This window comes from Silene latifolia, chromosome X, assembly GCF_048544455.1.
Source record: "Silene latifolia isolate original U9 population chromosome X, ASM4854445v1, whole genome shotgun sequence".
NCBI lineage: Eukaryota > Viridiplantae > Streptophyta > Magnoliopsida > Caryophyllales > Caryophyllaceae > Silene > Silene latifolia.
This window is the reverse complement of record NC_133537.1, coordinates 210,714,018-210,858,196: the sequence shown is the minus strand read 5'-3', so window position 1 is coordinate 210,858,196 and position 144,179 is coordinate 210,714,018. Positions and strand designations below refer to the sequence as shown.

Genomic DNA, 144,179 nt, shown 5'->3' with positions numbered 1-144,179 from the left:
AGCCGAGGATGAGATTCATGCACTAGAAGAGAAAGCGAGCTATTCCACCATTTCTCCTACCATTACCGATTTTATTGCATGGGCAAAGAGTGTGAGTAGGCAAGTTTCGGAATTGGAAGCTGTAGTGGCATCTCTATGAAATCCCGGCACCATATCTAGGGAAAACGTGTCACTAACCCCGAGTCTATCTCAAGAGTTTACCATGCAAGAGGTAATCACGGTAGTTGACAACCTAGTCGACCAAATAATCAGTATAGAAGTCGAGATCATCAGGTTGAGAGAGCTCAGTATCGTCAACGGAATATGGGCCGATGACGATGAAGATGAATACCTCACAGAACACTATTTAGTCATAGCTAGTGAGGATATAGTCAAGGCTAGCGAGGACCAAGATATAGACCACCTTACTCGTTTAGGGCATCCATATCAAAATATCTCTCAGAACGGTCCTACGCCTAATGGTCCAGTTACTAACACCAATGTCATCACTCCAAATGATGGCGAAGATACATCTACTGACCACTTGCTAAAACAACTGCAGAAGACAAAGGCTGATCTTTCAGTCTGGCAACTAGTTGCGAGTTCATTTCCTCATCTCTAAGCTTTACTGCAAGCATTATCTAAAATGAACGTGGGACACAACTCTACACCTGACGACGTAGTCAACTTGGTCTTCCTAGATTCAGTTAAACTAAGTAACCCAGTTACTTTCTCAGACGAATATTTTCCTCCCTTCGGCGCCAGTCATAACCTAGCTTTATACATTACAGTCATATGCCTAAAGAAGAAAATACCAATGACTTTGGTGGATGATGGATGTGCAGTCAACGCCATACCATTAAAAACTGCGTACAAATTGGGCATGAAAGAATCGGATTGGACTCTTACCAACCAAGGTCTTCGAGCGTACGATGGAACACGATGTAAAGTAGTAGGACTAATCAATCTCACTATAGCCACAGGGCCAATTAAGAGAAAGGTTAATTTTCAAATAGTGGATATCGACGCATCTTTCAATCTACTTCTGGGAAGGCCTTGGATTCACGCTTCCAAAGCGGTAACATCCACCTTGCACCAGAAGATTAAGACTCCTCTAGATAGCAAAGTAGTGACGATCACTTCGTCACCTATCAAGGCAGTAATAGAGAAAATGTCAAGTAACCAAGTAGTCACAGATCCAGTATATGAGCTTGGGGGCTTTCAGAGCATAAACCTTGTACAGAGTGAACTGGCGCCTCTATACTTCAACTCATACTCTAATTTAGTGGTCAAACACATACTCAAGTTCCAGGGATACTTCCCAGGAATGCCATTAAATCCTGCCAAGAAAAATACCTTCGCACCTTACAAGGAAGCAAACTCTCAAAGAATACCACTAGGTTTGGGATACAAGCCCACAAAAGAAGAAGCCTTAGAAATGCTCACCCAATTCCAAAACCGTAAGGGTAGAGGAATCCAGATGCGACCCTATCTCCCCACCCAAAATGGATACTTCATTAGAGAAGGGAGTCAGGAGTACTTTCAAAGGTTTCCCGAACCTTGGCACTATAAAGGAATGCAACTAGCTGGAATCGAGGTCTTCCACGATTGCTACTTCATCCCTCCAGAAACGGTTCCTACCGTCAAAACTCGCCAAACACCTTGTTTAGACGAACAGGATGTTAGCCTCTTATTTGGGGAAGACCGATTCGTCAGGGCAGCACGCGATGAGATCATTACCATGATACTTCAAGATGAACATTTCAACCCCACAACATTGATCACCGAAACCAGTTCAAACCAGCAGAAAGGATGGAGAAAATCGATCAAGTGGACTAATAACCAAGGAAAGTTTTTCAAAGTCACCACTGGAGAAGGAGAGATGTTCAAAGGAGAACCTAAAGACAACGAATTCGAGTCAGAGTCGGAGTCGGAGTCGGAATCAGAGTCTGAGTCTAGAAAAGTTGCTAGAGAGTCTTCTTCTGTCGTCACTCCCCATTCCCTTGTTTCTCCTAGCATAGCATCAAATAGTAATAGTAGCTCGGGAAATGTCCTAGCAGCTGTCCCTTTACCGCCACTGACTACTGAACAGATGGCTTCTTTGTTTCAACTCTTTTCAAAATTTAATATGAATAAATCAGATTCTGCTTACTCTTTGTGTTCTTCTGAATGCAATTCTATTTACGATGATAATGAGGATGATCCTGACCCAGACTCGGTCGAACTACCTCCCTACATAGTTAAAGAAATATTACAAGAGGGGGAAGGGGCACCAGTTATAGAAAATACCGAACCCATCAATGTAGGAACCGAACTAGAACCCCAAGAACTTAGGATAGGGACGACCTTAAACCCAACTGAAAGGGCCAATTTCATAGATCTCCTACACGAGTTCAAGGACGTTTTCGCTTGGTCTTACAAAGACATGCCAGGAATCGACGGGGATATTGCAGAACACAGAATTCCAATAAAACCAGGTTTCAAACCAGTAAAACAGAAGCTTCGTCGAATGAGGACCGAACGGGCTCTGAAAATCAAAGAAGAAGTCGATAAACAATTCAAAGCCGGGTTCATCAAAGTTTTCGAGTATTCAGACTAGGTGGCTAACATAGACCCCGTACCCAAAAAGGATGGGCGAATCCGAGTTTGTGTTGATTTCAGAGACTTAAACAAAGCAAGTCCCAAAGACGACTTCCCTTTACCACACGTCGATATATTGGTAGATAATACAACGGATCACGCGTTATTATCCTTCATGGACGGGTATGCAGGGTATCGACCAACTGAAACGATATTACCCTTAGTACAGGATAGGAAATGCACCTCGCATAAACACCCATGTGCCGCTCATGCGACACGAAATAAAAATGGCCCTTGGCCCGCTGAAAGAAAGCTCATGTCACCATGCTCTTGCGTTTTGACATTTCGACATCCTCACATCATCAAATAAATTGAATTGTATTTCAGGAGTAAGTAAAGCTCATGCTTATTTTCTAAAAAGTTCATTACAAGCTCTTTCTTCGAACAATTATTCTTTTGCATTTATTCGAACTACGCACAGGGTTTGATTTCATTTTTTAATGAATACGTAGGCAATCCTTCACTGGATACAACCCATTTTTTTATTTAATGTAAATAGAAGGACATTTGGATTTGCATTTGAAATTCGACAAAAATAATAAAAGGAAATCATAATAGTTTCTTAACTAATTAATCTTTTATTCATTTGTTCCATAAATAATAATAATATTTCAAATAATATAAAATGCTGAAAATGAATGCTATGCTAGAATTCTAAAAAAACCCGCCGTTTATTACAACTTAAATGATAATAAATAATACTAGAATAAATGACTAAGGCTATCATTCCATTTTCCCTTTGCCTTTGTCACCCTTGTCATACTTCTTGTCTCGACCACGAGCCGGGCGCTCTTGTGCTATCTCCGACCTAATCACCAAAGGTCTCTCTCGCGCTCTAGCCTTGCCATTTCGATCCATCACCATCTCTACGGCAGAAGCGGTCTTCGGTTTCTTCAACGAATGAACGACTCGGAATCCGACCTCTTCTTCCTCCTCAGTCAAGTACTTCTGGTTCTCCTTTGATACCTCATGAATCTTGTAGTCAACAGGCTCGTGTTTCCTCAATTTCTCGCGCTCTTCAGGAATACCAGCCTTCCTCCATTGCAAGTATGAGTCAGATACCCATAAGGAGCCAACAAGAACTGGTATGAACCACATGTTCCTCTGAGCCCACCTAATTGCCATTCCCGACAAATCTCTGTAGTATGCGCCAATGCAGTTTGAGAGACGGTGTCAAGCTTCGGAATCTTCTGCTTAAGGCCCACTTGCCTCATCAACCTCTCCGGATAAATACAAATCATGAACTCCAAGCCAGGGATACAAACTGACCGTGTCAGGTCCAAAAATGAGACTCTAGTGACTGACCTGAGATGCCACCACGGCACGATCCATCGGATCAGAGGACCTCCTTCATTCTTCAATTTATTTTCCCAGTAATTGCAAACCCGAGTGAAGTCCACCATGTAGAGCCTAGTTCTCATTGCAATCGATCGAGGATGATATCCTGGTACATTAACTGGGGGCTCGATCAATCGCAGCCGCTCCATCAGCCAAACCTGCAAAGAAAGACGAGAATTAATACCCTTTCATCAACCGAAAAAAAAAAACGAAAAAAAAAACGTCAAACAAAAAAATCGGTTGACATATATGAAAAAAAAAGAAAGTAGGTTCTTACCTGTAGAATGATTGGACTTCCCAAATAAGGAAGCTCGCAGTTGCCTTTCTGTTATCTAAACCAAGAATGGTCTCTCCTAAAACGAGGCATGTTGGGCTCTTGCGTAGCTCCATTTGTTCCACTGGGGTCAGAAAACGAGGATCCCCTCTCATCTCCTTGTCAACATGCCCTTGAAGGACATAGCAGTGAAGTAGACAAAACCCGAAGGCTCTGCGCCACGAAACATAATAAATAGATGGTCCTCCTTATTTATAAATCGATCAATAAAGTCAAACATACGGACTCCTTTCGAGGTCACGAGACGGTCCACCTCAGCCTTGGTCAATCCGATCAAGTCTCTAAATTTACTTTTATACCTTTGAGAGCTAAGAGGTATAACGGGTGCATTCTCCGGGTCCCATCCTCTAATAGCAGCTATTTCTTCAGGGAAAGGACAAATGTCGCCTCCAAGAAAGGCGAATACATGAAAATTTGGGTCCCAATACTCAAGACAGGCATCCAAGAAAGGCTTCACAATTTTCACTAATTTGAGACTCAAGATCGATCCCGAATTAAAAGCACCCATGTCATGTTTCTCAACATTCGTGAACTCGTTTGTCCACTCTTTGAGACGGTTTTCAAAAGCAACCATGATTTCGAAATTTTTATGAAGATATGGGAGTTTTTGTGTGATAGACGGAATAAAGATGAAGGAATTGTGTGAATAAAAGCTTCCCCAAAGTCTCTATTTATACTAAACGTTATTTCCTAATTTTTGTCGAGATCTGATCAGCTGGGGAAATGGCGCAGCATCTGCTGCGCCTCTTCGCAGAGTCGCAACTCTTACTGCGCCTCTTCCCCAGGCTGTTTTCCATGATTTTCAGATTTGGATCTTTCCTAATTTGCTTTTGCTATAATTTCCTATTCCTATAGGGTATTATTTTGGTAATTCCGCCAAATTACCATGTTTTATGTTTCCAAATTCTTTGGGTTCGCTTTTCGAGACGAACTCGACATTTTCGCCAAACAAGCACACTTACCCATTTTATTTTATTTTCTTTTTTTAGGGGAATCATTTCACTCCTCGTTTTCAATACATTTCACACTTATACATTTCTTTTTAAGTTTTTTTTAAGGAGTAGCCCTCCCTACCGTCCGGTCATTTTTTGCTCAATTTTTCGGCATTTTTTGCGAATTTTCTGCTCATTTTTGTCAGTTTTTGCTCATTTTCGGGCACTTTTTTTACTTTTCTCATTTTGCGCCAATTTAAGCCACCCGTATGCTATTAGTTTTACGTGTAAATTCTATGTAAATTTCGGCAGCATGACGGCACAAACCGTCACCTACCAAACCTGTTTTTAAGCTTACCTGCAGGAACAGCAAACAACCAGCAACAAAGGCACTCAGGCCATCATATATACAACAAAAATGCAATATATACATCAAACTAGGGGCTCTCGCCCAAAACAGGTCCGGAAATCCAAAATAAAGTCCAAAATGTATACAAGACGACAACAAAAAAGGCAACTAGTCCTGGTCGCCACTCAGCTCAGCCATGGTCGTCTCGAGAGCAGCGATCTCAGCGTCCCTGACCTCCAACTCCCTCAACAGATGAGTTGTCTCCTCTCAGGACTGCGCCAGCTCATGCTCCAGGTCATGCTCTCTCTGCATACAAATGAAGGAGAAATGCCTCATTTCAATCATTTCAAAACAAAAATGCGGGAAATTGCAATAAAAATTCGAAATATCAATAAAATTAAAGGTTCATACCTATCGTCCTCGGCCACCTGCAAGTGCCTTGATGGCCGTGGCTCATAGCCGGTTGACCGTCCTCCACAGCGCCACGTACTGAGACGGTGCCACCTGCATTCGAATACAAAGAAGGTTCAAAAGGAACGAACGCATTCTTATGCAATAAAAAAACAATAAAGACATTCAAAATTGGGGGCTTACCCACCTCACTAAGTGCTGCCACTCCCCCAAACAGGCATCCATCACCTCCTCGCTGAAGTCGCGGATCCCCGAGATCGTCGTCAAACCTGTCGCTTAGTGTACTCGAGCGTCTCTCGCTAAGCCGGGGGCTCGACGCCTGCCACCTCGATCTCCTACAAGGTTCAAATGACTCTTTATTTGACGATCATTCATCATTTATCAAATCAATTCGAAAGCGGGAGAAGTGAGACACTTACCACGATCGGCCAGAACGCCAACCTCCGGTGAACGAACTCAGGGTACTCCTCGCCGGGAAGGAGAAGGGCGACACCGCTCGCGTCCGCCAAGTCAGCCTCTCTCTCGACGTCAGAAGGCTCCCTAAACATCATCCGTGGAGGATCGATGGGAACCGCGAAAATGTCACGAGAGCACTGACGAGTCAAACGCTCGCCCAGGTACCACACAAGTCCCATGGACGTCCTCAGCAACAACCAGCTCGAGCTTCTAGAACGAAGGACCTCAACCACGAAAGCAGGAGCGTCAGGGTAGTCCTCCCAAGGTCTAGACACCCACTATAACAAGAAAACGAGGGGTTATTCCTATGATCGGCTCTAAGCGGAGATGGGGTCATTCCTATGACCGCTTCTAAACTAAAAACATAAATTAAGAAAGGTAATCAAATAAGGATCAAAAGTACTTACGTTCTCCAACTTCAGGGCGTTCACGCCCCTTCGACCCTTTCTTACTGCTAACTACTAGTTAGTTGAGAATAGAATTTATTTTGATAGGCCAACGACGAAAATTAACCTTATAAGATATGTCACTCGGTCGAGTGCTGGCTCGTGCTCACTCGAATGATTCCTTTCGGCTTTCAATTTCGTATAAGTTTCGACGGATGGTATCCCTGCAATCAAAGAGGAAGTTCGGGAGTACACTGGCCATCGATGGCTCGTCCTGTGTTAGCTTACACGTCATTATACTTATTGCCTTTGATACACTACCGTATAACTAGTAATTACTCTACCAACATTCATTACTAACCATACACTATTGATAGCACTAGTAAACATTCACTTAACACGCAATATAAATTCAAAGAGAGAAATCATTATCCTTATACCAACACATGGTAATCATTCCCAAACACGCTACTCACATTAATCCAAGCATCCATATACATATTCACACATCATTGAAACAATTATGCCATGCAAGAAACTTAATGCGAATCACATACTCATGCAATCATACAACGTTTCACATAGCGTTCACCCATACTCATAACCACCCACATAGTGACCAAACGAGACAATAGACACTAGTTTTGATATGAGGGCGCCTACACCTCCAAAACTGATCTCCTATTGTACTCATGTCGGGTTCATTTTATTAGACATACCTAGGTTCATTTTTGTTCATTGGTTTAGGTTCCAAAATCGTCGCTCTGATACCACTTTGTAATACCCCCTTCTTACCCGGCCAAGGTAATGGGAGGATGTTACCATCTCGATTTCCTGAGGCGCTGAAATCGGAGTTGCAATTAAGAAACAACTTAAATAAATAATTAGTTTAGTGATTTACAAATAAACGAATAAATGAATAATAAATGTGAACTAGGCATTATACAACTTGTCTACCATCTAAGTTATCTATCTATGCTACTCGACTCCAAGTCCGATGATCGTCCCGTCTCCCTGTGACATCAAACCAACCTGTACATAAATTGCTCCCCATATGATTGGAAATATCATATGGATCGACACAGGCCACCCCAGAAATAGGTGACAATTACACAGACACACAACACGTCAGTTTCAATAAATAAATATAAGACATAAGACGATAATTAAATATGCAACATGTCAATGATATGAACGAGATACAATTACACAATTACCATGTCGGTACCGGGAGACGCCCGGAAGTACTCATAACCACCGGTGCCAGAGACACGCCCACGACACCACTCCTCACACAAACGTACTGGGACATGCCCAGATGTACTGGGTCCGGAAGCCAACCAGATCCCTTGCCAGACGTCATGTCTCAACCACACGGAACCCTCCGCACTCAAGTCATTAATGTGCACATCCCTCTTGGAGTGAGAAGCTCAAAGAGGTGACTCATGCGTAAGACGGTCTCCCAACCGTCTTACATCTCCTCAACAACAAGAATCGCCTAAAACAATGAAAAACATATTTTTTTTGGATTTTGAAATTTTTAATTTTTATGGTTTTTTGTAATTTAAATGCACACAACAATAAAGTAAATCACATAACAGTAATATAAAGACTCCTCCTCCAAACCTAAATTTCATAGTGTCCTCATTGTGATGCCTACATCATAGCAATCACACATAACAAATCACCAGCAACCTAAAGGTCACATCTAACCAAAAGGAAGGGGAAATAACGAATAAACTAGAGATAATACAATAAAGAGTAGATATAAGGAAAGAGAATATCAGGTGTGAGCATAGAAGCTCCCCCAAACCAGCTGTAAAAATAGGGGAAAATAGTGACCAACTGCGCAAATTCTTCACAATAATCAGCATTGTTTCAGATCAAAAATCAGGGTGACTCGATCGAGTCTATCAATACTTGTTCGAGCACTCAAAGGCGGGTGCTGCATCTGCATTTTAAACGAAGTGCTCACCCATGGCAAATTCAAAACAACTCATGGCTCGCATTAGTAAGTCGAAAAGCTACGCACGTGCTACACAAAAACATAAGTAGCACCAAAATACAACACAAGCAAAGAAAATAAACAACAAACAATGTCCAGGCTCATCCAACTCAAAATCCAAAATAAAAGGCAGACATGACTGCATATTGCCTTTCATCACATCATCGACGGGAAAAGAATGTATTACTGCACTCGTTATAGGAGCAGTCACATCTCCATGTACCTCATGGACGGGTTCTTCTTTAAATATCTCAGCCTCTAGGGCATCAAGCTCAGCTTCCAAATCATCACCTCCATCAAAGCTGTAAACCCTCGCAGGATGAGGCTCATCACCATAGATCAACTGTTCTATCTCATCCACTTCCTTACTACATGGTCCTGGCGCAATAGCAAGAGCGCCAGATGGATCCTTGTCCATACATAAAGCAAGGCTGTCAGCAATAGTATAATCAATAATATTAATCATATGACATGTAGCTTCTAACTCGGGATGTCTTAATGCCTTATCAAGAATAAACGTAATAGTGTCATCCCCAATCCTTAGTGTAAGACTACCATCCCTAACATCTATGACCGCCCCCGCTATGTGAAGGAATGATCGTCCTAGAATAATAGGGACTCGGGAGTCCTCAGCCATATCCATTACATCAAAGTCAACTGGAATAAAATACTTCCTCACTCTAACTGGAACATCCTCTAAGACACCAATAGGGCTCTTAAGAGATCTGTCACCCATCTGCAAGGTCATGTTAGTAACACGGAGTTGACCCATATTTAACTTTTTACACATAGAATACGGCATAACACTAACAGTAGCCCCTAAATCACAAAGGGCTTTATCTATAGCTAAGTTACCAATATGACAAGGAATAGAGAAACTCCTTAAATCCTTAAGCTTTGGAGGTGAACTAGCTTGTAATACAGCGCTACACTCTTCTGTGAACGTGACCGTTTCCACTTCATTGAAAGGCCTTTTCTTTGTCAAGATCTCTTTTAAAAATTTTGCATAAGCCGGCACTTGAGTGACAAATTCGGTAAATGGTACACTAACTTGAAGATTCTTCACTACCTCCATAAACCTCCTAAACTGTTGATCTAGCTTGAATTTATGTTGTCGGTGTGGAAAGGGTAATGCAATTGTAATGGGCTCGGCTTCCTTTGATTTATTTGAAACTTTTGAAACACCGTCATCAGTCAGAGGGGTTCCTCGATAGAGTTCAAGGGTCACTCGATTGAGGACCTTGTTCTTACCAAAAGTCGTAGCATCATACTGGTGTACTCGATCGAGTCCTGGGCCACTCGATTGAGTACCCAGCAAAACATCAGCTCTTTGAATTCGCTCATTTTCTTACCTCGTGTTTCATCTTTGCTTACTTCTTTCTCATTATCACTTAGCTTCAAGTTCCCCAATCCCTTAGGATGTATGTAAGGGACCTCATCTTCAACAGTGGGCATCTCCGATCCTTGATATGTAGTACCGCTCCTTAACGAAATAGCATTAACTTATTCATGTGCTTGTTTACCTTGAAAATGAAGGTTTCCGGGTTGCTTAGAAGGATTTTGAATGGCCAACTGAGAAACTTTAGTGTCCAACATCTTATTATGAGCCATAAGTTCATAAATTTGAGCCGCTTGCTTCTGTTGAATCATCAAGGTTTGTTGCAACATGGCTTTCATCTCCGCCATATCATTACTTTGAGCTTGTGGAAGAGGCTGCAACTGCTGAAATTGTTGCTGATTGAAATTTTGACCGCCTTAGGGCTGCCTTATAAAGTTCCGTTGTGGTTGATTACCACGATTTTGAGGAATAACATATGCATTGGTCTGTGGTGGAGTAGGATTTTGCACATTATGGCTTGTCCATGAGAAGTTAGGATGATCCTTAGTCCTCTCATTATAGAAATTAGAGTACGGTGTACCCTGCTTGAAAGACTGGTAAGCATTAACTTGTTCTAGAGTAATCATACGTCCAGCTGCAACATGACCATTGGTACCACATCTCTCACAAGGGATCTCCTATTGAACCATGACCCAAAGATTGAGTTGTCCTCATCTCGACAATTTGTGCGGTTAGAGCCTCCAGCTGAGCTGCCACTGTATTATGTAACACCCCGGCCCAAACCTATGGTCAGGAGCGGTCACTCACGGTAGCTTTTCCAGGTTGTGTACATGGCCCACAGATCAACACAAGTCCTTTCCAGTGCATTTTGTCCTCTTTCATGCGCATTCGGGAAACCTTCCCAGGAGATCACCCATCCTAAGACTACTCTCAGCCAAGCACGCTTAACTGTGAAGTTCTTTCGCATGGATAACCGTAAAAGAAAGTGCACTTTGTTTATATGAGTTGTACTTTCAATCCCTTTAAGCACTAGTCAGATTTTAAGTCTATCAATAGACCTCTTTAAGGGGGTACCCAACCCAAATAACGTCTTCGGCTCAGTGGAGTATTACACACCCCCACTTGAAGAATGCAACGTCCTCGTTGTGCCTGTTAGCATCAGACCGCAGCCGAGCCAAACCCAGAATCCTCCCCCGCTAGGTTGGTGACCCGAATACTCCAGACCACGGGCTCACCAGACGGTCGTAAGGTTGCTCTGATACCACTTGTAGCACCCCGGCCCAAACCTGGGGTCGAGAGCGGTCACTCACGGTAGCTTTGCCAGGCTGTGTACATGGCCCACAGATTAACACATGTCCTTTCCAACGCATTTTGTCCTCACTCATGCGCATCCCAGAAACCTTCCCAGGAGGTCACCCATCCTAAGACTACTCTCAGCAAAGCACGCTTAACTGTGGAGTTCTTTCGCATGGATAACCTGAAAAGAAAGTGCACTTTGTTGATATGAATAATACTTTCAATCCCTTTAAGAACTAGTCAAATTTTAAGCCTATAAATGGACCTCTTTAAGGGGGTACCCCACCCGAATAACGTCTTCAGTTCAGTGGAGTATTACACATTATCTCTACCACCCCCTCTCGTACTACCTCTGGGGTTACCATACTCAGCTGTGTGAGTAGTCATCTCCTCTATCAGCTTCTATGCATTGGCATCAGTAGTGTTATTTGGAAATCTCCCATTAGCAGAGGAATCAAGAAGGGCTCTATGATCATCGTACAACCCATTATAGAACTGGTTGCAAAGAAACCATATATGAAAAGCATGATGTGGGACAAAATGAACTAATCTCTTGAAGTAAACTCATTCCTCATTTAGGTCTTCAGTGGGACCTGTTTTAAAACTTGTAATCTCGCTTCCTAGAGCATTGGTTTTCTGCGGTGGGAAGTACCTCTAGTAGAACGCACGATCTAAGGAATTCCAATCTGTAACAGCATGAGCCTCCATATCTAGATCACGTAACCATTCGGCCGCACCATCTCGCAGGGAAAGAAGGAAGAGTACCTGCTTCACTTGGTCTTGAGTTACTCGAGTAGACAGTGGAATGGAGCAACAATAATCAGTCAAATTCTCCATGTGCTTAGTAGGATCCTCAGAAGCACCTCCACTAAACATATTTCGCTCCACCAGGTTAATGTAAGATGGACGAATCTCGAATGTGCCATTATCTGTAGTGGGTAGCTTGAATCCTTTAGGAATGGATGCAAGAGTAGACTCCGAATGACTGGCTAGAGTAGCCATTGTGATTATTGGAATGTCAATGGCAGAAACTAGCTTGTCCTCTTCTATGGACTGATCGTCTGTGAATGTAAAGTACTCGTAATTGGATTCAAGTGTACTCAAGTCTTCCACCTGACTGATTTCTCTCTGAAAATTTCGTCTATACCAAAAAGTCCTCTCTGGTTCGGGATCAAAAGGTACAATCTCCGACCTGTTAGACCCGGGCATACTCAAAACTAACAAGAAAAAATATCAAATGGTCTCAAGGAACAGAACCTCCCTGAGACAAAAAAAAAAACAAACAAACAAACAAACAAACAAACAAATAGAAAATAATTGCCTCCCCGGAAACGACGCCAAATTTGACAAGGCTAAAGTCGTATCACCTGTATCAAAATAATCCTATAATACTACTAACAAATAGCTAGCGGTAAGTAGGGTATCGTATCCACAAGGAGGCGGTAATGTTCAGTTCGCTAATATTTAAATTCGTCTTAAAGGTAACAGTTTTGTTGAAGGATTTGATTGGTTTGCTAAAACTAATTGCAAAATAAATAAATAAATAAATAAGGAATTCAATAAGATTAAAAGGTCTAGGGATCAAATTCACTAGGTAGTTATCCTCCGGGGTGTGATTTAACTAATTAACAGAGCAATTATGTTGTTTGAGATCATATGATCGGTCGATTCTAATATGACCTTTAGATCTAAACTTAACATGCGGTCGTTATCATTACGCCAGTCTATTAAGTTATCGCAACCTATATTAGTCTTAACCCGGTCGGTGATAATGCTAATTTGCAACACTAAATCAATCTTGATCAGTAATCAATCAACTAGATTCAAAATCATAACTGAACAACAACAAAAAGCAATTTAAATATTAATCCATTAATTAAGCCCCCTTCTAACAACCTAAATCTCTTTTCACTCTAGATTAGAGATTTAGCTACACATACTAATAACAACAACAATAAGATTGAAGGCAAGCATAATTGAAAACATGTGAAAGACGAACAATAAAGCAATAATGAAATTGAGTACTTGAATTAATAAAAACTAAAATAAGATTAACAATACCGTAAAGAGAGAGTGTAGATCTGAAACAATATGTAAATAAAGCTAGATCTAAAGTTTTCTAAGAGTTTTTTAAAGTAGAAAGGCGTAACAAGGTAAAATAAGACGCATAAATACAATAGGGCACGAGTTGGATATTTATATAAAACATAAACCGACTATAGAAAATTGCGCGAAAAGTCTTAAACACGTAACTCGATCGAGTATAGGCAAATCGATCGAGTACACCACCACTCGATCGAGTACACGGAAACTTGATTGAGGAACCTCTCTTTTCAGCTCTTTTCTTCGTGTAGTCCTCTTCACTTATCTTCCGCCATGCTTCGTGTATTCCTTCATGTCAACTCCGAGGTGCTCCATTTCATTCTTTTGCTCCATAAATGCACCATTTCTACATTAAACACCAGTGGCGGAAGTATCGACATTTAGCAATAACGGCGTATAAATGATAATTTATGACACAAAACCGTCTCAAAACAACTAAAGAGGAGGCATATAATTGTATATAAATATGACTCATCAACCATCAAACACTTTTTCACACATGTGAGAAGTGCGACGTACTTCATAACTTTTTATCAGTCATGCTTGAAATTTCAGTGATATTATTTTGCAGTTACATTCATTTGGGTTAATACTCAATACAGAACTTCGTATAATTGTCTGTGCCATTCAATTCTTTACATTTCATTTTGAATCGATTTTTATGTAAATGGACACAATACTTATTCACGCTCTCACTTACCCTTATTGATCCTCCCATATCCCTTTTCATCCACTCACTATCTCAACTAGCCACCCACTAACGAACCACCATCACCACCCCAAGTTCTCGTCATCAAAGCGCTACTGCCGGTTTCTTATGGTGATTGAAAGGGCTGATTTAAGGTTGGAAAAAAAGGGAGTGAATTGGTTGAATTTGAGTGGAAATGTGAGGAAATGCCGACTTAGGTCAGTTGGGTGTATGATCGTATGAGCACGAAAAGACTGGCGGGATAAGAAGGAGTTGTAATGGGAGCGAGAAAGAGAGTCTGAGGTTCTAAAACCACCATGGGTAGTGCGGTTTAAGAAAAGGGGCAACTCACTAGCATGGTCGGTTAGTGGTGAGTGGTGAGTGTGAGCACGACATTGAGAATGGGAGAGGAGAGTTAGGATGCGACATGGGTTGGAGGAGTGTTTGATAATGGTGGGGAGGTGGAAGAAGATACAATATTGCCGGAATGTTAAAATTGGGTTGATTGCACATAATCTCAAACGTTTTGGGGCAAATTACACATTTAAAAATGTCGGGGGGTAAATTGCACATAACCCCAAACGTTATGTTTAAAATTCAGATTGTGTGGTGGTGGTACTATTAGTTATTTAGACCATGTTAATACTCATCTTATGATATTAAAATTAAAAATTAACTTTGTTTAGTCTAAATCTACATGCATGCAAAAGAAAATACAAGAAGATGGTATTAAACCATCTTATGACAAAAGTTTCTTACATTGATATAAGGCAAAATATGGGCACTACAAAGGTCTCCTACCTTTATAGTTCTTGAGCTATGCAACTATGGATGATCCTCCAAGAACACCAATTACCAATATAGGTAATCTCCGTTGGTGGCACCCAAGATTAACCCAAAATAATTACTACAAAATAATATTAACTAGATATTATTTGAGTAATTTGTATGTATATTTAAAGAACTAATAAATATTATTACTTTGATAATATTATTAGTTTATATTATATGTGTTTTTAGATGAAAATGATGAACAAAATAAGAAGAAAAGTTGGTCTCTAAGTATTGTAGAAGTTCCGGCCAAAACACCCTTAAAGACCAAGAATTTCTTCAAATTTTTCCAACATCACAAATGGTGTAATTGTATGGGTATTTATAGGCAAATGTGGAGACAATATTAAGTGAAAAAAGCCACTTAATGGACACTTGTGATGTCCTCATAAAACCGGTACAAGTGGACATATTTGAGTCCATTTCGGTTTTCGACATTTGCCCCACAAATGCTTATAAGTCTTATATTTAATTATCTTACATAATTAAATATTAATTTAATTATTTAACACTTAAATAATATAAATTAACCACCAATAATTACTTAACTATTAAGTAATCATAAGACCATTTTATTAACATACAATGTGTCAATATTAACCCATTTAGCAAATTTTACAACCTCTTGTAAAATTTAATAGCTAATTGATTCTACCTCAAAACATATACACATATCGTATTAATTAATTAACAATTAATTAATAAATTTTAATTTATTTATTTATTATTTAATATAACATAATTAAAAAAATAAAACTCCTTGTTCCGAGTTCGTAACCCGTCATCAAATAATATATACACGCGACTAATTAAAAATCAAATAGTACAAGGAATTAATTATCTCGTATCTCATACAAACAATTAATTTATTCTATTTGGGCGTCATCCTATAGGTGTGACCTAAAAGGATCAGCTGATCACCGCCGTCACACGACAGTAATGTCAAACTCTAGTCAGCCAATCATTACCGATTAACGATGACCAGCTGACAAATAAAAAGATAAATCCCTGATATTCCTTTTACGAGATTTAATATGTAAACGCACTAATTGTGGAGGACACTACTCCAACAATCTCCCACTTGTCCGACACAAGTGTGTGTTACCAATTCTCTTGTCCAATAATATCTCCCACTCAATGCAAGATGTCTTTCAGGTCGTTCTTGCACGTGATCATATCATAAAGTGGTTTCCTCGATCAGGAGAATGACTGTCTGACCGGATATTCTACTATAGATCGCATCCGAGCGTGGCCACGCATTCACAGTCATCTCTCCTCGAGTGGCCTTGAGATAAGATATGACTTAAAAGGACAATCTCGTTGACCTATTTTCTTCATTCGATACAGATCACAATGACCAAGTAAATGCTCATCGGCCTCCTTTTACGGTGCGACCTAGAACAAAAACCAAAGCCACCGAAAAACCGTACCAACTCAGACAAATAGTCACCGGCCTAAAGAATTGACTCAAAGGAATAAATAGAAATCCTTGCCACGACCTAGCAACAAAAGGACTCTATAAACGGTCACTGTCCGACAAATTGTCTCACAATATGCCTATGTAATCAACCAGTCATCACTATGACCATATGACAGTCGAACCTGTCATCTATCGCCTTACAATCTAGTCACTCTGAGACGTCACCTCATTAAGTAAATAGGGACAAAATACAATGTTAATCCAGTTCACTTTAATAGTGTTCGACTTTGTCACTACAATCTATTTGGATAAAACAAAGTATATAAAATTCAGATATAAAACTGAATATAACAATAAATGTTATTATCATATATGAAATAATAAATACAATATTTTCATTATTACATATCATATAATTTACAACAGTTCTGGCATTCGTCTCAATCCCATCGAAACTACATGACTATCATGTTTAGCTTGAGACAAAGGCTTGGTTAAAGGATCAGCGATGTTGTCAGTTGTCCTAACCTTACAAACTGTAATTTCTTTCCTTTCGATTAAATCTCTAATTACATGAAATTTCCTAAGTACATGTCTAGATTTGTTACTAGACTTGGGCTCTTTTGCTTGAAAAATTGCCCCACTGTTATCACAATACAAAGTGATAGGATCCTCGGCGGTAGGAACTACCTTCAGTCCCTCTAAAAATTGCCTAATCCAAACAGCTTCCTTTGCAGCTTCAGAGGCTGCAATGTGCTCAGCTTCCGTTGTAGTATCAGCAATCACAGACTCCGTGAAACTTCTCCAGCAAACCGCCCCTCTGTTCAACAAAAAGTCAAAACCAGCCTGGGATTTCAAATCATCCCTATCGGTTTGGAAACTAGCATCCGTATAACCTCTTATACGTGATTCAGATTCTCCTCCAAACACTAAGAATAAATCTTTAGTCCTTCTCAAGTACTTTAGAATATTCTTGACGGCTATCCAGTGACTCTCACCTGGAGTTTTCTGAAAACGACTCGTCATACTCAAAGCATACGAGACGTCAGGACGAGAACACATCATAGCATATATGATCGATCCAACAGCGGAAGCATAGAGAATCGATTTTATGCGTTAAATATCCTTAGGCTCAGTAGGACACTGTGACTTACTCAAAGTGATCCCACTGCCCATAGGTAGAAAACCTCTATTGGAGTTTTTCATATTGAATCGGTCAAGAATCTTATCGATATAGGCTTCTTGACTCAATGCTAATATCCTTTTGGATCTATCCCTATAAGTCCGGATACCCAAGATGCGCTGAGCTTCTCCCAATTCTTTCATTTGGAAGTGATTTCCTAACCACTTCTTAACAGAAGCAAGCATATCAACATCATTCCCAATGAGTAATATGTCGTCCACATAAAGAAGTAATAAAACAACTTTACTCCCACTAAACTTCACGTATAAACATGGTTCCTCAACACTTCGAGAAAAACCATTATGTTTAATAACATGATCAAAACGATGATTCCAACTCCTTGATGCTTGCTTAAGACCATAAATGGATCTTTTAAGTTTGCATACTTTGTTAGGATTTTTAGGATCCACAAAACCCTCAGGTTGTGTCATGAACACTTCCTCTTCCAGAAACCCGTTCAGGAAAGCGGTTTTGACATCCATTTGCCATATCTCATAATCATGAAATGCAGCAATCGCCAACATTATCCGAACAGATCTAAGCATAGCAACTGGTGCAAAAGTTTCATCATAGTGTAAACCATGAACTTGAGTGAAACCTTTTGCCACCAATCTAGCTTTGTAGACATCCTTATGTCCATCCATGCTGATTTTAATCTTGAATATCCACTTACACTGAAGAGGTCGAACATCTTTAGGTAAGTCAACCAAGTCCCATACCCGATTATCGTACATGGAATCCATTTCGGATTGCATGGCCTCGAGCCATAGCTTAGAGTCAGAACTCGTAATAGCTGCTTTATAGGTCTTGGGTTCATCACTTTCTAAAAGTAAAACCTCATAGTCATCATCTTCCTCGATAATACCAAGATATCTATCAGGCTGGCGACTAACCCTTTCTGACCTCCTAGGTTCAACAGGAACAATAACCGATTCAGACGTAGAAGGAACATCTTCCTGCACTGTCACACCAGTTTGTGGCTCTTGAACTTCATCAAGTTCAAATTTTCTCCCACTCTGTCTTCTAGAAATAAACTCTTTTTCTAGAAAGACAGCTTCACGAGCAACAAACACTTTATTCTCGTTACTATTGTAGAAGTAATATCCACAAGTTTTCTTAGGGTAGCCTACAAAAATACATTTTTCAGAACGAGGTGCAAGCTTATCGTCAGACTTGCTCTTGACATAAGCATCACAACCCCATACTTTCATGTATCGCAGATTCGGGACTTTCCTTTTCCATATCTCATATGGAGTTTTGTCAGTTGCTTTAGTGGGACTTTTATTAAGTGATTGTACAACAGATAAAATGGCAAAACCCCAGAATGACTTAGGTAACTCTGTTTGACTCATCATCGATCGAACCATATCTAATAAAGTTCGATTCCTCCTTTCAGCCACACCATTTAATTGTGGCGTGCCAGGAGGAGTTATCTGAGATACAATACCGCAGTTTTTAAGGTGATCTTTAAAGTCATTGCTTAAATACTCTCCACCACGATCTGATCGTAATGCTTTAATCTTCTTATTTAATTGGTTTTCTACTTCATTCTGAAACTCTTTGAACTTATCAAAAGCTTCACTTTTATACCTCATTAAGTAGATATACCCATATCTACTCATGTCATCGGTAAAAGTAATGAAATAGCCATAATTACCTCTAGCAGTGACTGTCATTGGACCACATACATCGGTATGTATTAAACCCAATAACTCACTAGCTCGAGATCCTTTTCCTAGAAAAGGTGAACGAGTCATCTTGCCAAGAAGACAAGATTCGCATGTACCAAATGATTCGAAATCAAAAGGTTTAATTACACCAGTCGACACTAGTCTTTTAATGCGCTTCTCATTGATATGTCCTAATCGACAATGCCATAAATAAGATTGATCGGGATCACCTGTTTTGAATCTTTTATTATCTAAATGATAAACATCGTTGCAGGTATCTAGAATATAAATTCCATTGATCGAAATAGCTTGGCTATATACAATCCCATTAAGGGAAAAAGTACAACACTTGTCTTTAATTACAAAAGAAAACCCTTCAGTGTCTAACACGGATATGGATATTATATTTCTAGATAGCGTTGGTACAAAATAAAAATTATTAAAATGCAACTACATTCCTGAAGCTAAACTAAGTACATAAGTTCCTACTGGGACGACAGCTACTTTAGACCCGTTTCCCATTCGGAGATCGACATCACCCTTGTTTAGCTTTCTTATGCTTTTTAGGCCCTGCAAATGATTACACAAGTGAGAACCACAACCAGTATCTAATACCCAAGTTGTATTTAAAGCATAATTTATGTCTATCATAAAAGATTCGGTTGAGAAATTACATGTCGGCTTCACAATGCCAGCTTTTATGTCATCCAGGTACTTTGTACAATTACGTCTCCAATGTCCCTTGTTATTACAATAATTACAAGTGTCTTTAAGAGGATTACCCTTTATAGGTTTAGGCTTGGTACAACAATTCATAATTGCTTTACCTTTGCCCTCCACCTGTACGGGCTTCTTACCTACGTTCCTCTTAAACTGTTTCTTCCCCTTCACGTTAATCGCAAGCACATCTTTCCTCGTGCTCCCACTCAATCCCATGTCTTTCTCTGCTTGCACAAGCAGAGAATGAAGCTCATGTAAACTCTTTTTCATGTTCGCCATATAGTAATTTACCCTAAATTGGGTAAATCCCTTGGTGTGTGAGAGAGAGTGGAGCACTCGGTCCACCACAAGTTCGTCGGGGATTTTACATCCCAACCCCTCTAAAGTTTCCACGTACTCAATTATTTTAAGTACGTGTGAACTTACAGGTTGACCATCTTTGAGGTTAGCCTCAAAGAAACGAACTGCGGTATCATACTGGATTATCCTCGGGGCTTGAGAAAACATAGTAGAAAACCTCGAGAATACTTCATGTGCATCGCGAAACTTGACACATTGCCTTTGTAAAGCAGGATCCATTGAAAAAATCAAAACATTTTTAATTTCAGCGGATTCCTTTTGATAATTTGAAAAAGCCTCCCTTACATCGGCAGTGGCCCTAGTACTAGGCGAAGGGGGAGAGGGATCGACAAGGTAGCGTAATTTGCCATCACCTACGGCAGCTAATCGAAGTTGTTCCTCCCAATCTTTAAAATTACTACCGTCGGCTTTTAATACATATTTGTCCATAAAAGAACGTAGCCATGAATCTCTAGCTATGGTGACGGTTTCACTAGTAGAAGTCATCGTGATTACTACAAAGGAAATAAAGGAAAGATTAACATTTATCGTCTAGAAATATTTAACTTGTGAAACTATTTAACAAGTTCCCATTTATATAATGATCTCCCACTGATTTATATAAATGATTCCAAGATCCAATTTTATATAAACACGGGCACGGTGGACCGATTCAACCCATATTTATATAAATTTGGTGAGTCAACATTTTGACTGATTCTACTACTAGAACTCTTGGTTGACGGATTTTCTTAAAATCTATCTTTTAGCCCCAGAAATAAATATGGGCACGGTGGACCGATTCAACCCATATTTATTCCGTTGAGTCCAACCAAATTTTCACGTGTAATAACCTTTCTTAACCTACTTACCCAACGTAAAAAAAGTGTACCTCGGTGATCCGAACCTACATCTAATGAAGAAGGGATTCATAGGTGCTATTATTTGGTAAGGCTTAATCTCAATTTTAAACAAATGTGAGAGATCTTATCAATTTAATTGTCTATCACCTTTAAGTGAACAAAATTAGTGAATGCTAGACGATTAAATCCATAACAACAAAAATAAAATATGTGGTGACGATTTGGCATGAATGCATATAAGAATTAAAAAAAAAAAAAAATCCTAATATGGCCACCTAGTTAATCTAATTAACTAAAATTATTACACTTCGGAAACCAACTCCTTGGTCCCTTGAGTCTTCATAAATTGGCCTCCTTCTTTAGGATTTCGGAACGCCTTTCCGAAAGCATCGTCTTCATGAAAACTCCGTCTTTAGATGCTTCAGCTAATTACTAATAATTAAATTACATAACAATACCCTATTATACAATTTGTAATAAAATTAAAATAAAAACTATTAATTAATTACAAATTAGGTGATACGAAATCGCAATTAATTACAAAACAAGTCGATATTCCCTTACATTACGGGAAATACCAACTTCTATCTATGGCCATATTAGGAAAAATTAAATAATTATAATGCTAAAAAAACATTCATCCAAATGAATAAAAAATTGCATTATGAAAATGACATGCCAAATCGTCTAACTTACCAACAACGATCATTTGAGCTTGCTTTGACGGAATTTTTACCAATAAAAATTCATAAACAATTCTTAAAACAATTTTAAGACTTACTCATCATACTAATCTGGTCTAATAACAAAATAATTATTCTCAACAATTATCTTGAATTTATATGGGAATTAAAACACAATTATGACAAAAATGATATAATAATTCTCAATTATCATACAAAAATTACATTCAATTTTAAAATTTATGGAAAAATAAATGTCAAAGCCATGAACATTCTGGTCTTACACCAAAAATACCATGCAAGTGATTTTTTTTTGTTTTTAAAATTTATTTAAAACGATTTCACAATTTAATCGGTAAAGCGACAATTTTTACGATTTAATTCTAAATCAAACCATAAAAATTGAAATGACTTATAATAAAATTTTGTACATTTTGGAATAATTTCCAGGAGCTAAAAAATAAAAAATTTTGAGCCCAAAAATTAAATTAATAATTTATTTACAAAATAACCATTATTTACCAATTTTTATCAAATAAAAATCAATAAACTACCTAAATTAATCACATTAATTTAAATTTTCTATTTTTTTCATAAATAGTGCATGCATATGGTTATTTCTAAATAAATATGCATAAAATTAACATGCAATCAATTTTAATTAGCTCTTAATTAATTTTAGTGCATTTTTACTCAATTTTATGTCATTTTAAGTTATAAAAAGTGGAAAAATTTAACAAAAATCAAATTTTCGTCCCATATGGTCCTAAGACTAGATTATTTACATGCAAGACCATATTATATGATAAAAATAATTTTAGTAACATAATATCAATTTTATCAATTTATCTCATAAATACTAAAATCGTCTTAAGACAACATGCATGTATTTAATAATGCTCTGATACCACTTGTTAGTTATTTAGACCATGTTAATACTCATCTTATGATATTAAAATTACAAATTAACTTTGTTTAGTCTAAATCTACATGGATGCAAAAGAAAATACAAGAAGATGGTATTAAACCATCTTAAGACAAAAGTTCCTTACATTGATATAAGGCAAAATATGGGCACTACAAAGGTCTTCTACCTTTATAGTTCTTGAGCTATGCAACTATGGATGATCCACCAAGAACACCAATTACCAATATAGGTAATCTCCTTTGGTGGCACCCAAGATAACCCAAAATAATTACTATAAAATAATATTAACTAGATATTATTTGAGTAATTTGTATGTATATTTGATGAAATAATAAATATTATTACTTTGATAATATTATTAGTTTATATTATATGTGTTTTTAGATGAAAATGATGAACAAAATAAGAAGAAAAGTTGGTCTCTAAGTATTGTAGAAGTTCCGGCCAAAACACCCTTAAAGACCAAGAATTTCTTCAAATTTTTCCAACATCACAAATGGTGTAATTGTATGGGTATTTATAGGCAAATGTGGAGACAATATTAAGTGAAAAAAGCCACTTAATGGACACTTGTGATGTCCTCATAAAACCGGTACAAGTGGACATATTTGAGTCCATTTCGGTTTTCGACATTTGCCTCACAAATGCTTATAAGTCTTATATTTAATTATCTTACATAATTAAATATTAATTTAATTATTTAACACTTAAATAATATAAATTAACCACCAATAATTACTTAACTATTAAGTAATCATAAGACCATTTTATTAACATACAATGTGTCAATATTAACCCATTTAGCTAATTTTACAACCTATTGTAAAATTTAATAGCTAATTGATTCTACCTCAAAACATATACACATATCGTATTAATTCATTAACAATTAATTAATAAATTTTAATTTATTTATTTATTATTTAATATCACATAATTAAATAATAAAACTCCTTGTTCCGAGTTCGTAACCCGTCATCAAATAATACATACACGCGACTAATTAAAAGTCAAATAATACAAGGAATTAATTATCTCGTATCTCATACAAACAATTAATTTATTCTATTTGGGCGTCATCCTATAGGTGTGACCTAAAGGGATCAGCTGATCACCGCCGTCACACGACAGTAATGTCAAACTCTAGTCAGCCAATCATTACCGATTAACGATGACCAGCTGACAAATAAAAAGATAAATCCCTGATATTCCTTTTTCGAGATTTAATTTGTAAACGCACTAATTGTGGAGGACACTACTCCAACAGGTACAGCCCATCAAATTGAGAATATGAAAATTAATGAGAGAGAGTTTTTGTCAGAAGGTACCTAATATTTAGGTCACTTAGCACGCAAGTACCTAACATTGTTTTTTTTGTCAAAAAGTACCTAAGGTTTACATGTCATTTGCTAACAAGTACCAATTAACGTTTTCCATCAAAAAAAAAGGTTGACCTTGGGGTTTGACTTGACGGAAAAATGTGATTTCTTTTACTCTCTCTTTATTCCCTTTCTTTAAAATTGATTAATCACATAATTTAACTTTTTTTTCCTCATATCCACCCATAATACCTTATATATCAACTCTTATTACTAGATTTAAATTATGTGATTAATCAATCTTAAAGAAAAGGATTAAGGATAGAGTAAAATAAATCACAATTTTCCATAAGTCGAACCTCAAAATTAACTTTTTTTTGACTGAAAACGTTAATTGGTACTTGTTAACAAATTACATCTAGATTTTAGGTACTTTTGTGCAAAAAAAAAAAAAAGGGTTATTTGATAGGAATAATCCAAACTATCCCTCACCTTCTCATATTAATCTAAACTATACTTTAACCTAGAATAATCTGAATTATACCCTCATTTTTCTCATAATGCATCAGGTAACCGGCTACCTAATCTTCAGGTCACACTTTTTAAAATAAAATAAATCTAAAATCATTACATCATACTAACTTTCAAGACCCCTTCACCCATTCAACTTCTTCATCACCAACAACTAAACACCCACAACCTTCGTCACAACCATCTCCCTCCATCCTCCGCCTATCTACAACCTGTTTCAGACTCTCTGCCGCCACAGCCAACGCCCCTTACTCACTAGAAAACTCACTCATATGAGTCATATCCCGAGGCTAAAAAAATACATCCTCTCGAAAACCTAATCAAAGTTTGAATCTTTTATATTATAGCTATATGGCTGTTATTGGCGGAAGTGTTGGTGAATAACCGAGTTGAGGGGCCAATGAGGTGCTGAACACAAAGACCAATGTTGCTGTAATTTTTGTTGTAATTGTAGTTGAAAATAATTAGGGTTCTGGGGGGGAATGTATGAATTTGAGGTTAGTGAAGTAAATTTGGGGGTGGGGGATTGTCATTGAAGAAGATGGTGAACCCAGATCTTCAATTTAAAAGTTGTTAGATGATAAGTGGTCGTGATCCCTCGAGAGGGTTTAGTTTTCAGTACTTGTCGTTAGGAGCGCCTAGACCAAAACACAATTTATAACTTCACAAACAACTCTACAATTAGTAAAGAGACAAGTAAAGGTCAGATCCCAAGGGACGGGAATTGAGATGAGATTTTCTATTGCAACTAGTGGTGTCTAAGGGTGTCACAATTGGGGTTTGGAGTAGAAGATCACTAAATTAAATAGCAATGAAAGTAAACAAGCAAGATGAATTAAAAGGGATGTAAACAATTGATAAAAAGCATTAGGGTGTCATGGGGTCAGAGGGGATTCATGGGAATTGATCATACAAACATATTCTCAAATTATAAGCAAGCGATTATTGTTGTGATGGATCGAGTTGGTTTATATCTTACAATCCTAGGAAAGTTTGGGTCCCGGAGCCGAATCGATTAGATTGTACAACACCTACAAGTCGACTTAATCTTCCCTACTCAACTATATGCATGGTCTAATGAGACTCGAGTTGGTTTATGTCTTACAAGTCTCATTGAAAAGATAGGTGATGGGTAAAAAAATGCAAGGATTCAAAGGCCTTTCATTTCATCAAACATAACATGTGCATAAGTTGAGATCACAACAAGCAAGCAAATAAACTATGAAAACATATTAGATTAAGCATGAATCATTCCCCATGTTGGTTTCCCCTAATTACCCATTAACCCTAGCTAAGGAAACTACTCACTCATTATCATGTTGAACATGCTAGCAATGTTGTCAATCATACCAACAAAGTAAAAATGATGAATAAATGAAGATAATTAACAATAATTAAAAAGGGATTAAGAGAATTATACCTACTAATGATTCCAATAATAAAGCAAAGAATAATAGAAGTACTTGATGCTTGATTGGAAGGTTGTCAATCTCCCAATAATAACCCAAATAATCTTCAATTACCCAAAATAAAGGATGAACAAGAGAGAGATTAAGGAAATAAAACTTGTATTAAAACTTGATTAAATGTTGATTACAAGATTAAAGAGAGATTTGATTGATATTAACTACACTAAAGATTGCTAAGAAGAACATGCTCTTCTAATTAGACTAATGGGGTATTTATAGTGGGGATTAGTTACATAAATTAGGGTTTACTAAGGGCTTAAATGACGATTAAGTCCTTGAGGAATCGCCGGTCTCTAGGGAGACTCCGGTCTCTTTTTCGCCGGTTTTAGAAAAAGATGCGCATCCTTCCTTGAAGTTGTAGAAGACGAAATAACTGTCTGGGAATCCGGGCGTCTTAAGCACGGGACGGGCGGATTTGGGTGTTTCTGGACGAGCGTCCAGAGGGGGAAGACGGGCGGATTTGGGTGGTTTTGGCCGAGCGTCCAGCTGGGGAAGACGCTCGGATTGTGGTTGCTGGACGGGCGTCTTGTGGACAATCCGCTCGGATTGTCTTACAGCTACTTTCTTTCTTCTTTTCTTCCTTTTTCTTCATAGAGTCCTTGAGGATTTCCTCGGGGATGCAAGAATCTTTTCTCTTCATTGCCCATCTACTATAGTATGTACAAAGGCCTTCTAATCTTGTCTTCTCTTTGATGCTTGGTAATTGAATTCAATCAATTTAGCTCTATTTTGTCATGAAAATGCAAGGTTTGCACTCCTTTCCTACCAAGGAAACAAAACCTCAAAGAATATGCAAAACAAAGGACTAAAGACAATAAATGACCCAAATATGCATTAAAAAGCATGGAAACAAGGCTAATTCGGGGACTAAAAATGCTCTAATTATGGTCACATCAATAAGAAGACTGGTGAATTTAGAAGTTTTTTACACCGTAAGATGGCACAAATTATGATGATGATGATTATGATTATGTCATTATGATGAAGACAATGGGTACATTTCAGTAGTGTTCGTGTGAATTTTATAGCTTTCTAGACCTTCAGTTTATACAACCTGCAAAGTAGTGTTTGTTTGAATTTAGAAATTGTTGTGGTGAAAATGGGTTAAAGTATAAGAAAAGTAAGGTTGTACGAAGAAGAAGGAAGAAGACGGCCTAAATAACCCACAAAGAGGTCATCCTTCACCTGTTATAGCCAGTAAAAACAAGGTTGGTCTAATATTAGAAAAATGACTACAACGATCAGATTAATATGAGTTAAAATATAGTTGAGATTAGTCTGAGAAGGCGAGCAATAGTTTGGATTATTCTCATCAAATAACCCTAAATAATGTTAGGTATCTGCGTGCAAAGCGGCCTAAATGTTAGGTACCTATTGACAAAAAACCCAATGAGATATTTAAAATGTATAAGTAATATTGTAAAAGTAAACGGTCTATATATACCACACATTTATTACGCGAAATCTTATCTAGTTAGGTATCATGTGAATATGATAGCCTTTAGGGGTAGAACGTGAATTTTTCGTTTTAAAATCTTCCAATATATACACATACATTTGGCCCTGTTTGGTAAACAACGAATTAATTTCAGCATAAGCCGATTGTAAAAGCAGATTATAAATACCAGATTTTATCAGAAGGTTTGACTAGCGTATTATAATTAGCAGAATTAATGTGAGTGTTTGGTAATTGGCAGATTACGATTACTAGATTGTTAATTTTCTTTGTAAAATGGAATAAAATTTACTAATTTACAATATGCTAACCAATATGCTGGGTAAGCAGCATATTGTAAAACATCATATTCACCCCAAATATGCTGTTTCAATATACTGTTTAACAAACACTAAAATTAGCATATTGATTGGTCAAACATGGTAAAACCCTTGAATATGCTAAAAATCGGCCAATATACCGTTTACCAAACACACCCATATGTGAAATATTTCAGAACAAAAATAGATTTGAGAGGAAAAAAAAGGAAAAAGGTGAAATAAGACGTCTTCCACGGGGTGTATGAGTGCAGTTCATATCTGCGGTAGTACCTCTTATTGTTTATTTTCTGAGTTTTATTTTAAAATTTTTGAGTTCTGCTTTAATATAAAGTTTTTGAGCACATTTACTAAAACATTATATTAAAAAAAATATAATATTGCTTAAAAACTATATTTATAAATGGTAATATGATCAGTAAAAATATATATATATATATATATATATATATATATATATATATATGCTCAAAAACTGCAAGTTATCCTAATCCTTTTTTCCCCGTTGTATCTATGTATTTGCGTACATAGATTGTTGTCCTGAAATTCAACTCCACCATCCCCAAATCTTAATCTCCACCTCCGCACAACGGCTACAACTAAAATCTGGGTTTCTGAATTGAGTACTTATAATTATGGCTTTGCAATCAGGAATTGGTCTATCCAAAATCGTTTTCATAGTTGGCGCTGGTATATAATTTTATCATTTCTTAGTTCTTCCGTCTTTTTTTAATTTTCATGTAATTAAACTCATGTGTTGTTATGTATGTATGCAGGTTATACCGGAACTATCCTTCTTAAGAACAATAAATTATCCGAACTTCTCGGCGACCTCCAAGTACGACTATTATTTTTACCTTGATTGCTCATTTTCTTAATGATTTTTTCATGATTTATTAGCTGAATTTTTTTTTTGTTTGAATTATTGTTGTCTTAAGAACTTGGTCAAGGGATTAGAGAATTCCGGCGATTCTGCCAATGGGGACATCGATCCCATTGCTGCTCAGGTTTGTTCTGCTCATATTTATGTACAAACTTGGGGTTCCGATGCATTTATTGATTAATATTGCGATAATTCTGTTGATCATAAATTTGAGCCCTTTTTGATTAGGTACTTATCCGACTTTATTATATTGATTGAACTTATTTTGTGCGTCTAAGTACTTGAATGCTCCGATGCAGTTACTCCAACACTACCTAATTACTGAATTTCTATGTTGGACCTTCAACACTCGACATGGGGATGACACATAGACGCTTGATTATATTGATTGAACTTATTTTTGTCTGTGCTCTTTGGGGGAAACATGTCAGAACTCAGAAGGAGTAATTAATGTAGGTTTGGTGAGGAAATGTTGTTAGTAGCAATGTTTGATATATTGGCTTATGATTAATTTTGCTGTTTCTGGTTGAAGTGACAGTAGAAAATGAAGTGGACAAGTGAGTAGTGAGAGCAGTTGAAGTGTTGACTCTCTGTATCCTGATGAATGTGATGATCATATAGTGGATGGTGATGGTTAAGATAAATGAATTAATATTTTGGGTTATCCATTATTCCATCTCTGAGAAATAGGCGTGTGATTATTAGGTACCGGGGTGAGTTGAAATTGCCTTTTAAACCCAGAATTATATATCTTGTTTTAGAGAATCCTCAGAGAGTGAGCTGACATTAGTTGGTACTTAGATGATGGACAACTCTCACTCAGGTGTATAACCTACAAAAGCATTTCTAACCGCACATATCTTCTTTTTATGCGGAGAATGTTAGGTTCTATGCCAATATACTAGGTATTCTTCTGAGTTGAGTGACTTTAAAATGAGAAACCCCTGTCCAGTCTTGGAACATACTAGAAGGTAAGTTATACTTGTAAGGCAAATACCAAGTGTCAATAAAAAATTGAAGGATGAGGATTCACAGCTCCCTAAATCTTGTTTACTTTATAGCGAATGCTTTAGTTTTTAGATCTCATTGGGTGTATGTCTCCTTAGAAAATTCAAATATTTCAAACTTTAGAAGAGCTTGACTCAAAAATTGTGTAATACGATTCAGAGTTTGGTGCTCTGATCTTCGAACTGGTTCGTACTGGAACTGGGTCTGTCGGGACCCAGATCACCAGAGTTTGTGACCCAGTACGGCATGTCAGGCAAACTATTAAGGCGATTTGTGATGGAGTGATAAGGAGCCATGAAGGGGACTAGGAAAGAGGAACGTGTATTTGGGCCCTTGAAATAGAAATCGGAAAGATGAGGGGAACTTGGACGCCATTGATGAACACGTGAAGAGAAGATGGTTTTTATTTTTTTATTTTTATTTTTTATTTTTTCTGTAATAAAAAAATAAGTCATACGAGAAAGGCGTTAAGGAAGATGGGGTCAAAGAAGGCAGAGGGACCGGATGGTATACCCATAGAAGTTTGGAGGTGCTTCGGGGAGAAAGGGATCGAATGGGTAACCATGCTCTTCAACAAGATTTGGAGGAGCAACAAGATGCCATCGGCTTGGAGGAGAAGCACTCTCGTCCCTTTGTACAAGAACAAAGGTGATGTTCAAGAGTGTTCCAATTATCGGGGAATTAAACTTATGAGTCATACGATGAAGTTATGGGAGCGGGTAATCGAACAAAGGCTTAGGAGATGTGTAGACATCTCGGATAACCAATTTGGATTTATGCTCGGGAGATCGACTATGGATACGATTTTTATCATGAGATAGTTGATGGAACACCATCGGGACAAGAAGAAGGACTTGCATATGGTTTTTATTGACTTGAAAAAGGCATATGATAGGGTACCAAGAAAGGGTGTGTCGCGAAAATATATTGACCTCATGAAGGACATGTATGAGGGGGCTAGTGCAAGTGTTCGCACTAATGTTGGGAGAACGGAAGAATTTCCCATTACCATCGGGGTGCATCAAGGTTCCGCACTTAGTCCTTTTCTCTTTGCTATAGTTATGGATGAGTTGACAAGGGATATTCAGGACGACATCCCTTGGTGTATGATGTTTGTTGATGATATTGTGTTGATTGATGAGACAAAAGAGGGGGTGGAGAGAAAGTTGGAATTGTGGAGGCAGACTTTAGAGACTCGTGGGTTTAGGCTAGACTTTAGAGACTCGTGGGTTTAAGCTGAGCAGGAGTAAGACTGAGTATTTGACAGTTCACTAAGGTGGCGGGGTTGAGATCGACAGAGGCGGGGAGTATTATTTTTGATGGGAATGTTGTTGAGGGGTCTGATTTCTTCAGGTATCTAGGATCTATTATTAAAAAAGATGGGGAGTTAGACGGAGATGTGGCTCACAGAATTAAAGCGGGATGGTTGAAATGGAAGAGTGCTTCAGGGTTTCTATGCGATAAAGATATGCCTCAAAGATTAAAGGGAAAATTTTATCGTACGACAATTAGGCCTGCCTTACTTTACGGTTCCGAGTGTTGGGCCGTGAAACATGTCACATTCAAAAGATGAGTGTGGCGGAGATGCGCATGTTGAGGTGGATGTGCGGACATACAAGGAAAGATCGGTTAAGGAATGAGGTGATTAGGGAAAAGGTAAAAGTGGCGACAATAGAGGACAAAATGATGGAAAATCGACTAAGATGATTTGGCCATGTGAGAAGGAGACCTATGAACGCACCAGTTAGGAAATTAGGAAGCTTGGAGGACAGAAAAGGTCCCTAGAGGTAGAGGGAGACGGAGACAGACATGGTTGAGAGTGATAGAGCACGATATGAGATTTGTGGAGCTTGAGTAGAGTATGGTGACGGAGAGGGCACAGTGGAGGGAAAGGATACATGTGGATTTTTAGTATTTGATGTTTTTTTGACATATTTAGTGTTTTTTTATTTAATTTAAAGAAATTAAATTATTTATTCTTCTCTCCTTTATTACACTTTTTTACCAACCACTTTCTTATAGATTTTACTTGGCTCATTCCGGATCCTTAATTCTATTTCGGTTTTTAAAAATCGTTTTAATCTTTTCTCTCGATTTAAATTTTAAGTTTTTATAAAAAAAATCCGGAATTCGATTTTAAAACCCCTAAGTTTACCTTGACTTTCCATTACATTTTCGTTCTTCCTTTTTGTTTTTCATTTTCCCTTTTTTTATTTGCATTTTGAGGCGTGCGTTCACCCATAGACGGTTCGAAAGGATGATTCATGTCAGCCGACCCCAAATCATTTTGGGATTAAGGCTCTGTTGTTGTTGTTGTTTTATTTTTTCTGTAATCTGCTTTAACTGGGTTGTTGTGGGATGAGGAGTAAGCCCAAGGGGAAGTGGGATAATTGGTTTTTGCTAGAACTTTTACTGAATTGACTGTTGGTGAGTGATATAGGAGTTAGAATATTTCATTTAACTTTTACTAAAGATAATAAAGAGTACTATCTTATTACTTGAGTAGACATGGAACAGTCGGCTTATTGGAATACTCATATTAATTTTGTAATACTTTTATTTTCCGAAACAAGGAGGGGTCATTCTGTGGGTCTACTTTTGGAATTTAATTTCTTAGCTCCTTAAAATCCCAGTAAAATAGCTACATTGCTACATTTTCGAATGTTAATTAAGCTCTTTTAAAAACAATTTCATCTAGAATATAAACTCAGTTTACCAGCAAACTACTGTTCGAATTTCGAATCCAGTTCACTTTGCATAACGTTTTACAAGCTCGAACCTGTTCTTCGAACAGAACCGAACCCCGAACCATGTGACCTCGTTAAGGAATATTATTTGGCACTTCTGAGTAAGTTTTAAATACTTCAAGTTTAAAGAGCTTACCTTAGAAACATACAGGTGCGCTGGTTGGCACAAGAAGTCAGGCAATTGGCCAATACAAGACAGATCACTGTGCTGAATGGTAGCTCTGGCGGAACTGGTATAAGTCAGCAGTTGGTTTATTAAAAATTGTTCATTCAGAATTTTGCTGCCCAGACATTTTATTAATCTCTTAATTTCAATAGATGTTTCCTCTCTTATTCTTCCTGCTGCAACATTGGGTGCTCTGGGATATGGGTATATGTGGTGGAAAGTAAGTAGCAGCCATAAAAAATTTCCTCAATTTGGCAATCTTTTTCATTAATTTTTATTAGAATTTCATGAGAGGAAACCTTACGAATCTTTTGGTTCTAAACTTCAGGGTGTTACGTTCTCTGATCTTATGTATGTTACCAAAAGTAATATGGCAGCTGCAGTAGCCAGTTTGACACAAAATTTGCAGAGTGTTAATGAAGCTCTTGAGGTGAGCTGCCATTGTTTCTAAATTTGATTTTAATAGTTTTATCTGTTTCTGATCCTTGATATCTTTCATTGGAAGTCTAACTTTAGGGGGTCGTGGTGTATAATTCTACAATATCCACTAAAGTCATTTTTGTTATCCTATAAAGTCATAAATAATTATGTTTGGTGCCCATGTCTACTGCAATAATATTTTCCGTTTCTCCTTGTTGCATTTTTTGTTCTGCAGAAAGCAAAGAAACATCTATTGCAAAAGGTACAGAATCTTGACGGGAAGATAGATGAGCAGAGAGAGTTGTCAAAGATGATTATGACTGAGGTGCACCTTGAATATTTTCACCATTCTGCTGGTCATTGTCCTAGTTTGCTTCCAATATCTTAGATATGTTGAATATGTCTTCTTCTTTCTAAAACTCTTTAGTAGTTGTATGATTGCTCAATAGTCAATAGTTAGCATGGAAACTGAATTTCCTTGATAATTTGTATTGTTATAGTGTAGAAGAAAATGAATCATAGTTTATCATTTAATTCACATGCTCTCTCTAACAGGTTTGTGGTGCTCGTGGAGAATTGGTAATGGTCAACGACGAGCTTCACTATTTGACAGAGACAGTTGGCAAATTGGTAGGTGGCCTAGGAGCATCGTAACAGCCTCTTATTTCCGGAACATGCTGTTCTGATTGAATAATACACACTGCACATATATTGGATGCTTCCTCTCAAGCTCATATGTTTCTTTGAAGTGCCCTTCTAACCGTTCTCACCCTCTTAGTCGATGTAGGTTATTTTTTTGTTCAGAGTATTAGCTAGTGGTAATGAGGTTTGGAGGGTACCATATCCTGAGTTTTGATAATTGGCACCAACAACACAATAATAATTAAAATCTAAGTTTGTGAAATAGGTACCTTTTAACCACAACGCGGAGTTAAGGAAACAATAGCCATATCCATTACTAGCTGAGACACTGACATATTTTTGGTCTGATTAAGCTCTAGATAATGGTAGGTGAACATGTTAATCATTGGTTAGGGTACATTTGGTTTCTTTAGTAGTTTTGCTTACTTCAACTGGTAGTAATTCTGAGTATGAATTCTGTGTATCATGGCATTAAATCATGGTATCATTGGCGATTAACCGTAGCGTACCTTGTCACATGACTCACATAAAGAGACAATTTACTGTCATTTTTTTTTCATTCATATCAAAATGTTTCGTTCTAGCACCAGATTATCAGTTGTGTGATCGTGTAGATTATTTGGTGTTCTAGAATCGGTGATAGCAGTCAATCAGCCAACTGACTGCCGCATGAATCTGTGATGGCCAAATATAGTAAATTTTGAAAGCTCTTTTACTATCAGAAGATATTGACACTTTACATAATGGCTGATATTAGGGTCATGTCGTGCAGTAACTATTACGTACATTCATGTATTAATCCTCTATGGTTCATTTGGTTCTACATTTACTGACCGTTCTAATCAATCGTGTTTATACTGTCCTATATTACTGCAGGAGGACAAGATGATTGAGTTTGACAAAAAGCAGGTAGAGCAGCTTTCTCATGACATTTGATTAACAGTTTATGATATTAGCTTGCATGAGAAAATGACTGGGAGTTAAAGCCTTACTGATCCAACATTTATGAATACATAAATCATGAAATCAGTACACTACACACTTGGCATTTGTAAGACTCAAATCTTTACAGCTGGCTTGGTGGGTAGATATTCGTGAGCTAGGATTGACACACATGTGGTAATACAGGAAGGCGAATTTTGTATTTATTTGCTTACCGATTGACAAACTTTGCGAACAAAGGAAAGATGGGACACACAATTTTTTTCCCCTTCTTTTAGCTGGCTATGTTTATGACTTTTCTTTCAATCAAATCAGTTACAAATGTTTGAAAGAATACCTTTTCTCATTTCGTTCCCTTCCTTTTTCATACTGCATGCTCAGTGGCACAAGTTGTTGCGTACTTCTCCTCTACAGCTACTCTATATACTGATTTCTACTTTTAACAGACTCTTACACTTATGGGTGTGGACTACTTGGTACAATTTGCCGAGGGGAAGTCTACCAAGATTCCTTCCTTAACTCAGGTATGAGCTACTTGTATGGGTAGCATGATAGATTCTGTTTGTGTTTCTAGTGTTTGAATCAGGTTTACAAAATTCACTTGTGTAATCTAACATGAATCAGTTTCTGACTTGTTAGCCTTTTAGTTTGCTTGAATTCGCAAATCAGTGAGCCCAATTTCACGTTAATATCATTAAATTATCAAAATTTCTTGATTTGGAACTAGACGTCATCCATGGAGGTTTCAATCTACAAAATATTCTGTCCTCTTGGTTTGATGATGAAGATGAATGAAACAAATGAAAGGGAAGATTAATTTACTATCGATAACGAAGAAGAAAATATAATAACATATATTGATAGTAATATAATTTCAGATGATATATAAAACAATATCGAAATAGTTTAGAAAGGTGAAAGAGATGCAAAGGAAAACACTATGATAAAGACAACAGAGATGATGCAAAAAGAAAAAGTAAGTGTGAGTGACATCCATTGACCCTTTATAACAACATTACCCCAGAGGCCCAGAGCTTGAGTCGGATGTACGCAGCCTTACTCTTGTGTTAACAACACAAAGAGGCTGTTTCCGAATGACCCACGATGAAAATTGCGTGGAGAACTGTACTGAAGAACTGCTACTTCACAATAGAAAGAAGAGCCGACAATTTAGTGAGCCATTGTGCTTTATTCCATCATCATCCTGAACCAAAGAGTAATGCGTCTTTGGTTCCATTGGAAATGGAATAATCCATTGACCCTTTATATAGATCAAACTTCCAAGTAATAACAAAATTTTTGGCTTGTAATTGGATTATTATATACGATTCTATGATTTAAGCTATTTTTCTTAAATATAATTTTGTGTTTAATTTTTAAAAAGCAAGTGTACTAGCATTACAGATTCCTGTATTATGTTTATTTAAATACTCCGGGCGTATTGGATACTCCATTAATAATGAATGACGTATTAGTATTACGTATTCCTGTAGGGCATACTATAAATCTGTTAACCTTTGTTAATTGCGCCACCTTCTGTCAACATGATTGAATTTTACACAAGTGTTATCTCGAAATGGATATGTGGCTGCTTCGGTGATATTGCTTCTGCTCTATTTGTGCACTTGCTGTATATCCCACTTATAAATGTTAACTAATGCTTGTGCATCCTTGTCGTAGCTTTTGTGGCATATTTTGTGATATGTGAGATCTGAAAGCTATTGGCTCATGTGTATGAAACTATGAACTATATCAGGAATTCAGAAGTGCTGGGAAATCTCGTGGTCTGCTCCCATCTACAGAAAATCTTGGCCTCCAGGTAAATTAACTTTTTTGAGGTAAAAAGGGTTTCTGTCATAAACTAACTCCCTCCATTCACATATTCTCTTCCTGTATTCCTTTTTGGAAATTCTCTTTTCTTTTTTCTTACTGTTTCTATTTCTTCTAGTTTTGTAAGGTTGGTTTCACCTTTACACAACTATCCTTTTAACAACCTGGTATTTACAAAACAGAATTGCTTTTCATATACAGCTTTTACTAAATCATATACATTGTTTACACTACTCTTCCCTTCAAAAAATAAAAATAAAATGTTTCCTTTCTCTCCTTCTCAAAACCTAGTTAAATTGCTCACAAATTCAACTATGGATCTTAATTTGCATATCGAACATTTAATTATTCCAATTTATGCCATAAGTTTCTTGATTTTTATTTTATTTTTAATGGAATTAATTGAGTGTTCTTCCAATTAGGAAATATTTGTTCAATTATGGTTTGTTATTCAATAATGAGTGATGATGGGAGGGGGCCATGGTGGTTGTAGGGAAGAGGGAAGCGGACGCTGTAGGGGAGGGTGGTGTGTGTCGAGTGGGAGAGGGGCGTTGTCAGGGTGGTGAGGGTGGCAGAAGAGGGCCTTCTAGTAGGTGGTAGAGGCGAAGGAGGCTCGCGCAGGGGTGTATGGTGGTGGTGTGATGTCAGGGGTGGTGGTTTCTCTCTGTTTTTTTTTTCCTAATTGTTGAAAGAGAAAGGAGAGAGTGGAGAAGTTTAAAGAAAATTGAATAAAATAATGGAAGGGTAAATTTGGAAATTTATTGTACTCCCTCCATATCTATTTGTTCCTCCCATATTCCATTTTGGTCCACATCTTTTTGTTCCTCCATTTGAGAACTTTCCTTATTTGGCAAACATTAGTGGAAGATGATACACATACACGAGGTGTATGAGTTTTTCCATACACAACCTCTTAGTTTGGATGCCCTTACTATTACCGGTGTGACACATCCATCTTGTTGTTGTCATTTTTGTATATTTTTTGATATATATCTTTGTTAAGACCTGAGTTAAAACAATATATACATATATAAGGGGTACATACATATCATTAACTCATTAAGTGCATCTTAGATATATAAGGGGTATATATATATATATATATATATATATATATATATATATATATAGATATATATATATATATATATATATAGAGAGAGAGAGAGAGAGAGAGAGAGAGAGAGAGAGAGAGAGAGTCCACAAATTTGGTTGAGTCCCTAAGTCTCCATCTCTACCATTAGATCTTACAAGATTAATGGTTGAGATTAAAACAAAAAAACACTCAACAAACATGTAATTAATGCTTTGTCTCTAATAAATTCAATTTCCAATTTATCTAATCAATTACTTTCTCTTTCTTATCAATTAATTTATTAAATTAATATAATTTATTTATATTTCAAATATCAAAATATAAGATGTAAAAAACGAAATTTCATACCCGCGTAAAATAAAAGCGGGTTTGTAAAATACCCCGTAAATCTTCATTCGGACTCCGATTAAGGCGAAACAAAAGTCTAAATTTATTATTTTTTCAAGCCCAACGCAATGGTAATATTTTCTTATACAATTGAGTTTCTAAATTTTGAGTACTGCTAATTATCCGGAAGTTCCAACATAAAATTACACTATGAGGGATTAAAGTTACACTCGTAAAACACTATATCTTAATTGAAGTAACATCATATTCACTTGAAGTTACACCTTTTTTACTTGAAACTAAATAATTAATTACTCACTAATTAAAATACACGAAAGTTACGCTCATAAAAGACTAAAGTTACACCCATAAAAGGCTAAAGTTACACCCGTAAAAGACTAAAGTTACACTCATAAATCATCAAAATCATATAAATTATGCTAAAATTACAAATATTCAAAATAATATGCAACAAAATCAATTTGTAGTATAAAATTACATTGTAAGTATTAAAGTTACACTCGTAAAAGACTAAAATTAAACTCGTAAAATATTATATCTTAATTAAAGTTACACCATATATTCACTTGAGGTTACACCCTTTTTACTTGTAATTAAATAATTAATTACTTATTAATTAAATTATACTAAAGTTACACTTATAAAAAACTAAAGTTACACTCAGAAAAAATTAAAGTTACACTCATAAAGGACAAAAGTTACACCTTCAAGAACTAAAGTTATACTCGTATAACATTAAAGTTACATAAACTTGTCTTAAAATTACATAAATTCAAATTAATATATTCAAAATCACACTATCAAATACTAAAGTTACACTCGTAGAAAACTAAAGTTATACTCGTAAATCACTAAAATTACATATAATAAATAAAAATTTCTTCATCTCTTCGTCCATCAATCGAAATCTCTTTATCCATCAATCTAAATCTCACATTTTCATCGTCAATTTATAACGCCAAATACTCATCAAGATCTTCATCGTCAATGTATACCGCCAAATACTCATCATCATCTTCATCGTCATCGTCATCGTCATCTCCATCTTCATAAAAAAACTATAATTTATAATTAAAAAACGTAGATATAATTCAACAAAAAAAAAAAAACTTATACAAACCACTATATTTCAAACTATAATAATCTCACCCATTATCCAAAAACACTAAATTGCACTATTAAATTATTCCAAATATTTAACCAAAATTTCTAACAAAATTCAACAAAAATTTCACAAGAAACAAATATACAAACGACTATATTTCGAGCACAACCGAGCAGTACTCGATATTTTAAAAACTAAATGGTATATGAAAATATTACCATTGTGACGGCCTTGAAAAAATAATAAAGTTAGACTTTTGTTTCGCCTTAATCGGAGTCCGAATGAAGATATACGGAGGTTTTTATGAAATTGCTTTTATTTTACGCGGAAATGATGAAGGTGATAAAATAGGAGAGAAGAAGAGGAGAAATAGTGTGAGTTGATAAAAAAAAAAATCAGATTTTTGTATGATTTGATGAGAGGGAGAATAAAATTATAGGAGAATAAATTAACTAGTGTATGGGAAATTGGGGTTATGGGAGACAAGAAATTAATTATGCATAGGGAGTGTGTTTTTCTCTTTTAATCTTAACCATCCATTTTATAAGATTTAATGGCTTATATTAGGACTTACGGACTCAACATAGGACTTACATGATCCTATTTCTATATATATATATATATATATATATATAGAGAGAGAGAGAGAGAGAGAGAGAGAGAGAGAGAGAGAGAGAGAGGTAAGTCCCTCATTTTGGTTCAGTCCCTAAGTCCTATTCTTAGCCACATATTTTCTGAGTGTAACTCTACTGTATTATGAGTGTAACTTTATTCATTTAATGACTTTTTAGTGTAACTTTAACTTTTAGAGTGTAACTTTAACCTTTTCAAGACATTTTATTCACAAAAATTTAAATTTATGTTATAAAAATGAAATTTTAAATAAATAAATTTGAATTTATATATATTTTATATATATATATAGAGAGAGAGAGGATCATGTAAGTCCACCTTTTTTGGTTGAGGGCATAAGTCCTAATCTAAGCCTTTGGATGAGAAAGATGAAGGGCTGCTGAGATTAGATCTAAGAAAGTGAATGAATGACTCAGATTATAACAAAATATGTGGACTAGATTAAACCTATAAAAAGAAAAAACCCTAATTTTTTTCCTCATTTTCTGCCTCCCTCCCTCTTTCTTACTCATCCTCTCTCTCTCTCTCTCTAAACCCTCACCTCTCTAGAAACCCTAAATCTCTCCTCTCCCAACAACTATCACCGCCTCCTCTCCGGCCTGGTGTCTGCCACCACCCCACCGATATTAAAACAACAATATCAATAAATCAAAATGGAAACAAAGCATCAAAAACAAAAAACATCTCTGGCATCAAAAAATTGTTGCGGCCGAAATTTTTTTTTTTTTTTTTTTGTTTCAATTCATTTATGAGAATCAGGGGTGTAAACGAGCCGATCTGAGCTCGAGCTCGGGTGGGCTCGGGCTCGGCTCGAATTTTTTAGCTCGGGCTGGGCTCGGCTCGAAGCTCGTCGAGCTTAAAAAATTGAAGCTCGAGCTCGGCTCGGAAAAAGCTCGAGATCGGCTCGAGTTCGAATCGAGCTCGTTTTGTCTTTATATTATTTTCACTTTCTAACTTTTTTTAATCTAACTAAATATAAATATTTTAAAATAATAATTAAGATTATAAAATTCTAAAAATTATTATAATATAATATAATTATGCATGACTAAATAACATATAATTTATAATAAAATTAATATTAAAAATATAAATATTGTACAAAAAAACTATAAACGAGCCTAAACGAGCTTCCGAGCCGAGCCTTGCTGAGCTCGGGCTCGGCTCGTATTTAGCCAAGCTCGGCTCGAATTCGAGCTCGAGCTCGAGCCGAGCTTTGACCGAGCCGATTCCGAGGGCTTGTCGAGCCGGCTCGGATCATTTACAGCCCTAATGAGAATCATATAAAATAATTTCGTGGCCTATGCTCGGATACCACTTGTCGGAAATATCGGTATATCTCATCAAGAAAATTCGGATTATAACAAAATTATGAAATATGAAATTACGAGTCATAAACGAAATTGCATAAACAAAAGAATAGAGATTAGAATTAACCTTCGGTCCTAGCAATTTGGCCTAAGAACAAATATCGAGATCGATATTCTCCTAATCGTTGCACCCTAGATGCTCCGAGAAATGCCTCTTTCTTGCTAGAAAGAAAACCCTAATTTCTTATAATTTTAGAGTAGTTTTTAGGGTTTGTGATGAGAGTGTTTTTGTGAAAAATCAAGTGAGAAAAATGATTCTTCCTCTCTCCTCTTAAAACCGTCCCAAAGGGAGCAAAAGGAGGAAGATATTTTTCTTCTTTTATTTTCCTAAAATCAAGTGACCAACAACCAAAAATAAGAAGAAAATCTTCTTATTTTCGGTTATTGTCAAAATGTATAATATGTGTATATTTATCAATTGTCATTTATGTCATCACGTATTTAATAAGTCCACACACAACAATTTGTAGTTGATTTATTAATACCGGTCTGCAATTATTTATTATGACAATTTCGTATAATATATACATTAACTATAAATATCGCATATTTATAATTTGCTTAATTAAATATAACCGTTTACGTTTAATTACGATTTAACATCTTAATTCGTTTAAGCGAACATTATATACATTAATTAAATATAACAGTTTATATTCAATTTACGAATTAACAATTAATTCGTCTCAGCTAATATTATTTAATTGTATTAAATAATCGTCTCATCATCACATTGACTAACTTTTTAGTCAAATACATGGACTAACCTTTTAGTCATATAAGGCATCAATGTGATTACATTTTCATATAATCACATCTCTCAAACACATCTTATAGGTGTGACTTTTTAGTCAAATACTAGAACGTCAAACTTCTAGCAAGCCAACCATTATTAGTAAACGTTAATCAACTGATAAAATACTAAGTATACCCTGTGAAGTTATAAGAGATTTATACACGTTATCACACTAATTGTGGAGGACACTAGCTCCAACACCTAACTCTCCCAATATCTCTCGTCTTTCGGTCTCTTATGCGGCCAGTTTATAGATATCCTTCTCTCCTTCTCTTGTGTCGAACCTGGCATACACTTCTTGGTTAACTTTTGCCCTCGCATCCCGCACTGTCTTTTTAGCGGCTCGTCTAGCCTCCTTGTACTTTTCAAAGTTCTCATTATTCATGCATTTCCCCAAAACCTTATAGCATTCACGTTTTGTCTTTATCGCTTGTCTCACCTCGTCGTTCCACCAAGATGTGTCTATTCCCTTTAGATTCCCCTAACACCTCCCTCGCCAAGTCCTTTAGAACATGCTCCAGTTTATCCCACGTTGCATCAATATCTTTCTCCTTGCAATCCGACCAAATATCAATACTTCCAACCTTATCCAGAAACGCTTGTTGGTTTTCCCCTTGTAGCTTCCACCACTTGATTCGTGCCTCACCGATTACCTCTCTCTTTCTCAAGTCTCTCTTTCCCCGAAAATCAAGCACCACTAGTCTATGTTGTGTTGCAGCACTTTCCCCAAGAATGACCTTGCAATCGGTGTACTCTTTCCTCCACACATTCCTTACCAAAAGGAAGTCAATTTGACTAGCATTTCCTCCACTCCTATAAGTCACCAAATGAGAATGTCTTTTCTCGAACCAAGTGTTCATCACACCCAAGGCATATGCCAAAGCAAAGTCTAATATGTCACTTTCTGCTTCATTTCTGTCCCCGAACCCAAAACCCCCATGAATGCTCTTGAAGCCAACTCGACTAGTACCCACATGCCCATTGAGGTCACCACCAATGATCAATTTCTCTCCAATAGGGACTCGTTCTACAACCTCTTCGAGATCTTCCCAGAAGGCTCGTCGAAAGGAAGCATCCAAACCTACTTGAGGTGCGTAAGCACTTATAACAGTCATCACCTCATCCCCGACTACAAGCTTAATGCTCATAATCCTATCACTCTTTTTTGATACTTCTACCACATCATCGATGTAATCTTTATCAATGACAGTACCCACTCCATTACGACTTTTGTCTTTACCCGTGTACGAAAGCTTATAACCCCAAGGCGCTATCACCTTTGCTTTATCTCCGACCCACTTTGTCTCTTGTAGACATATTATATGCACTCTTCTCCTTTTCATAACCTCCCCTACCTCCGCTAATCTCCCTGTCAAAGAGCCGACATTCAAAGTACCAAAACGTAACCTACTACCCTTCCTAAAGTCATGTCCTGATTTCTTTACCCGCTCCTGAGCATGCCTCCTAGATCCAAACCTGTTTGACACCACACCCATACTTCGAGGTGGCGCGCCGCTTTTGGGCGATGACCTAACAACCCTTGCATATTTTTCACTACACCCGGGTCTAGAAGATGTAGCGCACCCTTGCCTATTTGACACCACCCCCAGATGTAAGGATGGCGCGTCGCTTCCGGGCGACGACCTAGCAACCCTCACATAATTTTCACTACACCCGGGTCTAAGAAGTGCAGCGCGTCGCTTCTGAGGAGACGCCCCAACGATGTTCAAATTCCGATTCATGTCCATAAAATGTGACTTAAGTTTTTATGCTGGCTGCGAGAGACCTACCGCAACCCTCCTCCTTTATCGGGGCTTGGGACCGGCAGTGAATGCCCGAAAACACTCACAGGCGGAGTTACACCTAAAGTTATGGGATTTGTTACTCTAAAGTTACACTCGTAAAAGTATACAAATTCAAATTTATGCATAGAAACCATCATACGACTAAAGTTACACCCAAAACGACTAAAGTTACACTTGTAGGGCAGTAAAGTTACACTCCTAAAATTATTTAAATTCAAATTTATTTATTTAAAATTACATTTTTATAACATAAATAAAAATTTTTGTGAATAAAATGGCTTGAAAAAGGTTAAAGTTACACTCTAAAAGTTAAAGTTACACTAAAAAGTCATTAAATGAATAAAGTTACACTCATAATGCAGTAGAGTTACACTAAAAAAATGTGTGGCTAGGGACTCAACCAAAATGAAGGACTTACCTGAACTTATATATATATATATATAGCGGAATCTCGTGAGTTTGGTTCTTACGGTGAGAAACTCAGCCATTAGATGAGGACAAATGGACAGTTGAGATTCTATTTAGCATATTTGACGCCGAGCTTTTTTTATTATTACTCACTTCACTCTCTACGCTCTATGACTCTATCTGAGCAAATCCCATAAACCCTAAAATTTCTCCCAAAAATTCCCCAATTTTTTCAATCGATTTCCCTAATTTCAAGAGTCTGCCCAAAAAGCAATCGACAAACTCAACGGAATGTTATTAAACGACAAACAAGTGTATGTCGGACCCTTTGTGCGCAGGCAAGAAAGAGAAAATGCTATCGATAAAACCAAGTTCATCAATGTGTATGTGAAGAATCTTGTTGAGTCAGATGAAGATTTAGCAAAAAGTTTTGGTCAATTTGGGAAAATCACAAGTGCAGTTGTGACGATGCTCCTAAGGCTGTTACGGTTTAAATGGGCAAAAGTTTGATAATAAGGAGTGGTATGTTGGTAAAGCGCTGAAAGGGAAGCTGAGTTGAAGCAACGATTCGAGAAAAGTATTAAAGATGCAGTGGACAAATATCAAGGCACTAACCTTTATATTAAAAATTTGGATGATACTATCGATGATGTTATACTGAAAGAATTATTTTCTGAATTTGGTACCATCAGTTCTTGCAAGGTTGGTCCTTTGTGTTTTTATGGGTGTTTATGATTGAGATGCAGCAAGCGGAGATGCTCGAAAAAGCGTCGTTGATTTAGATGCTTGTGATTGTGTTTTGACGAATGGAGGCAGATTCTTCAATGGCTCTGATACAGCTAATTGTGGTGGCGGAGCTTATGGCTGCTCCAGATGAAAGTGGCGGAGGTGGCGGAGGTGCTGATGGTGTGACGCGGCAGGTGCGTGGGTTTATTACTAGGATAATGCAGGATATTGATGGCGTGTTGAATACCGCGGTTGGAGGTGGCGAGAAAGGGAATGCAGGTGTTGTACATGATGGAGCATTCGAGACGAAGGTTAATGCGACAGTTCAGGGGACGAATCCTGCGGATTTGCTGGATTCGACGGATAAGGATATGTTGGATGCGAAATATTTGGAGATCAGTATGTATGATGTATGTCTGTATAGTGTAATGTGTAGAACAAGTATAAACCTAACCATGTGCTTCTTATCGGTTGTTTACTTGTTTGTAGCCGGTTAAAGAAACAACAGTAACCGAAAGAGTAGTGAACGTAATAGTATTAATAGGGCTATGTCACGAAGTAATAATATCAACGACGAGAGAATAAGTGAATGTGTCTCATATAATTTGTTGATAAATTTTAATCTCATCATAATTTCAAGATATATCATAGAACAATATATTATAAATCGTAAATGTATGTGTTAAAGAATACTAACGCAATTATATTTCATAAAAAAATAAAATTTAGGTAGCCCGGTGGGGCCGGGCACCAAACCTAGTTAAATATAAACTAAAGGTACAGATGATAATTACCATAAATAAATAAAATATTTTGTTCAATTTTTTCAAGTATACGTAACTAACTCAGTAAATACATTACATTAAATATAAGCTAGAAGTATATATTTAATAATTATTATAAGTAAATATTATTCTAAGTCGGATTTTAACATACAAATAACAAAATAGATACATATATGGCAAAGAGATGGATGTGTCACAATGGTAATTAACAAGTGTATGTGCAACAAGAGGTCGAGGTCATGGGTTCGAGTCTCACCAACAACATTTTTGATCTAAATATAGTAAATTACTAACCAATAGATGTTAACTCTAATTTGCCATGTGTTGCGATGTCATTGGTTGTGTATGGAGTTTTCCATGCACCTTGTGTATGTGTAGCCTTTTTTAACATTAAGGGACTAAAACACCAACGTATCACCCTAAATTACACATATTAGCAAAACAATATTTAGTTCGCATTCTAATTATACTTATCCTAACTCCTCCTAACCCTCCCCCCAACACCTCCAGCTCTCCCACCGGCCAACCACCACAACCCCCACCCACCCTCCTGCTCCCCCACCCCACCACACACACACACACACTTACCTTACGAGCCACCATTACTTACTACCACCAGACCATTGGGGCGCAGCGCCGAAGACTCCCCAGTTCACTATTGCCGACAACTCCATCCATACCATCATCGTACCACCACATTCCCTAATCGAAGCCCCATCCCACCTTAATAACCACCATACCCAAACTCTAGAAAACCACGATGAGGAAGGAAGACGGCTAACCTAGACTACAAGGTGGGAGGATGACGACGACTGGGTAGAGTAGGGTGGCGGCGGTGGCTTATACACCACCGCGAACGGAAAAATTCCATCTTCAATTGTGACCTCAACTCAGATCTATAAAGATGTGAACGTTATTTTTGAAATCTACTATTACCATGGTGTTGTCCGACCTCAGTCGCTTAAGAGGGTGGTTGTCATTTATGCCGACGTAGTTGTCGGTGCGACAGCGGCATTGCTAGTGCTTGGTGGGGTGTAGTTGGGTGTGGTCAGGCGAGTTTGGTGGTGGTGGTGATAGAAGGGCGGTGGAGGTACGGTGGAAGCGTGGTGGTGGTGGTGGGCTGGTGGTGTGGAGGGTGTGAGATTAATGCCTAATATAAGATGGGTTTGGTTTAATAAGACACGAGTAATCCATTTTCTTAAGAACCTTGCCCAAATCAAATGGGAGGAACATATAGATGTGGAGGGAGTATATGATTTAGTAAATCGGTATATAAAAGAGGGGGAGGGGGTGAGATTAGTGCCTAATATGTCGTTACTTCAGCAACTAAATTCTCATAATTGATGTTATAAAATATAAACATTAATTGTTGAGTTTATGGATTCAAGTACCTAAGAGGGGGAGGGGGTGAATTAAGTACTATTTAAAAATTTTAACTTCAACTTTATTAATTTAAAGTGAGTTCTAGAATGATAAGAGACATGAGAATACTTCGAATAATATAGAGAGATTAAAGGAGTATTAAAATGAATGTTTGCTTAAGTATGAAAGTAACAACTGTTCTGACTGTAGCTATTTGTCTCAGTTTACGGAGCCCAGACCAAATGTGACCAAATGTGACAGTATGTGGAACTGTTACTTCGAAAGTTAAGCAAAGCAAAGTAAACGAAATAAAGAGCAGCGGAATAAAACAAAGAAAATCAAACACGAGATTTTTAAATTGGTTCGGCAAGAACTCAAGTGCCTACGTCCAATCTACTTTTTATTGATTAATTTTAGTGATCTACTCCGACTACTAAAAACCCGTACAATAAAAAAGACCAACAACCTACTCCGGTTGTGATACAAGTTCAAGAACTACTCCGTTCTAGAACAAGCCAACTCGCAACCTACTCCGGTTGCCAAAGAGTTGAAGACTACTCCGTCCTAAACTCTACACACAAACTTAGAATGTTATAAGGATCAAGTTTCCACTAGCTTATTCTTAAAAGAATTGAGGTGGACAACTTTACAAGATCAACAATTCATAAGTGAGAGAGTCTAGTATATTAAAGTAACAAAGAGCATGATTGTAACACTTGAAGACTTTTAAAAGTTTTGCAAAGTAAAGACTCGGTTTTAAGCTTTTGAAAACAATTTGCAAACTTAGATTAAATCTCAGAAAAAGTCTTGGAGTTTTGAGAGGATGAGGCACGCCTTTTATAGAGAGGATGAGCAAGGGGTTGTTAGGGTTTTGAGGGTCAAAGACCATCACATGTGATGAGTCTCAACAACTTCCCAAACTTGCACAAAAGAGGGTTCTTATTCAAAAGGCAAAGGAGAGAAAGAGTGTTTGAAATTATCCAAAAGAGCTCATACAATTTCAGAAAACAAAGAAGGGAAAACAAGTCACATGATGACAAGCTTTCACAAAAATGGCAAAAAGCAATCTCTATTTTATGAAAGACAAAAGGGTCAAATTTGCACAAAGAGGAAACAATTTGAAATGATAATTATTTAAACCACTTTTTCTAGAAGGCCAAATCCTTGTAAAAATCTGAAAGTTATCTTTCAAAATATAAGACACGTAAATGACTTTTGAAAGATAAGAAAGAGTTCAAGTGTTACGAATTGAGGCAACGGTCCAGGCTGCTGTTACTTGTGAAAGTAACAGTGGTCTTGACTGTTTCTATTACTTTAAAATACTTTACTTTCTAACTTGTACATTAGATGACGCCTAGGACTCAATACAATTGGGTGATCAATGATTCAACACTTCTTAATCCAAGCTTGATTTAACCATAAATCCTGAAAAGGTAAACTAAAAAAGCACACATTAAATGGGCATGTTATCATCAATCAAAGGAACCCAACAAATTCCCCCTTTGATGATGACAAGCCCTAAAACGAATGTAAGCAATGTAAACACCTTATTTCAAGATTTTAATCAAGCAAGATCATATGAAAGAAGGAACTATATTACCTTATTGAGCAAGAACTTAGATCAAACTTACCATGGCAAGTTTACATTGCCCCAAAACAAGAGCAAAAGTTGTGAAGGTTAGGCCCAGTTATGGGTTAATCAATATGCAAAGAGATTAAAAGCATGAGTTTACCTTTTCCCGCTCTTGACATCATCAAAAAGGGCAGGGATGTCAAAAGCATTTAAGAGCAAGCATACATAAGAAAACACAAAAAGACACATATAAACGTGACAAGATAACAAGGTCAACACAAACATACGGTTTAAACATAGTTTAACCATAGTTCACCATGGCTAAAAGAAGTTTAACATACACCACCAAGCAAAATATTACGAGTGAAAAAAGTTTGAAAAGGGCGCAACAAGGTGGGACAAAATAGGTAAGGATAATATGGGAAGGGGAGTTTGTTTAAGGGGAGGAGGCTTGGTCACCATCCGACTCTTCACCCAAGGGATCCTCGTCCAACGGGTCAGCTACACCATCGTCACCGTGCTCCTTGGTTGAGACAAGAGTGGAAATGATATCTACTTCTCCACGAATCATGTCCACGGTGGAGGCAAGTAGAGCCGAGATAGCCGCATCCTTTTGAAGCGCATCTTGCTTCACCCAAGCACTCAAATCCGCAATTGCTTGAAATACTTCACTCTTACTACCCGTGCCAACATGACTAGAAGGCCCACCCTCCGGATCCGTTTTGATTTTCACCGAAATAAGTTCATCATTTTCAACCTTAATCAACATTTTTCCCATTTGCCCGTCACTCATCGTATCACACATATCCAAAGATCCCACACTAGAGCTAATAAGGACTCCTTGTGCCTTAAGCACCACCGACAACCACATACCATAGGGAAGATGAAGGACACTTTTTGAGGGTTTTCGGAGTTTAGCCGAGATGAGGGCAAAGCGTTTGAACATTAGCCCAATTAGATTGACCTTTTTGTGAGTGGCTATGTGATAGATGAGGTATTGTTGAGCTATGGATAATTTACCCCGATCACCCGAAGGGTAAAGGGAGCGACACAGTATGTTGAAAATTAGGCGAAGAGAAGGGGGTATAGTGGTGTTACTCACGGGTCCACATGTTACTGACTTTGGGATACACTACTTTTGCAACCGATAAAGGGAGGCATATGGTAAGGGAACCCAAGTCTCTACTGGGAGATTGTCATAACCTCCGGGTGGAACATTTAGAGCAGTGGCAAAATCAGATTGAAAGAGTTTAAGAGGTTTACCATTTACTTTAGCCGTGAGAAAATCACCGGACTTGTCCACATGCACAGTCGCGAAAAACTGAACCACTTCACTTACAAACACAGGTTCACGAATTTCAAGAAGATTTTCCCAACCTTGAGCAGCAATCATATCTCGGACGGAATGAAAAGCAGGAGATTCGTACCGAGATTGATGATAAACTCGAGGGGAGTGAATAGCTTTGGGGTTCATCAATTTTTCACAGTTTTTGTAGATGGAGGTAGGGAGATCCAAGTTTTCAAGTTGTTGCCAAACATTAGCCATATCCCATTTGGAGATCAAGGACACAGAATCTGAGGATGAGATGTATATCAATTTTTTTTTTGAAGGTTTTGATTTTTTGGAAGGGGGTTCAAGAGACGGTTCAACAGGAGGATTGATTGTTGTGGTTTCAACTTCACTTTGTTCGACACTTTCAGAAATAGGGGGTAAAGACGATGAAGTAGCTTTCTCCTTTCTTTTATTTACTTTCTTTTTCGGAGTCGGAGTGGGATCGGCAGACATAGTCGGATTCTCAGTTGTACTAGCCGGAGTTTCTTCATTTTCATCTATATCCACAGTCACAGTTTCGATGTGAGACCGTAGTATTCTTTTTGCGACCACCTCGGGTTCGACGCCCAACCATGGTGGAGATTGGAACGTCGTTAGATGGGACCGTAGTTGGGGAAATAGTGGCGAGAGGTGTTGGATGAGGGCTTACGGGTTCTGGGTTAGGGGTTGGTGATGGATTTGTGGATGAGTTTTGATGTCGAGGAAAGGCATGGGAGTCTTTTTGAGATGGCATAGTTTGTGAGGTGGGTGGTTGGTCTGATGTGATGGACGGGGTAGTCATTTTTACGGTTTTGATGGGTATAGTGGTATTAAATGAGGTTTTGATCATGGTGGGTAAAAGGAGGGTTTAATGGGTAGGTGAGATGGAGGGAGTTTGGAAGGTGAAAGGATATGTGGGTTATGGGAGTTTAGGACGGTGGGTTGAGGGAGTAAATGGCCCAAACAATAAATGAGGCAAGTGGAGGTGGTTGGCCCAATTAAATAAATTGATCACTCGAAATAAAAAGCAAGATAGCATAATATAAACGTAAATTTAGATATGAGGTTGAGTGATTATCGACTCACGAATATGGTGTCAATTTTCGGTCTAAAAATGATATGAATGCACCTAGAACACTTAATAACATATGTCCATTTTAGTTTAATCAATTAGAGAAATTAGCAAGACTCACACTAGAAATCACAAGCAATTAATTAACCCAATTTCTAGTCTAAATTTCTCAAAATGTTCTCTTGTAAGTGGCTTAGTGAAAATGTCGGCAATTTGATTTTCGGTTTTGCAAAAGATAAGTCTAACATGTCCTTTCTCCACATGATCACGAATGAAATGATGACGAATATCGATATGTTTGGTTTTAGAGTGTTGAATAGGATTTTTGGAAATATTTATTGCACTCGTATTATCACACATTATGGGAACGGAGTCAAAAATAATACCAAAATCCAAGAGTTGTTGTCTTACTCAAAGGAGTTGAGAACAACAATGTGCGGCACTAACATACTCGCTTTCGGCCGTTGAAAGAGCTACCGTGTTTTGTTTCTTTGAGCCCCAAGAAATCAAGCAAGGACCCAAGAATGTTGCAATTCCGGAGGTGCTCTTTCTATAGACCGTGCACCCCGCATAGTCCGCATCCGAAAAGCCTATGAGATCAAAAGGACAATGTAAGGGATACCAAAAGTAGAGATCTTGTGTTCCAATCAAATACCGAAGAATTCGTTTAACGGCTTTAAAATGGGATTCTTTCGGATTTGCTTGGAACCTAGCACATAAACAAACGATAAAGAGAATGTCGGGACGACTTGCGGTCAAGTAGAGAAGTGAGCCTATCATACCTCTATACACCTTTTCACTAACATTCTTACCGAGTTCATCTTTGTCCAATTTGGACCCGGCTACCATAGATGTATCATGAGACCTACCATTTGTCATCCCAAATTTCTTAAGCATTTCCTTAATATACTTTTGTTGATGAATCATGATTCCATCCTTTGATTGTTTAAATTGGAGGCCAAGGAAAAATCCTAGCTCACCCATCATGCTCATTTCAAACTCCGATTTCATTAGTTCCGAAAAATATAAGTAAAGGAGTTCATTTGTTGCACCAAATATAATGTCATCAACATATACTTGTACAACCAACAGTTCAAGCTGACTGTGACTTTAAGAACAATGTTTTTGTCAACGGAGCCTCTTTTAAAATCATTTTCAATAAGAAATTTAGACAATCTATCATACCAACACCTAGGTGCTTGTTTTAAATCATAAAGAGCTTTGTCTAATTTGAAAACATGGTTAGGCAAATCATTGTTCTCAAAACCCGGTGGTTGCTCTACAAAGACATCTTCTTCCAAATATCCATTTAAGAAAGCGGTTTTAACATCCATTTGGAAGAGTTTAATGCCTTTGTGAGCCGCAAAAGCTATAAGTAAGCGTATGGCCTCAAGTCTAGCTACCGGTGCATAGGTCTCATCATAGTCAATACCTTCTTGTTGGTTATAACCTTGCACCACTAGTCTAGCCTTGTTCCTTACAATTTCTCCCGAGTCATCAAACTTATTGCGAAAGACCCACCTAGTACCAATGACGGTACGATTAGGCGGTCTAGGGACTAAGTGCCATACCTCGTTTCTTTTGAATTGATCAAGTTCTTCTTGCATGGCAAGCAACCAATCTGCATCAATCAGAGCGACTGTTACATTTACGGGTTTAATTTGGGAGAGGAAGGCATTGTGGGCACAATACTCGTTGAGATGAGCGAGATTGTTGAGGGATGATCTTGTTCGAATTCCCGAGTTGAGATCGCCTGTGAGATTAGAGAGTGGATGGGAGCTTTGATGTTTTCACTTCTTTGGAACAATGGTTTCTTGTTCCCCCTCAGCAGCATCAGTCACAGTGACTGTTTCCATTTGCTTGGAGTGATCTTCATCAGCATTGTTTTGGGTTGATTCAATTCTGGAGGTGGAGGCAACAATCGTTGGGTCTGTTGCATCCAGAGAGGAAACAGCAGGAGGTGTGCTACGTGTTGCCCTGAGCTGCAGACTTCCTTTGAAGGTAACAGTCCGTGTGTCTGTTGTGAATCAGCGTTGGGAGCTTCTACTTCCTCGAACACGAAGTCCTTTCGAACAAGACCAATCTCAAACTCATCATCATCATCATCATCATCATCTTCCATGTTTTGTACCTGTCCAAGCACACTAGATTCATAAAAAATGACATGGATGCTTTCTTCAATCAACATGGTTCGTTTATTGTAAACTTTATAGGCCTTGCTATGATCGGAGTAGCCAATAAATACTCCTTCATCACTACGTGGATCGAACTTACCCAAGTTGTTTTTACCATTGTTATAAACAAAACATTTGCTTCCAAAACATCTAAAATATGAAATATTGGGTTTTCTTCCACGTAGCAATTCATAGGGAGTTTTATTCAAGATACTCCTTATCATGACACGATTATGAATGTAACAAGCGGTATTTACCGCTTCGGCCCAAAAGTTCTTAGACAACTTACTACATAATAACATTGTTCTAGCCGTACCTTCAAGGGTCCTATTCATCCTTTCAACCACACCGTTTTGTTGTGGGGTTCTAGGAGCCGAGAAGTTATGGTCTACACCATTGTCATCACAATAAGCACCAAATGATGAGTTTTCGAATTCGGTTCCATGATCGGTTCTTATTGAAACAAGTTTTAAATCAAGTTTATTTTGAATCTTTCTTAACCAAATTAGAAACTCATTAAATGCCTCATTCTTAGAGCTTAGTAAGAGTGCCCAAACAAACCTAGAGTAATCATCAACAATAACACACACATAACGACTACCACCTCTACTTCTAGTTCTCATTGGTCCACACAAGTCGATATGTAGAAGTTGTAAAGGTTGAGATGTACTCACAATTCTTTTGGATTTAAAGGAACTTCTAACATGTTTGCCTCTAGCACATTCATCACATACTTTATCAAAATCAAAATCAAACTTCATGTTGGGAATGCCTTCAACTAAGTCGAGTCTTTTAAGGGTATTAAGAGTTTTAATACTAACATGACCAAGCATTTTATGCCATAACCAATGATCATTGTTCATTACACTCATGCAAGACATGGTATAACCGGATAGAGTGTTCAAATTAGTTAAGTACATGTCTTTGACACGTCTTCCTTCGAGTATTAGTTCATTAGTAGTGGCATCAATTATTCGACACACATTAGCACTAAATTCTACAATATTACCCTTATCACAAAGTTGAGAAATGCTAAGGAGATTATGCTTCAAACCTTTGACAAGCCGCACGTTGTCGACAAAAAGTAATGGTGACTTACCAACCTTTCCAATGCCAATTACTTCACCTTTCTTGTTGTCACCAAACCTTACCGTGCCACCATTGTATGCTTTAAGTGAGAGGAATTGGCTTCTATCACCCGTCATGTGACGAGAGCATCCACTATCCAGGTACCAATTGCGGCCGCCTCTCACCAAGCCCTACACAAGATTAGATTTTGAGTTTAGGAACCCAAACAAATTTGGGTCCCCTTTTGTGATCAACATATCTTACGGTGTCTTTCCTAATCCATATTTGCTTTATTATTTTGTTGTTCTTGTTAATGTCATCAAATCTTTTTCTACAAGCATTGAAGACATGACCATTCTTACCACAATAGTTGCAAATAATGTACTCGGGAAGACCCACGTATTTCCTTCTTCTAAAATCGGTTTTAGGCTTCTGGATGCAACAGTATGTCTGACTGTTCCATTTGAAGCCCAAACCAGCAAATTTGTTACATCTCTCGGTTTGACTTGTGAGAAAGTTTAACACGGTTTGACTTCCTTCCCATTTTTCAGTGATGTTTTTAGCTTTGACAAGTTCATTGGTCAAGTCATTGACTCTTGAGAGGAGATGCAAATTCTTTTCTTTTTCCCTCTTGAGTTCATCATTGTTTACACTTTCTAAAGACAACCTTTTCTCAACTATGAAGTCATGGGTGTGGTTATTGAGTTTAGACACGAGATATCCGATCTTTTCTTTGGACTCTTCATATTTAGATGTCATCTCATCAAGACGTTTGTTTAGATCAACGAATTCATCGGATCTATGATGAGGAGTAGATCTAGAAGTGCTACATTCGGGCATACCTTTTTGAAGAAAAGTAAGCCTCTCATGAAGAATCTCTATTTCTTTCTTGAGACTAACTACCTCACCTTTTAGACACTTGTTTTCATTGACTAAACATTCAATTTTCTCATTGGACTTGTTTAAATGTTTGTCAGAAGTAACAGTCCCAGTCCCAGACACTGTTTCTCTTAGGTCTACAATCTCAACCACAAGGTCATAGACTTCATTTTCGAGAGCATCTTTGTCCCTCAAAAGATCATCACGTTCCTTGGTCAGAGAGGAAACTTGCATCACCAAGGTAGTGTTGACATTTTCAAGGTCAAAGACGTCCGTGGGGGTCATCCTAAGACGCTCTAGTTCTTTAGTCAAATGTTTGTTCAACTTGTGGACTCTTTTAACTTCATCATAAGCCTCAGAGGTGACAGTGACACTGTCTGTTGCTTTTAGTTCATTTTTAAGATTAAAGTTCTCTTGAGCAATTTCCTCAATCTCATTTTGCATTACCTCAAGCTTATCATTTTGAAACCGACACTTATCAAAAAGTTGGTCAAGAAGCTTACATACTTTCTCTTTGGAGTAAGTTCTAGCCTTGACCTTTAGATGATTTACCTCGTTGTCGGAATCGGATTCGGAGTCATCGGGATTAGCCATGAGGCATCTCAAGTGTTCGATTTTTGAGGTTTTGAGACTTTGTCCTTAAGATGACTTGTAAGACACATTTTAGCCTCTAGTTCCTCCTCGACGAGTTCCTCATCTTCCTCGGAGTCGGACATTCCCCAAATAGCACTCATGACTCTATGTTTATAGTCCTTTTTAACCTTTTCTCTTCTTTCCTTTGATTTGATATCATCCCACTTCGGACATTCTTTAATTTGGTGAGTTTTATCACCACATTTAAAGCATCCCACGGTGGAGTTAGGTCGTTTCTTAGGAAAGCGTTTTTTCGAGTAATTATTAGTGAACCTTTTATTTCCTTGACCATTGACTAACCCGGCTAGATTCCTTGAGAACATAGCAAACTCGTCTTCCTCCTCATCTTCTCCATCACTTGGAGAGGATGTGAGGGCGAGACTCTTTCCCTTTGAGGACTCACTAGAATGCTTGTCGAGATTAAACTCGTGAGCCATTAGTGATCCCATTAGTTCATGAAGAGATAGGGTTGACAAGTCTTTAGCTTCCTCTATGGCGGTGACCTTGGGTTGCCACTTAGAGGTTAGACTACGAAGGATTTTTCGAATGATGTCCTCGGACTCGAAATTTCTTCCTAGACTCTTAAGCTCATTAATAATACAAGAAAAACGTGAAGAGAAACTATTTATGGACTCGTCCTTTGACATTCTAAATATCTCATATTGTTGCATGAGAAGGTCAACACGGTGTTTTCTCACTTGGGATGTCCCTTCATAGGCAAGTACAAGGGAATCCCAAATAGATTTTGCCGTAGAACATCCAGAGATTCGACTAACTTCCCCCTTACCAACACAACGTTGAAGAATCGACATTGCTTTGGAGTTCTTTTCGGCAAGTTTGAAGTCATTTTCATTGTAATCTCTTTCCTCTTTCGTTTTGGTAAAACCGTTTAAGATATCGGTTTCCTCAATAACAAGAGGTTCATTTTGGATGATGTTCCAACATTGATAGTCTATGCTTTTGATGTAATGTTCCATTTTGAGTTTCCACCATCCAAAATTCACACCGGTAAAGACCGGGATCTTGGAGTGTTTCTCGGAATCCATTACCCACGAATCAAACTCTAAGGCGATTAGCCTCGATCAAGAGCACGAGGCTCTGATACCAATTGTTGAGTTTAAGGATTCAAGTACCTAAGAGGGGGAGGGGGTGAATTAGGTACTATTTAAAAATTTTAACTTCAACTTTATTAATTTAAAGTGAGTTGTAGAATGATAAGAGACATGAGAATACTTCGAATAATATAGAGAGATTAAACGAGTATTAAAATGAATGTTTGCTGAAGTATGAAAGTAACAATGTTTTCGATTGTAGCTATTTGTCTCGATTTAAGTACAAGAGACCAAATGTGACAAAGATGTGGAATCTATTTTGAAAGTTAAGCTAAGCAAAGTAAACGAAATAAAGAGCAGCGGATAAAACAAAGAAAATCAAACACGAGATTTTTGAATTGGTTTGGCAAGAACTCAAGTGCCTACGTCCAATCTACTTTTTATTGATTAATTTTAGTGATCTACTCCGACTACTAAAAAACCTGTACCATAAAAAGACAACAACCTACTCCGGTTGTGATACAAGTTCAAGAACTACTCCGTTCTAGAACAAGCCAACTCGCAACCTACTCCGGTTGCCAAAGAGTTGAAGACTACTCCGTCCTAAACTCTACACACAAACTTAGAATGTTATAAGGATCAAGTTTCCACTAGCTTATTCTTAAAAGAATTGAGGTGGACAACTTTACAAGATCAACAATTCATAAGTGAGAGAGTCTAGTATATTAAAGTAACAAAGAGCATGATTGTAACACTTGAAGACTTTTAAAAGTTTTGCAAAGTAAAGACTCGGTTTTAAGCTTTTGAAAACAATTTGCAAACTTAGATTAAATCTCAGAAAAAGTCTTGGGAGTTTTGAGAGGATGAGGCACGCCTTTTATAGAGAGGATGAGCAAGGGGTTGTTAGGGTTTTGAGGGTCAAAGACCATCACATGTGATGAGTCTCAACAACTTCCCAAACTTGCACAAAAGAGGGTTCTTATTCAAAAGGCAAAGGAGAGAAAGAGTGTTTGAAATTATCCAAAAGAGCTCATACAATTTCGTAAAACAAAGAAGGAAAACAAGTCACATGATGACAAGCTTTCACAAAAATGGCAAAAAGCAATCTCTATTTTATGAAAGACAAAAGGGTCAAATTTGCACAAAGAGGAAACAATTTGAAATGATAATTATTTAAACCACTTTTTCTAGAAGGCCAAATCCTTGTAAAAATCTGAAAGTTATCTTTCAAAATATAAGACATGTAAATGACTTTTGAAAGATAAGAAAGAGTTCAAGTGTTACGAATTGAGGCAACGGTCCAGGCTACTGTTACTTGTGAAAGTAACAGTGGTCTTGACTGTTTCTATTACTTTAAAATACTTTACTTTCTAACTTGTACATTAGATGACGCCTAGGACTCAATACAATTGGGTGATCAATGATTCAACACTTCTTAATCCAAGCTTGATTTAACCATAAATCCTGAAAAGTTAAACTAAGAAAGCACACATTAACATGTTATCATCAATCAAAGGAACCCAACATTAATAACTCCAGCTACTTTCATCTCTTTCCTCACTACCTTACCCGTTTGACCACCACCAACCAAACCTCCCTGCACTATCTCGGGACAAATCTCCTGGCCATCGCAGGCGCCACATTGCCGCTTGTACCTTTTTCAGAGCTCAATTTCCCCCTTTATGGCCTGCATCTCCACTGTCTCCCTCTTTGACTTCCATTTTCTCCCTTTATCGACCTCCACTTTCTTCTTTGTCTACCCTCACTTTTCTGACCTCCAATCCTTCCCTTTTGTGATCTCATCCTCCTCAAACCTCTCTCTATCACATTGTATTTTGAAATTTTAGATTTTTGCTTCTTAGATCTACAACCTCATGATTTGATTTTTTTTTCTTTCTAAAATCTAACCTCACCTGACTACTTGTTAACAAATTTCTAGCCTAAAAATGGTTTTGAAATGAGGCAATTTCAGGCAGTGCTTGACAAAAATATAAAATCTGAAAAATATTGGTTGGTACATGACTCCATGATATTAAAATTGTTCCATGTGATCACATAATGCGTAGCACTCTAAGCTGGGGTCTTTTGTGTGATAAAGGGGGCTGTAATGCGAAATGGCATGCGGCGGTGTACATTAGGCCTTGTGTGGGGCACAATTTTGACAGGAAAGGAAAAAGGTGGTGGATTTCCACTGTTTACAAAAGTGGGGTTGGAGGGAAATGGTGTCCAATCTGTCCATTTTCTTCCCTCCAAACCATACTAGATCCCTTTCAAATAGCAAAACTTTGGAAGAAAAATGATTCCTTCCCTCCCCTCTCCTCATGTACTTGCATACAGACAAAGGGTTAATACTTAATGCCATAGGTTAGTCTTCAATATGTTGAATTTTGTATCCTTTTGAGATGAGGTTGACTTGTTTTATTTTGGGTCAACGCTTTGTTGTTGATGACTTCTGTTTGCTACATTTGTTTCTTTTGTAACCTGAACATCATATGAAGCATTCAATAATGTTCTGTAACATTTTTTCCCGGTTCTCACAGGGACTCATGTCAATTACGGAGGAGAAAATTAGCAAGGACCAGCAAAAAGGAAACTTGATGAGGTTTAAACATTTAATAAGTTCTTGTATTACCTCACTTTATATCCTCTCATGTCCTAATTGTTAGCACCTGGTCAACCACATTATTGCTTATTGCTCATATTACATAGCTGGCGACCTTGGCAGGAATACGATACTTGGGTGTTTAAAATGTATTCATTGTTTAATCTGGCCATACATCAAGGGAAGTGATCATGGAATCCAAAATAGTAGAATATTATCCTTTCTTAGTGCTTGAATTAGTATATACGCGGTTTCCTAAAGTAGAAGCTGTTGGGACTTTATAGAGGCCTTCAGAATGATATTTGTTTGCTTACATGACCTTCATAAGTGATAACAAAGAAGGATGATATGTTGGAAGTTTGCTATACAAGCTGTAATTAGATGGAGGGAGACATGTATCCTCTATTCCTTTGTACAATATTAGTAGTTGGGCAATGTGTTTTATCCATAATTTAACTTACGACATCTAATTTTCATCTCCTCAAAGCTTCTGTGAAATAGCCCCATTAATCTTTCAGAAAATGACATTGATTAGCTCAAATGTAGTTCGGTATTCGATTTGGTTCGAACGGATTCAGTTCATAGAATTCTACTAGAGATAAATATAAAGAACTCAACCAATCTATTTTGCGAACAACCTCCTCCATTTTCATTGGGTGATATGGGTAGTGGATCAGCTGGCAAAACTCTAAACCATGTAAACATGATCGGCCGAGGTTGATATCCACGAATAATCATTTGTCATAACACGTCTTGTGTTGATGTCATTTCCTGTGTCTCAGTGGTTGAATGCTTTCATTGGGTTCTTTGCAGGTTATCCTCAACCAAGGTTGCAAAGGGCTAAAAGAGGAGGCGTTTCTCAGATTCCTTCTGAGGAAGGACACCTTACATATTATGGAGAATAAGGTTTGTTCACCGTGTTTATTACTAAGCAGGCAGACTCAGGAATGAAATCATTATGCATGACCATTCATGGTTTCTTCTGTTGCCTACTTAACTTCCAGTTTAAAAAATTTCAATTAATTTTCTCATGTAATCTTGATTGCTATTATCATATCTACAGATGATATATGAGGAATGAATGTTTTCGGTTGATCTATACTATTTAGTGTTGGTTCCTTCTGAGCGAAGATGGTGTTTTTTTTTTTTTTTTTAAATTTGGTTGGACAATATAACTGACAATGACCGTGCTGGTGCTGGGCACAATGTTGTGTGATACTTTTGAGATCAAAATATTTGAATATCATCTTCGAGTAAAAAATAATTATTTCAATTTTGGGTTTTTTTTCGCAAAAGAATTGATGCCCTCTGCTTCAGTAACGTAACACCTTCAGTTCATATCCAGTATGCACAAGTATTTAAAAACTTTTTAAAAAATACTACTCATATCTTATTGTTTTCTTATTTGTCTTAGATGTGCAAATGAAAGAGAGCAGAAATATTGATATGTCTAATCTTCTTAATAATCCTAGTAAAATACAAAATGGATGTATTTTCGAATAGGAGGGAGTACGGGTTTTTCTGTGGTGATACATCAGTGACTGAGATGCAATCTGAGTAGATTAACAGGTTGCATAATATACTTAAATGCTTCGGCAACTTGCTTTTTGTGAATTATAATGCGTAAACAGAAGTGAACGGCAAAATGATACAACGTTGTTTAATCCGTTCTTTCTGATGACCCGAAAGGGAAAAAAATCATTTAGCAAGGTAAGTTGGGTATGCATTTCAAGGGTCCTGCAAAGCGGGTCATCCTCCCTGTAAATCTACCAGGTGTGCTTTTCACCATCTTATCTGCAAATTGTGTAGTTTGAAGACTACCCGACTGTTTAAATGTTGCTCCATTTAGCAATACGTCGTCCTTCGATGTCCATACCCCGCTATCCCATGGTGATTCCGGTCTCATCCTGTGGGTAACCTGCGAAAGTTACCAGGTTAAAACTATATAACCTTCAATTTTGGTGAGACCGTCTCACATGTAGTCATGTAAGACCAACCAAAATACTTGTTTACTCATAGACTAGTTTTAATCCCGTGCAAAAAAATGCACGGATTGATTTTTAGATTATGACATGCGAAACGTACATATAATTTATATTATATGTTTTTGATAATCAATCAATTAAATGTGGAGGAGTAAAAATAGGGCTACGAAATATATAAATTTCAAAGTCATATATAACAAAATATTACAGTCAAAGTTATTCCGACCTCGTGTTTTATTTGACGTATATCGGGAAATTTCTCCATTTAAATAGAGCGAAATAAAGAAAAGATATTAATAGCCACTTGTATTCAACATAAAGGGGAATGAAAATACACATAAAAAATAAAAAACTTTATGATAAAATGTATCCATTCATAAAATGTTACCTATCAAATAATGGTCATATCTTCTCATAGAAATGGTCGTATTTGGGTTAGTCACAATTTATGTCGAAAAGAACCCGCTCAATTTGTCTACTACTTACTAAACCCATCTCAGTGATAGGAAATAAAGACCAGCGAGAATTATGGGGCTGAAATCCGAATTCTAAATAAAATAAATATGTCCATGATCGTTCACTTAAGTTAACCCTTTAGCTATCCAAGAAGATATACTCCCCTAACAATTTTTTATTTCTAAACCTAGTTACTCCTCCATCTCCCAGCCTCCAACATCTTACTCCATCCCTAACTAAAAAACCAATCCCTGACCTCAGTCCCTCATATCCAAAACCTTACTTATCCGTCTCCCTCAAAATCCCCATTCCCTTATTCATCTACAGAATCTCTCATTGTCTTCTGTTGCTCCAACTTTATTTATATCTTCACTTTTATTATTTGATCCTCATTAACTGAACTATTTGAAGGAGAAAATTAATTTAGAGCCATGTATGTGATTTGTGATTACTTTTCTTTTTATTTTATCTCATTTAACTATATTATATTTAAATGTTTTATCTTTTTCGTTCTTTTAAAAAAATTCAAATTGATTTTAGAAATCCAACATTTTAATTTAATTTCACTTTTGTAGAAAAACTTGTAAAATAATAATTTTAATAATGGAAATATTTAAATATACTCAATTTAAATGATTGCACGTTTCTTAAAGAAAATTTATCTAATAAATCCAATAATCCATTAAGTTGTAATAGTATAATGCTCAAATTTTTCATTTTTTGATTTGTAGTGAATTTCATAGATCTAATGATTTTTTAATTTTTAAATATTTTTAATTATGTTCATTTAGTAATTTTACAGATCTAATTTTCTTTTTACTATGTTCAAAATATTAATTTGATTTTGCAAATTAATATTTTATTATATTCATAATATTAATTTTTTTAAAAATAAATTACGAAAGTGTGATTTTTTATATTTTATTTGATCAGGTATCCAAGAGGGCAAATTTTTTGAAGATGTAATTTATTATTTAATTTTGTTTATTATTTATTAATTTGTATTTTATTTGTTTATCTTGTTATTTAGCACTTAATAAGTATGTCACATTTCCCTTTTTTTAATCATGTACTATGTTTTAGTATATGATTTGATGTAAATTAAAATTAAAATATTTTAATATAAGAAGATTGAAATTTGAAAAGTGGGATGAGAAAGAGTAATTAAATAACCCAAAGTGAACGTGGGTTTCTATCAAATGAAAAGGTTTTTCTTCCCTAAAAATTAGGAAAATGTTTTAACTTTTATACTAGGGATATTATTATAGAGAAAAAGGAACATACATCGGATGTACTACATTCAACTTTTTTGTTTTTTAAGCATATATGTATTTTTTTTGAGCTTATTACCCCAAACTTTATTTATTTTTAAGCATATGTGTATTTTTTTTGAGCATAATAAAGTTTATAAGTTAGATTTTAATATTTTTTCCGTTAAAACTCAAATTTAACTAAACTTATATGTAATGTTTTTTAGTTTTATTGTACTCCCTCCATACCATACAAATGGTAACGTGGTAAATATTGGATTTTTAAGAAAGGAGGGTAAAAGAAGGGGTAAAGAGAGAAGAAAATAGGTGGGGTATGTAATTGTGGGTTTAATTGTGAGTTAGGAGATGGGGTATGTAGTGACATTTTATGTAAATATCAAATGGGTATAAGGATAATTTGGTAATGTTGTGGGTCAAATAAGGAATGTTACCATTGGTGTGGTACGACAGTATTAGGTAAGTGTTACCATTGGTCTGATACGGAGGGAGTAATTTTTTAGAGCTTAATGTTTAACTGAATAAGCTCAGAAACTTCATATTGAAACTCAGAAACTTTAAAACAAAACTCAAAAACTTTATTATAATACTCAGAAACTATAGAATTGGAGGTAGTACATTAGATGTATAATCCTCTTACTAATTATTATACTCCCTCCATTCAACTCCATACTACACATTTGCTTTATCACGTTTGCCAACGCGTGTTTTACGCGGTAAATAGCTTTAGTTACGTATTTGCAAAAATTATAAAAGTTAGATATTTTTAATGTACTCGTAAAGACGAATTATTGAACATATTTTCAATCACGTATTAAGAGAAAATCGAATTTGAAGGCTCAATTGTTAATAATGTACAAAATAAAAATGTATAGTGTAAAGTTGAATGCTGGGAGTATTTTAAAAGTCAAGTCTCACATGTGAGACCGTGTCATATAAGTTGCGCAATGCACACGGACACACGGTACATACCTCCTTAGCAAAGTCATTGTACGGTGCGATAAATCGGTTGCCCTCGCTGATAATGGTAGGATTCTGGCTGCCACCAATGGCGTACATTTCCCAGTGAGTGTAGTCATTGTTAACAACGTGGAAGAATCCCCATCTACACCTTGGCATCCTTTGTACCATACCCTTCCCAAAGTGAGTATATGCTATTGTTATTTGCATTTTTCTGTCCATGAAGTCGGTATCTCTTGCCCCAAACAAAAAAGCCTGTAAAAAAAAAAAAAAAAAATTAGTCCCTCAACTTTAGTTGGATTTTGAATGTGGTAGCCATCCATTATTTTCAGACGTGGAAACTTGGGTAAGACCGTCTCGTATAACACTTACATTTGTTGGTATGGGGGTGTAGAGTCGGAGATTTATCGCTTGAATAAGAATATAGGTGGACTATTTGTTTGTGAAAATGTCAGCAGATTTTTTTTTTCTTCGAAATTAACCAGTGGGATCACAAGTTCAAAAAAAAAAAAAAAAATTGTGAAGGAATCATGTTACCTTGTCATGGTTGGTCATATGGCAATTAGAGATGGTGATGGCAGTTGAGCCTTGGATAGCATCAATAAGACCATCAGCGCTCTTAGATAAGGAGCAATGGTCGATCCAAATATGGTGCGACCCGAAAATTGATATGGCATCACCATCACTCCTGGTCCGAAACCCGAAATGGTTAGCTGAATCCCTAATTAAGCCTCCGTTACCTGGGACTATATTTCTAAACTTGAGACCATGGATGATCACATTCTCAACAAACTGAAGCGTAAATCCAGCACCACCTTCTATGACCACGTTTGAACCCCTACCATCAATTGTCTTGTTGCTACTAATTATGAGCTCTTGGTTGAGCCTTATGGTCATGTGGGCTGAAAATATGATCCATAGTGGCCCATCACGAGTAACTGCATGGCGTAAGGTTCCAGGTTTAGGGTTTACCATGTCGTTGTCTGAAGAGTCGGTTACTACGTACCTTGGACCGAGGATTCCCCCGGTTGTCCCAGTCCCAAACCCGAGGGCACATTTGGCTAACTTCTTTCGGTTGTTTGCCCAATTGGGATTGCATCGCCAGCATTCGTCAATGGGGTTTGTGTATAGGCAGCTTCGTCTGTATTTCCTAGCCAAAACCCTCCTTGTATTGTTCAATCCAATATTTTGTAGGAGTCTGGCCATGAGAGACACGCAAATATGTTAGACGCAGCATGATACGGTTTTTCTAACGTTAATAATACCTTATCTCCTATTTAGTTTCCACCTATAATTAACTACTTGTAATTAGTTTAGGAAACTTTTACAAAGTTACCTTATTTACGTTTTATTTTCTCTCACATCCTTTCCATAATTATTTTATTTCTATTTGATAATGATTTTACATCCCAATATTCATAATTAGCACCGTAGCCAGAAACCATAAGAGTCAGGGACGACGCCAGCTAGTTGTACATCGGCCACCAATCTGCTCCAACACGCACCCTTCCTCCGATAAGCAGACGTGACGATTCGGAATTGGATATGGAAATTGTATTCGACTACTCGTTTAGTGTAGATCAAGAAATCATCTGGTATCACTTAGATTATTTATTCGTCATTTCACAAATCACAACCTACACCAACGAACAATTGTTTTCCGGGAAATTTAGGGCACCGAAACTGACATAAAACCATTTGGAAAAGGCAGTGTGTTCAATATCCGCCGCCTAAAGTTAGCCATATTTGCACACTCATATCAAAACTAAGAAGATGGAACCAAAAAAAATCAAAACTAAGAAGATGAGGATGAACAATTTTAGTTTAATGGTGAATGAAGAATCATTTACGTATAAGAGGAGAAATATAATTGGAATATGAAAATATAATTGGTACATGTTAGAAAATCCGTTGATAAAAATATGAAAGGTAGATGATTGGTGATGGGAAAAGATGGAATAAGTTAACTATGTAAAATATTTAAAAGTTTCCTAAACTAATTACAAAGTAGTTAATTATAGGTGGAAACTAGATAGATAAGGTATTATTAACGTGTGCCCTTAAGACACGCGTTAGAAAAACCGAATAAATAATACTTGTAATAAAAAGGGAAGGTGGTTCTAAAATGTCGGAAGTGTTTTTTCGTCACAAGCAAGAACAACGGTTAGATTAAAGCTCACTTTGTAGCCCGAAGATTGATGTGGTTTGTGACATTAAAAGGGTGAGGGTGATAGGCAGCTTCATTGCGTATGGCAGCTTCTTTTGCTCTCATTTGCCAATATGTATGTGTGTCCGTGTCCGTGTCCGTGTCCGTGTCCGTGTCCGATTCCCATGTCTTGTTTTCTGCTAACGCTGATATGAATAATACCAAGGAACACAAGAGAAGAAAGAAAGCTTTCTTCTCCATGTATTCTTTTTATTGAGTTGAATTAACCACCAAATTGTTGGTAATTTGACGGAATTATTATGGCAAATTCTCCTAGTCTTAAAATTAAGTTAATAAAGCTTCATTTATTTTGAAAATGCAAATTAAATGACTCAAAAATAGATAAGACAACAGGTTGGCAATTTGGGATATGTACCAAAAATTGATCGGTGGGAACCTTGCTAGCTAAACATTACAATTGTATTTGAAGGTGAATTAATAGGATGGCAAAATAATAGTTCTTTAGCTAAATTTAACTAAAAAAAAGGCATATATTTATTTCGCAAACAAATAAAAATTTAAAACAACCATCTAAATAAAATTATACTTACCAAAAAATAACATGAAAATGTGAAATTAACGAATTTTTCTTTCATGAACCCTTTAAACAAATTTATCTAGTTATATTTTACTAAGAAATTCGCATTGTTGCATAAGTAGATGTTAACTTGAGTACCGTAAGTAAAGAAACCAAGATTTTACTTTTGGAATTAAAAACGAATCAACTTTTGTTTTGAGAGGCACAACAGCGATAAAAACAAATTTTTGTCCGAAAAATATAAGGTTAATGGAAAAATCAATAATATACCAAGTAAGTTTTTATTTTTATTACTACCTGAGAGTGGAGGATTAGCCCAAGTTAATCCCCCCAATATTTTTTTTGAAGGTAATCCCAATAAGAAATTACATTACATTAAAATCATCGCTTGTAATCAAGTGTTCGATACATTGCGGAATTGAAATATGCGAAAAGCGACGCGATGAGCCAATATGACACGTGTGCAAGCTAGCTCATGCGCTACTCAATTAACCTTCCTACTAACATGAGACCAAGAGTCCGAAAGTAAATTGTTACAGCTAGCACGAATGTCGTCAATAATAAAAAAGAAGTCGCTTCTCCCCGTTGTCCGTCCTTGAAGTGCTTCTACTAGCTCCTTGCAATCACTCTCTACCATCACCTCCAATTGTCCCCGACGAATCGCCTCCTGGATACCTATCAAAGCCGCCACTGCTTCCGCCACTGCTTCCGCCATTCGAGGTGTCATAACTCCTCTCCTTCTCTCCGCCATTCCCCACAACACCTTCCCATCTCTTCCTCGACAAATCACCCCAAACCCTACACCTTGCCCCTCTTTCACCCCTGCATGGATGCTAATGACCACATCACAGTTTCGTTGTCTTCGCATCCTTGAATTTCCACCATAGTCGCCCTCACCCCTATTTTGAGCACCTCCCTCTCTCACTCCCCTACTTCCTCTAACCACCTCCTCTTCAGCTTTCATCTCCCTCAAAATTCCCTTCACACGCTGCACCACCCTCTCGCACCACCATCTCACAACAAACCTTTGCACCTTCGAAGATCAACTTATTACGCGCCTCCCATATTGCCCAACATCCTACCATGAAACAATCCATTTCCCCACTGTCGAAATCCTCCCACACATCCTCCACCCACTCCCTCACCCTTTCATAGCCCATCACCAACCTCACCTCCACTCCCAACCCATCCCATACCCCTTCTACCCACCCACAACCCATGGCGAAATGAAGACAAGTCTCCATTCCACCGTAGCAGACAGGGCAGCCCCCATCAATAGATCGAACTCGGCCAGATAAATTACTTCGCGTAGCCAGCGCATCGTTGCTAAATTGCCAAAAGAAGGTTTTAATTCTCGGCCACACCCTTGCATTCCAAATACGGTTCCATAGCCTCTTCTCCTTTACTCTTTCCGACTGTCCAACCTCCTCTCCATAGTCCCCTACAAGCGACTTATATGCTGATCTTACCGAGTACAAACCATCCTTCTCAAGGTCCCAACACCATATGTCTTCGGTTTTATTCATCGGAATACGCATTTGGAAAATTCTATCTTGTTCGAAAGGAAGAAATAAGCAACGTACCTTCTGCGTGTTCCAAATCCTCCCATCCGTATTAAACAGCCCTGCCACCACCATACGCTGATGAGTTGACCGTCTTGGTGAGATAATCCTCCTTGATTGTGTGCCAGCCATCCAAGGGTCATTCCAAACTTAAGTGCTCAATCCATTACTTACTCTCCGTCGTATCCCTAGATTTAAGACTTCCTTTGCTTCCCAAAACCCGGACCAGGTATAACTCGGGTTATTGCCTAAACTCGCTTTCATATAAGAGCCATTCAGAAAGTATTTACCTCTTATAACCCGAGACATAAGACTGTCACGATTTACAAGAAGTCGCCACGCCTGTTTGCCTAGGAGTGCTATATTAAAATCGTGAAAATCACGAAAGCCAAGACCGCCAATACTCATTGGTTTACATAAACGCTTCAAAGCTATCCAAGGGATTTTCCGCTTTCCATTATCCGCACCCTACCAAAACCGAGAGACTATAGAGCGTAATTCATCGCAGAAATTCTCCGGAAATTTGAAGACACTCATAGCATACGTAGGGATTGATTGGGCGACTGCCTTTATCAATACTTCCCTACCGGCCTTCGAGAACAATTTCCCTTTCCATTCCTGCAATTTCTTACTTAATTTGTCCCTCACCACCTTTGCTATTACCCCCTTCGAGTGCCCAATTACCGTAGGAAGTCCCATGTATTTATCATGCTCATCAACCGCTTCCACCCCTAGACACCCAGCCACACTTCTCTTTCGTCCTTCACTAGTCCCTTTGCTAAAGATCACTGAGGTCTTGTGATAATTAACTTGTTGACCTGAGGCCTTCTCATAGCAAGTTAGAGCATTCTTAACCTGTCTCGCTTCCGCCTCCGCAGCTCGCATAAAGAATATACTATCGTCAGCAAAAAGAAGATGTACCACCATGGGTGCATTATTAGAAACCCGGATCCCTCTAATAGCCCCAAGCTCCATAGACCGTCTCATAAAACCCGATAAAACCTCCGCGCAAAGTATAAACAAGCAAGGTGAGAGTGGATCTCCTTGGCGAATCCCCCTACTTGGCCGAAACTCCGCCGACGGTTGCCCATTCACCATCACGGAAAAAGAAACAGAAGATACACATGTCATTACTCAGTCAATCCACACCCTTTCAAAGCCCATTCGAACAAGGACCCGCTCAAGAAAGATCCATCCGACACGATTGTAAGCCTTTGCTATATCTAACTTAAGGGCCATGTGACCCATATCGCTTCTTTCATTTTTGATATGATGGAACAACTCAAAAGCAGCGATAATATAATCTGTTATTAATCTCCCCGGTGTGAAGGCTGACTGATTTTCCAAGACAATATCACCCAAAAAGCTCTTTAATCGGTTAGCTAATACTTTTGATACTAACTTATAAATAACGCTGCAAAGGCTAATTGGCCAGAAATCCACAATTTTATCAGGCGCTTTTTTCTTATGAATAAGGACAATGCGTGTTTTATTAAACCCATCCGGGAAAGGGGCACCACGGAGGATATTTAAGACCGTTTTAATCACCGAAGGACCCACAATATGTCAATAAGTTTGATAGAATAGAACATTCATACCATCGAGTCCCGGCGGTTTAAGCGGATGCATTTGATTTAAAGCATTGATGACTTCCTCCTCACGGTAATCTTCGCAAAGAAAATCATTCATTTCACTTGTCAGTCTCCCTTCGACCACATCTAAGGTTTCTTCAAAATCCGTAGGAGAACTCGATGTAAACAACCCGTCAAAATATCCCTTAGCCACCGATGCCACAACCTCTGTACCAACATAGTTTCGCCCCTCATCATCCACCAATCGAGCAATAAAATTCTTTTTCTTCCTCTGAGATGGTTTCCTATGAAAATATTTAGTGTTCTGATCTCCGTCACGCAGCCATAGAGCTCTAGAGCGCTGCCTCCAAAAAGTTTCTTCTTGCTTCAATAAATTAGCTATTTCCTTTACCACCTTTTTCCTCTCTCGAACAGCCCATCTAGACCGACAACCCTCATTTAGCTTCCTTAATTTATTGCGTTTGTTTTGCAGGTCTCGAAGCACTTTGCCTATGCTTATCTCTTTCCATTCTTGAAGCGCCTTTGAGCATTGCGCTAGGTTTTCAATTATGCCCCCTGAATCCTGTTCCCACGCCATTCGAATAGCCTCTTCACACCCGTCTTCGCGTAACCAAATCTGGTCAAACCTAAAAAGCTTCTTTCTGCCTCCTGTGGACACGGGCCACGGAGGCGCTTGGAACAAGTGTCGCATTTGTGGAGTTGCCACCAATTTTATGGGAAATTGGAACCGTTCGAATACCTCGTGTCATGTCAAGACACAAAGTAGTGACATGAACACTAAGAACTCGTTACCCTTAGCATTTTATGTCTAGAATGACTCTCGTGGATGCCAATGAACACGGATGTTCACAGAGATCTGGAGTAAGGGGTGAGGGTACGTATTAGAAAGTCCTTTTACTAAACACTTAATCCCGCCCGCCTCGATAGCGGCCTCTACTAATGATTGGGGAAATCGTTCGTACTTGATATGTCGTCGATTATATGCATGCAATGCAACATCCAACGTTTTAATCCAAGCATGTGAATTAAACTAAGTCGGTGAACAACTAATTAGCACCTATTAATGTCGAATTGGGAATTAGAATTAGTTACATGTGAATACAAGCACAAAAATTATACAATAAATGATAAATAAATAGCAATAAATAAAATAGCAATAATTAAAATTACAATGAATTATAATGGATTAATTGATTTACGTCAAAAATACACTCAAGACGGAAATTTGAAGAAAAGAAAAGGGGTAAAAATTAAAGTAACAAAAATAAGACAGATTAAGGGTGATATTACGATTAATAGTCAATTAATTACGTAATTAAAGGTTAGGTCAAAGCGAGAACGGAAGTTCAGGGACAGAACTCACCTCAGAACAGGCGCAGCATTGCTGCGTCCCTTGGAAGAGGCGCAGATATCACAGCGTCTGTTCCTGGGTTGAGTTCTGGCTGTGAAGTCAGAACCGCGGGTTCGTTAATGTTTATTAGTGTGTTTAATGGTTGATTATCTATTTTTGACTCAAGTGAAAGTGATTTAATATTTTAATTACATATGAAGCCGTCATAAAAGCAATGAACACGAATTAAAACGGATCAAAACGAGTTAAGAGCGAATTATAAACGGATTAAAACGAATTAGGTTTATTTACGAAGACGGAAACGAACTTGAAAGGATTTGATAAACTGGAAATAAGCAACAGAAATATATACAAAGATGAATTCCAGAAACTTGATATGAACAAATCGAGCTTCCCAAAATCCGGATTTGATTTAATGACGAAAACCCGCATATATTGATTATAAGGGATCTAAGTTGTAAATAAAACAAAACAATTTGAAAGATATACATTAAAATTTACTTTATATACAAAGAAAAGAAAGAAAATAAGAAAACAAAACAAAAGGAACGAAACAACAGGAAAAATCGAGGAAGAAGAAGAAGAGCAGAAGCAGCGGCAGCCTCTGGAAGAGGCGCAGCAGATGCTGCGACCCTTCGAAGAGGCACAACAGCTGCTGCGTTTCTTCTCGACGTCTGGTTGCTGCTGATCCGTAAAAACAGTTTGATAAATGGGTTTTTAGAAGTCGGTTTTGAATATATTTTTGACGTAAATCTTACAATAATGAGTACAAAAATAAAATACAATAAAAAAGATGGGATTTACACCCTCAGACTTACATGTTTGAAGAAACGAGATTAACTAAGTTAACGTTTTAGTGATTGCTCGACTCGAATGTATGTAGAAAGTGCCCTTGTTAGAGGATTTAGATTAATTTGATTGATGTGTAGTGGTCAAATTAGTCGGTCATGCAACGTGACTGGAACTCAGAATGATCTGAGCTTACGTGGTCGATTGATCAAGCACGTAGGCATCGAAAGCTTAGAGCACGGTCTTAGAATGCAAAGGGAGAAGAGAAGGGCGGACACTCGCGTGAAAAATATGTGGAACGAAGGTCCCTATTTATACTAAAAAATGTGAAGAGTTTAGGAATGACTAAAACTTTGGAAACAAATCACGGAAAAATCTGAAAACAGGCAGAAACGAGCTGGGGAAGAGGCGCAGCAGCTGCTGCGATCCTTCCAAGAGGCGCTGCATCTGCTGCGTCATTTCCCAGATGTTTCCTCCTTCGGAAGAAAGATTTCCGCGTTTCTTTTATGGAATTGCGGTGGATCTCTACTTCCTTATTCTTTAAAATAAGATTTACGGGATATATTTTACCAAAAGATATAAAATTAACTTATGGAATAAATATCCGGAATATTCTAGGACATTTCGAATCGGCATTTTTAAACGGTTTCTTAGAAAATGAAGCGGTTTTTGACCCGGACTCCAAATGAACTCTAATTACTGTCAAAACGACCGTATAGGCACGTAGATGATGACCAAGGGGTCGACACAAGTATTTGAGCTATCACTTGGCGATAAACTTATGGATTGTCATAAATCGTTCCGCGTACCAAATATGCGGCCCAATCATCACCGGGTGGTTGGCGGAAGGTGTAGAAATGAGGTATCTACAGAGCCCCCACTTTGACTGAGGCTTGGACAAGGCGAAAGTCAAAGTATAGCCATCAGGTCAATCGAAGATTACAACCTGACTACTATGGCGACGCGAGGCGGCTCAAGGGGTCTGAGCCAAGGACCTGTCGTCGAGAACATTTTAGAGTCTGTCGACTATCGGGGAGGGTCGTTTAAAGTCCATTAGACTAGGTAAGTAAGCTCGCCAGCCATAAGAAGAAACCATACCTGAGACTTCTTTCTCGAGATGTTTCCCGAGTTGCGTAGGAGCTAAGGGTAAGACCTAAAAGATATGTAAGGATTGTGCTAGGGTGTGGGGCCCTAAAGGAAAACATCGATGAGAAGGCGGCCTAAGGGTCACCAAGGTTCGGGGTGTATGAACCCTGAGAAAAGGCGATCCTAAAGGAGTACGATCCTATAGGTAGTGGTTAGGTGTGTGAACCTGTTCAGTTTGGGAACCTAAGAGAAGGTGGGTATGAGAACAAATAAAATTGAGGGCAGCAGGATGTTGGTAGAAACTGTTGTGGGAATCTGCTTGCGTCGGTCTCAAGCGAACTCTCGTCGGGAAATGTGTTGATGATTCCGTCTGGATTGAATCATTTCTGGGATTCTGCTTGTGTCTCCTTCCAAACAAACTGCATCTCGCGAGAAGTGCAATCGGCTTTCATGAACTCTCGATGGATAATAAAGTATCGATAAAGGCGTGTTTTAAAACACCGTCAAAGAAAATGAAGAGGCTTGACTGATAGGGGCGCGTCCTAAGCACCGCTGGAAATCCGCTCATTGTTGCAAGCGAAATCCTGATAAAGATCCTTGCTGGGAGATAAATCAATCATGACAGTTTTGCAGTCTGTCTAGAGAAAATACGGGTCCGGACGAAAATAGAGCACCCAACAGACCAAATACAAGATATAAGGCGTAAGAGAAGAGGCGCACAAAATTTGGGCCCACAAATAACGAACTTATAACGAACTTTCAAAAATCGAGCTGGGCAGATGCTGGGGAACAGGCGCGGCAAGAGCTGCGGCTCTTGGAAAGGACGCAGTAGGTGCTGCGTCTTTTCCTGGGCTTGTCCCTGTCTGAGTAAAGACACGATAAACCGTGTTTATCATTTCATAATTTCAAAACATAATTCTTTCAAAACTCTCTCAAATTCCAACCAATTTCCGTCAAAATTTGATCAATCCATCCCATTAATAATAACTAATCGAGGTATGCATCACATTCTCGCTTTTAATTCTCGTTTTTTGATCAATTTAGAGCCGAAAAATTAAGGTTTCCCCACCCTTTTATGTCGAAAATTTGGGGGTTTTGCCCTTAATGGATTTGTTTGATAAAATTGATATTAGAAATGGATAATTGGCAATGTTAGGAACATAACCATGTATTCTTTTTCAATTTTCGTCAAGTATTGAGCATTTGAGTGAAATTGAGACGGTTTCTCAACTGTTTCAAAAATTGCTTCGAAAATGCCTTTTGGATTGTCCATTTTTTATGAAATTTGTTTTTTTGGAACCCTTGTGTAACGGGGAAACTTCCTATCATGTTGGATTTTTTATTTGTGACGACTTTTTCAGGACACATTTCTAGGACATAATCGCTATTATAGCGAAATGCTGCCGAAATTTCGACTCAAACACGCAACTAGGCTTGGACTTAGACTTGACTTGACTTGACCCAATATTCCACACGAGTGGTCGGGTGTCAAAAGAAATGGCCAAAGATGGCTGAAAAAGGCCACTTTTAGGGCTTGAAAATGCTTGAAACAAACTCATCGAGGCTTATGGTGGCTTGACACGGCCTAATTTACTTTAATTTTGCAGGTGACGTTCCTTCTACGTCGAGGAGGGCTCCCATGGACGTAGATGTAGACTTAGACCCTCCTCTCGCTCTTGTAGGGGGTGAGAGAGAGGAGGTGGTTGAGGAGGAGGCTGAGGAGGTCCCGAGGCGAGCCAACGTGGGATGTAGTGGTCGCCAGCTAGTGGGTGCACCTGAGTGGGCCAAGAAATGGGATGGTAGACATCTCAATTGGGCGGAAGAGAACCACCTGTCCTACAGGACGGCGAGGAGTCTGGTAAATTTCAAACTTGTCATTTCTTATTACATTTCCTATTTGTTTGCCGTTTCATTTCTTATTTGTCTTGTGCTAAAGATAGCATTGTTTCGAATTGATACAGGAGGCCGGGAACATGAGGTCCTTTTCTGGTTACTCGACGATGATAGATGCCTTCGGGAGATTGTCGGAGGAGGAGAAGGCCATCGTTGAGTTGGGAGCCTTCGGGGCTCTGGTGGGAGCGTGGAGGGCGATCAGAGAAAGGAAGATTCGGGCTAACCTTAGCCTAATTCGAGCTTTCCTTGATCGGTACTGGGACACGACCTCGACTTTCCATATGCTTTTTGGAGAGGTCGGGGTCACTTTGGAGGACTACGACATGATCTCGGGCTGCCGTGCGGAGAAGAGGCTTTGGTGTGGCCGTCGACGGCCATGAGAGTGAACTCAGCCGAGGCGAGGAGGCTGATCGGCTGGAACCTGGCAGAGGGTGCCGCCAGCGTTCCCGGATTGGTGCCGAGTTCTTACGTTAGAGACTACTTTGCGGGTAGGACCCCGGGGACGGTGACGATGGATGGGAGGAAGGTGGCTCCTCGTCCTTGTACTGTGGAGCAGAGGGCCCGCTTGTGGCTGCGGTGGTTCTTGTCTTCGATTTACCTCGGAGACAAGGGGGACCGGCTGTCGACGAAGCTTCTTCATTTTCTGTCTGACTTTAGTAGCCTAGGTCGGTGGGACTGGGTTACTCCTGGCTTTGCGGTCCTCACTCGCTACATGAGGGCCATGGTACGTCCCGAGCTGATGGAGAAGGGGACTTCTCCTGCTACTGTCGGTCCTGGACACTTGTTGGAGGTATGAACCTTTCCTCTGCATTTATGAAAGATCATTAATTCTTCATTTATTTATATTTCTATCGAATTATGAAAGATCATAAATGATTATCTTTGTTTGCAGGCGTGGGTGTACTCCTACTTTCCCGGCTTCGCGCCCAAGAGGACGGAGCCTGAACCGAGGGTGTACCCCGTCGTGAGAGACTGGGTAGTGTGTCGTAGGAAGAGCCAGCGCTCTTCTTACGATATTTGTCGACGGGGCGTGAACGCCCTAAAGTTGGAGAGCGTAAGTACTTTTGATTACTCTTCCTTTATTTATATTTTTTTATTTATTTAGAAGCGATCATAGGAATGAACCCCCCTTCCCCGCTTAGAGCCGATCAATAGGAATGACCCCTCGTTTGCTTGTTCTAGTGGGTGCCTAGACCTTGGGAGGACTACCTTGACGCTACAACCTTCGTGGCTGAGGTCCTTCATCCTAGGAGCTCGAGTCGGTTGTTGCTGAGGACGCCCATGGGACCCGTGTGGTACTTGGGTGAGCGTTTGACTCGACAGTGCTCTCGTGACACCTTTACGATTCCCATCGTTCCTCCTTGGACGATGTTTAGGGAGCCTTCTGACGCCGAGAGAGAGGCTGACTTGGCGGACGCGAGTGGTGACGCCCTTCTCCTTCCTGGCGACGAGTACTCCGAGTTCGTTCACCGAAGGTTGGCGTACTGGTCGATCGTGGTAAGTACTTACTTTTCTTATTCTTGAATGGACTTGAAAAAGGACGAACGATCGTCAAATAAAGAGTCATTTGAACCTTGTAGGAGATCGAGGTGGCAGGCGTCGAGCCCCCTGCTTACCCAGAGACGCTCGAGTACACTGACACGGCGGGTTTGACGATGATCTCAGAGATCCGCGACTTCGGCGAGGAGGTGACGGACGCTGGTTTGGGGGTGTGGCAGCACTTAGTGAGGAGGGTAAGCCCCCAGCATTGACTGTCTTTATTGTTTTTTATTGCATATGAATGCGTCTGTTCCTTTTTTCCTTCTTTTTGAACCTTTTTGTTATTCAAATGCAGGTGGCACCATCTCAGTACATGGCGCTATGGAGGACGGCCAACCGGCTGCGGGCCACGGCCATCGAGGCGCTTGTAGGTGGCCGAGGACGACAGGTATGAACCTCTCATTCTCTTACTTATTTTATGATATTTGGAATTTTTATTGCAATTTCTCGCATTTTTGTTTTGAAATGATTGAAATGAAGCATTTCTTCTTCATTTGTATGTAGAGAGAGCGTGACCAGGAGCGCGAGCTGGCGCAGTCCCGAGAGGAGACAGCTCGTCTCTTGAGGGAGTTGGAGGTCAGGGACACTGAGATCGCTGCTCTCGACGCGACCGTAGCTGAGCTGAGTGGCGACCAGGATTAGTTGCCTTTCCTTTTTTTGTTGTTACCTTGTATATTTTGTACATTTAGGACTTTTTCGGATTCTGTTTTGGGCGAGAACCCCCAGTTTGATGTAGATACTCATCTTTTAGTTGTGTATATAGTGGCCAGAGTGCCTTTGCTGCTGGGTGTTTGCTGTTCCTGTAGGTTAGCTTAAAAACGGGTTTGGTAGGTAACAGTTTGTGCCGTCATGCTGTCGAAATTTACATAGAATTTACACGTAAAACACACAACATATGGGTGGCTTAAATTAGCGCAAAATGAGGAAAGTAAAAAAAGTGCCCGAAAATGGGCAAAAATGTCCAAAAATGCATAGAAAAATGCGCAAAACTGCCCAGAAATTAGCAAGATACGCAAAACTGCCCAGAAATGAGCAAAATACGCAAAAATGCCCAGAAATGAGCAAAATGACCGGACGGTAGGGAGGGCTACCCTCTAAAAAAAACTTAAAAAGAAATGTATAATTGTGAAATGTATTGAAAAACGAGGAGTGAAATGATTCCCCTAAAAAAGAAAATAAATAAAATGGGTAAGTGTGCTTGTTTGGCGAAAATGCCGACTTTGTCTCGAAAAGCGAACTCGAAAATAATTAGGAAACACAAAACTTGGTAATTTGACGGAATTACCAAAATAATACCCTATTGGAATAGGAAATTATAGCAAAACGCAAATTAGGAAAGATTCAAATCTGAAAATCACGGAAAAAGGCCTGGGGAAGAGGCGCAGCAAGAGCTACGACTCTTCGAAGAGGCGCAGCAGATGCTGCGCCATTTCCCCAGCTAGTCAGACTTGACAGAAATTAGGAAACATCGAATAGTATAAATAGAGACTTCGGGGAAGCTTTTATTCACACAATTCCTTCGTCTTTCTCCCGTCTAACACATAAAAGCTCTTCATATCTTCTAAAAAAATTTTCAAAATCATGGATGCTTTTGAAAACCCTCTCAAGGAGTGGACGAATGAGTTCACAAATGTTGAGAAACATGACATGGGTTCTTTTAATTTGGGATCGATCTTGAGTCTTAAATTAGTGAAAATTGTGAAGCCTTTCTTGGATGCCTGTCTTGAGTATTAGGACCCAAATTTTCACGTGTTCGTCTGTCCTGGAGGCGATATTTGTCCTTTCCCTGAAGAAATAGCCGCTATTGGAGGATGGGACTCAGAAAATGCACCTGCTATACCTCTTAGCTTTCAAGGATATAAAAGTAAATTTAGAGACTTGCTTGGATTGACCAAGGCTAAGGTGGACCGTCTTGTGACCTCAAAAGGAGTCCGTATGTTTGACTTTATCGACCGATTTATAAATAGGGAAGACCCTACTATTTCTTATGTTGCGAGGCATGTTGACAAGGAGATGAGAGGGGATCCTCGTTTTCTGTGCCTAGTGGAACAAATGGAGCTGTGCAAGAGCCCAGCATGCCTTTGCTTAGGGGAGACCATTCTTGAGTTGGATAACAGAAAGGCCAACCACGAGCTTCCTTATATAGGAAGTCCCATCATTCTACAGGTAAGAACCCATTTCTCCTTTTTTATATATATGTCAACCGTTTTTTTCTTCCTTTTTCTTCTCTTTTTTTTTCGTTCTTTTTTTTTCCGGTTGAAATATGGGCATTAATTCCCGTCTTCTTTTGCAGGTTTGGTTGATGGAACGACTGCGGTTGATCAAGCCCCCAGTTAATGTGCCAGGATACCATGCTCGATCAATTGCAATAAGAACTAGGCTCTACTTGGTGGACTTCACTCGGGTTTGCAACTATTAGGAGAATAAGTTGAAGAGTGGAGGAGGTCCCCTGATCCGGTGGATTGTGCCATGGTGGCATCTCAGGTCAGTCGCTGGAGTTTCATCTTTGGATTTGACACGGTCAGTTCGTGTCCCTGGCTTGGAGTTCATGATTTGCATCTATCCGGAGAGGTTGATGAGGCAAGTGGGCCTTAAGCAGAAGATCCCGAAGCTTGATACTGTTTCGCAAACTGCATTGGCACACACCACAGAGATTTGTTGAGAGTGGGCAATTAAGTGGGCTTAGAGGAACATGTGGTTCATACCGGTCCCTATTGGCTCCTTATGAGTATTTGACTCATACTTGCAATGGAGGAAGGCTGGTACTCCTGAAGAGCGTGAGAAATTGAGGAAACACGAGCATGTGGACTACAAGGTTCGCGATGTAGCAAAGGAGAACCAGAAATACTTGACTGAGGAGGAAGAAGAGGTCGGATTCCGAGTCGTTCATCCGTCGAAGAAACCGAAGACCGCTTCTGCCGTAGAGATGGTGATGGATCGAAATGGCAAGACTAGACCGCGAGAGAGACCCTTGGTGATTAGGTCGGAGATAGCACAAGAGCGCCTGACTCGTGGTCGAGACAAGAAGTATGATAAGGGTGACAAATGCAAAGAGACAATGGAAGAATAGCCTTAGTCGTAGTATTATTTATTATTATTTAAATTGTAATAACCGGCGGGGTTTTTAGAGTCCTAGCCTAGCATTTTATTTTCAGCATTTTTACTTTTATATGTATTTGGCGTATTATTATTATTTATGGAACAAATGAATAAAAGAATAATTAGTTAAGAAACTATTATGATTTCCTGTTATTATTCTTGTCGAATTTCAAATGCAAATGCAATTGTCCTTCTATTTACAATAAATAAATAATGGGTTGTATCGGTGGACGCGGGCCCACGGGGGCGCTTGGGGGAGAACAAGCGTTTGCATTTGTGGAGTTGCCACCAATTTATTGTGGAAAATTGGAAACCGTTCGAATACCTCGTGTCATGTCAAGACACAAAGTAGTGACATGAACACCAAGAACTCGTTACCCTTAGCATTCTATGTCTAGAATGACTCTCGTGGATGCCAATGAACACGGATGTTCACAGAGATCTGGAGTAAGGGGTGAGGGAACGTATTAGGAAGCTCTTTTGATCGAACACCTAAACCCGCCCGCCTCGATAGCGGCCTCTACTAATGATTAGGGAAATTATCTATACTCGATATATTGTCGATTATATGCATGCAATGCAACATCCAATAAATTGATCCTAGCATGTGAAGAATTAATACTAAGTCGGTGAACAAGTAATTTATCATACAATTGGGTCAATGTAGGAATTTAAGTTGATTACATGTGAAAGCATACAATACAATACAATAAAATAAATACAATAATAATACAATAAAGGAAATTACAACAACTACATCGGATTTAATGATTTATGTCGAAAATACATTTTAAAACGGATGGTTTGAGAAAGAAATAAATAAACAAATTAACGAACAGGAATTAAGGGTGATAATACGAGTAATAGTTAATTAATACGTAAGCTAAAACTAGGTCAAAGCAAAACGGGCGTTCAGAGACAGAAATCAACCAGGAATAGGCGCAGCAGAGCTGCGTCCTTTGGAAGAGGCGCAACAGATTTTTGCGTACATTCCTTGGCTCGGCCCGCCGTGAAGCCGGAATTGCAAGTCGTTAATGTTAATTGGTGATTTTAATGATTGATTATATTATTTGACTCGGGTGAAAGTGATTAGCAGGTTATTTACATGTGATTAAATGTCATAAGAACGATAAACATGGATGAAACTAATTAGAACTAATTATTCAAGATTAATAAGATTATTAAACAAATTAAACAAACCAAACAAATTAATTACGTTAAACATGTTATTAATGACGGACTAATGACGGTGACGGATGAATAACGAATACAAGTTTATCAAAGATGAATTCCAGAGATTCAATATGGGTAAATCGAATCTCTAAAACCCGAATTGATTTAAATGACGAAAACCCGCAAATATGGATTATAAGGGATTTAAGTCGGGATGTTAATGATGATAAGTTATTAATGAATTACAGGTTAAAATTATCATATTAGAATTATTGTGTTGAAAGAAACATGAACAATTGAAAGCAAAATAAAACATACAGACGAACAAAAGACGAAGGAAGAAGAAAGGAAGCAGGAACTGCGGCAGCCTCAGGAAGAGGCGCAGTAGGTTCTGCGTCCCTTCGAAGAGGCGCAGCAGTTGCTGCTCCTTTCTCAACGTTTGTCTCCTAATAATCCGTAAAAAGGGTTTTAAACAAGGTTTTATAAATTGGTTTTAAGAATACTTTCGACATAAATCTTACAATTGTGATTACAAAAATAAATAACAATAAGAAAAAGAAGGATTTACACCCTCAGACTTACATGTTTGACGAAACGAGATGAACTAAGTATACGTTTAGTGATGCTCGACTCGAATGTAGACGAAAGTGCCCTCGTAAGAGGCAAAAGAATAAGATTGATTAAAGTTGATTATTGTGGAGTTGGTCAAATTGGTCGGTCATGCAAAACGAGGCTGGTACTCAGAAAGATCCGAGCTTACGTGGTCGAAAGTTCAAGCACGTGGACGCCAAAAAGTAAGAACGTGGTCTAGAATGCAAAGGGAGAAGAGAAGGGCGGACACTCGCGTGAGAAATATGTGAGACCGAAGGTCTCTATTTATACTAATCACGCGGAGGAAATAGGGTTTTCGGAGAAACTTTGGAAGTAAATCTCGAAAAGATATGAAAAGATACGAAAAATACGCAGAAAAGGACTTGGGAAGAGGCGCAGCAGGCACTGCGTCTCTTGGAAGAGGCGCAGCACCTGTTGCGTCCTTTTCCAAGTGGTTTCCCCCTGCGGAAGAAAGATTTCCGTGTTTAGGTTATGGAATAACAGATTAATCTTGTTTTCCTTAATATATTTGTGTGAATATTACGGGAAATTATTTGCCAAAGATTAAAAGATTGTAAAATATGGAATAGAAGTATCCGGAACATTCCAGAACATTCTGACTCGGTTTTAGAAAATGAAGACGGTTTTATGACTCGGACTCCAAATGTACTCTAATTACTGCCAAAACGACCGTATCGGCACGTAGATGACAATTAAGAGGTAGACACAAGTGTTTGAGCGATCACTTGACGATAAACTTACGAACTGTCATAAATCGTTCCGCGTACCAAATATGCGGCCCAATCATCACTGGGTGGTTTGCGGGAGGTGCAGAAATGAGGTATCTACAGAGCCCCTACTTTGACTGAGGCTTGGACAAGGCGAAAGTCAAAGTATAGCCATCAGGTCAATCGAAGATTACAACCTGACGACTATGGCGACGCGAGGCGGCTTAAGGGGTCTGAGCCAAGGACCTGTCGTCGGGAACATTTTAGAGTCTGTCGACTATCGTGGAGGGTCGTTTAAAGTCCGTTAGACTACGTAAGGAGGCTTGCAAGCCATAAGAAGAGACAATACCTGAAATTCCTTGAAACTCCAGGGAAAAACAAAATGCGATATTGGGAGAAGACAGCAGGACACAGTCTGGAACTGCTGGGAGAAATCTGCTTGTGTTCGGCTTCATACAAACTTCGGAAGGAGCTTGGGGTTGATGTTGATCTCCATGTCTCGAGAGGGAATGACGGTCGGTCGTCAACTCTCGCTGGGGGAACATAATTGGGAACTGATCTCCATGTCTCGAGAGGGAATGTATATCCGTGTACTCTCACTGGGGGAACATAATCGGGAACTGATCTCCATGTCTCGAGAGGGAATGTCTATCCGTGTACTCTCGCTGGGGGAACAGAATAAAGATGTGTCGAAACAACTGTCAAAGAAGGAACGCTCATTGTGACAAGCGAGGTCTTGGATAAAAATAAGGCGATAGTTTGCTGTTGGCTTGGAAGGTGTGGATCCGGGCGAAGAATATACGTCAAACGGACCAAATATGTGATATAGCATCAAGGAAGAGGCGCACCAAAGATGGGCCCACAAAATAACGAACTCATAACGAATTTTTGAAAATTCGTATGAAGGGAAGCTGAGGAAGAGGCGCAGCAAGAGCTGCGTCTCTTAGAAGAGGCGCATCACCTGCTGCGTCTATTCCTGGATATGTCTTTCCTGCGTAAAAACCCGATGAAACAGAGGGTTTATCTCATTTGTTCGAAACATAAATTCTCAATTTCTCTCTCAAATTCCAACCATTTCCGTCAAAATTTGATCCAAAAGCTTGCATTTGCCATGAATAATCGAGGTATGTGTACTAATCTTGCATTTATCCTCCGTATTTGATTAAATGGGATCGACAAAATTAGGGTTTTCGACCCTAATTAGTCGAAAATTTGGGGCTTTTCCCCCAAATGACTTTGCCTTGCAAAATTGACTTTGTAAATGGCTAATTGGTAGTATAAGGATCATAACCATGTATTTGTTTCGAATTTTCGTTGAGTTTTGAGCATTTGAGTGAAATTGAGACGGTTTCACAGCTAAACCGTAAATCGCTTCAAAAATAGCCTTAGGATTGCCCATTTGTGACGAAACTCGATATTTGGAATCCTTGTATGATGGGTAAACTTCCTACCATCTCGGAATTTTGGTTTGTGACGGTTTTTTCAGGACACTTCCTAGGGCATAATCGCCGCTATAACGAAATGCTGTCGAAATTCCGACTGGAACCCATGACTAGGCTTCAACTTAGGCTTGACTTGACCCAAATTACCACAGGAGCGGACGAGTTTGTGGGAAAATTGCCAAAGATGGCGAGAAAAGAGCGATTTCAGGGCTCCGAAAACTCGAAAATTCCCTAATCAAGGCTTGTCGTCACTTGACGCGACCTAAATTTACTTTAATTTTGCAGGTGATGAGGCTTCTACATCTGGGGGAGATCCCATGGATGTGGACACTGCTGTTGACCCTTCTCAGGTGCTTGAGGAGGCGTTGGAGGAGGCTTTAACCGCTGCGGTGATGGCTGCTGAGGACGAGGTCCTGGAGGAGGAGGCTGTTGAGGAGGAGGAGGTCCCGAGACGGGCCAACGTTGGACAGGGTGGTCGCCAGCTGAGGGGAGCACCCTGCGTGGGCTGAGACCTTGGGATAGTAGGCACCTGCTTTGGGCTGCGGAGGGTCACCTATCCTACAGGACGGTGAAGAGCTTGGTAAATAGAATTCATCACTCTTCATTCATCTTCTTTAATTTCTGTTTGCCATTCCTTTTTCGTTTCATTCAATTTAAAGATAACTTTTGTTTCAAATCAACATAGGAGGCCGGGAACATCACGTCATTCTCGGGCTAAACGACGGCGATGGGGGTGCTACGAGAGGCTGTCGGCTGAGGAGCGAGCCATGATCGAGCAGGGAGCATTCGACGCCTTGGTGCAGGCTTGGAGGGATATTGCGAGGAGGAAGCTTCGGGCTAACCTCAATCTCGTCCGAGCTTTCTTGGACCGGTTTTGGGACACGACCTTCACGTTTCACATGCCTTTTGGTGAGGTGGGGGTCACGTTAGAGGACTACGACATGATTTCTGGTCTGTCGTGTGGGACTGAGGTGGTGGAGTGTCCGGAGACACCCATGAGGGTTGACTCGGCGGAGGCTAGGAGGCTGATCGGCTGGAACTTGGCGCCGAAGGCGGCTGCGGTACCTGGCTTGGTGCCTAGTTCTTACGCGCGGGACTACTTCGCGGGGAAGACCCCGACGTCGGTGGTGATCGAGGGGAGGGAGACGGCTCCTCCTCCCTGCACTGCAGAGTAGAGAGTCCGTTTGTGGCTCTGTTGGTTCTTGTCTTCGATCTACCTCGGAGACAAGGAAGAGAGGCTTTCGACGAAGCTTCTTCCCTTTCTTTCTGACCTGAGTGACCTAGGCCATTAGGACTGGGTCACTGCTGGTTTTGCGGTCCTCATCCGCTTCATGAGGGCCATGGTTCGTCCGGAGTTGATGGAGAAGGGGACTTCTCCTGCTGCTGTCGGCCCTGGACTGCTCTTGGAGGTTTGAACCTTCACTTCTTCATGAAAGATCATTTCCTTTTCTTATCGAATCACGAAAGATCGTTATTGATTATTTCGCTTTACAGGCGTGAGTGTACTCCTACTTTCCGGGCCTCGCGCCCAAGAGGACGGAGCCGGTGGAGAAGGCCTATCCCGTTGTGAGGGATTGGGTGATGTGCCGCACGAGGAGTCGGCGTTCCTTCCACGACGTCTGAACGCTCTTCAGCTGGACGGCGTGAGTATTTCACCTTGCATTTGTTTGTCTCTCTTCTTTACTTTAGAACTGATCATAAGAATGACCCTTCGTTTGCTTTTCTAGTGGGTGCCCAGGCCTTGGGAGGAGTACGCTGGCGCTCCTCCTTTCGTGGCTGAGATCCTTCGACCTAGGAGCTCGAGCCGGCTGCTGCTGAGGATGTCGATGGGTCCTGTGTGGTACTTGGGTGAGCACTTGGCTCGTCAGTGCTCTCGGGACGTCTTGGCGGTTCCCATCGATCCTCCTCGGATGATGTTTAGGGAGCCTTCTGAGGCTGAGAGGGAGGCTGACTTGGCTGGCGTCGGTGGCGACGCCCTCCTTCTTCCTAGTGAGGACTACTCAGCGTTCCTCTATGGGAGGTTGGCGTACTGGCCGGTTGTGGTAAGTGCTTTATCCTCTTTTATTTTTTGATTATTTGAGAATACGATGAAAGATCATCGGTTAACGAAAATCATTTGACTTTGCAGGAGGTCGAGGCGGTGGGCATCGAGCCCCCAGAGTACCCCGAGACCCTTGAGTACACCGACACGACGGGGATGACGACGATCTCCGAGCTACGTGACTTTGACGTGGCGGTGAGAGATGCTGGCTTGGACGAGTGGCAACATCTGATTCGGAGGGGGAGTCTTCTAACTCGCATAGTTTTGTGTAAGAACACATTTACTCGAGTTTGTTCAATCGCTAAGAATTTTCCTTTTGAAATGCAGGTTGCGCCATCCCGGTTCGTGGCTTTGTGGAGGGTAGCCAACCGGCTGCAGGCTACTGCCGTTGAGGCACTTGCTGGCGGCCGAGGACGTCAGGTACGAACCTTCCGTTTACTTCATTTTTGAATTTTCTAATCTTCCTTTACGTTTGAAATGATTGACATGAGCCAGTTTTGTTGTTTGCAGAGGGAGCGTGAGCTGGAGCGAGAGCTTGCCCAGTCCCGGGAGGAGACGGCTCGCCTGCTGAGGGAGCTTGAGGTCCGCGAAGCCGAGGTCGCTGCTCTCGAGGTGAGAGTTGCTGAGCTAGACGGCGACCTGCAGTAGCTTCCGTGTTGCTTCTTGTTTTTTTGGTTGTATTTTTGTACATTTATACATTTTAGGACCCGCCTTTGGACATTTGGATCTTGCTTTGGGGCTCGAGCCCCCAGTTTGGTGTACATATCCCTTTTTGTTGTATATATGATGGCCTGAGTGCCTTTGCTGTTGGGTTGCTTTGTTTGTACCTGCAGGTTAGCTTTGAACAGGTTTGGTAGATGACGGTTTACGCCGTCATGCTGCCGAAATTTACACAGAAATCACATAGAACATGTATTTGTACATATAGCCTAAATTAGCGCAAAACAATGACTCAAAAATGCAAAAATTGGACCGAAAATGAAAATGCAAAAAATTTGGTCGGAAATGACCGGACGGTAGGGAGGGTTACCCCCTAAAAAAATAAAAAAATAAAAACATATAAGTTTGAAATGTGATGTGGAAGGAGAGTGAAATGATTCCCCAAAAAAGAAAATTAAAAAGAAATGTATAAGTGTGCTAAAATAACGAAATTGTCAATATCGCCTCGAAATGCGTGCCCGCGAAATTTGGAAACACGAAATATGGCAACTTGTCGTATTTACCAAAATAATAACCCGTATGAATAGGAAATTATTCGTTGAGGAATTTAGGAAAGATCCAACGCGGAAAATCACAGAAAGAGTGCTGAGGAAGAGGCGCAACAAGAGCTGCGTCCCTTCGAAGAGGCGCAAAGACTGGCCGCGCCTGTTTCCCAAGGTCCGTCCTGACGGATTTTAGGAAACAACTTTTAGTATAAATAGAGACGTCGAGGGAGGTTTTATTCACATAATTCTTCCGTCTTTCTTCGTCTTATTACACAAATCTCCCAAAATAAGCATACATCATGAATACTCTTGAAATTCGTCTAAAAGAATGGACAAATGAGTTCTCCAATGTGGAGAAACACGACATGGGTGCTTATAATTTTGGATCGCTTTTGAGCTTGAAGTTGATCAAGGTAGTCAAACCATTTCTAGATGCTTGTCTTGACTATTGGGACCCGAATTATCATGTATTTGCCTTCCCTGGAGGCGACATTTGCCCATTTCCCGAGGAGATTGCTGCGATTGGTGGTTGGGACCCGGAACATTTGCCTGCTATTCCCTCCACTTCTCAAGGGTATAAGAACAAGTTTAGAGACTTGCTTGGATTGGCCAGAGTTGATGTTGACCATCTTGTGACTTCTAAAGGAGTGCGAATGTTGGATTTCATCGATCGATTTATCAATAGGGCTGATCCCACTGTCTCTTATGTTGCGAGGCGAAGGGCATTCGGATTTTGCATATTACATGTGTATGTACTTCAAGGGCATGTTGATGAGGATATGAGAGGCGACCCTCGTCTCTTGAGCGTTATTGAACAAATGGAGCTGCGCAGGAGCCCAGCTTGTCTGTGTTTAGGAGAGATCCTATTGGGCTTAGACAACAGGAAAGCCAATCGCGACCTATCTTATGTGGGAAGTCCCATTATATTGCAGGTAAAAGAACTCTTTTCTCTTTTCTTTTCTTTTTCTTCTTTTTTTTTTCGTTTCTTTTTTTTCGTTTTTTCTTTTTTTTTTTATACCTGGTTTTGGTAGGTCTGGCTTATGGAGCGTCTTCGATTGATCGAGCCCCCAGTTAATGTTCCTGCTTATCATGCTCGCTCAATTGCAATGAGGACCAGGCTTTAAATGGTGGACTTCACTCGAGTTTGCAACTACTGGGAAAACAAATTGAAGAGTGAAGATGGCCCCTTAATCAGATGGATCGTACCATGGTGGCATCTCAAATCTGTCACTGGAGTATCTTCCTTGGACCCTACCCGTTCTGTTCGCATTCCCGGTTTGGAGTTTATGATATGCATTTTCCCGGAGAGGTTGATGAGACAGGTTGGATCGAAGCAAAGGATCCCGATACTTGACACTGTCCTGCAAACTGCCGTGGCGCTTACTACCGAGAGTCGAAGGGAATGGGTCATCAAATGGGCTCAGAGGAATATTTGGTTCTTGAATTCTTCCGTCAGTGCTCTATGGGTGTCAGACTCCTATCTGCGGTGGAGGAAAGCTACTACTTCGGAGGAGCGTGAGAGGTTAAGGAAGCGTGAACCTGTTGACTACAAGGTTCGCGAGGTGGAAAAGGAGAAGGAGAAGCATCTGACTGAGGGAGAGAAAGAAGCCGGGTTTCGAGTTGTTCATCCTTCGAAGAAACCGAAGATTTCTCCTGCCGTCGAGATGGTGGTTGACAAAAATGGCAAAGCAAGACCACGAGAGAGACCATTGGTGATTAGGTCAGAAGTGGCGCGTTTTTGCTCCTATTCTAGGCATAGTACCGTTTCAGTTGGTCAAGGTTTGTTGGGTTGGCAAATTCGTTCCCGTCTAGGTCTGTGATTCTAGCCACACCCCCTGGAAGTATGGACTTGACTAGGAAAGGCCCGGCCCAATTGGGTTTGAATTTTCCTCGTGGATCGACAGGTAAAAGAGCCCTAATGGATTTGAGGACCAAGTCTCCTTCCTTGATGTTCCTTGGCTTAACCTTTTTGTTGAAGGCTCGTTTGATACGCGCCTGGTATGTTTGCACATTATGTAATGCACGTAACCTTCGTTCATCCAGGAGGATGAGTTCTTCATATCTATCCCTCTTCCACTCGGCTTCTGGGATTTGACTTTCGAGTAAAATACGCAAGGATGTTATTTCTAGCTCGACTGGTTGTACAACCTCCATGTCGTAGGTCAAATAGAAAGGAGTAGCCCCAGTGGGCGTCCTAAAAGATGTACGGTATACCCATAAAGAAAAGGGTATCTTGCTTGCCCAATCTCTATAGTTATCAATCATTTTCTTGAGAATCGTGAAAACGTTTTTGTTTGCTGCTTCTACCGCGCCATTGGTTTGTGGTCTATATGGCGAGGAGTGGTTATGCTTGATTTTGTACTTGGCTAGCAATTGTTCGGTCTTAGCTTGGAAATGTGACCCATTGTCACTGATGATCTCATGTGGGCAACCATATCGACAGATAATGTTGGTTTGTATGAACTTTGCTACGTTCTTGGCCGTAAGACTGGTGTAGGAAGCCGCTTCTACCCACTTTGTGAAATAATCGATTGCTACTAGGATGAAACAGTGACCTCCTGTTCCGGCTGGAGTGATTTTACCGATGATGTCAATTCCCCAAGCAGAAAATGACCAGGGAGATGTCATGGTGTAAAGCAATGAAGGAGGAACATGTTGCACATTCCCAAAGATTTGGCAATTATGGCAATGTCTTACATATTTGATGCAATCAGATTCCATCGTGGTCCAATAATATCCTAAACGCGTTATTTTCTTTGCCATCATGGGTCCACTCATGTGAGGGCCACATTCTCCATCATGGACTTCTTCCATCACTTTACGTGCCTGTGAATGATCAAGACAACGTAGGATTACACCAAGAGGTGTTCTTTTGTATAGCTCTTCTCGCATGAGGACGTATTGGGAAGCTAGCAAGCGGATGGCGCGTTGTCCCCTTTTGTCCATTTCTGGTGGATAGGCGCCATTGAGTTTGAAGTTTAGGATTGCTTAGAACCAAGGCTCCTCCGTAATTTCTTCTTCATCGGTGATTTGGTGCACATAAGTCGGCTCTGATCGTCGTTCGATGCACAAAGGGATTTCTACCATGCTATCCGGCATATTAATCAAAGATGCAAGTTTTGCAAGAGCATCTGCAAATTGATTTTCTTCTCGAGGTAGATGTAAGTAGGTCACTTGATCGAAGAATTGGGCTACTTGGTCTATTCTGGCTTGATAGGGTGCCAAGCTTTCGCTTCGGATTTTCCAAGATCCCGTAATTTGATTGATGATCAAAGAGGAATCCCCATGTACTCGAAGATTCTTAATGCCTAAACTTACTGCCGCTTGCAATCCAATGAGACATGCTTCGTATTCTGCAGCGTTATTTGTCACCTCGATGTCGAGTTTGACAGAGATTGGTGTATGCTCGCCTTCACGAGAAATGAGCAACACTCCTATTCCAAATCCTCTTAAATTTGATGCCTTATCAAAATAGAGGTCCCAGGAGTCTACATCCGTCTGGAGTATATCCTCATCCAGAAGCGACCAGGTGTCTATCGTTTTTGTATCAATGATGGGATTTTCTGCGAAGAATTCGGCAATGGCGCGCCCCTTTATGACTTTCAAAGGCACATACTTGAGATCGAACTCTGAGAGCATCAAAGTCCATCTCGCTAAACGTCCATTGAGAACGGGTTTCTCGAAGAGGTATTTAACATGATCCATTTTGGAGAATATTTTGACGGAGTAGCTAAGCATGTAATGGGTTTCTCGAGCGGTGTGTATTTGCACTCGTACTCCAAGAACTTCTTACTAAGGTAGTAGATGGCTTTTTCTTCTTTTCCTACAGTTTGAACTAGCATGGCACCCATGGCCGTTTCGGTTACCGTGAGATATAAACCAAGAGGTTGATCTCGTTGAGGTGGCATGAGCACTGGAGGTTTGGCTAGTATTTCCTTGATTCAATCGAAAGCCTTCTGACAGTCATCATCCCACATGGTGTGATCTGTTTTCTTTAACTTCTTGAATATAGGTTCGCTGATCATGGTGAGCTTCGATATGAATCGACTTATGTATTGTACCTTGCCTAGGAATCCCCATTTTCTTTCTCTGTTTGAGGTTGCGGCATTTCGATTAGAGATTTGATCTTGGAAGGGTCTATTTCTATACCTCGTTGGCTAACAACGTATCCTAGGAGTTTGCCAGATGTTACGCCGAATGCGCATTTCTGAGGATTGAGCCTCATGTTGTACTTCCGCAGCCTTGAGAAGAATTTGCGAAGGTTCGCAATGTGTCCCTCTCTTTCCTTAGACTTGACAATCATGTCGTCTACGTATACCTCAACTTCTTTATGCATCATGTCATGTAAGAGCGTAGTTGCGGTGCGTTGGTATGTAGCTCCGGCGTTGATTAACCCAAACGGCATAACTGTGTAGCAATAGGTTCCCCATTGAGTGACAAAGGCGGTCTTATGCATGTTTTCTAAGGCCATCTTGATCTGGTTATATCCTGCGTATCCATCCATGAAGGATAGCAACGCGTGATCCGCCGTATTATCCACCAATATATGTCGATATGTGGTAGAGGAAAGTCATCCTTGGGACTTTCTTTGTTTAAGTCTCTAAAGTCAACACAAACACGGATTCTCCCATCCTTTTTGGGTACGGGTACTATGTTAGCTACCCAGTCTGAGTACTCGGAAACTTTGATGAACCCGACTTTGAATTGTTTATCGACTTCTTCTTTGATCTTGAGAGCCCATTCTGTCCTCATTCGTTGAAGCTTCTGTTTCACGGGTTTGAAACCTGGTTTGATTGGGATTCTATGCTCTGCGTTGTCCCTGTCGATCCCTGCCATATCTTTGTAGGACCAAGCAAAAACGGCTTCGAACTCGTGTAGGAGGTCAATGAAATTGGCCCTTTCGGTGGGGCTCAAGGTTGTCCCTATCCTAAGTTCTTGGGGTTCTAGTTCAGTTCCTACGTTGATGGGTTCAGTATTTTCTATCACTGGTCCCCCTTCCCCCTCTTGTAGTATTTCTTTGGCTATGTAGGAGGTATTTTGATTGAGTCTGGGTCTAGGTCATTCTCATTATCATCGTAAACAGAATTGCATTCAAGATAACACGAAGAGTAAGCAGAACCTGATTTATTCATATTAAGATTTGAGAAAAGTTGAAACAAAGAAGCCATCTGATATGTGATCAGTGGCGGTAAAGGGACAGCGGTTGGGACATTTCCCGAACTACTGTTGCTATTAGACACTAAGCCTGGAGAAACGAGGGGAGTGGGAATGACGACAGGAGGAGACTCTCTAGGAACTTCTCTAGACTCCGACTCTGACTCCGACTCTGACTCTGACTCGAATTCATCGTCTTCTGGTTCTCCTTTGAACATCTCTCCTTCTCCAGTAGTGAGCTTGAAGAGTGTTCCTTGATTGTTTGTTCACTTGATCGATTTTCTCCATCCTTTCTGCTGATTGGTGTTAGTTTCTGTGATTAATGCGGTAGGGTTGAAGTGATCGTCTTGAAGTATCATGGTAATGATCTCATCCTGCGCGGCTCTAACAAATCGATCTTCTCCAAATAGTAAACTCACGGCTTGTTCGTCTAGGCAAGGTGCTTGACGAGTCTTGACGGTAGGAACTGTTTCTGGAGGAATGAAGTAGCAATTGTGAAAGATCTCGATTCCGGCTAGCTTCCTTTCGAGATAGTGCCAAGGTTCGGGAAATCCGTGAAAGAGTTCTTGACTTCCTTCCCTAACGAAGTATCCAATTAGGGTAGGGAGATAGGGTCGCATTTGGATTCTCACATTCTTACAGTTTTGAAATTAAGCGAGCATCTCGAGAACTTCCTCTTTGGTGGGTTTGTATCCTAGTCCAAGGGGTATTCTTTGTGAATTACCCTCTTTGTAGGGTGCAAAGGTGTTTCTTCGGATAGGATTCAAAGGCATTCCCGGGAAGTACCCCTGGGTTTTGAGTATGTGGTTGACCACTAAGTTAGAGTAGCGATTGAAGTTTAATGGTGCCAACTCACTCTCTATGACATTTATGATATGGAAGCCCCTAAGTTCATGTACAAGATCTATAAAGACTTGATTGCTTGACTTCTTTTCGATTATTGCCTTGATGGGCGACGAAGTGATCGTCACCACCTTACCATTTAGTGGGATTTTGATTTTCTGGTGGAGTGTGGATGTTACCGCTTTGGAAGCGTGAATCCAGGGTCTTCCCAGAAGTATGTTAAAGGATGCCTCAATTTCCACTATTTGTAAGTTGACCTTTCGCTCAATCGGCCCTGTGGCTATGGTTAGGTCAACAAGTCCTACCACCTTTCGTCGTGTACCATCATATGCGCCATGGCCAACAACTCCTTCTACCTGGTATGTTCCTTCCCATTTGTAGGCGAATTTGCCTGCTTTTCGATTTTTGGTGTTTTGAAACACCTCTCTGAGAAACTGGTCTCCTACCTCCGGAGCCCCGACTTTCACATTCTTGTTGTAACTCCGGCCACCGATCGTTTGTAGGCGCCAGACGGATTTTTGCGCTTGCTCGCGGCTCGTCAATCAGTGTGTCCAGGCTTCGGTCATCTCGCATTGTTCAGTTCCCTCGTCATATTTTCATACCGTGAGTGGGGATTAGAACTTCGATGGAATGACCGCTCGCGCCAAACACTAGACTGAAGGGTGTTTGACTGTTGCTACCTTTGGCGTCGTTCGTCGTGGACCATAACACTAGTGGCAACTCATCCGCCCACTTTTCTCCTAACTCCGTAACCTCCTTTCTCGATTGTCCATAATAATTTTATTCTTTGGATTGACTTGTCCATTGGACTTTGGAGTCCTAGGTGCTGAATTTTTTAAGGTGATATTCCACATGTCACAGTATCCCTCGGTATCGTTGGAGATGAATTGTGAGCCATTGTCACATATGATTTCTGATGGGATACCAAATCTGCAAACGATGTTTCGTTTTATGAATGAAATGACTTGTTTGTCTTTTACCTCCGTGAATGCTTCTGCCTCTATCCACTTGGAGAAGTAATGTGTCATTGCTAGCATCCAGGTTCTGTTTCCTGTGGCCCGTGGTAGGGGGCCTACTATGTCCATGCCCCATGCCATGAATGGCCAAGGAGAGATGATAGGGTGCAGAGGCTCCGCTGGCTGGTAGATCATGGGCGCTGAGCGCTGGCAGGCATCACATTTTCATGCATACTCTGCTGCATCTGCTTTCATTGAAGGCCAATAATATCGCTGTCTGAGTGCTTTATTTGCCAGACTCCTGCCCCCTGCATGGTTTCCACATTCGCCACTATGGAGAGCATGTAACACAGTCTCCGCTTCTTCTTTGTCCAGGCACCGTAGGTAGGGGCCTGCTAGCGATTTTCTGAATAATATATCATCAATAAGTATGAATCTGGAGGCCTTTATTCTAAAAGCTCTTACTTCTTTCTTATCATCTGGTAGCTTGTTATGGCGCAGCCAGTCTAGGTAAGGTGTGCGCCAGTCGTCTGCTGGATTGGCTACCTGGTCAGGCGTCTGCCTGTTTGACCGAGAGCTCTCACCTTCCTCTGTAACTACTTGGATTTCCTTTTCGCTTTGTGGATCCTCCAGTTCACCCCTGTCTATTCCGTCTTTCTTCTGGATAGAGGGTTCCAACATATGTGCTATTGGAATGCTGGATAGCTTTGTTGGCTTGAATGTTGCCCCCAGGGTTGCTAGGGCGTCTGCTTCCACGTTCTGATATCTGGGGACCTGTTTAAGCTTGCAAGATTCGAATTTTTGTTTTAATTCCTTTACTACTTTTAGGTATGCTATCATCTTCGAATCTCTGGCTATAAACTCATCATTCACGTGGTTGACTATTAACAGGGAGTCACTGGATATGAGCAGGTGTCTGACCCCTGACTCCAGTGCTAGCTTCATTCCCAATATCAAGGCCTCGTATTCTGTTTCATTGTTGGTTGCCTTGAATTCACATCTTACAGCTTGCGCTATCAGATCTCCCTGTGGTGATCGCAAAATTAATCCTACGCCTGCCCCCTTTGGTTGGAGGCTCCGTCGATATGCATCCGCGGACTTCCGTCCGCTTGCTTCCTTCTAAAGTGAGGATCTCGATCGCCGATTCTCGGATGGCCGGATCAAGTCCGACACGAAGTCGGCCAAAGGCTCGTGATTTGATTCTTTGTTCTAGGGTCGTATTGGATGTCGTATCCACTGAGGTGTACAAACCATTCAGACATTCTTCCTGATAGCTCAGGCCTCCTCATGATAGCTTTTAGCGGGTAGTTTGTCACAACATGTATGATGTGTGACTCAAAATAGGGACGCAGTTTACGAGATGCTACTACCAATGCTAGTACAAACTTTTCAAGAGATGTGTACTGGTCTCTCCGCCGCAGCAGAGACTTGCTTACGTAGTACATCGGCTTCGCTACTTTTCTTGCTCTCGACGGGACAAAGACTCATCGCTACTTCAGGATGAAACTAGGTATAGGAATAATGGTTCACCTGGCTTTGGTTTTGACAAAGGTGGCGGGTCGGGTCGAGATAGTGCTTCGTGTCTCGAAGGCTTGCTCGTGTTCAACGGTCCACTCAAACTTCGGCTTTTCCTTAGCACGTCGTAAAATAGCCCGCATTTGTCTCAAGATCTTGAAATGAACCTGTTCAGGGTCGCTACCTTTCCGCCTAGTCTTTGAACATCCTTAGGTTTCTCGGGTGATTCCACTGTAAGATGACTTTGATCCGCTTCGATGCCGGCTTCTATTCCTCTCTCGAGTTACAATATAGCCCAAGAATTTGCCAGAAGACACCCCGAAGGTGCATTTAGATGGGTTTAATTTCATCTTGTATTCCCTGAGGGTGCTGAATGTTTCTGCCAGATGCCGCATATGATCTTTGGCTTTTTCTGATTTCACCACCATGTCATCAATGTACACCTCCATGGTTCTTCGTATCTGCTCTTTGAACATGCAGTTAACCAACCTTTGATATGTGGAGCCTGCGTTCTTTAGGCCGAACGGCATGACGTTGTAGCAATATATTCCTCTTTCGGACATAAATGCTGTCTTCTCCTGGTCTGCAGGATCCATCTTAATCTGATTGTATCCACTCCATGCATCCAGAAATGTTAGCATCTCGTGTCCAGCTGTTGCATCTACCATTGAATCAATATGAGGCAGCGGGAATGGATCTTTATGACATGCTTTGTTGAGATCAGTGAAGTCCACACATACTCTCCACTTCCCATTCTTTTTAGGTACCACCACTACATTAGACAAGCATTCTGGGTATTTCACTTCTCTTATCTTCTTTGCTCCCAGCAGGCTGTCTACTTCATGGTTGATTACCTTATTTCTCTCTGCTGCAAACTTTCTCCTTCTCTTCTGGATGGGTTTACACTTTGGGTCCAGGCTAAGCTTGTGTGTTATGATGGATGGATCTATGCCTATCATATCATCGTGTGACCATGCAAAGCAATCCATGTTATCTTGTAAGAACTTGACTAGCTGCTGTCGTAAGCTTCCTGTACATCCTGCTCCAATGAGCACGTTTCTCTCTGGGTGTAGCTTGTCCAGGTTAATCCGATTGACTCTTTCTTGGGGGCTCGATGTATTCATCCTGGATAGGTCGTCAGAATTGCTATGTGAGAGGGCTGGCAGTGCACTTGAGTGCCTTCTTGTAGCAGCCTCTAGCTTCCTCCTGATCTCCTCTTATCGTTTCTACTCCCCATGGGGTGGGGAACTTTATGCACTGGTGATATGTTGAAAGGACTACTTTCATCTGGTGCAGCCATGGTCTTCCTAGGATGACGTTGTAAGTAGAGGGGCCATCTATAACCAGGTACCTGACTTGCTTGTTGACTCCTCCCACATAGGTGGGGATGATTATCTCACCTAGCGAGTCGGGTTGTTTCTCCGCCGAAAGCCTACTAGCGGGATAGTCTTCTTCTCAGAATCCTTCTCACCGAATCCCATGTTCTCTATGGTTTTCGGCATGATTAAGTTGACCGAGCTTCCTGTATCTACCAAGACCTTTCTTAATGTGCAATTGGCCATTGACAAGGTGATAATAAGTGCATCATGGTGTTCTCGTTCATCGTATGTATCTCCTTCATCAAAGCTTATTCTTTGGCGGTGTCGTGTGAGAAATTCTACAAGAGTTGGCTAGCTTTGTCTCTTTTGGTCTCGGTGGCATGTCTCTTGGTGTTGAGTATGTCAGGCCGCTTAAGTCCGAGCCGCTGTTATCACGTTTATAATTTTAGTGCATGTGGGTGGGTTGCACGGCTTGGCATGAGCCTACCTTATCCCGCCGCTTGCCCCCTGTGTGGTAAGGTGGCTCGCCTTTCCTTGTTCGTACATGCGCTTGATCTCTCTTCTCAATGTGTAGCAATCCTCGGTGTTGTGTCTGATATCACGATGGAATTCACACTTCTTTTTGCTATCCTTTCTCCAAGCTTGTTCTCCTACTGGTGGGTTGGGCCACTTGACTCCATCTCCCATCTCTCTGAGCGCCTTCAAGATTCCTCCGATACCTGTAGTGAATCCATACTCGGCCAGGGTGGGGAGTAGCCGGTTTTCCCGATTCTCGTTGACTCCCCTCCCATATGGTCTCGTATCTCTAGTCCTTCTTGTTGGTGGTTTGCTTTCTTCCCGATTTCTCACGGTGAAGTACTAGAAATACTTGGCGCGTTCGTAAGTAAGCCGGCTCGGCTAGGATATCTTCCTCCGTCCCGATCACGGCAGCCGCTTTCTCCCGCATCGCTTCGAAACTATGGCAAGGATGCATAGTCACCGTTTGCTTGATAGGTCGTAGTCGTGATGAAGGCCTCTTCAAGGCTTTCTCTTTGTTGAGATATCACATTCTCGTCATCGCTACCTTCTCATTGTTACGGTATTGTATTCTCCAATGCTCTCTCCCGCCCCCGGACGATTCTATACTGGTCTCTGCGTGCTTCGTGGCTTTCTCGTCGCTTGCGAACCGTTGAGTAAATGCGTTTACCAATTCGAACAAATGAAGATATCGACTGTTGGGCAGTGCTTACAAACCATCGAAGTGTCGGTCTGTTAGGGTGGACCCGAATCCTTTGCACATGCAGCTTCCTTAACTTGTCCTATGGTCGTTACCGTCATCATTTTCGTTTATACTTGGCCTGATATGATCAAAGGGGTCCGCTTTGTGTGCCGTCGAAGAGAGGCATATTTGGGTTTATGAATCCCTTTGGCATGGCTGTGATGGATATGGTGTCCACGAATGGTGAGTCGGCATAACTGTTTCAGAGCCGCTTTCTCGAGTGGGGGTGGTAGCCACGGAACCCCGCTCAAAGCATCTCCTTTAGTTCCAAGTCCGCCGATTAGTTATATTGGTGAACTGGGGTCCGCTGTCACGGTGCCTCGCATAATTCCTCCCGATCCGGACTCTTGAAGATTCGATAAGTTCGGCTTCTGGGGGTTGTGGCAACGATTGTCCCCTCGCCGCGAGTTCACTTCTTTGGTTTGACTAGGATCCTGCTACAGTGTGTCCGATCGATTTCTTTGCAGGGGCTGGCGACGGGGAGGCCACATGTTTGTATCCCTACGCAGTGGTCGGGTCGCCAGCCTATCTGGTGTGAGGTATCCTAACCCTCGTGGGGTTATCATTCCATCTGACGGTGTCGTAGCCAAATCCAATCTTGTAATTATTTCAGCTGGTATCTGCCTGTTGCCTGCTGCTCCTTGTGTCAGATCTACCAAAGGAAATATTCCTTCACCTGTCCTGTTTGCTGGAGTGCTGGATTGCTGCTTTAGGAGATCAATTTGTGCCCAGAGCTCTCTGTCTCTCCTTCTTACCTCGGCATCTGCTCTCCTTTGGTCTTCTCTCATGTTTTCCATAGCTTTCTGAAGATTTTCCACGCCGGTGAGCAGGATTTGCGTGGGACTGGGCGGCGGAGTGATGCCTGAGCTTGATGTTCCTTTGTCTGATCTGGTCTGGGCTGAGACAACAGGGGTCCTGGGAGGTAGAGAGGCTTTTGTTGTCGGTATGATTCTTGGGGTGTGTCCGGGAGCCTGCGTGGCCACTGTCGCTGTTGGACTTTGGGTAGACGATGGTGGTGGCGATGGCTGCCTGCTCCCTGACATGGCTTCAGATACTTGCTTTTCCATTGTATATCTAGAATATCAACGATTGACGACCACAATGCCCCACGGTGGGCGCCAAACTGTTTAGGTATTTTTACCCAAATCGATTAATTAGGGTCAATGTAGTCTATATTTGTTGGTCGATTGTATGATGATTTGTATGTCAATAGGTAAATGAAAAAAAAATAAAGTACATAATGTAAATTGACACGTAAGATTTTGGTGACGCGGAAAACCCAATGTGGGAACAACCGCGGGAGGGACGGTACCCTGCCAGGTATTGCACTATATGTATTGGAGGATGATTACAATTGTGATGCGTAGCTAATCCTGCTGGCCCTAGGCGTCAGGCCTGCAAGATCCAGAATGAGCGTATATTATTTGCTGAGATATGATCTTGATTATTGTTGTATGAATGAATGCGGATGTGTTGAATGAGTTGTCTTGGATCCCCTCTTTGTTTTGCTTCCTTGGCTATTTATAGGGTAAGAATCCTAGACATGTCCTACCTCGAATATGGAAAGGGAATATTATTTCCATAAGGACTTCTTTCCAAACCCGAACTCTTTTACCAATTCTCCCCAATCTCCCTAACTTCTCCCTGACTTCTCCCTAACTTCTCCCTAACACTCCTTTTCCTAACGCGGGCACCTTCTATTGACGGGCTCTTGATCCTTCTCAAGCCCATCTCCCCTTTTCCTGACCGCGGACTCCCTTTCTCCTTACCACCTCTTTTGTAATCTTTCTCTTATCAAATGGGCCTTTTCTATTATGCTATTTTTAGCCCAAACAAATGTGATAAAACAATAAAACATGGATGAAACGAATGCAAACGAATTAATTACATAAATGAAAGATTGATTAGTGACATGAGTGAACTAATTAGGTTAGATATATCGAATTAATGAAGAACTAATGATGAACATGATAATAAACAGATGGGAATATATCAAAGATCGAATTCTAGAAAATCAATATGAAAGAATCGAATTTCTACAACCCGGATTGACTTTAATGACGAAAACCCGCGAATATTGGTTATAAGGGATTTAAGTCGGGATTTAATGATGAATTATATACTAACAGTGATTAACAATATGTTAAACTAGTTTAGATCCCACGCAATAAATGCGCGGTATTTATAGAGTTACTAATATAGACCTCGTTTTTACTTTTTAATGTATTATTTATAGAATTTAAATTGACAATTCACTTATTTTTCATGTTTCTCCTTAATGTATTTTGATTAGAGAAATAAATAAAATTTTGAATCGTAAGAAGTAATAAAATGAGTATTTTTTTGAATTTTTTTTTTTTGTTTTTTTACCGAGAAATTAATGATGTTAATTTACAAATACTTACTAATATAACATATTTTTTAGCTGCAAATTTTTATCATAAAAAGTCAATGAATTTTAACAAATATTTACTAATACCATATTTTTTAGCCGCAACTTCTTATCATAAAAAAGTCAATAAATTTTTATCAACAAGTTCTTTAAAAAAAGAATTTCCTTATCCTAAAAAGATTGGAGCTAAATTTGTGCAAAATGTGAAATATTAAATGTTATAAATATTTAAATACAAAAGATTATATCCATTTATAACTTATCATGTCCACACATATAGTATATGCTAAAAATATCAAGCACTATTCTAGGAAATATTTTTAGGCGGGAAAAGTTGGAATTTCGCCTATTCATTTAGTAAATAGGGGATTATTATGTGAACGAAACAAGAGCAAATAATGACGAAATAAAACAAAGAAACGAAACTAACAGAGGACGAAGGAAGAAGAAAGGAAGCAGGAACTGCGTCCCTTCGAAGAGGCGCAGCAGTTGCTGCGTCCTTTCTCGACGTCTGTCTCATGATAATCCGTAAAAAGGATTTTAAACATGGTTTTACAAATCGGTTCTAGAAGTACTTTCGACATAAACCTTACATTAATGATTACAAAAAGTAAATAGCAATAATAAAAGGGAGATTTACACCCTCAGACTTACATGTTTGACGAAACGAGATGAACTAAGTTTATGTTTTAGTGATGCTCGACTTGAATGTAACGAAAGTGCCCTCGTAAGAGGAAAACGACTAAGATTGATTAATGTTGATTATTGTGGAGTTGGTCAAATTGGTCGGTCATGCAAAACGAGGCTGGTACTCAGAAAGATCCGAGCTTACGTGGTCGAAAGTTCAAGCACGTAGACGCCAAAAAGTAAGAACGTGGTCTAGAATGCAAAGGGAGAAGAGAAGGGCGGACACTCGCGTGAGAAATATGAGGAGTGAAGGCTCCTATTTATACTAATCACGTGAAGGAATTAGGGTTTTCGGAGAGACTTTGGAAGTGAATCTCGAAAATATATGAAAAGATACGAAAAATACGCAGAAAAGGACTTGGGAAGAGGCGCAGCATGCACTGCGTCCCTTGGAAGAGGCACAACACCTGCTGCGTCTGTTCCCAAGTGGTTTCCTCCTGCGGAAGAAATTTTTCCGTGTTTAATTTATGGAATAACGGATTAATCTTATTTTTCTTAATATTTTGTATGAATATTACGGGAAATTCTTTACCAAAGATTAAAAGATTGTGAAATATGGAATAGAAATATCCGGAACATTCCAGAACATTCTGATTCGGGATTTTGGCGGTTATCAGAAAATGAAGACGGTTTTAGGCCCGGATTCCAAATGTACTCTAATTACTGTCAAAACGGCCGTATCAGCGCGTAGATGACAATTAAGAGGTAGACACAAGTGTTTGAGCAATCACTTGGCGATAAACTTACGAACTGTCACAAATCGTTACGCGTACCAAACATGCGGCCCAATGTTCACCGGGTGGTTTGCGGGAGGTGCCAAAACGAGGTATCTACAGAGCCCCCACTTTGACTGAGGCTTGGACAAGGCGAAAGTCAAAGTATAGCCATCAGGTTAGTCGAAGATTACAACCTGACGACTATAGCGACGCGAGGCGGTTCAAGGGGTCTGAACCAAGGACCTGTCGTCGGGAACATTTTAGAGTCCGTCGACTATTGGGGAGGGTCGTTTAAAGTCCATTAGACTATGTAAGGAAGCTCGCCAGCCATAAGAAGAGACCATACCTGAAATTCCTTCCTCGAGATGCTTCCGGAGGTGCGTAGGAGCTAAGGGTAAGCATAAGAGCTAAAGGATAAGACCTAAAAATTATGTAAGGATTTGTGCTAGGGTGTGGGACCCTAAAGGAAAGCATCGATGGGAAGGAGGCCAAATATAATTTCAACCTAAGGGGTAACTAAGGCTCGAGTGTAAGAACTCTGCCGGTCTGGGAACTTCTGGAGAACGACACTTTTATAGCACTCCGTGGGGAAACAAGAAATATCGTGAGTAGCAGGACACAGGCGGGAACTGCTGGGAGAAATCTGCTTGGGTCATCTTCAAACAAACTTCAGAAGAACTTGAGAAGGACGATTGTATGTCGTGAACTCTCGTTGGGGAAACCTTATCGGGAATTTATCTCCATGTCTCGAGAGGGATTGTCTATCCGCTTACTCTCGCTGGGGGAATATAATGAAGGCGCGTCGAAACACCTGTCAGAGAATACTTGCTCGTTGTGACAAGCAAGGTCTTGGAAGCAATAAATAATGTACGATAGTATGCAGTTGGCTTAGAAATGCGGGTCTGAGCGAAGAATAATCGTCAAACGGACCAGAACAGATAAAGTGGCATCGGGGAAGAGGCGCACCAAAGATGGGCCCACAAATAACGAACTCATAACGAATTTTTGAAAATTCGTATGAAGGGAAGTTGAGGAAGAGGCGCAGCAAGAGCAGCGTCTCTTGGAAGAGGCGCAAAGACCGCCGCGTCTATTCCCGGGGTGTCTTTCCTGCGTAAAAACGCGATGAAACTGGGGTTTCATTTCATTATTTCGAAACACAAATCATCAATTTCTCTCTCAAATCTCAACCATTTCCGCCAAAATTTGATCCAAAAGCTTGCATTTACCATGACTAATCGAGGTATGTATATCATTCTTGTATTAATCTTCTATAATGGACGAATTGGATCGACAAAATTTAGGGTTTTCAACCCTAAAATGTCGAAAATTTGGGGCTTTTCCCCCAAATGATCCTGCCTTGTAAAATTGACCTTGTAAATGGCTAATTGGTAGTATAAGGATCATAACCATGTATTTGTTTTGAATTTTCGTTGAGTTTTGAGCATTTGAGTGAAATTGTGACGGTTTCACAGCTAAACCGTAAATTGCTTCGAACATAGCCTTAGGATTGCCCATTTGTGATAAAACTTGATATTTGGAATCCTTGGATGATGGGTAAACTTCTTATCATATCGGAATTTTGGTTTGTGACGGCTTTTTCAGAACACTTTTCTAGGGCATAATCGCCGTTATAACGAAATGCTGTCGAAATTTCGACTCGAACCCATGACTAGGCTTCAAGTTAGGCTTGACTTAACCCAAATTACCACATGAGTGATCGGGTTTGTGGGAATACGGCCAAAGATGGCGAGAAAAGAGTGACTTCGGGGCTTCTAAAACTCGAAAATCCCCTAATCAAGGTTCGTCGTCACTTGACGCGGCCTAAAATTACTTTAACGTTGTAGGTGACGAGGCTTGTACTTATGGGAGAGCTCTCATGGACATAGACACAGCCGTTGACACTTCTCGTGCTCTCGAGGAGGCTTTCACTGCTGTTGGGGCAGCTGCTGAGGTTGCTGAGGACGAGGTCCTCGAGGAGGAGGAGGAGGCCCCGAGACGGGCCAACGTTGGGCGAGGTGGTCGTCAGCTGAGGGGAGCACCTGCGTGGGCTGAGACCTGGGATAGCAGGCACTTGGTTTGGGCTGCGGAGGGTCACCTGTCCTATAGGACGGTAAAGAGCTTGGTAATCTTGAATTCATTACTCATCACTCATCTTCTTTGATTTTATTTATTCATATCTTTTTCAATTTCATTCAAACTAAAGAAAGCTTTTGCTTCAAATCACAATAGGAGGCCGGGATCATCAGATCGTTATTGGGCTACACGACGATGATGGCGTGCTACGAGAGGCTGTCGGCGTAGGAGCGAGCCATGATCGAGCGGGGAGCATTTGGCGCCCTGGTGCAGGCTTGGAGGGATATCGCGAAGAGGAAGCTGCGGGCTAACCTTAGCCTGGTCCGCGCTTTCTTGGACCGATTCTGGGACACGACTTCCACTTTTTACATGCCTTTTGGTGAGGTGGGAGTCACGTTGGAGGACTACGGCATGATCTCTGGTCTGCCGAGTGGGACCGAGGCGGTGGAGTGGCCGGAGACTGCCATGAGGGTGGACTCGGCCGAGGCTAGGAGGTTGATCGGCTGGAACTTGGAGCCGAAGGCTGCTGCAGTGCCTGGTTTGGTGCCTAGTTCTTACGTTCGAGCCTACTTTGCGGGGAAGACCCCGACGTTGGTGGTGATTGACGGGAGGGAGACGGCTCCTCCTCCCTGTACAGCTGAGCAGAGGGCCCGCTTGTGGCTCTGGTGGTTTCTGTCTTCGATCTACCTCGGAGACAAGGGGAGAGAGGTGTCGATGAAGCTTCTTCCCTTTCTTTCGACCCGAGCTCCCTAGGACGTTGGGACCGGGTCGTCTTTGGTTTTGCGGTCCTCATCCGCTTCATGAGGGCCATGGTTCTTCCGGAGTTGATGGAGAAGGGGACTTCTCCTGGTGCTGTCGGCCCTGGACTACTGTTGGAGGTATGAACCTTCATCACTTCCTTTCCTTATCGATTTACAAAAGATCGTTATTGACTCTCTTGCTTCACAGGCGTGGGTGTACTCCTACTTTCCGAGCCTCTCGCCCAAGAGGACGGAACCGCTGGAGAAGGCCTATCCCGTTGTGAGGGATTGGGTGAGGTGTTGCACGATGAGTAAGCGTTCCTCTCATGGTGTCTACCGGGTCGGGACGTGAACGCTCTTCAGCTGGACAGCGTGAACATCTCACTTATATTCGTTTTGCTTCTTTATTACTTTTTAACCGATCATAAGAATGATTTCTTGCTTGTCTTTTCCCAGTGGGTGCCCAGGCCTTGGGCGGAGTACGCTAACGCTCCTCTTTTCGTGGCTGAGGTCCTTCGACCTAGGAGCTCGGGCCGATTTTTGTTGAGGACATCGATGGGCCCTGTGTGGTGTTTGGGCGAGCGCTTGGCTCTTCATTGCTCTCGGGATGTCTTGACGGTTTCCATCGATCCTCCTAGGACGATGTTCAGGGAGCCTTCTGAGGCTGAGATGGAGGCTGACTTGGCAGGCGTTGGCGGTGACGCCCTTCTGCTTCCGGATGAGGACTACTCGGTGTTCCTCTACGGGAGGTTGGCGTACTGGCCGGTTGTGGTAGGCATTTACTCTCCTTAAGACCATATCGAAAGTATAATGAATGATCATCGATTTAATGGCAATCCTTTGTCTTTGCAGGAGGTTGAGGCAACGACATTGAGCCCCCAGAGTACCCCGAGACCCTCGAGTACACTGACGCGACCGGGAGGACGACGATCTCCGAGCTGCGTGACTTTGACGTGGCTGTGACGGATGCCGGCTTGGACGATTGGCAGCATCTGATTCGGAGGGTGAGCCTCTAATTTGTATGACTTTTGTGTAAGAACACATTTGATTGAACTTATCCAATTATTGAGAACTTCTTATTTGAAAATGCAGGTTGCGCCGTCTCGGTTTGTGGCGTTATGGAGGGTAGCCAACCGGCTGCGAGCTACTGCCGTCGAGGTCGTCAGGTATTAACCTTTCGTCTACTTTATTTTTGAACTTTCTAACCTTTCTTATGATTGCTTGAAATGATTGACATGAGCCAATTGTTGCGTTTGCAGAGGGAGCGCGAGCTGGAGCGATAGCTGGCTCAGTCTCGGGAGGAGACGGCTCGCCTGCTGAGGGAGCTCGAGGTTCGTGACGCCGAGGTTGTTGCTCTCGAGGCGAGAGTTGCTGAGTTAGGCGGCGACCGACAGTAGTCTTGTTTTGTTTCTTGGCTGTATCTTGCACATTTATACATTTTAGGATCCACATTTTGGACATTTTGGATTTTGCTTGGGGCTCGAGCCCCCAGTTTGTTGTACATGTCCCTCTTTTGGTTGTATATACGATGGCCTGAGTGCCTTTGCTGCTGGGTTTCGTTGTTTGTTCCTGTAGGTTAGCTTTGAACAGGTTTGGTAGATGACGGTTTACGCCGTCATGCTGCCGAAATTTACATAGAAATTCACGTGAAACATACATATGTATATATGGCCTAAATTAGCGCAAAACGAATAACTCAAAAGTGCAAAAATGCAAAAATGAAAAAAAAATTGCCGGAAATGACCGGACGGTAGGGAGGGTTACCCCCCAAAAAAATGAAAAATAGAAACCTATAAGTTAGAAATGTAATGCAGGACGGGAGTGGAATGCTTCCCCAAAAGAGAAAAAATAAAAAGAAATATATAAGTTTGAAATAAATTACATTAAATTGGAGAAATGATTCCCCGAAAAAAGAAAAATAGAAAGAAATATATAAGTGTGCTAAAATGACGAAAATGCTGATATTGCCTCGAAATGCGTGCTCGTGGAATTAGGAAACACGAATTATGGTAACTTTGACGTATTTACCAAAATAATAACCCTTTTGAATGGGAAATTATTCGCTAAGGAATTTAGGAAAGATCCAACGCGGAAAATCACAGAGACGTTGTTGAGGAAGAGGCGCAGCAGGAGCTGCGTCCCTTTGAAGAGGCGCAGCAGGAGCTGCGTCCCTCTGAAGAGGCGCAGCAGGTGCTGCGCCTGTTCCCCGGTGTATCCGTCCTGGCGGATTTTAGGAAACAGATTTTAGTATAAATAGAAACGTCGATAAAGGTTTTATTCACACAATTCTTCCGTCTCTTCCTTCGTCTTATCACATAAAACTCTCAAAATAATCCTTCATCATGAATACTTTAGAGATTCGTCTGAAAGAGTGGACAAATGATTTTTCCAACGTGGAGAAACACGACATGGGTGCCTATAATCTTCGATCATTGTTCAGTTTGAAGCTTATCAAGGTGGTCAAACCATTCCTAGATGCTTATCTTGATTATTGGGACCCGAATTATCACGTTTTTGCTTTCCCTGGAGGTGACATTTGCCCATTTCCTGAAGAAATTGCTGCGATCGGTGGGTGGGACCCAGAACACTTGCCTGCTATTCCTTCTACTTCACAAGGGTATAAGAACAAGTTTAGAGACTTGCTTGGGTTGACAAGAATTGAGGTGGACTGTCTGGTGACCTCGAAAGGAGTGCGAATGTTGGACTTTATTGACCGACTCATTAACAAGGCCGACCCCACCATCTCTTATGTTGCTAGGCGAAGGGCTTTCGGATTTTGCTTGTTACATGTATATGTCCTTCAAGGGCATGTTGATGAGGATTTGAGAGGTGATCCCCGTTTCCTGAGCCTAGTTGAGCAAATGGAACTGCGCAGGAGCCCAGCCTGTTTATGTTTAGGAGAGATCCTATTGGGTTTGGATAACAGGAAAGCCAATCGTGACCTACCTTATTTGGGAAGTCCCATTATCTTGCAGGTAAAAGAATAAAGAATTTCTTCTCTCTTTTTTTTTGTTTTTTGTTTTCTTCTTTTTTTTGTTTTTTGTTTTTGTTTTTTTTAACACCTGCTTTTTTGGTAGGTTTGGCTTATGGAGCGTCTTCGATTGATCGAGCCCCCAGTTAATGTTCCTGCCTATCATGCTCGCTCAATTGCTATGAGGACTAGGCTCTACATGGTGGACTTTACTCGAGTCTGCAATTATTGGGAAAACAAATTAAAGAGTGATGATGGCTCCTTGATTAGATGGATCGTACCATGGTGGCATCTCAAATCTGTCACTGGAGTATCTTCCTTGGATCCTACCCAGTCTGTGCGCATTCTTGGCGTGGAATTCATGGTATGCATCTTCCCGGAGAGGCTGATGAGATAGGTTGGACTGAAGCAGACAATCCCGAAGCTTGACACTGTCCCGCAGACTGTCATGGCGCTTACTACTGAGAGTCGAAGGGAATGGGCTATTAAATGGGCTAAAAGAAACGTATGGTTCTTGAACTCTTCTATTAGTGCCCTATGGGCGTCGGACTCCTATCTGCGGTGGAGGAAAGTTACTACTCCGGAGGAGCGTGAGAGATTGAGGAAGCGCGAGCCCGTTGACTACAAGGTGCGCGAGGTGGAAAAGGAGAAAGAGAAGCATCTGACCGAGGGAGAGGAAGAAGCCGGGTTTCGAGTTATTCATCCTTCGAAGAAACCGAAGACCTCTCCTGCCGTGGACAAAGTGATTGACAAGAATGGGAAGGCTAGACCTCGAGAAACACCGTTGGTGATTAGGTCCGAAGTGGCGCAAGAGCGTCCGGCTCGAGGTCGTGACAAGTCATTTGACAAAAATGACAAGGGCAAAGGGAAAATGGAGGAATAGCCCAAGTCTTTATTATTATTTATTATTATTATTGTAATAAGAAGGTGGGATTTTAGAATCGTAGCCTATTTTTTTTTTTTTGTTTATCTTTAGCATTTTTATTATGTAACATACTATTATTATTAATAGAAAATGAATGAAATAAAGGAGGTTAATTGGTTATGAAACCGTTGTGATCTTCAATTTATTATTCTTGTCAAATTCCAAATGCAACTGCAAATGTCCATCCATTTACATTTTGAAATTAATGGGTTGTATCCTGCGAAGGATTGCCTACGTATTCATTAAAAAATGAAATCAAAGCTTTGCGCGTAGTTCGAGTAAATGTAAAAGAATAATTGTTCTAAACAAAAGCTTGTAATGATCTTAGAAAATAAGCATGAGCTTTTTACTTACTCTTAAGTTGCAATTTAGTTTATTTGATGATATGAGGATGACAGATTGTCAAAATGCAAGAGCAAGGTGACATTAGCTTATTTCAGCTTGGCCAGGGGCCGTTTATTTAGTGCCACAAGAGCGACACATGAGGTTACGCGAGGCGCATTTTTGTTCTTATTCTAGGCATAATAACGCTTTAGTTGGTCAAGGTTCGTCGGGTTGGCAAATTCATTCCCATCTAGGTCTGTGATTCTAACTGCACCCCCTGGAAGTATGGACTTGACTAGAAATGGCCTAGCCCAATTAGGTTTGAATTTTCCTTGTGGATCGACAAGTAAAAGAGCTCTAATCGACTTGAGTACTAAGTCTCCTTCCTTGATATTCCTTGGCTTGACCCTTTTGTTGAAGGCTCGTTTGATACGTGCTTGATATGTTTGGACATTATGTAATGCGCGTTGCCTACGTTCATCCAGGAGGATGAGTTCTTCATATCTATCCCTCTTCCAATCGGCTTCTGGGATTTGACTTTCGAGTAAGATACGCAATGATGGTATTTCTAACTCGACTGGCTGTACAACTTCCATGCCGTAGGTCAAATAGAAAGGGGTGGCCCCAGTGGGCGTCCTAACATATGTACGATATCCCCACAAAGCAAAGTGTATCTTGCTTGGCCAATCTCGATAGTTGTCGATCATTTTCTTGAGAATTGGGACAACGTTCTTGTTTGCCGCCTCTACCGCGCCATTAGTCTGTGGTCTATATGGCGAAGAGTGGTGATACCTAATTTTGTACTTGGCTAGCAATTGCTCAGTCTCAGCTTGCAAATGTGATCCGTTATCACTAATGATCTCATGTGGGCAACCGTATCGACAGATGATGTTGTTTTGTATGAAGTTTGCTACATTTTTAGCCGTGAGACTAGTGTAGGAAGCCGCTTCAACCCATTTGGTGAAATAGTCAATTGCCACTAGGATGAAACAGTGACCTCCTGTTCCGGCTGGAGTTATCTTCCCGATTATATAAATTCCCCAGGCAGAAAATGGCCAAGGAGATGTCATTGTATAGAGCAATGAAGGAGGGACATGCTGTACATTCCCGAAGATTTGGCAGTTGTGGCAATGTCTTACGTATTTGATGCAATCGGATTCCATTGTGGTCCAATAGTACCCCAAACGTGTGATTTTCTTTGCCATCATGGGCCCACTCATGTGAGGACCGCATTCTCCATCATGGACCTCTTCCATCACTTTCCGCGCCTGTGAATGATCAAGGCAACGTAGGATTACACCAAGAGGTGTTCTTTTGTATAACTCTCCTTGCATGAGAACGTATTGGGAAGCTAGTAGGCGTATAGCACGTTGTCCCCTTTTGTCCATATCTGGTGGATAGGTACCATTGATCTTGAAGTTTAGGATTACTTGTAACCAAGGTTCCTCTGTGATTTCCTCTTCATTGGTGATTTGGTGGACGTAAGCTGGCTCTGATCGTCGTTCGATGCATAAAGGCATTTCCACCATGTTATCTGACATATTAATCAAAGATTCAAGTTTTGCAAGAGCATTTGCAAATTGATTTTCTTCTCGAGGTAGGTTTAGATAGGTCACGTGATCAAAGAATTGGGCAACTTGGTCTATTCTGGCTTGATTAGGTGCTAAACTTTCGCTTCGGATTTTCCAAGATCCCGTAACTTGATTGATGATCAGGGATGAATCCCCATGTACTCGGAGGTTTTTTAATGCCTAAGCTCACTGCCGCTTGTAGTCCATTGAGACAAGCTTCGTATTCTGCAGCATTATTTGTCACCTCGAAGCCGAGTTTGACAGAGATCGGTGTATGCTCGCCTTCAGAAGAAATGAGCAACACTCCTATTCCAAATCCTCTTAAGTTTGATGCTCCATCAAAGTAAAGGTCCCAGGAGTCTACATCGGTTTGGAGCATATCCTCGTCTAGAAATGACCAAGTATCTATTGTTTGTGCATCATTGATGGGATTTTCTGCAAAGAATTCGGCAACGGCGCGCCCCTTTATAAATTTCAGAGGCACGTATTTGAGATCGAACTCTGAGAGTATCAAGGTCCATCTTGCTAGGCGTCCGTTGAGGACGGGTTTCTCGAAGAGGTATTTGATAGGATCCATTTTGGAATATATTTTGACGGAGTAGCTAAGCATGTAATGACGAAGCTTCTTCGTTGCCCACACAAGAGCGAGGCATGTCTTTTCGAGTTGTGAATATTTGCACTCGTACTCCAGGAACTTCTTACTAAGGTAGTAGATAGCCCTTTCTTCCTTTCCTATGGTTTGAGCTAGCATGGCGCCCATGGCTGTTTCGGTTATTGTAAGATATAAACTAAGAGGTTGATCTCGTTGAGGTGGCATGAGCACTGGTGGTTTAGCTAATATCTCCTTGATTCGGTCGAATGCCTTTTGACAGTCATCATCCCACATGGTGTGATCTGTTTTCTTGAGCTTTTTGAAGATAGGTTCACAGATCATGGTGAGTTTCGATATGAATCGACTTATATATTGCACTTTTCCCAGGAATCCTCTGACTTTTTTTTGCGTTTGAGGTTGTGGCATTTCGATCAGAGCTTTGATCTTGGAAGGGTCTATTTCTATACCTCGTTGGCTAACGACGTATCCCAGGAGTTTGCCAGATGTTACTCCGAATGCACACTTCTGAGGATTGAGCCTCATGTTGTACTTTCGTAGCCTTGAGAAGAATTTGTGAAGGTTCGCAATATGCCCCTCTCTATCCTTGGACTTGACAATCATGTCGTCTTCGTATACCTCAACTTCTTTATGCATCATGTCATGTAGGAGTGTAGTTGCGGTGCGTTGATATCTAGCTCCGACGTTGATTAACCCAAACGGCATGACCGTGTAGCAATAGGTTCCCCATTGAGTGACAAAGGCGGTCTTATGCATGTCTTCTATGGCCATCTTGATTTGGTTATAACTCGCGTACCCATCCATGAAGGATAGTAACGCGTGATCTGCGGTATTGTCCACCAATATGTCGATATGTGGTAGAAGAAAGTCATCTTTAGGACTTGCTTTGTTTAAGTATCTAAAATCAACACAAACACGGATTCTCCCATCCTTTTTGGGTACGGGTACTATGTTGGCTACCCAGTTAGAGTACTCGGAAACTTTGATGAACCCGGCTTTGAATTGCTTATCGACTTCTTCCTTAATCTTGAGAGCCCATTCTGTCCTCATTCGACGAAGCTTCCGTTTCACGGGCTTGAAACCTGGCTTAATTTGGATTATATGTTCGGCGATATCCCTGTCGATCCCTGGCATGTCTTTGTAGGACCAAGCGAAAACGTCTTTGAACTCGTGTAGGAGGTCTATGAAACTGGCCCTTTTGGCAGAGCTCAAGGTAGTCCCTATCCTAAGTTCTTGGGGTTCTAGTTCGGTTCCTACATTGATGGGTTCGGTGTTTTCTATTACTTGTCCCCCTTCCCCCTCTTGTAGTATTTCCTTGGCTATATAGGGAGGTATCTCAATTGAGTCTGGGTTTGGGTCATCCTCAGTATCATCGTACACAGAGTTGCATTCAAGATAACACAAAGAGTAAGCAGAACCTGATTTATTCATATTAAAGTTTGAGAAAAGTTGAAACAAAGAAGCCATCTGATCTGTGGTCAGCGGCGGTAAAGGGACAGTTGTTGGGACATTTCCCGAACTACCGTTACTATTTGAGGCTAAGCTAGGAGAAACAAAGGGAATGGGGACGACGACAGGAGGAGACTCCCTAGTAACTTCTCTAGACTCCGACTCTGACTCTGACTCTGACTCTGACTCGAATTCATCGTCTTCTGGTTCTCCCTTGAACATCTCTCCTTCTCCAGTGGTGAGCTTGAAGAGTCTTCCTTGATTGTTGGTCCACTTGATTCATTTTCTCCATCCTTTCTGCTGGTTCGCGTTTGTTTATGTGATTAACGCGGTAGGGTTGAAGTGATCGTGAAGTATCATGCTAATGATCTCATCCTGCGCGGCTCTAACAAATCTATCTTCTCCAAATAGTAGACTAACAGCTTGTTCGTCTAAGCAAGGTGCTTGACGAGCCTTGACGGTAGGAACCATTTCTGGAGGAATGAAGTAGAAATCGTGAAATATCTCGATTCCGGCTAGCTTCCTTCCGAGTTAGTGCCAAGTTTCGGGAAATCCGTGAAAGAGTTCTTGACTTACTTCCTTAACGAAGTATCCATTTAGGGTAGGGAGATATGGTCGCATTTGGACTCCTACGTGCTCACGGCTTTGAACTTGAGCGAGCATCTCGAGAACTTCCTCTTTAGTGGGTTTGTATCCTAGTCCAAGTGGTATTCTTTTTGAGTTGCCTATCTTGTAGGGTGCGAAGGTGTTTCTTCGGGCAGGGTTCAAAGGCATTCCCGGGAAGTATCCCTGGGATTTGAGTATGTGGTTGACCACCAAGTTGGAGTAGGGATCGTAGTATAGGGGTGCCAACTCACTTTCTATGACACTTATGATTTGAAAGCCCCCAAGTTCATATAATGGATCCGCAAGGACTTGATTATTTGACTTCTTTTCGATTATTGCTTTGATGGGTGACGAAGTGATCGTCACCACATTGCCATTTAGTAGGATTTTGATCTTTTGGTGAAGGGTGGATGTTACTGCTTTGGAAGCGTGAATCCAAGGTCTTCCCAGAAGTATGTTGAAGGAAGCTTCAATGTCCACTATTTCGAAGTTAACCTTTCGCTCAATTGGCCCTGTGGCTATGGTTAGGTTAACGAGTCCTACTACCTTTCGTCGTGTACCATCATATGCGCGAACACCTTGATTGGTAGGGGTCCAATCCGACTCTTTCATACCTAGTTTGTATGCCGTTTTCAAGGGTATGACGTTGAACACAGAGCCATCATCTACTAAGTTCATTGACACATTCTTCTTTAAGCAAACGACAGTGATGTAAAGAGCCAAGTTGTGACTAGCGCCAAAGGGTGGCAAATCTTCATCTGAGAAAGTAATAGGATTACTTAGCTTCGGTGATTCTTGGAAGACCAAGTTGACTACATAGTCGGGTGTGGAGTTATGTGCTACATTTAGTTTGGCCAAAGCTTGTAGTAAAGCTTGGCGATGTGGGAATGAGCTTGCTACTAGTTGCCAGACTGAAAGATCAGCCTTTGTCTTCTGTAATTGCTTTAGCAAATGATCAGTCGAGTCATCTTCGTTATCGTTTGGTGCGATAACGTTGGTTGGACCATTTTGAGTAGTATTTTGATATGGACGCCCCGAATGAGTTAGGTGGTCTACATCTTGGTCTTAACCATTTTGGACTATTTCCTTGACTAGGGAGTGTTCAATGAGATACTCGTCCTCATCATCATCGGCCCATACTCCATTGACTGTAGCTCGTTCCCTCATTCTCATGATCTCGTCCTCTAATTGTTTAATTTGGTCGATTAGTTTATCAACCACGCCGACCACTTCTTGCATAGTAGCATTTTGGGAGAAAATTAGTGGCGCGTGTTCTTTAGGTGTTGCATTGGGGTAATGTAAAGTTGTCACCACATTTTCCAATTCTGAAACTTGCCTATCCATACTTCTTGCCCATGCGATGAAGTCGGTAATGGTAGGGGAAATGGTAGAGTAGAACCCTTCATTCTCGATCGTGTGGATCTCATCTTTGACTGGAGAAATGAGGTGTGAACAATCTAAGGTAGATTCTTCACTTGTGATCACTAGAATTCCAAGAGGATTCTGAGTGTTGTTGGGCTTACCTCCTGGCGGTATTGGTAGTCGACCATCCTCAATCATGTCTTGAAGCACATTTTTCAATTTGTAGCCTTTTTCTTTGTCATGTCCCTTACCCCTATGATATTCGCAGTATGAATTCTCGTCCCAGAACTTGGATTTCTTTTCTGGTTCGGGCTGAGGGCCTATGGGTTGGAGTTTGCCTTGTTTCATAAACCTTTTTAGAGCATTGGAGTAAGTGTCCCCAAGATTTGTAAATTTCCTCGGTAGGGTACTCTTCTTGGATGGCTCGAGGAGGTTAACTTCATTAGTCTTGCTAGTGGAGCCGTAAGAATGACTTGTTGAGCCTTGATATCCTCGGCCTACCGTTTTCGACAAGAGCCCTTCACGGATGTCATCTTCGATCCTTGTTCCTAGCACGGTTAAGTCTTTGAAAGTTTTGATGTTTTGGTACCGCAAATGACTCGCATAGATGGGTTTTAGGTTGTCCACGAACTTTTCCACGAGGGTAGCTTCATCTGGGCGTTCAACTAGTTGGGTACTATTCTTCCTCCACCTACTTAGGAAGTCGGTGAAACCTTCTTTGTCATTTTGGGTAAGAACCTCTAAAGTGCTCATGTTGACTTGGATCTCAGCATTGTCCGCATATTACTTAGCAAACTCGATCGCGGTATCTTCCCAAGTAGCGATCTTCTTATGTTCTAGAGAGTAGAACCATTGCTTTGGGATGGTGTCAAGAGATGAAGGAAAGATCCTTAAGAACATCTCGGGTTTGATGCCTTTGATAGACATGTAGTCTTTGAAAGCACGGATGTGATTCAAAGGGTTTTCATGCCCCTTGAATCTAGGGATATCCGTCATGTTGAAGTTGGTTGGCAACTTGGAACTCACGGCCTCATACTTACGGTTATTTTCCCTATAAATGTCATCCCCTTTGAGATACATCAATTGTTCCTCCAAATATTGGAGTTGTTTCTCAGCTGCAGTCATTTCTATGGGAGGGTTTTCTTCTCCGAAGTTGTTCACAAAGCCATCATCTACTTCACTTTCCCGAGGAGGCAACCTCGTCTATACGGTATAAATTTGGCCTTCGATTGTATTGAGGCGGTCGTGCACTTGATCTTGAGTAAATTGGAGGCGAGCTAGCGCGGTTAGGATTTGATCATTACCATTCTGGGGTTGGTCGGTGCTTACGTCGCTTGTTTCAGGCATCTTGGAAACTGGATAAGAGATTGACGACGAATCAAACACGATCGACCATTCTAACACACTTACTAAGAGAGAAATGTTTTGACTTGGGAAGTGGGTATGTGCCACTTGTGTCAAGTGAGTTTTGAAAAGATGACAAAGTTTGAAAATGTGTGTCCTAGTCAACTATAGTGTAGTTGTAGGAGTGGACTCGAAGTAAGGTTTTGAAATGGGCTTGGGCCCGGAATTTTGACTCGACAAATGGACAGAGTTTTGACTCGGTGTTGCGCTAATCATTGGCTTTTTCGAAATTTTCATCTTAAAGGGATTTTGATTTTACAAAAATCGTCATGGTTTTGTTTAGAAATGGTGATCACGTAAGGTACGAACATTTATACAAGTATTATAACGGGATGCTGAGTGCATTTAAAAGGGTTTTGGTTTAAAGGGTGGGTTGCCATACCGAACAATCAAACCCGAAGTCTGTGGAGAGGCTCGTACCAAACAAGAGTAAGGCCGATTCCTAGTCCATTTCCTCAAGTAGTGAAAGTCCTTGATACAAACAAGAGTAAGTACCATGGTATGGATGACGTCAATCGCTATCCATCCTTAGGCCCAAATAAGAATTAGGACCCTTTAGACGGGACGATTGGTCGAATGGGTTGGGTTGGGCCTAGGAAGGCCGAATGAAACGATCTAGGAAGACCGAGTTATGAAAACCGACAATTGTCTTGTACAAACTATTCCCTAACCTTGTTCAAGTTTCACCCTTTTGGCTACACGTAAGTGTATTATCCCCAGCGGAGTCGCCAAACTGTGGACACGGGCCACAGAGGCGCTTGGGAAACAAGCGTTTGCATTTTTGGAGTCGCCACCAATTTATTGTGGAAAATTGGAAACCGTTCGAATACTTCGTGCCATGTCAAGACACAAAGTAGTGACATGAACACCAAGAACTTGTTACCCTTAGCATTCTATGTCTAGAATGACTCTCGTGGATGCCAATGAACACGGATGTTCACAGAGATCTGGAGTAAGGGGTGAGGGTACGTATTAGGAAGCTCTTTTGATCGAACACCTAATCCCGCCCGCCTCGATAGCGGCCTCTACTAATGATTAGGGAAATTATCTATACTCGATATATTGTCGATTATATGCATGCAATGCAACATCCAACGTTTTAATCCTAACATGTGAGAATTAGACTAAGTCGGTGAACACGTAATTTAACATACAATTGAGTCGAAGTAGGGATTTAGATTTAATTACATGTGAAGGCATACAAGCAATGCGATAAAAGAAATACAATAATACAACAAAGAAGAATTACAATAATTACAATGGGTTTAATGATTTATATCGAAAATACTTATAAAACGGATAATTTGAGAAAGAATAAACAAATAAATTAACGAACAAGAATTAGGCGATAATACGAATAATAGTAGATTAATACGTAATCAATAAACTAAGTCAAGGCAACACGGGAGTTCAGAGACAGAAATCAACCAGGAATAGGCGCAGCAGAGCTGCGTCCCTTGGAAGAGGCGCAACGATTCTGCCGTGTCATTCCTTTGCCTTTGGCTCGATTTCCTCGGTCGTGGAAGCCGGAATCACAAGTCGTTAATGTTAATTGGTGATTTTAATGATTGATTATGATATTTGACTCGGATGAAAGTGATTTAATACAATAATTACATATGATGAATGTGATAAAACAATAAAACATGGATGAAACGAATGCAAACGAATTAATTACATGAATGAAAGATTGATTAGTGACATGAGTGAACTAATTAGGTTAGATATATCGAGTTAATGAAGAACTAATGATGAACATGATAATAAACAGATGGGAATATATCGAAGATCGAATTCCAAAAACTCAATATGAAAGAATCGAATTTCTACAACCTGGATTGACTTTAATGACGAAAAACCGCGAATATTGGTTATAAGGGATTTAAGTCGGGATTTAATGATGAATTATATACTAACAGTGATTAACAATATGTTAAATTATTATGTGAACGAAACAAGAGCAAATAATGACGAAAGAAAACAAAGAAACGAAACTAACAGAGGACGAAGGCAGAAGAATGGAAGCAGGAAATGTGGCAGCCTCACGAAGAGGCGCAGCAGTGTCGCGTCCCTTCAAGAGGCCAGCAGCGATTCTTTTGCATCCTTTCTCGACGTCTGTCTCCTGATAATCCGTAAAAAGGGTTTTAAACATGGTTTTACAAATCGGTTCTAGAAGTACTTTCGACATAAACCTTACATTAATGATTACAAAAAGTAAATAACAATAATAAAAGGGAGATTTACACCCTCAGACTTACATGTTTGACGAAACGAGATGAACTAAGTTTATGTTTTAGTGATGCTCGACTCGAATGTAACGAAAGTGCCCTCGTAAGAGGAAAATGACTAAGATTGATTAATGTTGATTATTGTGGAGTTGGTCAAATTGGTCGGTCATGCAAAACGAGGTGGTACTGGAGAAGATCCGAGCTTACGTGGTCGAAAGTTCAAGCACGTAGACGCCAAAAAGTAAGAACGTGGTTTAGAATACAAAGGGAGAAGAGAAGGGCGGACACTCGCGTGAAAAATATGAGGAGCGAAGGCTCCTATTTATACTAATCACGTGAAGGAATTAGGGTTTTCGGAGAGACTTTGGAAGTGAATCTCGAAAAGATATGAAAAGATACGAAAAATACGCAGAAAAGGACTTGGGAAGAGGTGCAGCATGCACTGCGTCCCTTGGAAGAGGCGCAGCACCTGCTGCGTCTTTTCCCAAGTGGTTTCCTCCTGCGGAAGAAAGATTACCGTGTTTAATTTATGGAATAACGGATTAATCTTATTTTCCTTAATATTTTGTATGAATATTACGGGAAATTCTTTACCAAAGATTAAAAGATTGTGAAATATGGAATAGAAATATACGGATCATTCCAGAACATTCTGACTCGGGATTTTGGCGGTTATCAGAAAATGAAGACGGTTTTAGGCCCGGACTCCAAATGTACTCTAATTACTGTCAAAACGGTCGTATTGACACGTAGATGACAATTAAGAGGTAGACACAAGTGTTTGAGCAATCACTTGACGATAAACTTACGAACTGTCTCATATCGTTCCGCGTACCAAACATGCGGCCCAATCATCACCGGGTGGTTTGCGGGAGGTGCAGAAATGAGGTATCTACAACTTACACTCGTATTCTAAGAACTTCTTACTAAGGTAGTAGATAACTCTTTCTTCCTTCCCAACAGTTTGTGCGAGAAGAGCCCCCAAGACTGTTTCGGTTACTGTGAGATATAAACCAAGAGGTTGATCTCGTTGAGGAGGCATTAGCACTGGTGGCTTAGCCAGTATCTCCTTAATCATGTCAAACGGCTTTTAACAATCATCATCCCATATGGTATGATCTGTTTTCTTGAGCTTTTTGAAAATGGGTTCGCAGATCATAGTAAGCTTCGATATGAATCGGCTTATATACTGTACTTTGCCTAGAAATCCTCTAACCCCCTTCTCTGTTTGGAGTTGTGGCATTTCGATTAGAGCTTTGATATTGGATGGATTAATTTCAATTCCCCTCTGGCTGATGACATATCCCAGAAGCTTGTCTGACGTTTCTCCGAATGCACATTTCTGAGGATTGAGCCTCATGTTGTACGTGCGCAATCTCAGGAAGAATTTACGAAGGTAATCAATATGCCCCTTCCTATCCTTGGATTTGTCAATCATATCAACGACGTACACCTCTAATTCTTTATGCATCATGTCGTGTAGCAAAGTGGTTGCAGTGCGTTGATTTGTGGCTCCAGCATTGATTAGCCCGACTGACATAACAGTATCACAATACGTGCCCCACTGAGTGACAAAGGCTGTCTTATGCATGTCTTCTATGGCCGTTTTGATCTGATTATACCCTGCATACCTATCCGTGAAGGATAACAACGCGTGATCTGCTGTATTATCTACCAATATATTGACGTGTGGTAGAGGGAAGTCGTCCTTGTGACCTGCTTTGTTCAAGTCTCTGAAATCAAGAAAAACCCGGATTCGCCCATGCGTTTTGGGTACGGGGACTATGTTAGCCACGCAGTCTGAATACTCGGAAACTTTGATGAACCCGGCTTTGAATTGTTTATCGACTTCTTCTTTGATCTTAAGAGCCCACTCGGTCCTCATCTGACGAAGCTTCTGTTTCACAAGTTTGAAACCTAGCTTGATTGGAATTCGATGTTCTGCAATATCCCTGTCGATTCCTGGCATGTCCTTGTAGGACCAAGCGAAAACGTCCTTGAACTCGTGTAGGAGGTCGATGAAATTGGCCCTTTTAGTTGGATTTAAGGTCGTCCCTATCCTAAGTTCTTGGGGTTCTAGTTCGGTTCCTACATTGATGGGTTCGGTGTTTTCTATAACTGGTGCCCCTTCCCCCTCTTGTAGTATTAATTTAACTATGTAGGGAGGTAATTCGACTGAGTCTGGGTCAGGATAATCCTCATTATCATCGTAAATAGAATTGCATTCAGAATAACACAAAGAGTAAGCAGAATCTGATTTATTTATATTAAATTTTGAAAATAGCTGAAACAAAGAAGCCATCTGTTCAATAGTCAGTGGCGGTGAGGGGACAGTTGCTGGGACATTTCCCAAGCTACTGTTACTGTTTGATCCTATGCTAGGAGAAACAAGGGGATGCGGAGTGACGACAGAGGCAGACTCTCTAGCGACATCTCTAGACTCAGACTCTGATTCCGACTCCGACTCTGACTCGAATTCGTTGTCTTCAGGTTATTCTTTGAATATCTCTCCTTCTCTAGTGGTGACTTTGAAGAGCTTTCCTTGGTTATTAGTCCATTTGATCGATTTTCTCCATCCTTTCTACTGGTTTGAACTGGTGTCAGTGATTAGTGCTGTGGGGTTAAAATGGTCATCTTGAAGTATCATGGTAATGATCTTATCCTGTGCTGTTGTGATAAATCGGTTCTCTCCAAACAGAAGGCTAACAACCTGTTCGTCTAAATAAGGTGTTTGACGAGTTTTGACGGTAGGAACCATTTCTAGAGGGATGAAGTAGCAATCGTGGAACAGCTCGATTCCAGCTAGTTGTATTCCTTTAGAGTGCCAAGGTTCGGGAAACCCGTAAAAGTATTCCTGACTCCCTTCTCTAACAAAATATCCGTTTAAGGTAGGGAGATAGGGTCGCATCTAGATTCCTCTATCTTTACGGTTTTGGAATTGGGTGAGCATTTCTAAGGCTTCTTCTTTTGTGGGCTTATATCCCAATCCTAGTGGTATCCTTTGAGAATTTCCTTCCTTATATGGTGCGAAGGTATTTTTCTTGGCAGGGTTTAATGGCATTCCTGGGAAGTATCCCTGGGACTTGAGTATATGGTTGACCACTAAATTGGAGTATGGGTTGAAGTATAGAGGCGCCAGTTTTCTTTCTACAAGGTTTATGCTCTGAAAGCCGCCAAGATCATATACTGGGTCAGTGATTACTTAGTTGCATGATATTTTCTCTATTACAGCAGTGATACGTGATGAAGTGATCGTCACTACTTTGCCATCTAGAGGAATCTTAATTTTCTGGTGCAACGTGGATGTTACTGCCTTGGAAGCGTGAATCCAAGGCCTTCCCATAAGTATATTGAATGATGCTTCGATATCCACTATTTAAAAAATGACCTTTCACTCGATTGGCCCTGTGGCTATAGTGAGGTTGATCGGCCCTACTACTTTACGTCGTGTTCCATCATATGCTCGAACACCTTGGTTGGTAGGAGTCCAATCCGATTCTTTTATGCCCAACTTGTATGCTGTATTCAATGGTATGACGTTGACTGCAGAGCCATCATCCACCAAAGTCATTGGCACATTCTTCTTTAAGCATGTGACTGTGATGTATATAACGAGGTTATGACTGGCGCCGAAGGGAGGCAAATCTTCATTTGAAATAGTAACTGGGTTACTTAGTTTAACTGAATCTTGGAAGACCAAGTTGACTACGTCGTCAGGTGTAGAGTTGTGCGCTACGTTCAATTTAGCCAATGCTTGCAGCAAAGTTTGATGATGAGGAAATGAACTCGTAACTAGTTGTCAGACTAACAGATCAGCCTTTGTCTTCTGCAGTTGTTTTAGCAAGTGGTCAGTAGACGTATCTTCGCCATCATTTGGGGTGATGACATTGGTGTTAGTAACTGGACCATTAGCCGGGGGACCCTTCTGAGAAACATTTTGATATGGATGCCCTGAACGAGTAAGGTGGTCTATATCTTGATCTTCGCTAGGTTTGACTGTATCCTCACTAACCTTGACTAGATAGTGTTTTGTGAGGTATTCATCTTCATCGTCATCAGCCCATATTTCGTTGACGATGCTGAGCTCTCTCAACCTGATGATCTCGGCTTCTAGACTGATTATTTGGTCGACTAGACTGTCAACTATGGCGATTACCTCTTGCATCGTAGACTCTTGAGATAGACTTAGTGGCACGTTTTCCCTGGGTGTGGTACTTGGATTGCGTAGGGATGCCACTATATCTTCCAGCTCTGAAACTTGTCTACTCACACTCTTTGCGCTTGCGATTAAATCGGCAATTGTAGGAGAAATGGTGGAATAACTCCCCTCATGTTCTAGTGCATGAATCTCTTCCTCGACTGGAGAAATTAGGTGTGAACAATCCAAGGTGGATTCTTCATCTATGATCATCAGAACTCCAAGAGGATTCTGAGTATTATTAGGTTTACCTTAGGGAGGTATGGGTAAACGACCATCTTCGATCATATCTTGAAGGACATGTTTCAATTTAAAACATTTCTCTGTATCGTGTCCCTTGCCTCTATGATATTCGCAGTATGTATTCTCATCCCAGAATTTAGACTTCTTTTCTGGGTCAGGCGTAGGTCCTATGGGTTTGAGCTTACCTTGTTTCATCAACCTTTTTAGAGCGTTAAAATACGAATCACCAATGTTCGTGAACTTCCTTTGCGGGTTATTCTTTTTTGATGATTCGACAAGGTTAACCTCATCAGTCTTGCTAGTAAAGCCATAAGAACGACTCGTTGAGCCTTGCTATCCACGACCTACCATTTTGGACAAGAGTCCTTTACGAATGTCATCTTGAATTCTCGTCCCTAGCACAGTTAGGTCTTTGAAAGACTTTATGTTTTGGTACCTCAAATGGTTTGCATAAATAGGTCTCAAATTATCCACGAACTTTTCCACAAGAGTGGCTTTGTCTGGACGTTCAACAAGTTGTGTGCTAGTCTTCCTCCACCTACTTAGGAAGTCGGTGAAGCCTTCTTTCTCATTTTGGGTAAGAACCTCTAAAGTGCGCATGTTGACTTGGATCTCAACATTATCCGCGTATTATTTAGTGAATTCAATTATGGCATCATCCCAAGTGGCAATTTTCTTGTGCTCTAAAGAGTAAAACCATTGCTTAGGAATGGTGTCGAGAGATGAAGGAAAGATCCTTAGGAACATCTCGGGTTTGATGGCTTTGATAAACATGTAATCTTTGGAAGCACAAATGTGGTTCAAAGGGTTTTCATGCCCCTTGAATTTTGGAATGTCGATCATGTTGAAGTTGGTAGGCAGTTGAGCATTTACCGCCTCATACTTGCGATTGTTCTCCCTGTAGATGTCATCTCCCTTAAGGTACATTAGTTGTTCCTCCAAGTATTGGAGTCGTTTTTCAGCTTCAGTAGGACCTAGTAAGGGGTTGACTTCTTGTTGTCCCACAATGGGTGGAAGATTATCATGCACGCTCATTTCAGGAACATCATTCTCTGTAGGAGGAAGCCTAGTTTCTACAGCAACAATTCGGCCTTCAATAGCGTTGAGGCGAGCATACGCTTAGTCTTGGCTTGTTTGGAGACGGACGAGCGCATCTAGGATTAGATCATTACCATTTTGGGGTTGTCCATTAACACTTGCGTGACTAGTTCCAGGCATCTTGGAAACTGGGGATAAAATATCGATGACGAATAGAAACAAGATCGACCATTTTAGCACACTTACTCAAAAAAAGACTTAACTTGTGAAGTAGGAGTGTGCCACTGTGTTAAGTGGGTTTGAAAATGACAAAGTTTGAAATGTTTGTCGTAGGGAACTGTAGTGTAGTTGTAGGAGTGCTGACTCGAGGTGAGTTTTTTTTGAAATGGGTTTTGAGGCCCGAATTTTGGCTGGACATTTGGACAGAGTTTCGACACATTTTGCGTTATTTTAGGCCACTTTCAAAATATTTACATTTTCAAAAGAGTTTTATTTTACAAAAATTTTGTCAGGGTTTTGTTTATAAAATGGTGATCACATATGATACAAGCATTCATACAGGCATTATAACGGTATGCTGAGTGCATTTAAAAGAGTTTTGGCTTAATAGGTGAGTTGCTATAGCAAGCAATCAAACCCTGGTCTGTGGAGAGGTCCGTGCCAAACATGAGTAAGGTCGGTTGCTAGTCCATTTCCTCGAGTAGTGAAAGCCCTTGATACAAACAAGAGTATGTACCACGGTATGGTTGACGTCAATCGCTATCTATCCTTAGGCCTAGATAAGAATTTGGACCGTCCAGACAGGACGATTGGTCGAATGGGTTGGGTTGAGACTAGGAAGGCCAAATAAAATGACCTAAGAAGGTCGAGTAATGAAAACCGACAACTGTCTCGTATAAACTATTCCCTAATCTTGTTCAAGTTTCACCCTGGGTAACACGTAAGTGTATCATCCCCAGCAGAGTCGCCAAACAGTGGACACGGGCCACAGGGGGTGCTTGGGACAAGCATTGCATTTGTGGAGTCGCCACCAATTTTTTTGGGAAATTGGAACCGTTCGAATACCTCGTGTCATGTCAAGACACAAAGTAGTGACATGAACACTAAGAACTCGTTATCCTTATCATTCTATGTCTAGAGTGGCTCTCGTGGATGCCAATGAAGATGGATGTTCATAGAGATTTGGAGTAAGGGGTGAGGGTACGTATTAGGAAGTCCTTTTACTGAACACCTAATTCCGCCCGCCTCGATAGCGGCCTCTAAAAATGATTGGGGAAATCGTTCGTACTTGATATGTCGTCGATTATATGCATGCAATGCAACATCCAACGTTTTAATCCTAGCATGTGAATTAAACTAAGTCGGTGAACAAGTAATTAGCACTTATTAATGTCGAATTGGGAATTAGAATTAGTTACATGTGAATACAAGCACAAAAATTATACAATAAATGATAAATAAATAGCAATAAATAAAATAGCAATAACTAAAATTACAATGGATTACTATGGATTAATTGATTTACGTCAAAAATACACTCAAGACGAAAATTTGAAGAAAAGAAAAAGGGGTAAAAATTAAAGTAACAAAAATAAGACAGATTAAGAGTCATATTACGATTAATAGTCAATTAATTACGTAATTAAAGGCTAGGTCAAAGCGAGAACGGAAGTTCAGGGACATAACTCACCTCAGAAAAGGCTGTGAAGTCAGAACCGCGGGTTCGTTAATGTTCATTAGTCTGTTTAATGGTTGATTATCGATTTTTAACTCAAGTGAAAGTAATTTAATATTTTAATTACATATGAAGCCGTCATAAAAGCAATGAACACGAATTAAAATGGATCAAAATGAGTTAAGAACGAATTATAAATGGATTAAAACGAATTAGGTTTATTTACGAAGACGGAAACGAACTTGAAAGGATGTGATAAATTGGAAATAGGCAATGGAAATATATACAAAGACGAATTCCAGAAACTTGATATGAATAAATCGAGCTTCCCAAAATCCGGATTTGATTTAGTGATGAAAACCCGCAAATATTGATTATAAGGGATCTAAGTTGTAAATAAAACAAAACAATTTGAAAGATATACATTAAAATTTACTTTATATACTAAGAAAAGAAAGAAAATATGAAAACAAAACAAAAGAAACGAAACAACAGGAAAAATGAGGAAGAAGAAGAGTAGAAGCAGCGGCAGCCTCTGGAGGAGGCGCATCAGATGCTGCGACCCTTCGAAGAGGCGCAACAGCTGCTGCGTTTCTTCTTGGCGTCTGGTTGCTGCTGATCTGTAAAAACAGTTTAATAAAAGGGGTTTTAGAAGTCAGTTTTGAATATATTTTTGACGTAAATCCTACAATAATGAGACAAAAAATAAAATATAATAAAAAAGATGGGATTTACACCCTCTGACTTACATGTTTGACGAAACGAGATTAACTAAGTTAATGTTTTAGTGATTGCTCGACTCGAATGTATGTAGAAAGTTCCCTTGTTAGAGGATTTAGATTAAGTTGATTGATGTGTAGTGGTCAAATTGGTCGGTCATACAATGTGACTGGAACTCAGAATGATTTGAGCTTACGTGGTCGATTGATCAAGCATGTAGGCATCGAAAGCTTAGAGCACGGTCTTAGAATGCAAAGGGAGAAGAGAAGAGCGGACACTCGCGTAAAAAATATGTGGAACGAAGGTCCCTATTTGGAAACAGATCACGGAAAAATCTAAAAACAGGCAGAAACGAGCAGGGGAAGAGGCGTAGCAGCTGCTGCGATCCTTCCAAGAGGCGCAACATCTGCTGCGTCATTTCCCCAGAGGTTTCCTCCTGCGGAAGAAAGATTTTCGCGTATCTTTTATGGAATTGCGGTGGATCTATTCTTCCTTATTCTTTAAATTAAGATTTACGGGATATATTTTACCAAAAGATATAAAATTAACTTAAGCAATAAATATCCGGAATATTCTAGGACATTCCGACTCGACATTTTTAAACGATTTCTTAGAAAATGAAGCGGTTTTTGACCCGGACTCCAAATGAACTCTAATTATTGTCAAAACGACCGTATAGGCGCATAGATGACGACCAAGGGGTAGACACAAGTATTTGAGTTATCACTTGACGATAAACATATAGATTGTCATAAATCGTTCCGCGTACCAAACATGCGGCCCAATAATCACAGGGTGGTTGGCGGAAGAAGTAGAAATGAGGTATCTACAGAGCCCCCACTTTGACTGAGGCTTGGACAAAGCGAAAGTCAAAGTATAACCATCAGGTCAATCGAAGATTACAACCTGACGACTATGGCGACGCGAGGCGGCTCAAGTGGTCTGAGCTAAGGACCTGTCGTCGAGAACATTTTAGAGTCTGTCGACTATCGGGGTGGGTCGTTTAAAGTCCATTAGACTACGTAAGGAAGCTCGCCAGCCATAAGAAGAAACCATACTTGAGACTTCTTTCTCGAGATGTTTCTGGAGTTGCGTAGGAGCTAAGGGTAAGACCTAAAAGATATGTAAGGGTTGTGCCAGGGTATGGGGCCCTAAAGGAAAACATCGATGAGAAGGCGGCCTAAGGGTCACCAAGGTTCGGGGTGTATGAACTCTGAGAAAAGGCAACCCTAAAGGAGTACGATCCTATAGGTAGAGGTTAGATGTGTGAACCTGGGCAGTTTGGGAACCTAAGAGAATGTGGGTATGAGAACAAATAAAATTGTGGGCAATAGGACGTCGGTAGAAACTGCTGAGGGAATATGCTTGCGTCGGTCTCAAGCGAACTCTCGTCGGGGAATGTGTTGATGATTCCGTCTAGATTGAATCATTTCTGGGAATCTGCCTGTGTCTGCTTCCAAACAAACTCCATCTCGCGAGATGTGCAATCGGCTTGTTAGAAGTATTAATCTCATTAATTTACATATTCATATATGAAATAATTTATTTAGTCATAAAATAAATGTTAGATATTATGCATGCAAACATAATAAAAGGGAGATGGAAAAATCGATTTCTCACCATCTAATTTTGGCCATTTGGGCACCAACAAGATCTCCTTCTTGTTAGTTCTTGAGCTTTCCAACAATGGATGAACAAAGGATCTAAATTAGAATCCCTCCCAAAAGTGAATACCCAAGGAATACCCTTAATAACCAATATTATTATGATCTAGTAACAATATTAGTCTTACTTAAAAATGAAACAAAATATTAATTTGTTCTTGAATATTTCGGTCCAACAGGGGAGTGATTTGTGAGTTTTATTTCTCTAAGTTTTCACAAATTGTAGAGAATGTTCTTTTTTTTCTCACACTAGAAAAATTATTAAGTAAGGTAATGAATAATTGTAGAGAAAAAACCAATGGTATTTTCCTTGTGAAAAACCGGTTTTTAGGGGGAGGGTTATTGGGGAGCCAATGCATGCAAAAGATGCTGTTCACAAAAGCTTGTAGGGTTGCATGGCTAGAGATTAGGCTTAATCATTATGTTTTCTCTTATTAAAATAATCAACATAATTTTTCACCTAATACTCCCTCCAATTTTTCGGTACATACAAAATAAAATGGAAGGTCCATTTTATTTTGTCATTTGTCAATTGTGACATAGGTGACATGTTACTTGACATGTGAATTTGTAATGTATTTTTAACATATTAAAAATCAACATACTCATAAAATATGTCATATAAAAAATCCACTAGTAATTCGTAATCACTTGTACTAAAATGGTTTATCAAATTATAAATTACAACGTCTTGTATTTATAATAAATTATTCATTCAATTTCAATTGTTTCGTAAACAATAATTTTATCTAAGTAATAAAACAATTCGATTACTTAGACCGTATCTCATTTAATCAAATTATAATAAGACACGTGAACTTTACTCACAAAATCATCCGTGAATTTTAAGCAATTTAATTAACTCGTATCGGCATACGATTATTTAAATAATCAATTAAGAGTATTTCCCTATAGGTATGACCTAAGGGGATCAACTGATCACCACCGTCGGACGATAGTAATCTCAAACTCTGTCAGCCAATCATTACCGATATGTGTGGAACAGTTGACTGTAAAATATTACATCCCACATGTATTCTTAAAATGAGATTTAAACATCTGATCATCATGATCGACAGTTGTGATCGCATTATTGTCGGAGGACACATATTCCAACAATCTCCCACTTGTCCTCGACAAGTGTGCGTCACCAATTATCTTGTCCTATTACTATCTTCCACTCAATGCAAGGTGTCTTTCAGGTCGTACTTGCAAGTGATCATATCGAGAGTGGTTTCCTCGATCTGGAGAATAACTGATTGACCGGAATCATCTACCATAGATACCTTCCGAGCGTGGCCACGCATTTCCAGTTCATTACTCCTCGAGTGGCCCTGAGATATTGTTTTAACCCTGACAAGGGAGTGGACAATTCCTATCGCACTATTCCCTTCGACTAGCCACAACCATCATAAACCAAAATATGCCCATTTGACCCCATTTACGAAGGTCGTAGTAACATAAATCAAATTTAATCTGAAATTGTGCCACCTTGGGCGAACAGTCTTTAGTCAAAAGAATAGAATCATTAGAATACTATAGTAGCTCTCGCCACGACCAGGCTATATAAATTTGGCAGAACTCTATAAGCGGTCATAAGGCCTGACAAAGTGTTCCTAATAGTCTGCCTATGTGATCGACTAGTCATCTCACATGACTCTATGGCACTTGAACTTGCCATCAATTGCATCACACTCTAGTCACTTCGAGACGTCACCTCATACAAGTGACTATGGGCAAATACCATGTTAATCCGGGTTCACTTTAACGGGGTTCAATGTTGTCTCTACAACCCGTTTAGATGTAACAAGGAATAAAAGGAGTTTTAGATTTAAAAACTCGAACGACAAATGTGATTATCAAATATGAATAGTCAATACCTGATTACTACTTCATATTTTTATAATCCATTTTCAGCTTATATGTAGTTGTTCATCTCAATGCAATTGAAATGACATATGACATGACTCATCATGTTAAGCCTATGAGAAGGCTTTGGTGAGTAGGTTTTATCAACTTCTTGTACCTTACTCAACCTTACTACATACTCGTTTTCCTTTGTAATGTATACATTTGCATTACAAAACTTTCTGAGTACGTGTCTAGATCCAATCTAGACATAGGCACTCTAGCCTTAGAATAACTCCCACTGTTTTCACAGTGTGCGGGACTCATCCTTCTTGCACATCTCATGATTGCAAGTGTACTCAATTTTCGTTGTAAATATCTCTCATTGTTCTTTATTGCCTAGAACGATTCTAGCTAATCTATTTCTTGAATAACATAGCCACAATGGTTCCTTAACCATCTTCACGTGTTTTGAATATGGTTTTGTCTGAAACCTTTCGCAATCTCAATTGTCATTCGTGTAACACCCTTACACAAATTTGTTAATTGCATCAAAAACACTTAACTTTCCATCATTAATGCTTCCTCAAGCACTTAAGAATAATATATATGGCTACTTGGTAACTATTACTTAAATTCGATTTTGAAATAATTCATCATACTCAAAGTATATGAAGTGTTATACATCATTACTCATTTAATTGATCCGGCAACGGAAACAAATGGAATCAATCAAATATGTTCAACTCGATTGAACTAATCATGAATCTTATCAACATAAAACTTCTTATTTGATGCTAATATCATGTAGATTTATCTCCATAAATCCGGATATTAAAGATGTATTATAACACTCCATATGTGTCAAACCATTCCCAATGATCAATATGTCATCCACATATAAGACTAATTAAAATTTCCGTAACTCCACTAAACTCCATGTATAAACACAACTTCTCGACTTATCGGGAAATTTTTTTTATACCATGATCAAATCATTGATTCCAACTCATTGATGTCCTACTCAAGACCATCTCTTAAGTTGCACATTATCTCGGGATTGCAAGAATCTACAAAACTCAAGACATGTATTGAATACATTCCTTCTAATTGAAGAAGTGGGTTTTAGATTCACTTGCTATATGTATATCATCATAATGAAACACAATCCCTAAGAAGATCCAAATAGACTTAAGCATTTCAACCAGTGCAAAACCCTTTGCCACCAATCAAGCTTTGATATCTATCAATTCACTTGGAATTTATTTCGGATTTTCATGGCTCTATGCCTTGTATTGAGTTGTGACTTAAACACTCTCACATAAGTCATATATTCATTACTTTCCAGAAGTAACTTGAATCAAACAATTTCTTTGTTAAGTTGTAAGCTCTTTACTTTCTTAAAAGTAACATGAATTCATCATCTTCAACAAGTGATGAATTTAACCTCCTAGGTTTCGATGAAAAAACGTCATGTAGCCAAGAAAATACAGTTTCTTAATTTCTTGCGACATACAATTTTTGACACAATTCTTTTGTGGCTCTTGAATATTTTCTCCCACTCTGTCTTCTAGAAATAAACTTGTTTTCTAGTAAGACAGTTTCACGAGCCACAAACCCGTTGTACTCGTGATTATAGTAAGGAAAAATGTGCATTTGTTTCTTTGTGAAAACTTACAAGCATGGTACCCTACCATTTCATATCTCATATGAATCGTTTTAGATTTAGTGGAAAAATAATTTAGACAAAATGATAAAATACCCAAAAGGATCAAGTAACTCAAAGTAACTTGATTAAAGTCCAAACCATATCGAATAGCGTTTGATTTCTTTATCCAACCACACATTATCCCATAATGCGTGCTAAGAGAGATTAACTTGTAATACTATATCACATTTCCTTTGGCTTATATCAAAGTCTTCACTTTGATAATCCCATCATGACTAAATCGTGATTCCTGGAACTCTTTGAACTTCTTCAAAGATTTCTCTATTTACCTTATTAAGTGAACACATTAGTGTCAACCTAAATCGTAGGTAAAAGAAAATGATCAACCTATTTTGGATCAATGATTTGCAACCTCGATCTCCTTTTCAACCAAAAGGCACGAGACATCTTGCTTTGAATACAAGATACGCATATACCAAAAGATTAACAATCTAATGGTTCCAAGAGTACTCGATAACTCTTTGCGTTCATCATTCCACAATTTAAGGTTTAATCTTGGGTTACCAATTTGAGTCTTGCATCATCTACATGATATGTCATTCTAGTTTGGTTTAGAATATAATCACATTGATAATGGGCTAGCCATACATCAAATCATGGTGTATAGGGTCACAAAAGTGAAACCTCCTTTGTATCGTAACAAGTTTATATTCTTATTTAGAGTTTATGCACTTAATAGTCACAATTAAGTACAACTTTAAACTCAAAAACTAGATTGAGTACACAATGACTCTATCTCTCAACATCATTGTTGCTAGTCGTCATATTCTAATCATCCTATGTATCAAATACAATGATGAAAACCACCACTGGTTTCTAATATTGACGAAGTAGTACTAGCAAAATTTATGTCAATCAAATAAACAGTTAAAGAAGAAGGTCCCATTAGATGTCCCACAACTAACTTGCTGATTCTTCAATAATTTGGAGTAGTTTCCTTTCTAGTGTCCAACAATTAAGACAATGGAAACTTTATCGGTCGGGATTGATAGGTATAGTATCGTTATTCTCAATAACTTTACTTTTAACATTACCTTGTATCAATTCCATTCTAATTTTACTTCTTTGAACTTTGTCCTTTTCATAACGGTTTAAGAGAATGCTCCCACTCATTTCAATGAGTCTTTGCTAAGAGAAGCAAAATTGAAATTCATGAAGACTGCTATTCATTCGTTTGTTTAGTCTTAAAACTTTCATTGAAGTGGTTTCGGTATTTTGGTCAATTTTGATTTCCAACAAATCTAGTTACCAAAACGATGTAACGTTTCAAAGTACTTAACTCAATTAAGCATATGAGAAACAATTCATTGTAAGTAGATATGTTAGTCAAGAATCAAAAACCCTTTTGATCATAAATAACTTTTATCTATACTCTTCACAAGAGATCCTTACAATGGATAATACCAGGTTTTTAGAAGAAAATTTGAATTTTGTCTTTAGTTACGATGTTTAAATGGAGATTTGAACTAAAATCGAAATGATATCGTATATAAATTGAGGTAAAGAAATAGAACAATATGATAACGGAATAGTGGAAAACTTAACATTTATCGTTTTCTTAATACTTGTAAATAACAAGTAAAGCATTTACATATTGACCTCTACCTAACTATGATAAAAGATTCCAAGATCCAAATTCATATTAACTTGGGCATCGGTAAAGCCGAATACAACCCTCATCAATATAACTCGGTGGATTAACTCTTTAATCGATTCTACTTTTAGAACTCTTGGTCGATAAAATTACATTAATATTTATCTTTAGCCCGAAACACATCCGGCAACCGTCGAGAATACTTTCGTTGAGTTCAACCCAAATTTCGAATAAATGTGTCCATGATCCAAATTTACATCAACTTGAGCATCGGTAAAGCCGAATACAACCCTTATCAATATAAATTCGGTGGGTAGACATTTATCACCCACTTCCCCTACGTAACAAGGTTTGTACCCCGGTAGGGCCGAGTGCACTCCCTCATGAAATAGGTTTTCATGGTTTCTACTTTTTGGTAAGGCTAAGGCTCAATTGTTTATTTTAGCGAGAGGTCATGTCAATTTATTATCTATCACGTTTTAAGTGAACTAAAGCGGTGAACTACGATAATTGTAATTGACACAGTCGATAAACTCGATTAAATAAAATGCATGTTTTAGTTATGGCGATTTAGCGATGCATGCAACATATAAATAAAATGCAAAGCATAAATAAAATGCTAGTATGACCTTCCTAAAATAGTAAATTTAATAAACTATTACAAATACGGAAACCAACTCCTTTGGTCCCTTGAACTTCGGTCTTGGCACGCATTTCAAGGCAACAATTTCATTGATGGTTCGCCTTCTCGAATGGCACCGTTTTCAAGGAACTCCGGAATAATTAAATTACAAAATGAATTACATAATTTCCTATTTTACATTTGTAATAAAATAAAAATAAATCTATTAAATTACAAAACGGTGATACGAGATCACAATAATTACAACCGAATCGATATTCCCATACATTTTGGGTAATATCAATTAAAACTAAGGCCATACTAAGTAAAATTACATAATTCAAAAATTACATAAACTTAAAATATGACAATCATAAATAAAATGCAGCATTATAATATGTATGAGCATACTAGATTTTATGCTAAATCGCCTTTAAGAGCCAATATCGTATATTAATCGGTTTTTACGGATTTGTGTGATTTAACTTATTAAAATCACAATAATTACATAAATTCATATTTATGTACAAGTTAATTACCCTAACCTTCTTAGGACTCAAAATTAGACTCCACTAACATTTGACAATAATTAAACTTGATTTCTTAATATTGTTCATAAATGGATCCAAAAATACAAAATTATGCTATAAACTTCAAAGTAAATTATAAAAATTTCAAATAATTTCGAATATGAAATTTAAACTCATGAACATTATGGAAAAAATACCATGACACTCATAATGTTCAAAACTTAGGTTAAATATTTCAAAAATTTAACGAGAAAAACAATGTTGCGGTTTATCGGTTTTAACAATTATGACCCTAAAAATTTGGGAAAAATTATATTCATCAACTTTTCACTTTTAGATCTGAAATATATGATAAAATGAAATATGTGACGTTTTTCCTTAGTCATGAAGTATGTTTTAGCATTATTACTAATTATAGTCACTATTTATGTGATTTTTCATCAAAAATTCATAAATCATGCATAAAGACTTCATTATAGCCAAATATGTTACACACATCTTTTAAAATTTCATGTGACAACATACTAAATTTCTATGACCATATTCGAAATATAACTCATATTAACCTATTTACCCATTTAAATATGATTTTAACTTGAAAAATCCATATTTCGAGCAATACAACTCATTTTATCATGAAAATTTACAGACCATCATTAGATAATATATGTGAAAACATATCCAAAAACCACTGAAAAAATCGAAGTTTATCTATTTTTCGTCCAAAAATGACATTTTTGTCATAAAAATCACATTTTCATGCCAATATTATATAAAATGAACAATAAAATCCATAAATAAACCAAAATGTCCTAAAAATCACTTAGGACCAGAAACTTTTAACATGCAAGGTTATTTTTAGGTTTATCTTCATAAAACCAAATTAATTAGTTTTGTATGTTAATCATATAACTCGGAAAAACTATAAACCGATTTGCATGCAAACAACCTAATGCTCTTGATACCGATTGTTAGAATTATTAACCTTATTAATTTACATATTCATATATGAAATAATTTATTTAGTCATAAAATAAATGTTAGATCTTATGCATGCAAACATAATAAAAGGAGATGGAAAAATCGATTTCTCACCATCTAATTTCGCCCATTTGGGGACCAACAAGATCTCCTTCTTGTTAGTTCTTGAGCTTTCCAACAATGGATGAACAAAGGATCCAAATTAGAATCCCTCTCAAAAGTGAATACCCAAGGAATACCCTTAATAACCAATATTATTATGATCTAGTAACAATATTAGTCTTACATAAAAATGACACAAAATATTAATTTGTTCTTGAATATTTCGGTCCAAGAGGGGAGTGATTTGTGAGTTTTATTTCTCTAAGTTTTCACAAATTGTAGAGAATGTTTTTTTTTCTCACACTAGAAAAATTATTAAGGTAATGAATAATTGTAGAGAAAAAACCAATGGTATTTTCCTTGTGAAAAACCGATTTTTAGGGGGAGGGTTATTGAGGAGCCAATGCATGCAAAAGATGCTCTTCACAAAAGCTTGTAGGGTTGCATAGCTAGAGATTAGGCTTAATCATTATGTTTTCTCTTATTAAAATAATCAACACAATTTTTCACCTAATACTCCCTCCAATTTTTCGGGACATACAAAATAAAATGGAAGGTCCATTTTATTTTGTCATTTGTCAATTGTGACATAGGTGACATGTTACTTGACATGTGAATTTGTAATGTATTTTTAACATATTAAAAATCAACATACTCATAAAATATGTCATATACAAAATCCACTAGTAATTCGTAGTCACTTGTACCAATATGGTTTATCAAATTATAAATTACAACGTCTTGTATTTATAAAAAATTATTCATTCAATTTCAATTGTTTCGTAAACAATAATTTTATCTAAGTAATAAAACAATTCGATTACTTAGACCGTATCTCATTTAATCAAATTACAATAAGACACGTTAACTTTACTCACAAAATCATCCGTCAATTTTAAGCAATTTAATTAACTCGTATCGGCATACGATTAATTAAATAATCAATTAAGAGTATTTCCCTATAGGTATGACCTAAGGGGATCAACTGATCACCACCGTGGCACGACATTAATGTCAAACTCTAGTCAGCCAATCATTACCGATATGTGTGGACCAGTTGACTGTAAAATATTACATCCCACATGTATTCTTAAAATGAGATTTAAACATGTGATCATCATGATCGACAGTTGTGATCGCATTATTGTCGGAGGACACATATTCCAACACGGCTGTCATGAACTCTAGATGGATAATAAAGTATCGATAAAGGTGTGTCTTAAAACACCATCAAAGAGAATGAAGAGGCTTGACTGATAGGGACGCGTCCTAAGCACCGCTGGAAATCCGCTCGTTGTTGTAAGCGAAATTCTGATAAAGATCCTTGCTGGGAGATAAATCAAACGTGACAGTTTTGTAGTCTGTCTAGAGAAAATAAGGGTCCGGACAAAAATAGAACACCCAACAGACCAAATACAAGATATAAGGCGTCGGAGAAGAGGCGCACAAAATTTGGGCCCACAAATAACGATCTTATAACGAACTTTCAAAAATCGAGCTGGGCAGATGCTGGGGAACAGGCGCAGTAAGAGTTGCGGCTCTTGGAAAGGGCGCAGAAGGTGCTGCGTCTTTTCCTGGGCTTGTCCATGTCTGAGTAAAAACACGATAAACTGTGTTTATCATTTCATAATTTCAAAACATAATTCTTTCAAAACTCTCTCAAATTCCAACCAATTTCCGTCAAAATTTGATCAATCCATCCCATTCATCATGAATAATCGAGGTATGCATCACATTCTCGCTTTTAATTCTCGTTTTTTGATCTATTTAGCGCCGAAAAATTAGGGTTTCCCCTCCCCTTTATGTCAAAAATTTGGGGGTTTTGCCCTTAATGGATTTGTTTGATAAAATTGATATTAGAAATGGATAATTGGCAATGTTAGGAACATAACCATGTATTCTTTTTGAATTTTTTTCAAGTATTGAGCATTTGAGTGAAATTGAGACGGTTTCCCAGCTATTTCGAAAATTGCTTCGAAAATGCCTTTTGGATTGTCCATTTTTGATGAAATTTGGTTTTATGGAACCCTTGTGTAACGTGTAAACTTCTTATCACGTTGGATTTTTGATTTGTGACGACTTTTTGAGGAGACTTTTCTAGGGCATAATCGCTATTATAGCGAAATGCTGCCGAAATTTCGATTCAAACCCGCAACTAGGCTTGGACTTAGACTTTACTTGACCAAATATTCCACACGAGTGGTCGGGGTTCGAAAGAAATGGCCAAAGATGGCGAAAAAAGGCCACTTTTAGGGCTTGAAAATGCTTGAAACAAACTCATCGAGGCTTGTCGTGGCTTGACACGGCCTAATTTACTTTAGTTTTGCAGGTGACATTCCTTCTACATCGAGGAGGGCTCTCATGGACGTAGACCTAGACTTCAACCCTTCTCTCACTCTTGTAGGGGGTAAGAGAGAGGAGTTGGTTGAGAAGGAGGCTGAGGAGGTCCCGAGGCGGGCCAACGTGGGACGTGGTGGTCGCCAACTAGTGGGTGCACCCGAGTGGGCCGAGAAATGGGATGGTAGATATCTCATTCGGGCGGCAGAAAGCCACCTATCCTATAGGACGGCGAGGAGTCTGGTAAATTTCAAACTTGTCATTTCTTATTACATTTCCTATTTGTTTGCCGTTTCATTTCTCATTTGTCTAGTGCTAAAGATAGCATTGTTTCGAATTGATACAGGAGGCCGGGAACATGAGGTCCTTTTCTGGTTACTCGACGATGATAGACTCCTTCGGGAGAGTATCGGAGGAGGAGAAGGCCATCATTGAGTTGGGAGCCTTCAGGGCTCTGGTGGGAGTGTGGAGGGCGATCAGGGAAAGGAAGATTCGGGCTAACCTTAGCCTAATTCGATCTTTCCTTGATCGGTACAGGAACACGACCTCGACTTTCCATATGCCTTTTGGAGAGATCGGGGTCACTTTGGAGGACTACAGCATGATCTCGGGTCTGCCGTGCGGAGATGAGGCTTTGGTGTGGCCGTCGATAGCCATGAGAGTGGACTCAGCCGAGGCGAGAAGGCTGATCGACTGGAACCTGGCGGAGGGTGCCGCCAGCGTTCCCGGCTTGGTGCCGAGTTCTTACGTCAAGGACTACTTTGCGGGTAGGACCCCGACGACAGTGACGATGGATGGGAGGAAGGTGGCTCGTCGTCCTTGTACTGTGGAGCAGAGGGCCCGCTTGTGGCTGTGGTGGTTCTTGTCTTCGATTTACCTCAGAGACAAGGGGGGGAGGCTGTCGATGAAGCTTCTTCCTTTTCTGTCTGACTTGGGTAGCATATGTCGATGGGACTGGGTTACTCCTGGCTTTGTGGTCCTAACTCGCTACATGAGGGCCATGGTACATCCTGAGCTGATGGAGAAGGGGACTTCTCATGATACTGTCGGTCCTGGACTCTTGTTGGAGGTATGAACCTTTTCTATGCATTTATGAAAGATCATTACTTCTTTATTTATTTCTATTTCTATCGAATTATGAAAGATCATAAATGATTATCTTTGTTTTCAGGCGTGAGTGTACTCTTACTTCCCCAACTTCGCGCCCAAGAGGATGGAGCCTGAGCCGAGGGCGTACCTCGTCATGAGAGACTGGGTAGTGTGTCGTAGGAAGAGCCAGCGCTCTTCTTACGATGTTTGTCGACGGGGCGTGAACGCCCTGAAGTTGGAGAGCGTAAGTACTTTTGATTACTCTTCCTTTATTTATGTTTTTATTTATTTATTTAGAAGCGATCATAGGAATGAACCCCCCTTTCCCGATTAGAGCCGATCAATTGGAATGACCCCACGTTTGCTTGTTCTAGTGGGTGCCTAGACCTTGGTAGGACTACCCTGACGCTCCAGCTTTCGTGGCTGAGGTCCTTCGTCCTAGGAGCTCGAGTCGGTTGTTGCTGAGGACTCCCATGGGACCTGTGTGGTACTTGTTTGAGCGTTTAACTCTGCAGTGCTCTTGTGACACCATAACGGTTCCCATCGATCCTCCACGGACGATGTTTAAGGAGCCTTCTGACACCTAGAGAGAGGCTGACTTGGCGGACGCGAGTGGTGACGCTCTTCTCCTTCCTGGCGAGGAGTACTCCGAGTTCGTTCACCGAAGGTTGGCGTACTGGCCGATCGTGGTAATTACTTAATTTTCTTATTCTTGAAGGGACTTAACAAACGACGAACGATCGTCAAATAAAGAGTCATTTGAACCTTGTAGGAGATCGAGGTGGCAGGCGTCGAGCACCCAGCTTACCCAGAGACGCTCAAGTACACTGACGCGACGGGGGTGACGATGATCTTGGAGATCCGCGACTTCGGCGAGGAGGTGACAAACGCTGGTTTGGGGGAGTGGCAGCACTTAGTGTGGAGGGTAAGCCACCAGCTTTGACTGTATTTATTGTTTTTTATTGCATAAGAATGAGTTTGTTCCTTTTTTTCCTTCTTTTTGAACCTTTTTGTTATTCAAATGCAGGTGGCACCATCTCAGTACGTGGCGCTGTGTAGGACGGCCAACCGGCTGCAGGACACGACCATCAAGGCGCTTGCAGGTGGCCGAGGACGACAGGTATGAACCTCTCATTCTCTTACTTATTTTATGATATTTCGAATTTTTATTGCAATTTCTCGCATTTTTGTTTTGAAATGAGGCATTTCTTCTTCATTTGTATACAGAGAGAGCGTGACCTGGAGCACGAGCTGGTGTAATCCCGAGAGGAGACAGCTTGTCTGTTGAGGGAGTTGGAGGTCAGGGACGCTGAGATCGCTGTTCTCGAGGCAATCGTAGCTGAGCTGAGTGGCGACTAGGACTAGTTGCCTTTCCTTTTTTTTGTTGTTACCTTGTATATTTTGTACATTTAGGACTTTTTCGGATTCTGTTTTGGGCGAGAGCCCCCAGTTTGATGTAAATACTTGTCTTTTAGTTGGGTATATAGTGGCCTGAGTGCCTTTACTGCTGGGTGTTTACTGTTCCTGCAGGTTAGCTTAAAAACAGGTTTGGTAGGTGACGGTTTGTGCCGTCATGCTGCCGAAATTTACATAGAATTTACACGTAAAACACATAACATATGGGTGGCTTAAATTAGCGCAAAATGAGGAAAGTAAAAAAAGTGCCCGAAAATGAGCAAAAATGACAAAAACGTCCAAAAATGCATAGAAAAATGCGCAAAACTGCCCAGAAATGAGCAAAATATGCAAAAATTCCCAGAAATGAACAAAATACGCAAAAATGCCCAGAAATGAGCAAAATACGCAAAAAAGCCCATAAATGAGCAAAATGACTGGACGGTAGGGAGGGCTACCCCCTTAAAAATAAACTTAAAAATAAATGTATAAGTGTGAAATGTATTGAAAAACGAGGAGTGAAATGATTCCCCTAAAAAAGAAAATAAACGGTATGCTGAGTGCATTTAAAGGGTTCTGGCTTAAAATGTAGGTTGCCATACCAAGCAATCAAACCCAAGTCTGTGGAGAGGTCCGTGCCAAACATGAGTAAGGTCGGTTCCTAGTCCATTTCCTCGAGTAGTGAAAGCCCTTGATACAAACAAGAGTATGTACCACGGTATGGTTGACGTCAATCGCTATCTATCCTTAGGCCCGAGAAAAGAATTTGGGCCGTCCGCATGAGACGATTGGTCGAATGGGTTGGGTTGAGACTAGGAAGGCCAAATAAAATGACCTAAGAAGGTCGAGTAATGAAAACCGACAACTGTCTCGTATAAACTATTCCCTAACCTTGTTCAAGTTTCACCCTGGGTAACACCTAAGTGTATCATCCCCAGCGGATTCGGCAAACCGTGGACATGGGCTACCCGCGCCGCGCGCACTCGCGCGTTGTAAATGTTGAAGGTGGCGGTACTTCTCCCACGGAAACTTGGATAGCCAAAGCATGTCATGTGCCGTTACCAATTTGTGAGGGATTGGAACCGGTGAAAGGTTGAATAAGCCTGCATTTGTGGAGTCGCTACCAATTTTTATGGAAAATTGGAACCGTTCGAATACCTCGTACCATGTCAAGACACAAAGTAGTGACATGAACACTAAGAAGTCATTACCCTTAGCATTCTATGTCTAGAATGACTCTCGTGGATGCCAATGAACATGGATATTCACAGAGATCTGGAGTAAGGGGGTGAGGGTACGTATTAGGAAGTCCTTTTACTGAACACCTAATCCCGCCCGCCTCGATAGCGGCCTCTACTAATGATTAGGGAAATTATTCATATTTGATATGTCGTCGATTGTATGCATGCAATGCAACATCCATGATTAATCCTAGCATGTGAATTAAGATATGTCGGTGAACAAATAATTTAGCAACTATTAATGTCGAGTTGACATTTAGAATTGATTATATGTGAATACGAGTGATTAAACCATAAATAAAAACGATAAATAAACAACGATAATTAAAATTACAAATGAATTACAAAGGTTAATTGATTTACGTCAAAAATACACTTAAGACGGAATTTTGAAGATAAAAAGGAGAAAATAAAAGGGTTGAAAATTAAAGTAATGAAATAGGTCAGATTAAGGATGATATTACGATTATTAGTTAATTAAACACGTAATTAAAGGCTAGGTCAAAGCGAGAAAATAAGTACAGGTACAAAAATCATCTCTAAGCAAAAGACATCTGCTGCGTCCCTTAGAAAAAGTAGACTATTCTGCGACCGTTCTTAAGTTGAGCTATGGCTATGAAGTCCGAACCGCAGTCTGTTAATATTCATTGGCATATTTTAGGATCGATTATTGATATACGACTCAAGTGGAAGTGATTTAGCATATTAGTTACATCTAGAACCATCATAAAAACGATAAAAACGGATTAAAACGAGTTAGAACGAGTTAGATTTATTTACGATGTCGGAATTACAAAAAGGAACGAACTTGAAAGTCGAACAAAACTTGATAAACTGAAATCGAACAAGGAAATATGTATCAAAGAACGAATCCCAGAAACTTGATATGAACGAATCGAGTTTTTAAAATCCGGGTTTGATTTAATGACGAAAACCCGCAAATATCGAGTTATAGGGGATTTAAGTCGAGATAAAACATTATAATTAAAAGGAATTAATAAAACATGGTTTATGTACTGAAGAAAAAAAGAAAGTAAGAAAATAAGACAAAAAGGAACAAAACAACAGAAACCCGAGGAAGAACAAGAAGAGCGAGGAGCGGCGGCGGCCTCGGAAGAGGCGCAAAGCAGAATCTTGCGACCTTTCAAGAGACGCAACGCTCATTTGCGTTTCTTCTCGACGTCTGGTTTCCATTACGTAAAACAGTTTTATAAAAGGGTTTTTCCAGTCGGTTTTAAATATACTTTTGACGTAAACCTTACAATAATTGGCAGGGGTGTCCACGGCCACGGGCAACCACGGGCGTGGGAACCGGGCCTCCGCTTTTGGTCACCGTATTATAAACTTTTATTAATGAAATTCAATACAAATCTCGAAGTATAATATACTTAAGCATTCATTTTGGGGCCTCATTTTTCCGTGTCGCACCGGGCCTCCATTTATTTTAAGACGCCCCTGATAATTGGTATGAAAATAAAATACAATAAATTAAAAGATGGGATTTACACCCTCAGACTTACATGTTTGACGAAATGAGATTGACTAAGTTAACTGTTAGGCCTGGAAATCCGCAGACATCCCTGATCAATGTCTTACCTTTGCCTGACTATCAGGGTGCCTGGATGTCAGGACACATGAAGACAGGCGCCAGGCCATGGAGAGGACAACGGTCAAAATATCAGGACGATATTAGACCAGGAAATCACATTACAAGAGGAATACATACGCAGCATTAAATAGGAAGATCTCGCAATTAAAGCAGCAATTAAGGACGTAATATTGAGAATTATTGCGGGCAATTAAGGAAAATATTCCGCATTAATACCAAGATCAAGCAGCCGTTCAACTGGTGACTATATAAAGAACGTTTGGGAATCATTTGAAGGACGACAAAACAAGATAAGATAGAGCATACAATATTCTCATATAACTCTTAGATATTTACGTCCCATTGTGCTAAACTCATAATACAATAGTAAAATCCTCTCCTGGCTTGGTGCTCGTAGTTTTTTCCCATTCAAGTGTTTTCCACGTAGAAAGTTCTTTATCTTCTTATTGTTATAATTATCGTATTTATATCCTTATATTCCATCTTAACGACCTTACATACGGACTAACTAGAGATAGTTAAACCTACCTAAATCTACTCTGACCTGATTTAGCCTTGCGCAAAATCCACCCAAAACAATTGGTGCCCACCGTGGGGCATCTAGCTCTTTAAACCCTTTTTTTTATCCTATAAAATTCAAAAATCATACAAAAATGGCCCAGCCCACCGTTGAAGAACAGTTGAACGCAGCCCTTCAACAAATCGCTAAGTTGGAAAGCTTGAAAGAAAAAGTGGCCCAAACTGAGGCAGAAATCCTGCAATTAAGAGAGTCTGAGTCAGCTCTGAAGCAAAAATTTGAAAAAACCTAAGGAGCAGGCTCTAGATTCCAGCCAGGAACCCCATTTGTATCAATTATCAAAAACATTGATTTCTTCAGTTTTGGGAGCCCAAGTGGATCTAAATTCATCAATACTGACGATGATGGTGAGCCAAAGAATGACAATGAAAAACCCGATGAATCTGCAGCAGCCATCATGATGGCAGTAGTCTAGGAAATCAAGAAACTCAATGAAAAATTCGACAAGATACCTGGGGTACCTGCCAGCCTGGAAGAAACTGCCCCTGACAGTTATGCTGATTCGCCTTTCATAGACGAAATAGCAAAGGTAGATTTACCCAAGAAGTTTGTGGTCCTATCCTTGAAAATCTATGATGGAACCAGAGACCCACAAAACCATGTGGCCCTCTACAAACAAAAAATGCTGGCTGCATCTATTCCTAGCGAATTGAGACAAGTTTGCATGTGTAAGGGATTTGGAACAACCCTGACCAGCCCTGGTCTACAATGGTATATCAACCTACCAACTGGGAGCATCCATTCCTTCGCCAACCTGATCAACAACTTCAACCAGCAGTTTGCGAGTAGCAGGGAGTTGGAGAAGCGATCCAGTGATCTTAGTGGTGGTTCCTCCTATGCATACAACTTATCAAACCGTAAGACTCCTAGTGCTTTTACACACTAGGGTAAGGCAAAAATCACACACACTCTACAAGAAGCACACAAACTACACAAATAAGCAAACAACAAGACTAAG

General features: G+C 39.8%; 4 protein-coding genes across 4 annotated transcripts; 1 reads left to right on the top strand and 3 right to left on the bottom strand.

Moving 5' to 3' along the window:
- Nucleotides 1-28,449: 28,449 nt before the first annotated feature.
- LOC141623784 (uncharacterized) lies at nucleotides 28,450-60,519 on the top strand. The gene is made up of 13 exons (XM_074439935.1): nucleotides 28,450-28,675; nucleotides 28,762-28,823; nucleotides 28,924-28,992; nucleotides 32,775-32,856; nucleotides 32,942-33,009; nucleotides 33,118-33,219; nucleotides 33,445-33,534; nucleotides 33,765-33,839; nucleotides 34,728-34,760; nucleotides 35,240-35,317; nucleotides 36,550-36,612; nucleotides 59,361-59,422; nucleotides 60,236-60,519. The coding sequence occupies exons 1-13, from the start codon at nucleotides 28,621-28,623 to the stop codon at nucleotides 60,264-60,266; spliced, it is 870 nt and encodes a 289-aa protein (XP_074296036.1). The 5' UTR covers nucleotides 28,450-28,620; the 3' UTR covers nucleotides 60,267-60,519.
- Nucleotides 60,520-60,840: 321 nt separating this feature from the next.
- Nucleotides 60,841-66,572, bottom strand: LOC141623783 (pectate lyase-like). Its single transcript, XM_074439934.1, has 4 exons — nucleotides 66,272-66,572; nucleotides 64,629-65,289; nucleotides 64,104-64,346; nucleotides 60,841-61,340 (listed from the first exon to the last, which is right to left on the bottom strand). The coding sequence occupies exons 1-4, from the start codon at nucleotides 66,496-66,498 to the stop codon at nucleotides 61,125-61,127; spliced, it is 1,347 nt and encodes a 448-aa protein (XP_074296035.1). The 5' UTR covers nucleotides 66,499-66,572; the 3' UTR covers nucleotides 60,841-61,124.
- Nucleotides 66,573-68,547: 1,975 nt separating this feature from the next.
- Nucleotides 68,548-69,372, bottom strand: LOC141619182 (uncharacterized). Its single transcript, XM_074436203.1, has 2 exons — nucleotides 69,082-69,372; nucleotides 68,548-68,865 (listed from the first exon to the last, which is right to left on the bottom strand). Exons 1-2 carry the CDS (start codon nucleotides 69,370-69,372, stop codon nucleotides 68,548-68,550), a joined length of 609 nt encoding a protein of 202 aa, XP_074292304.1.
- Nucleotides 69,373-69,963: 591 nt separating this feature from the next.
- LOC141619181 (uncharacterized) lies at nucleotides 69,964-70,680 on the bottom strand. The gene has a single exon (XM_074436202.1). The coding sequence runs from the start codon at nucleotides 70,678-70,680 to the stop codon at nucleotides 69,964-69,966; it is 717 nt and encodes a 238-aa protein (XP_074292303.1).
- Between the last annotated feature and the right edge of the window lie 73,499 nt (nucleotides 70,681-144,179).

What these genes read in the sequence shown, in the direction of transcription:
- LOC141623784 (XM_074439935.1), top strand. Translation starts at nt 28,621, where the DNA reads ATGGCTTTGCAATCAGGAATTGGTCTATCCAAAATCGTTTTCATAGTT. An exon ending in CGTTTTCATAGTTGGCGCTG is followed by an intron (nt 28,676 to 28,761) that starts GTATATAATTTT and finishes GTATGTATGCAG; the next exon opens with GTTATACCGGAACTATCCTT. An exon ending in CAAAAAGGAAACTTGATGAG is followed by an intron (nt 59,423 to 60,235) that starts GTTTAAACATTT and finishes GGTTCTTTGCAG; the next exon opens with GTTATCCTCAACCAAGGTTG.
- LOC141623783 (XM_074439934.1), bottom strand. Translation starts at nt 66,498, where the DNA reads ATGGAGAAGAAAGCTTTCTTTCTTCTCTTGTGTTCCTTGGTATTATTC. An exon ending in ATCAATCTTCGGGCTACAAA is followed by an intron (nt 65,290 to 66,271) that starts GTGAGCTTTAAT and finishes TCTCATGGCCAG; the next exon opens with ACTCCTACAAAATATTGGAT. An exon ending in ACAATGACTTTGCTAAGGAG is followed by an intron (nt 61,341 to 64,103) that starts GTATGTACCGTG and finishes TAACTTTCGCAG; the next exon opens with GTTACCCACAGGATGAGACC.
- LOC141619182 (XM_074436203.1), bottom strand. Translation starts at nt 69,372, where the DNA reads ATGGAGCTTGGGGCTATTAGAGGGATCCGGGTTTCTAATAATGCACCC. An exon ending in AATACATGGGACTTCCTACG is followed by an intron (nt 68,866 to 69,081) that starts GTAATTGGGCAC and finishes CGGTTTTGGTAG; the next exon opens with GGTGCGGATAATGGAAAGCG.
- LOC141619181 (XM_074436202.1), bottom strand. Translation starts at nt 70,680, where the DNA reads ATGCGACACTTGTTCCAAGCGCCTCCGTGGCCCGTGTCCACAGGAGGC.